The 139,646-nt window shown below is 43.3% G+C and overlaps 7 protein-coding genes and 5 non-coding genes across 14 annotated transcripts; 3 read left to right on the top strand and 9 right to left on the bottom strand.

Annotated features, from left to right (window-relative positions):
* Nucleotides 1-33,564: 33,564 nt before the first annotated feature.
* On the top strand, nucleotides 33,565-47,930 carry DIS3L (DIS3 like exosome 3'-5' exoribonuclease). Of its 2 annotated transcripts, XM_041469043.1 has the most exons (17): nucleotides 33,565-33,765; nucleotides 36,293-36,446; nucleotides 37,197-37,325; nucleotides 37,874-38,009; nucleotides 38,746-38,922; nucleotides 39,845-39,923; nucleotides 40,778-40,957; nucleotides 41,511-41,680; nucleotides 42,014-42,175; nucleotides 42,842-43,089; nucleotides 43,829-43,921; nucleotides 44,467-45,000; nucleotides 45,735-45,889; nucleotides 45,977-46,155; nucleotides 46,470-46,615; nucleotides 47,155-47,329; nucleotides 47,402-47,930. In XM_041469043.1, exons 1-17 carry the CDS (start codon nucleotides 33,621-33,623, stop codon nucleotides 47,711-47,713), a joined length of 3,174 nt encoding a protein of 1,057 aa, XP_041324977.1. In that variant the 5' UTR covers nucleotides 33,565-33,620; the 3' UTR covers nucleotides 47,714-47,930. The 2 variants fall into 2 exon arrangements, with proteins under 2 accessions (XP_041324977.1, XP_041324978.1); XM_041469044.1 differs by lacking the exons at nucleotides 33,565-33,765; nucleotides 36,293-36,446; nucleotides 37,197-37,325; ... (2 more) ...; nucleotides 39,845-39,923; nucleotides 41,511-41,680 and having other exon boundaries at nucleotides 40,904-40,957.
* A 432-nt stretch (nucleotides 47,931-48,362) lies between these two features.
* Nucleotides 48,363-55,091, bottom strand: TIPIN (TIMELESS interacting protein). 2 transcript variants are annotated; one of them, XM_041469045.1, is made up of 8 exons: nucleotides 54,547-55,091; nucleotides 54,035-54,194; nucleotides 53,551-53,644; nucleotides 53,235-53,310; nucleotides 51,947-52,069; nucleotides 51,336-51,399; nucleotides 49,267-49,458; nucleotides 48,363-48,970 (listed from the first exon to the last, which is right to left on the bottom strand). In XM_041469045.1, exons 2-8 carry the CDS (start codon nucleotides 54,165-54,167, stop codon nucleotides 48,819-48,821), a joined length of 834 nt encoding a protein of 277 aa, XP_041324979.1. In that variant the 5' UTR covers nucleotides 54,168-54,194; nucleotides 54,547-55,091; the 3' UTR covers nucleotides 48,363-48,818. The 2 variants fall into 2 exon arrangements, with proteins under 2 accessions (XP_041324979.1, XP_041324980.1); XM_041469046.1 differs by having other exon boundaries at nucleotides 54,551-55,091.
* On the bottom strand, nucleotides 50,329-50,463 carry LOC121354622. Its single transcript, XR_005955308.1, has one exon.
* Nucleotides 55,092-61,978: 6,887 nt separating the features above from the next.
* Nucleotides 61,979-97,333, top strand: MAP2K1 (mitogen-activated protein kinase kinase 1). Its single transcript, XM_041468900.1, has 11 exons — nucleotides 61,979-62,313; nucleotides 76,279-76,489; nucleotides 80,318-80,464; nucleotides 83,809-83,886; nucleotides 84,395-84,446; nucleotides 89,699-89,823; nucleotides 91,945-92,152; nucleotides 93,292-93,356; nucleotides 94,576-94,637; nucleotides 95,493-95,538; nucleotides 96,422-97,333. The coding sequence occupies exons 1-11, from the start codon at nucleotides 62,234-62,236 to the stop codon at nucleotides 96,533-96,535; spliced, it is 1,188 nt and encodes a 395-aa protein (XP_041324834.1). The 5' UTR covers nucleotides 61,979-62,233; the 3' UTR covers nucleotides 96,536-97,333.
* Nucleotides 97,334-97,765: 432 nt separating this feature from the next.
* SNAPC5 (small nuclear RNA activating complex polypeptide 5) lies at nucleotides 97,766-100,907 on the bottom strand. Its single transcript, XM_041468901.1, has 3 exons — nucleotides 100,779-100,907; nucleotides 99,793-99,882; nucleotides 97,766-99,295 (listed from the first exon to the last, which is right to left on the bottom strand). The coding sequence occupies exons 1-3, from the start codon at nucleotides 100,866-100,868 to the stop codon at nucleotides 99,185-99,187; spliced, it is 291 nt and encodes a 96-aa protein (XP_041324835.1). The 5' UTR covers nucleotides 100,869-100,907; the 3' UTR covers nucleotides 97,766-99,184.
* A 154-nt stretch (nucleotides 100,908-101,061) lies between these two features.
* On the bottom strand, nucleotides 101,062-106,102 carry RPL4 (ribosomal protein L4). The gene is made up of 10 exons (XM_041469064.1): nucleotides 105,951-106,102; nucleotides 105,011-105,182; nucleotides 103,737-103,843; nucleotides 103,269-103,407; nucleotides 102,816-102,940; nucleotides 102,453-102,582; nucleotides 101,864-102,020; nucleotides 101,646-101,729; nucleotides 101,359-101,479; nucleotides 101,062-101,284 (listed from the first exon to the last, which is right to left on the bottom strand). The coding sequence occupies exons 1-10, from the start codon at nucleotides 105,951-105,953 to the stop codon at nucleotides 101,138-101,140; spliced, it is 1,185 nt and encodes a 394-aa protein (XP_041324998.1). The 5' UTR covers nucleotides 105,954-106,102; the 3' UTR covers nucleotides 101,062-101,137.
* Nucleotides 102,339-102,409, bottom strand: LOC121354623. Its single transcript, XR_005955309.1, has one exon. It is a non-coding gene; the product is annotated as a small nucleolar RNA SNORD18 (small nucleolar RNA).
* LOC121354625 lies at nucleotides 103,472-103,571 on the bottom strand. The gene has a single exon (XR_005955311.1). It is a non-coding gene; the product is annotated as a small nucleolar RNA SNORD16 (small nucleolar RNA).
* Nucleotides 103,928-103,998, bottom strand: LOC121354624. Its single transcript, XR_005955310.1, has one exon. It is a non-coding gene; the product is annotated as a small nucleolar RNA SNORD18 (small nucleolar RNA).
* On the bottom strand, nucleotides 105,258-105,358 carry LOC121354626. The gene has a single exon (XR_005955312.1). It is a non-coding gene; the product is annotated as a small nucleolar RNA SNORD16 (small nucleolar RNA).
* Nucleotides 106,041-115,188, top strand: ZWILCH (zwilch kinetochore protein). Its single transcript, XM_041469063.1, has 18 exons — nucleotides 106,041-106,381; nucleotides 106,693-106,744; nucleotides 107,189-107,284; nucleotides 107,377-107,495; nucleotides 108,022-108,218; nucleotides 108,703-108,782; nucleotides 109,048-109,203; nucleotides 109,396-109,467; nucleotides 109,781-109,874; nucleotides 110,232-110,287; nucleotides 111,348-111,450; nucleotides 112,038-112,117; nucleotides 112,300-112,456; nucleotides 113,023-113,051; nucleotides 113,400-113,536; nucleotides 113,813-113,908; nucleotides 113,998-114,116; nucleotides 114,764-115,188. Exons 1-18 carry the CDS (start codon nucleotides 106,041-106,043, stop codon nucleotides 114,853-114,855), a joined length of 2,076 nt encoding a protein of 691 aa, XP_041324997.1. The 3' UTR covers nucleotides 114,856-115,188.
* Nucleotides 115,189-116,505: 1,317 nt separating this feature from the next.
* On the bottom strand, nucleotides 116,506-125,206 carry LCTL (lactase like). Its single transcript, XM_041468896.1, has 13 exons — nucleotides 125,083-125,206; nucleotides 123,962-124,122; nucleotides 122,447-122,534; nucleotides 122,119-122,228; nucleotides 121,717-121,845; nucleotides 121,147-121,242; nucleotides 120,443-120,497; nucleotides 120,203-120,364; nucleotides 119,393-119,667; nucleotides 118,949-119,075; nucleotides 118,321-118,520; nucleotides 117,749-117,812; nucleotides 116,506-116,621 (listed from the first exon to the last, which is right to left on the bottom strand). The coding sequence occupies exons 1-13, from the start codon at nucleotides 125,204-125,206 to the stop codon at nucleotides 116,506-116,508; spliced, it is 1,707 nt and encodes a 568-aa protein (XP_041324830.1).
* Between the last annotated feature and the right edge of the window lie 14,440 nt (nucleotides 125,207-139,646).

Here is a 139,646-nt window from a genome sequence, read left to right as displayed (position 1 = left end):
ACAGCTTTGTCATATAAATTTGAGAAATACTCTCCCTATGATCTGAAAAGACTTAAAGTTGTCATGGGCAAATTTACCTTTCTCTGCTACTTGAGAAAAGCACACTGCAAAGGTCATCAGCTCCTCACACAGAAGTTTAGAAGCCTTCAAAACCCAGAAAATCCCTACTGTTTATGGTAAGGTCTCCTGTGGTAATTACAACTTTTAGGTATGGTGTAATTTCAGGGTTTTTTATTCTGTTATATGCTTAGAAAAAAAGACAGGATTTTACATTAATCCTACAACTGAACACTGACTCCAAAATCTACAGAAAGCTGCTGATATTCCCATTGCTGTCAAGTGCATTGTACCATCTATACCTAAATATATACCTACTATGAACAGTTTTGTCAGCAATATGGGGGAAATGGCCTTTTTTTAACCAAATAAAGGGAGTAACATGGAATCAAAACTCCATAAAACAAAATCTACTGAATAATCTATTTTTATATAGATACACACATACACAGAATTTCTTTTATATATAAATGTAGGTGTGCTTCTATCTCCTATTTTCTCCCTAAATTCCCCTGCTCACAGACCTGAGAACAGTCCTTCTAATTACATTAAGAACTTACAAGAGTGTAATTTTCCTGAAGATTTCTCTCCCATTATGGAAGATTTCAATTTGAAATATTTCCTAATGATCACCAGAAAAGCATCACTCAAAGTATTCCAATATTCCAGCAGATGGTTCAAAGATAACTCAAGTAAGTTATCCCTAAAAGTATATTCTCATTTTCAAAAGAAACTGTAAATGATGTAAATCAGAAGGGCTTATCTTGTCAGTCAGTTCTACATTTACATCCAAATAACCAGTTGTTTCTTAAAAACATGAGGGTCAATGAAGGCAGCAGGTACACTCAGACACATTTTGACTGATGTATTTTAAATGACTGAAAAATGTGCTTTTCCATGTTCTGACACCAGACAGATCCATGTACAACTGCTCCAGGAATGTGGTTTTTAATATTGAAGCTGAGGTTTTGAGAGCACCAAGTGGTGTCTTTTCCTCTTGATGTGCTGCTGTATTAAAAGGAATTATGAATGTGAACTTGGCCACAGCAAGAAGAGACCTCATGTCTTGTACTGGGCTGGATTTGATTATCGAGATAAAGGTTGTAATAAAAGGAAAGCAGTGTCAGGGGGAAAAAATTGTAACTCCAGAGAAGAGGAAGACCTTCAGTAATGACATGTTTCCACCTGAAATCTTACACCTAAAGCAACTGGAATGGTCCCTTTAAGGTGCCTTCCTTATTTTTATCCTAAATGCTCATTTCCTCTGCGCCACTGAAGAACTCAGTGAGGCAATAAAATCACCAGAGTAGCCCAGGAAAAAATCTAAATTTTAAAGAGCCTTGTAAAGCCTGGGAAGGTTCAGAGTGTGTGGGACACAAGAAAGGAGGAGTACCTGGAAACACAAACAGTATAGGAATATGTACAACTTCTTTTGATAAACTTACAGTAAATAGACTGGGAATTTGTACTAAGAAGAGATTAAAATACAAGCTAAAAACTAGAATCTCCTAAAGTGCCTTGTAAGTTCTGTAAGAAGGTGAATTAAGAGGGGTAATGGCAAAGTTTCAGATTAAAATGAGTGTATTTTCTGAGACAAAGCCATAGGACATGCTGTTACCAGTGCCCAAAACCACATTCCTTGTATGAGGCACAACATTTCCTCCAGGTACAGGATGTTCAGGGAAGGATATTTCTGGCTATTTCTAAGTTAGAAGTTATTCAGTTGAAGAACAAAGGTTTTGCATTTAATTTGGAGCTGACTGGAAAATGTTATTGAGTTATTCCCTAACCAGATTGAAAATACAGCAGCAAAATCAAATCATGGGATGAGTTTCATGCTCTCTTAGAGAAGTGCTTTAAATTTGCTGAAGTTAATGGTGTCTCTGCTGAATTACATCAGCATTTTAGCTCTAAAAGAACATACTAGTATAAACTAAAGCATTATCAACTTGTTATCAGCAATCTCCTTGTCTCCTCCTGGCTGCAGGGCCAGAAAGGAAGATTCTTGTTTTAGACACAGTCCAGTGAACCAAGCAACCCCTACACTCTCAAGAAGTCAAAGCTCAAAGTAATAAAAGGCCTGAAATCCTACTAGATTCCTTGATAGTTCTGAGAGTAGGAAACAAGAAAGACCCTAGAAACGATTGTTTTTACCTCCAAACGTTCTGAAACGTGTGATTATTCTTCTTAAACATGGATCTGTCATCTAGATGATTTCCATCCTATTTCCTGGCCTATAGCTGGGGTGGTGCTGAGCTAAGAGATCCCTGGAAAGCACTCTGGATCTGCCCATTTACACATGGAATTCCCAAATGCCACTTTTCATGTTACAAATCCTCAACAGACCCAGTCCAGGTCTCAAATTCTCTCTGATTCAGTCAGTGCCAAAAACTACAGACTCAAGGGCTGGGAATCAGAAAATCTCCACATTTAGAATTCTGCTTTCTGGAGTACCAGACAGATGATGAGCAAAGTCTTCACATCTCTGCTTTCCATTATTGGCAAGCACAGGTTTTCCCTGGTATTTATCCTTGTGCTAACTGCCTTCACAGGATTCCATGATAAAACAAGTAGGCTACTGCAGGGATTTGACACATATGGATGTGTGTACCCCAATCCTGGCACTACTCTAGTCTTGCCAGAAATAGAAAGCCCCCAGCAATGCAATTCTTTCAAAAGTAAATTTGGAAGACATAAAAAGTGGTAATTAATTGCCCGACATAAATGGCTCTGGACTGAATACAAGCCAGTTTGATTACCTAACAAATAAAATCACCTTCTGAGGTGATAACCTGGTTCATAAAGTTGGGCAGAAAAATATTGATTACTAAGTCCTTGCTGGGTGCACCCTTGTTCCCTGAGAGCTGCATGTCACTCAGGCTTGAGCTGAGTTATACAGGCAGAGAGACAAAAGCCAGCTCAAGAACACCCACCTTGGCCTCCCTTGGGTGCCAGCAAACCTTGGAAGCCTTTTCAAGGAGGAGGCAGGGATGCTGCTTCTCTTCACTTGTACCTCCCAATGGGATGGGTGACAGGAGAGGGCTGACAAAAAGGGAAAGCCTGGTTCCTGCTGCTAAGGGACTGAGTTGATTGTTGCTGTAGCATTAAAAGGGCAAATGAACAACGAGCCCCGAGTGGGGACTGGGACCTGTGCAAACACCACGGGAACTGAGAGAGTTCTGCTGTTGTCTCAGTAGGTTTGTTACAAAGATATTTAAACATGAAGTGCCAATCCATGGGCAGTTTGGCTTTCCTCAGCAGCTTCCTTGGGTTTGGCCTTCCTCAGCAGCTTCCCTGAGCTCTCATCTCCCAAATCCTGGGGCATTATGGCCACAAGAATACCACAGGTCCCTACATCTATCCAGGAACTGTCCCCAGCCCAGTGCAGGGTGTCCCACAGGTACAGCCACACCTCCTGTGTGCTCCCAGAGCATTCCCAGCAAACAAGTGCTGCAAGAGAACATCTGCCTGCTCCTGCCCTCTTTTCCTGCTAATTTCACCCACAAGAGCCTGGTAAAGCCGCTGAGTCTCCAACTTCCAGAGAATGGAATTTGGCTCAATCATTGTCTTTTCTGTTGAACATGTTTTGTTTGATCATAACAAATCAGCCCAGTGTGATGTAAACGAGCTGATCTTAATCAGCAGTGTACTAAATATCCATGTGACATCTGCATACATTGTTGGTTCCTGCCTGCTCTGCATGCACAATTTAATTAGATGAGTAATAAACGTGTCAAATTTATCAATGGTGTAAAACATTTGACTGCAGTGAATTTCCGTCCTTGATTTGGATTGTTCACAGACTCCTTATTATAGCTAACATGACTTACCTATTTATCCTAAAAAAATAATAATTATCTTCTTGCTTTTACATTGATTTGTCCAATTTTCCAGGAGGGAAATACAATTAACCACAAATAAGAAAAAACACCTCAAAGTTGACTGATGAGAAGTTGTTTAAAGACACTCAGTTCAATTAGACTAAAAGCATTCTTTCTTTGTGGCAACAGCACTTTCCAAATAAAACCTGAATTGCAACAGAAGGAAAGTGAAAACTCAACCAAAAGTTGAGAATGGATTTTCCATAATTTCCTCTATTGATTGTGATTGAGCATTATACATAACCAACATGAATTATTTGTTAAATTCTTAAGAAATAAATGTATTTTCTCAAGAACTCTTTCACTTAACGAATTTTAAAATGTGAGTCATAGATACTGAAGTGGTTGTACGTGAATTTGTTTAAAACCCTCTGCTTGGGTTCCTAAAATGTTCATCCCAGCCACACCAACTGAACAATTCCTTTGAATTGAGCTGGGTTGGAATTAGGCCCAATAAACTTCTCTACTTCCAAAAATCATAATAGATAATAGAATTGACTTGCACCAAAGTTTATTACACAGCCACTGGACACAGATGCACTCAATATAATCAAGTTGCTACTTCTCATATTTTAATTATAGGAAAAGCATTGTGAAAGTCAGACTTCCATTAAAAATAGGCAGTTTAACAAGACCTAATAATAAAGATTTTTACCAATAGGAATATTCAGAATTAACTTTCTGTGTACAAATTAGATTTCAAATAGCAGGTTCATTTCTCTGGTGATCTAATTTAGGTTTTGGTATCAAACAATGTCTCAAACACATAAAAAAACTCCTATGGTAAATTTTCATCCCTAATGTTTTCCAGCTGCTCTCTAATAACTATTTCTAATTGTACTTGTTAAAAAGTGGATTTATGAATCTCAATTAGACTGGTTTTACTTCTGCTACAGCAATTTTCAGTACCAACCAAGACTATTTCAAGATCGAAAAAAGTTTTATGTGGATGAAAGAATAATTATGAAAATAAAAAAGAAAATGCCTTTTATACAATTTAATTCTCAGTAATTCTATTTCAATAATCCAAACCAGAAAATACAGCACGTAATAACCATTCTGGGAACTTTGTTCATTCCACGAGTTACAAGGTACTTTTATTACCAGGATATTCACTTTGCCCTACTGTGAGCATAAAGATTTACATCATTCTCAGTGAATCTATTTTAATTTTCTTTGCAAACTTAATATCCTGATTCAGCAAAGTGTTGAGATGGAAGCTTACCCTGAGCACACACTGAAGACCCCAGTCAGTGTAAATGTTCCTGGAATTCGTGCTGGTCAGCTTCAGCAAACTCATCTTTCAGGTGCCTCAATCTTCAGCAGGTACCCAGGTACCCTTTATTTCATCATTTTGCTGACCAGTGTCCTCAGCTGTGGAATAAAAGCTCCAGGACATCCCTGCCAAGCCCTGTGTCCCTCCCATGACTGGCACTGACTCTAACCCCAGTTCTCACCCATTCCCAGTACAAACACCCCATACAAAATTTTCTGTCATCTTCCTGTGAAATGGATTCCTTGAGACCCTTCCCATCCCCTCAGCTGTGGGACTTCATAGAATCACAGCAGAGAATCCTGCAATGGTTTGTGTGGGAAGGGAGCCTATAGCCCATCCTGCCCCATGGGCAGGAGCAGCTTCCAATATCCCAGGCTGCTCCAAGTGCCCTGTCCTGGCCTGGGGCACTTCCAGGGATCCAAGGGCAGCCACAGCTTCTCTGGGCACCTGTTGGTAAATGTGACTCTGTGCCTGCCATGCCATGTTTATGGCAAAGCCAAACTTCCACAGTTTGATAGGAAAAAAAAATATAAGTGACATAAACAAAAATACCCCACCTATGGGCAGAAACTATTTTTTTGTTACAGTCTCCTCCAACTTTCCCAGATGGCCAGGTTGTGGCTATTCCTTGGGAGGCACCAGATGTTCTAAAATTAGTGACTCCTGTCTTTAACATTCAGGTCTCTGAAAAATGCCCAGGAAATCAGAGCTGGAGACCAAGACCCTCCTGCACCAGAGGAAAAAGCAGGCTCTTCCATGGCAAATTCTGAATCCAAATTCATTATCCCCAATGGAATAACCACGACCACTCTCCTGGAACACCACTGTCAGCCAAGACAAGGGCCTGGACTGGTTGATTCCTGCACATTTCCTTCCTTGTGAGGCTGAATATAGATGCAAGAATGTTATTTTTACAACTTTACAACACTGGCTGTTGTTGCAGCCAGACTCTCTGGCTTGAACATTTGACTTTAGATATGTGTTAAGCAATGCACAATAAATTCTCATCCAAAAGAGAAATACAGGAGCACATGCAAGGCAAGCTCTGGGCACAGAACAGTTAACACAGGCCTGCTGTCCACTCCACGTTTTCCTTAAAAGCTGCTGTGAAAAAATCCAATTTCTCCCCAGAAGTATCATGATTGAAAGCAGCAACTTGAAAACAGCAATATTTTTATGGGCTCCTGTGAAGAGGATTCTCCAGTGCTCAGTAGGGTGAATCCAACCTTCTCAAAAACACTGATCCCATTATTCAGTTTTGGTAATTAAAATGTTTTCTAAATGATTGTTCCCCAGCAGGAGGAAATTGATTAATTTTAATGCATTATTGTATTTTAGCATGGAACAACGTTGTCTTTTTATTCCTCTCCTCTTGTTCCCACCATTTGCAGATGAATTATTTAGATGTGAAAATTTGTCTACTGTGTTTGACGTGAAGCTTTGGGGAGCAAGTGGAGAAACCCAAGGAGTGCCTCATCATTTGCAAGTTCAATTTCTTTCTATTTGGATATTGATTAGCACAGTACATATCACGAGGAAGAATTTATATATTTAGAAATGCATTTAGGAGTTCCATTATATGCTGCTTTTTAAAACAAGTTGTTTCATTTTGCGGGGACATTTTGGGTTTTGTTTTGGCTTCTAAATTAGGCAACAGAATCTCATTTAATTTAAATATATTCTAATGACATTGAGTAGCATTTACCAGCATAGTGCCTCTTTGTTTAGGTCCAAATTCTGAGTCCTTTGAAATATACTCATTAACTTCAGCTGGTTTTCAGTGAGGCTGTTAATGACTTACAAGTGTTAGAAAAGCTGAAGCAACAGACACCTGACATCAAACACTGGTTCAAAACCAGATCCTGTCCCAGCTGAAGAAAAGAGATGTGTGTATCTCACAGTTCTATCACAGCAAGCAATATTTTAAATAATTAGAATTATTTTGCGTTTGTGTTCATCTTCTGTGGCATTCTGAGTGGAATCAGTGCTGCCACAGATGACCTAACATTAAATAGTTTCTTGGAAGTGTTTCTCCTGCTCACAATACTTTTTTTATGAAAGCTTCTGCTTGATTAGGAATTAAAAGGGAAATCCAATATGATTTTATCAGAGAAGAAAAGTTTGTTTACATATCAATTTCTATTTTCAAGCAGACTTCAGATAGCTGAGAAAACAATCAGATCTTCTGCAATGAAACAATGATCATCCAATTGCACAAAATACAGCAACAAACTGGAACAGAACTACTTGGCTTTGGACTTAGCAGCAACTGGCAGCAGTCACCTCCATAAAATTAAGAGAAATGAGCAGAGCAAACTGATCTATAGCTAATGCAGGACTAATTTGCCTAGGGATGCCTACAGTGCTCTCAAGAACTTTGCACAGGATCTTGGAGCAATCTACAAATATGTTAAGATTTAAAAAAATATCAGGAGCATTAGTGCCAAAAAATAGAAGGCAGTAGCATTAGAGGCAGCCTTTGACACAGCCAAGGACAGGCTCCTCCTTTCCTGATCCTGTAACACATCACTTTTTCTGGCAGTAGGTTTATCAAATAAACAACATTCATGGTAACATTTATTACTTAATATCAAATTTACTAAAGTGCTCGAGGGTCTCAAGCAGAATGAAGGACTCAATATTTTATATAAAGACACCCAAAGAAACTGTGTGTCCTTAAATACTCATTGTCCTACATATCTCTGAAAATCTCATCCTCAGAGAACACAAGGCTTCAGTGCAGTTGAATATCTCAGCTGCCAGCACTTCCCACCATCATGGACTTGGTTTGAAACTCAGTTTGAGAGAGGCTTTAAACAACCAAAAGCGCTGTCCTTTACACAGCAAACTTATAAATTGTGTTAAACACACCAGTGAGCAACACAGGATATGTTATTGGCTTACAATGTATAGGTTGAAGCCTTGTGTGCTATTGAAAATATTACAGTAGGAAGGAGAATGGCACAAGACCACCTTATTCTATTTCCAAACTCCTCAGTTTCCCATCCCTTGGAATAATGATCTTCAGCTAGACAAGTAGCATTTTTTGTTCCTATTAATTCCTACATAATGAATGACAAGCTACTATGCTAATATAAGAAAATACTTGTATCAAAGTATTTTTTTTCTTGTATGACAGGCAACATGCAACACAAGACTTCTTTGAATTCCTACACAGATGTCCAAGATTTTAGCTGGGAAGAGTCCAGCTGGCAGCTGGGGTTCAGTGTGAAATGCAAACACTGCAGCACTGCTCTCTCCTGGGTGGGTCAGATGGCCTGAACAGGGACCACATCTGCTCAAACATCTGCCTGTGGCTGGAGCATTTACCTGAAGTGACACAACTTTTAAAGGCTGTATTCCTAACACTGCTCCCCAGGATGATTCAGGAGAGCAGATGTGCTCACCCTCACACACAAGGAGTCAAGCTCACCCCTCCCTCCTAACAGGGCTATTTTTATGCACACTGATTTGCACCGTTTCTTCTCCAGAGCTCTAATGCAGGACTGAAGACTTCACAGCACTTCTTATTTTTGCCATCCTGTAGAACATATAAATAAGTGGTATGCAAGCACCATGAAATATGGGAAGATGCTTTTAAACTTCTGCAAAGAGAGTCAAAGGTCTCAGGAACATGGTGGGATTCTTGGGGTGCCCTGTGCAGGGCCAGAAGTCAGACTTCAGTTATCCTTGTGGGTCCCTTCTAATTCAGGATATTCTACGATTCCAAGGTTCCCAAATGGGTTCACTGAAGTAAATCCAGCACTAATCCAGGCATTGTGCTGCCTGTTGGCAATGGCAAAACCAAGCAATGGCCAAACTGAGCCCATGTTCCACCAGCAGGAGGAAAAGCAGTACAGACACACCAGTCCTTCCCTCTCTGGGTGCTGATTTGAGCACAGTTCAGCAGCACAGAATCTGAGCCCAACATTTCCATATCCCTTTGGCTAAATACACCAGGCTATGTCACCAGCACTTGCATCCCAGCAGCACCTCTGCAAGCTGAGGATATTCCCTGCAGCAGCCTGCTCATTGCTGGGCTGAGTGTGAACACCAGAGCCTGTTCCATTCAGAGTACCTGTGCAAACATGTTTCTCTTACAAAAGTCAACACAACTACGAGTTTATATTCAGCTTTCAGTGCAGTTTTAAGCAGTTCTCCTGCCTTTCAATGCCTGCATGCAAAAGAAAACCCCAACCTTAGCTCTGTACTACAAGGGGAATAGAAAGCCTAAAAGAAGCCTGGGGAGGATAAAGCAAAAGACCTGCAGGACAATAGGAGAGCAGGGGAAAACCCATTTTCAAAAAATTGGGAGGATGCTTAGATTATCTAGAAAACATCTGTGTTAGATGCTGGACACTACTCAGTGCAGCAGCATCCTGCTAATTATTTATCTCTTTTTCTGTCAGGCAAAAGGCTTTTGCACACTATAAACAGATCTGATTCCTCACTTCACATTCTCAAGTCAGTGATTCTGACTGAGCCTTTAATCTGTTACTGAATTTTATTTAGTTGTCTCTTTGTCCCTTCATGTTTATTTTCTTAATTGTGCTTCTTTTTCTCACTTTTTTCTATATATAAGTGACTTTCTGTGTCCTTCCTACCCACACACCTCTGCCTGCAATCTATTTCCCATTGCCTTTCTGTTTAACGTCGTTTGCCCCTTATTCAGAGTTCCCACATTTTTTGCATCTTACAGATCAGAGCAAGAAGAACGAGCTCAGTTTCCAGGCTGGGCTCAGATCATCCACAAACAATCCCACGGAACATATTTTGAGAAATAAATTTCACTTACATCTTCATGATCCAGAGTGGTACAATATAAATCAAAACAGAGTAAGAAAAATAAAACTTTTCCAGATTTCTGTGGATTGGAATGGATGTAGCATCTGCCTCAGCTGTTAAGAACACCTACTGCATTCACTCATTTGCTACCTTCTGACCACAAGCAGCAGATGGTATTTTGTCATTGCACAGACCTCAGTTCCCATAAATCACAATTTCTGCCCTGCAGCATTCATAACCCAGTGCTGGGTAACAAGTGGATGGATCCTCTCCTGCAACAGGCACTGCAAATGAGTCTGCTTCCATGCGCAGCTCACAAATCTTCCTGCATATCTGACCACCAGTATTTATTATAAATGAGTATTTTGTAAATATAATTCACATCTCTTGTCATTTTGGTGACATTCCCAGTAGCCCTCACTGCACAGACTCCATCTAATTAATCCTCAATTACTATTAACATGTCCTATAGGCTACTGATGTCTTCCCTGCCCAACATATAACACATAATTTAAGAAACTATAATGGCACTAAAGCATCTAACCCAAAAGGACTTCCTGAGGTAATTTACACTCACCACCACCAAAGAAAACTGATTTGTTGGAGTACTTAATTTTCAAGTACTTTGCAGTGTTCTGGCAAAGTTATTACCAGTAGTTCTGGTCAGTGACTGCAGTTACTGTACTTTGCTCCTCAAAACAAGTTCAACATAACTCAGTGCAATGACATTTCCAGCTGAAAGATTACCTCCATTAGTTAGGGTTACATCCAAAAATCATCAAGGAAATCTTACAGAAAAGCAGCAAAACCATTGCTCCTACTTGCTATATGCTCAGCTCTGTCTTTCTGGAACACTACAGCCATCAAAACTCATCATGTCAAAACTGAAGCTCAGAGTTACAAATGATAATTTTCAAATTTGTTCATTCATTCATTTACCGTAAGGTTTTTAGTCTTTCTTCACAAGTAAAATGAAAACCAGGCATTATTATGAAAGGGTGGGATCCATCTCTCCAAATTGCAGTACAAAAGCTGGATGGATGCCTGGCCTGGTCTGGTCAGGACCAGCATCTTGCCAAGGACTACCTAGACCTCCATGGAGCAAGGGCACAGGTGTCATGTCCAGAAGGCAACTCATCCTAAAGGTGACATCTCCTGCCAAAACAAGCCTCCAAAAGCCCAATCCTTTGCAGATAAATACAGGCATAGAATTCCTCTCTCCTTGGAGTTTCAGAGCGTGCCTGGTCACATGGTGTTTGATGAAAACATTGCATAAAAACACCAAGAATTACATTTTCTGATGCTTGAATTGTGTCTATAAAATATCTGACTGGTCCTGTTTGGTTGATAAAATGCCTATGTGGAATATGCAAGGAAAAAGAAATTGGAAGTGGAGAAGGGGTGAAGAACATTGCTACATCAGATATTTTTCCTCAGATTGAGGAATGGAAGGTGTTATGACTTGAATGGTTTTGATATGACATATCCATTTTAATGCACAGAAATTAATATAAGTTCAAATTAATCAGTCAGCACTTCTTTAAAATGATATTTACAGCTTGTGCATTTAAATGAAGGCAAACAAAAGTAAAACTTATGCTACAATGAAGTATTATTGTCTTAATTCTTTAACAGAATTAAGCTAGCTGTGGCAAGTAGATAAAAGCCCTTTGAAAAGTGAAACATTGCTGCAGTTTGTCTTGTCAAGACTCCTGCTTCTAAGAATATTTATGGTTTTCCTGTTCCTCGAGAACCACAAATGACACAGCAGGTCAACGAGACAGTTTCCATCTCAGTCTGGATATTTTCATCCAGACCTAGAGGATAATTCAGTCTCCATCCCCAGGTAACCCCAGCCTCTTTCTTTCCACTGCTAACAAAGGGCTTAACTCTGGGCTTCCTCCTGAGAAACAAATTCCATAGCTTGTGCTAACCCCAAGACTTGGCCAGGGCTGTGGACTGCAAATGCAAGCAGCATCTCCTGATGCATTCAGAGAGCAGGAATCAGCCCCAGCACACGGGGGGCAGGGGCACTTTTCTGGAGTGACTGCCTGTCAGTAGGTACTAGACTGTGATGCACAACTCGCGTGACACACTGAGTGTCAGAGAAGTCACCTCCCAGTGTCCTGTGCTGTGCCAACAGCGTGCTGGCTGCTAAATGACTTTACATTCCTCTTTATTTTTCTGCAGAGCTTATTTTAGAAAGGTTGTATATCAATCTGGAAAGTGCTGTGAACATGATGTTATCATAATGGTACCATATGCCAGTTGACTACTTACAAATCATCCATGCTTCCCTCACTTGGTAGATTTTAAAAGCATGATAAAGAACTTGATTCTCCTCATGTTTACACTGGATTTATATCAGTACACCTCCATGTTTTATACTGGTAAAAAAAATATTTGTATCAAAACCTCTACAAAGCTTTAAAGGCTCTTAAAACAGCAATGTCCAAACAATAATTTTTACTATTCAAGTAATTGTCTCAAAACCAGATGTAAGTGTTAAAGACTCAAACACATAAAAAAGTAGGATATGCTCCCAAAACACCTTATCCATCCCTACAATCTACAGAAATAGGTTATATCCTTTAACTTTAAAGCTCTTTAAAAAGCTTTAAAGCTGTTAATTTCCCTTCCTGGTTTGGCCCCTTTAGGAGGCCACTGTGAATTCCAATACCCCACCTGATCATTTCTCCATAGCTTTTTCCTACTATCTGTGTTCCAGAAAAATCAGATTTTCATGTGTTCACAACACTCCATAAACCTTGCTAAAAATTATGTTCTGTAAGACTTGTGATAAAGCAGGAGGTTAGCAAAAGTCTAGATCTTAACAAGGAATCCAAGATAAAAGGCTAAGTAAGACTTCTGAATATCTGAGCTTAGGAGAACGTGAACATATTTCCACTCACATCTACCAGTTAAATATCAAAAGAATAAAAACCAAAACAAACCAAGGGGGAAAAAAAAAAAAAAAACCAACACAAAAACTTGTTTACAAATTCCTCACTTGGGCAACCTGTCAGCTGTCATATTCTGGCAAGTTGTATAGTGCCTTTTTGACCCTTTAAAATATTTTTCAGAGTGACTATTAGCCCTTATGAAATGTTTTTGGTGAAAAAAAAAACCCTAGAAAATGAACTGTGTTAAGTTAGTGCACAGAACCATTTTCACTCAGCTACTCTTACTCCTCCTCCAGGCAGAGCACATGTTTAGGAGTGAATCTCATTTCAGTCTCGTGCCTATTCATTCATTCATTAGCCTTTGTTCTCAGGCTGGCACCAGGAGAAATTCTCAGTGCTAGTTCTTACTGCAAAGGGAAAAGTGAGCCCTAAAGTTCTGCTGTTGTTTGCGATCTGGTGTGAGTTGGGTGAGCTCTTCATTCCTGCTGTATTTCTGAGTGGGCTAAGTGGTGACCTTCAGCTTGTACCTCTCTGCCTCGCTCAGAAAGAAGCTTTCATACAAATTTCAATAGCTTCCCTTTAGAGCAGCAGCCAGACTAGAGAACCTGCCTGGAGGGCTGAGCTCTGCTGGTCAGATCCAAGTGTTTGTAAACACACTCATCCTGGAGAATTCTGCACTTGTGTTTGGTCATCTTGACTGAATGCCTCAGATTCTCTGGGCTGCAGCCCACTCTCACAGCTACTGAGTCTGATCTTCACAGCAGTGTGGGATACTTTCTCTTCATGAATTTGGTACTCTATCTGTAATTCATAAGGTAATGGTCACATTCTACAAACTCTTAAAATTCCTCCTCTCTACCTACACACATTGTTTTTACATTACTCACAGGATTCACAGAGAAGTGTCACATAGATGAATTCTTCTGGCAATCTCAAACTGATTCTGTCTGGAATTTGTCTCCTCTGAGACTGGCTCTTTTAATTTTCTACAAGCTTTTTCATGTCTCACTCTTTAACATACAGAACTTCTCCACAGAGGTTTCAATGAGTTTTGTGCAAAGGAACATACGGGTGGATCTGGCAGCATGGTCAGTCTGCAGGGCATAGAACAATGAGGGGGAATTTTTTCTATCTTTTCCATTAATATCTGAACAAGCCTTTCTGGGGGGAACTAATTTATTCACAATGGTAATTGTAACCATTTCTTTGATACAGGGTTTTACATATTAGCCATTTTTTGTAATACGTGTGTGAGCTAGAGCAGAATGCTGTGGCTTTACAGGGATCCCAAGTGCTATTTGAGACACATGAGGAAAACCAAGATATCTGCATTGGGCACCAGATCCAATGTGTGTCTACCAGGACAATGGGATTCTGGTGGAGCAGCAACTGGAGACCAGACAGGATATCCTGGGGAATGTAAGGGAATTGTGAGACCTGAATCCTACAGGCATCTACAGCATGGTCTTAGGTCCATCACCATCCCTGAAGAACCTCCCAGGGACTTTGGCTTTGAATTGGCAACAGACTCTGCCTCTTGCAGCCTCACAGGTTCCTTTGCATGGATAGGCAAGGCAAAGAGGGGCAGTGGAAGTGCCTCCCATGTCATGCACTCCTCTGCAAGGTGCAACCAGATCAGGCATATTTGGATACAATGACAATATGTGTAAATAGGTAATTCAGACCCAAAGGGGACCAACAGATGATGGTTTGGGGGAGCCCACCACTCTCTACACACCTGGGAGTAACAAAGCCAATGGCAAGCATAGATGCTGCAATAAGAAAAAGGTAAAAACCAGTGCAGGCACCACACTCCACACTCCCCAGTGCCTGCAACCCCCATGTTTCTAGAAGGAGACTTATGGCTTTTATATAAAGTAACTGTGAACTCTGTAAAATCTCCATTTAAATTCCCGACCCAGAGATTTGCACAGCAGTACTGCAAAAAGTAGTAATTACATGGAAGCTTTTTAATATGCAATGGTATGCAGCACTTCCCTTTTTAAGCTGAACAACCAAAGCAGTATCATAAATATTATATTCAAATAGTAACCCAAACCACATGGTTTTGAAAACAATAACCAAGAACATGCTTTGCAGGAACACAGAATTAGAAATGATTTCACATACAAGGATAAAAGGTTTGCAAGAATTGTGATCATGCTAGAGAGAAATAGTTTATGCTCTTTCAGACTGTACTCAAAGGTATTTTCACAGCTCCAGTATAATTAACAGTTTTCTGTGATTTATAGTTTTGCCGTATGCATTTGCTTAAATATTAATTCTGCTGCCTGGTGTTTAAAGCACGATGGATTGTTCAAAGTGAAAACAGCTGAGTGCCTCACTCACAGTAAATATGGGACTTCTTAAAAGGGACTGCTGGCTTCTGTTTGATTCTTGGACAATTAATTTATATTTAACTTTTTAAAAAACCAAGAGATCAAATTAGGCCTTTTTCATAAGTAAAAAGCTGGAGGAACGTAATGCAGCATACTAGTGAGTATTTAACATCAGCCAATTTGGGTTTTTTAACTAAAATGACAGAATTTTTAAAGTAGGTGACTGGGAGTGACTGGAAATAAAGACAATACTGAGACCTTTTGAAAAACAGATCATGGCCATGACCATTTTCAATGTTTCATATGTTGAAACACTTTCACCATAAAACTCTTGCAATTCTGTAACAAGTTTACTCAGGTATCAGCAAGAAGCAGCAACAAAACTGAACTCAAGAGTTTGAACACAGAAGAAGCCTCCAGAGGTTGCTACTGGCAAATAAGCCTTGAAACTGATTTTGCAAACATTTCACACATGCTTATTAGCATTTATTAACCTCATCAAAGACAATTTCAGGTGTCCCACACCAACTTTAAGAGACTCTAGAGCAGGACCCATGAACATCAACTTGTTCATAAACACTCTGTAAAAGCTTGGCTAAAATCCAACCCTGTGGTGAGGCTGTTCAGTCAGTTTGGTCACCTTTATTTAGCAGCACTATAACCAAGGCAATAGTCCTGAAAGAATCCATCCAGAAGGCACTAACTACTCTGAGAAGGAAAATTTGTGGGATTTAATCACAAAGCAGACATGGCAGGAAGGTCCAAACAGCAAGAGGGACAGCAAAGCTCTGGATGGACTCTAGGAGACGTCTAAGCATGGAAAGGATTCTGTCTCAGACTTGGATATCCCAGCATAAATCTTCTCAGATTTCCTTAGTCAAATGATGTGAAATTGAAACATAACCTCCAGTCACCTAACCCTGAGATTTCTATTACCAAAATACAGGATTGAGCATGACAGGGGGTGGGATCTCCCCCATCTGACAGGTCGTGGAAGGCAAACAGGCTGCTCCATTCTGGCTAATTCATGTGTTACATACTTCTGTTCTAAGTCGGGGGCAATAGAGTCATGAATTGTAGCCTTCCTTTTAGTTAACTCCGGACTTTCTTCCTGCGTGGGGGGGAGGACGGGCTAAGCCCAGCGTGCAGTGATCACAGGAGATTTATTTAACGAGGAGCGATGGCTGCCTTGGTTTCCCAACTACTGATGCCCTGCCCGCCCCTCTGGATCAGTCAGGTGCCCCGTGCTTGCGCTGAGTAACCGGCACAGACACGGCCACCAGAGCTGTGCGCTGCCCCCGCGGACCGCGCTGAGCGCTGCGTTTGGGAGCTGATGTCCTGACACTCCCAAACTTCTCTCTTTGTTAGGAACCATCTGGCAGCGTGGCCAGAGTCCTGCCTAGGCAAAAGAAGGCAATGTTTGGCAGCAGCGAGTAGCACCAGTGAGAGTGAGATTCCACCCCCTTCCCAGGCTCGAGAAACGCAGGTGTCGCTTACGCACTGCATCCTACAACTTCTCCCTGCCCCAAACACCTTCTCCCACCAGAAGCCCCGGCAGGTACGGACAAGGGAAGCCGCTACAATCCGAGCAGCGAGCGCCAGCCCGAGTCCGCTCGCCCGCGCAGCGCAGCAGCCCGAGGACGGGGACACGCGGGGACACGAGGGGACCAAATCCATCTCCTACAACCAGAAGAAAGTTCGTGCCGATACAACACCCCAGTAAACCACGCGGGGGGCAGGAAGCGGCTTCCGAGAGAAGCGCTGATAGGGGAGAGTCCTAATAAAGCCGTAAGATCTCACCCACGCACACATCTCCCAGCTCAGCACTTCCAAAAGCACCAACGAGAATGCAAAGATTGAGGCAAGGGACTGGGGAGAGACTGCCTCCCCCCGGCTCGTCCTGGCTGCTCGGGCAGTTCCAGGAGGAGCAGGGCAGGGGCTTCGTCCCTCGCAGCCGGGCGTGCAGAGGATGCTCCTTGCCCCGCAGCAGCGCTAGGAACAAACCGGGCGTGGGGGTCCGCAGCTGCGGGCACAGGGCTCCGGTTCCGCGTCCCCGGCAGCGCCCAGCGCTTGTCCCGACTCGCACCTACCTCGGCGGGACCCGGGTCCGGCTCCGCGGGGCTGCGGCGAGGGACGGCGGTGGGAGGCGGCGAGCGGAGCCCGAGCAGCCTCGGCCGAGCCGGGGCCGCTCGCACGGGGGCACCGCGCCGGTGCCGCTGCCCAGGACGGGCGGGCGATGCTGCTGCGGGGGACTCCGGGCGCCTCTTTGGCTCTGTTAGGAAAGTTACCGCGGCCACACGACCCACCTTAAACCCGCCTCCCCGCAGGACCCGGGGGAGGGGGAAGGAAGAGGAGGGCGGGAGGAGACGGGGGTGGGGGCTCGGAGCCGTTCTTTTCCCGGCGCAGAACCAAGTCACAGCAGCATCTCTCGGGCAGTCGCTCCGGGATGCAGGGCTGGGCGCACCAGCGCATCCCCGGCTCTCGCAGGCGCCGGGCTGAGGCTGCGCTCCGCTCCCCTCCCCCTGGATTCTCGCTTTGACGTGCGGTACCAGCTTCAGAGCGCAGAAACTTTCCCGTTTCCTGCGGCGCTGACGCTGATTTTTGGCTTATTCGTTTGGTGATGGTTGGTTTGGCATCTCGTTGTTTATTTAACCGTTTGTTGTTTCGGGGAAGGGGGATCTAGTCCTGATGCCTTGGGCTTTGTGTATGTGTTTTGGGTTTTTTTCTCTGGCCGGTTCAATTAAAATACATTCAGTAGCCTAGAAGGACAAAGAATCAGACTGCCACCCCGGCATCCCAAGGTTGCCGCCCGAACATGAGGGAATGAGGAAGCAAACTGTAGCCGAGGCAGAAACACTTGGTGGCTCAGCAGAGGCAGGAGATGGGGGGAAAGCGCGGCTCTCTGCCTCCTGCGGCTGAAACACCGCGATCTGCTGAGCAGAGACCTCTCAGACTCCGCGGATACGCTTAGAGGGAGATCATGCAAACTTCTGGACCCATTTCAAGGTGCCGGGTTTGCAAGTAGAGGCACGCACGCAGCTGGAGGAGCGGGCACACACGGGCAGGCACACGCAGCTCGCACTGCCTAAAGCAACCCCTGCACTGGGAGACGCTGCCTCGAGCTGATACCACGCGAGGTTCAGGGGATGCTAATGGGGAAAAGCGCCGTGGAAAATTTACCTCTTCTCTAGCATCCTCTACCGTCCAGAGCATCTGCCCTTGCACTGTCACATCGACTGCATCGCTGCTGCTCTCGGGTGGCTCAGTGCCACTGCATGCTCAGAGAGGCATCAGCCAGGGAATGAGTCGCACCCCACGGTTGTCATTTTCTTCCTGAAAGATGTACCAGAAGTTACAAATGCATAATGATTAAAATCATTAGACCAAAAGGCTTATGACAGGTGATTTGAACAGCTGCACTAACTTAGCTCTTAGCCAGCAATCTTATGCTTGCACAGGCTTTTCAAGATGAAATGCTCTACTTGTGTTAGGTACTATTACTGATTATATTCTAATTAGAATAACAATGTTGGCTGTGATCCTGCTTTTCTAACATCTCAGTATGCAAGAAACACAAGACCAAGTATCTTTTTGATAAAAGAACAAAATGATTAATAGAACTTTTTTGTCCCTGTAGCCACACAATGAATCCCCACATTGTACAGTATTTTATGTCCATATGAGGCTGCCAAAATCCTTTGTCCTGCACTGTGTGTTTCTTGGTCACGTGCCAGTGCATGACTGCAGGTGATGGCAGTGTTTCAAAAAGGACATAGTTTGGGCCAGGATTGGTACATTGGCTCCGTAAGGGACTCCCTGCAACCTCCCAGCCTCCCAAAAAACTCCTTCACTCCAGCACTGCCTTCGTGCCCCCAGGTTCCCAGCCTTGCCTTGCCTGGCTGTGCTGGTTTGCAGCATTCCTGAGACCTTGCAGCAGCCCCCTGAGCCAGCAGCATGGAGCAGTGGAGAATCCCTGGGTGCTGGAGCAGCTGCTGGAGAGATTCCTTCTTCCCTACCTCTTTTCCAGGCCCAGTTCTGCTCCCTCCCTGGCTCCACAAGCTATTTTTCTTCATTACCCATGGCTAAGGCAACCTAAGCAGGTTCTGCAGCAGTACTGGTACCTGAGGTGAATTCCTCACTATCTTTCTCCACCTGTTTTAAATTATTTTTAACCAAATTCCTGATGATGAATATCAATAATAAATTAGCAATCGTGTTAATTTATTAAATTGTTTTCAATATTAATACAATTCAATAGATCAAATTTGAACTTGATTTATTGAATAAATAAAGATAATTAGGTTTTGTTGTTTGTCTAAGAATATTAAAAACCACCAGTTGCTCTATACTGATGCATTGTTTAGAACTCAGTTTTGTCACCAGTTTCCATTTGGGGAACTATTTAGCATTCCTGATTTTCCTTTTTAAATGGTAAGAAATGCACAGAGGCTAAACCAGACTGCTTAAAATGAATTAGGCAAGCCTGCTGCGACAATTTTTTTTTCTTTGTCTTTCGGTGTTCTCTGTAAAACTTTCCAAAGAAGTGGCCTGTCAAACTATGAGTTCTCTGGACACTAATGAAACCCAAGATATTACATTCTGCTGTATGACTTTTGACAGCTATTTGAAGCAAAGCATTCAGCCCCACTCTTCTTGCTCATATAAAATCCCATGCAGCTCAGTCATTTCCCATGGAAAGTTCTGGCATTCTCTGCACTATGGCTGTCTGCTTGCAGGGGTGTAGATGTCAGTAAATGCCAATGGATGTGGCTATGGATGCTTCTCCATTTCAGGGTGACTACTGGAATACTCATTTCTTCTTGGTGTCTATTTAAATGCAACCCCCTTCTAAAAGACATTCACTACAAACAGCACTAGATTGCAGCACACTGGTTCTAGTCCAGTGCTTCTGTTTTTAAAATGTGTAGTTTACAAAAAAGATATATAAAAAGACAGTTTGGCTTCTTTGTTATTATTGTTGACTCAATGAGTCTAGACTAGAGTTATAACTCTGTAAACTCCAACTGAATCTTCAAGCTTAGCCAGATTCTTTCATAAATCAGATTGAGTTGTTGAGATTCTGAAGGACAAAATAACTCTCAGTTATGAGTGCACAGCTTCAGTTTGGTGAAATGATATCTGGTTATCCCCAAGAAACCTGAGCACCAACATGAAAATGAGAAAAGAATTTGGAAAAAAAGGGGAGAAAAAAAAGCAGGAGTGTATTACTAGAGTGACTCTGCACAGAAAACTGCTTAATAATTCTGCTGATAAAGTGTGAGCCAGAGAAGAATTCATTTTCCCTCTCCCAGAGCTCAGCTGGGGTGACAGGAGTTTAAAGAAGAGCAGCTCTTTCATAAAGGTGAGCAGGTGTGTCCTTCATCCAGACAACAGGAGTTTGAAAACACTGAAGTCACTGCGAGCTCTGCTGTTGACTTTTGGGGAGGCAGAATTTTACCCTTTGAAAAGATCTGCTGAGTAAAACCAGCCACTTGTACACGTTTTCTCTTCAAAGTCCATTCACCTTTCAAGAGAATTTGGTTGCTTTCATTTGCTTGCTTCTACATGTCCAATTCAAAACTAGTTCCTCTCCACTTTTTCATTTTCCATATGTTCTTTTTGCTTAAAGGGGAAACTGGGCCTCAGAAAACAACAGCAAACTGAATCCTGCTAGTGTTTGTAAAAGCACAAGTTATCAACACTGGAAAATTATTATACTGTTAATATCAAAGCCCAAGAAATTAAATATGCATCATTTGTGTCTGAATGAACAATTACTATTGAAAATAATGCCTGAAAAAGAAAAACAAAGCTTTTCAGACATAACATGAATTTTAACTTGCTTTTTTTTTAGAAAACCAATCAGGGTTTTAGTTTATGCATCATTCTGTTCCCCACAATAATACTCTGTCTGTGCAATCAGTGATGATAAATGGTACATAATTGTAAACTTGATATTGGTTTTCAATATTGAATTCATCATCCTGTCCTCTTAACACATATTAAATACTTTAAAGAATTTATGTATTTGTTTGATTTATCTGTGATTTTTTTCCAATATGTAAAATTTATTAGTTTTCTAGTTTTTGAGGAACTAAGAGTAGACAACATCATTAATAACACTGAATAATAGTGTTGGCCTCATTTATGCCTGACTTCCTTCTACCAATACAAAGTGTCCAAATCAAATACAAACATATTAGTTGTAGGCAGTGTAGAAAATACAGTCTGAACTAGAGCCAGTTCTGCACAGGTTTTGTTTGACTTTCCCAATCCATCCCTGATCTCTCCAAATAAGGACAGCAAGAATCACGTTCATTTATCTTTTCCCACATGATGGACCCATTACAAATACAAAGATCCACTCAAATTGTTTCAGTGCTCTCAAAGAACAAGTAATGAAAACATGATCAGAAAACATTAATGCTGCATTACAGTAGCAAAATACACAGGAATTGTTCATCTAATTCCAACAGACACTAAGCATTTAGGGCCTGGTTCAATCATGTCAATTGTTTTTTTCATTAACACAGCTTTTAAGTCTGCTCTCCAATCCTAATAAAAAGGACACTCAAAATGAGTTAAGAACTGGCCAGTGACCAAGTGGTTTGTATAAATCTTGACCTATAGGAAGTCAAATTCTGCTCTTAATCCTGTGTGTATGACCATCGTTCTTAGTGGCTGCTATTTCTCTTAATCTGCACTGCTCCAGGGCATGACATTATTTTCTGCTTAGTATTATGTAAATTTTAAAATAAACAAAGGATTTGGTAAGGCTGAAGTAAATAATTATGCAATGATGCAAATGAAGCCATAGCCTTCATTCAGCTGAACTGTAGCTGGTTATTTCAGGGTGGAATTTGATTCACTAACAAAAACAACAGAGAAATTCAGTTGCACACAGCTATTACTCCTTTTATTTTAAAGGAAACTGGATAAGAGACCAGCCTCCCACAAGAGGGATGAGTGGAACTCTGTGCTGCAGGATGGCTGTGACAGCTTTGTTGCATGAACACATCAGCTCTTTGGGTGGATCAGAATGGCCTGAGCATGTAAGAGAGCTCCATGGAATCCTGACGGCTCCAGGAGCTTCAGGGGGTAATTCTGTAGGAAACAGGATCCCAAGGACACGCTGGTATCCAGAATGACATTCTGCCTTTATTTGGAGCACATGACCCTGGTAAGTATTGGGGAATGATATCAAAATAGATTGACAATCACTCTGCAACACCTACATTCTTATTAATGTTAATGAGAGTAATGCGTATGAACTGAGAAGCCAAGAGGCCCCTCCCAGTGAAAAAACAGGAAAAGCAGCATATATAATACATAATTAACAGCAATGTCATATAGGTCACACTGCAAGTGTTGGCTTTTTAGTGCAAATTCCTATGTGGATAACTGCAAGATGAGATTTTTTTCTTGTATCGAGAAAATTCACACTGCAACTGAAGCAAGAAACAAATAGCTTCCAAGCACATCTTCACCTCTGGTTCTGAAAGGACAATTTACCTGCCATGTTCCTGTGTGTCTACAGGACATCCCTCCTGGTACTGCCTGGGGTGGAATCAAGGCTATTCCCAACTTTCCAACACCAAACAGGCATTTACAGGTTGAACATTATCAGCTGCATTTGTGATTGAGTCAATTATTTGAGTATTCCCCATTTCCTGAGTTTGTATCTCTTTGAATTTCTCTTTCACCTCCACCTAAACCCAAAGGCTGGAACAGCCCTGAGCAAGCACAGACCAAAAAAGGGGCATAGACCCAGGAGCTAAAGAAGAATCCTGATTCTCTCCATCTGCCTACAGCAATGCATTGAGGTTTCCCAAAGTTCTGCTCCTTCACAACAGAACCCAAAAGCTGCTCTCCCTCGGAAAATTCTCATTTGGAGCAAGCTGACCAAACTTCCAAGTGATAGCAAACCAGAAATAGAGTTAAAATATGGACTGAGGCAGACCAAAGTTGGTGCTTGGTATTCTGAAAGAAGTCCATAAGATAGATTCATTCAGATCTTATTTACAAATACTTCTAAATATGCTGGGGCAAATTTATGATCAAACTTAGCTGTTTTCTTCAAACAGCTGTCTCCAGATAGAATATTAAGGAGAGAACTTAAATCTGCAGGAAATGTAGTGTTACAGCAATTGGCATTATTTGGACACATTGTGGAACGATGCTGCTCAGCTCTGCTTTTATCAAAAGAAATTTTGAGTTCACTGCTCTTATACTCAGTGAGGAATGGGTTTGATTACAGAAAGAAGAGAGAAGCTGAAAGAAGCTGTGAATTTATCTTTAGGATCGATTTCTGCAGAAATTTTTACCCTGAAGTTTTAGGAACTAGTTGAATGCCAGCACTGAATATAAACATTCTCTGCACTGAAACCCTTCTCTGCAAAAGCCACAGTCCTAGTCCTCATTCCCAGTCCAAAATGCTGCCACTTGTATATCTCAGTGCTGTGGTCTCCTCTCTTCATCTGCAATGGGCTCAGCATGAGACTTTAGGAAAGAGGATCATTTGAATTTTTATCTGCTCTGGAAATTTTGTTACTGCTTTTATTCATCACTGCAGAGATGAGCAGCCTGCAAAGCCAGTTCACCAGCACAACACCTTATCCTGTTGCAGTGAGATCTGAGGATGCACCTTAGACTGATTGCAATGACCCTTGGACTGGACCACACATTATTTCATGCCTTGCTTTCCTCCCTGCAAACGTGGAAACAGCATTCCATGTGCTGGATAATATTGACTTCTGCACAGAAACTGTTTATCTTGCATATGCTACAGAGATGAAAATTAAAACGGACATTTTGAAATTTTGGAATTTCAAGGAATTATGTTCATTGACGTTTACATGTAAAAAAGAAACCAAGCAAATCCTAGCAGACATTCCTGAAAGTTCATTCCTGTTTTCAAAGAAAATCTAAGAAAACTTGGCTGCAGGTATTTCTTTTCATTTTCATCCAGCTCCATAGTCATTCACAGAATTCTAAGTCAGGATCTAGCAGGAGTTGTACTCAAAATGACAGCCTGCCGAGATGCATTTATTTCTCTGGTTTGCCACTTTACAAGGGAAAAAAAACACATTTCCAAGATATTTTTGGTAACGTATGACTAAGTAGCAAAATTAAAACTAGGAAATTAATAACTACATGGCATTTCAATCCCATCAACTCTAATCAGCATAAATCCATTCTAATTAAAACCTGCAAATCCTGAGGATACCAAAGAGATAGCCCTCTGTTACAGGGAGATGGCAGCAACAGGTACATTCCATACAAATGGAGAGGATGCAAATCTCTGAAAGAGGCAAAGATGAAGCTGTACTAGAAATTGTATTTTTAGAATACCACTAGACCCTAATAAATCTCAAACTGGTGAAATAAAAAAAAAAAAACCTCATAAATTTTGCCCTTTAAATCTTAAAAAGCACTTTGACAATCTAAATGAAGGAGTGTACAGCTTTCAGGCTGAAAAGGGTCACTAAGTTTATCACAATCATTCCTATCGTTTTAGAATATGATTAGCCCCTGGTAATCCCTAATTGGCAAAAACAAACATAAATTTTGTCCTTTAAAATTTAAAAAGCACTTTCACATGCCAAACAGAGGATCTGAAGGAAGTGTACTTCACAGCCTGCAAAAGGTTACCAAGTTTATCACAGTCATCAAACCAGAAATAGGACAGAGATACAAAGCATCTTCTGATCAGAATGATGAATAACACACACCAGTTTAAAGAGAATAATAGAAATTATATAATTGCACCAGGGCCTTTGTTTCAAAGTCAAAACATCTCAGCTCTTGAGTCTGTCTTTAGGACTTGATCAAAAGCCCATAAACATTAACAAGATTCTTTGCACTGACTCCCTTGGGCCTTGCACATGTCCTTTATACAGCAGCTTCGTGCATCTTAAATCAGCTCAGGAAGCTCCTCATCTCTCCTACAATCCGTTCAATCTTGCACTTATGAGAGGCATCAGCTTTTCAATACAGAACTACAGATGCCAAATCTACCTGATCCTGGTAACTTTTCATATTGTATCAAGATCAATAGTTCCCCTCCCCTGCTGCACTGCCAAGGGAAAAAGGGATCCAAAATGAGCTTGGGTGTGTGTTATTTGTGCACATCCAGAGCAGGTACTACTGACACTGGGGGTTTAAGGGGAGAACCCATCTTCAGCCAGCTCTAAATCAGCTATTTTAAAGAAGGCCTCTTTTGTCTATTGGTGGTTTTTATCCCCAGCCAGCAGAGATTAAACAAATGCATGTGTTTGGCAGGCAGTGGCTGTCACCCTGCCAATTAGCTCAGCAGGAAGCAAACAACCTGCTGACCTTCCTGGGCCAGTGACTCTCCAAGGCAAGAAAAAGGGGCTCAGTAGCTCAGTGCTGTGATCATCATATTCCATCACAAGCTTACCCTACCATTCCCTGGAGTCACAGCAACAGCCCAGAGCCTCAGGAGTGCAGAGCTGCAGGGAGCCAAAGCCATCATTATGTCTGGTTGTTTCCAAACTTTATTTGTGAAATCATGAGTGTTGTCTTTATTCTGCTTGCAACAGCCACTGACATTGAGGGCCTCTGGGGGTCTGTGCAGGAGTCCTGAGGGTTGGCAAGGGTTTGCCAGATGAGAGAGCCTGGGAATCACTGATTTTACTACTGCAGCAAGGAACAAGCTACACCTGACTACTCTTAACATGTTTATTTCACGTGTTCTTACAAATTGCCACACAGTCTCTTTATGCAAACTGTGCCAGAATTTAATACACAGATGTTGCTCAAGAATGTTTAATGCTAGCTGTAGTTTCCTTTTCAAAATCACAAATTATGGTTTGGTTGTTTTTTTCCTTGCAATGATGAAAAAATAGAACATCACATATATAAAGGCTTGGACAGCATGATATTTAGCAAAGCAAAAATGTAAAATCTATCATTTTTATCCATCCCAGCCTGTTGTGATGTCCAGTGGTGATAGCATAGTAAAATACCTACTCCTTCTGTGTTTTCAGTGGGAGGCAACAGCGGTAGCTGGCCTTTGCTTTAATATAGCATGGTCTGCAATCAGGATCCAGAGCTGCAAGAGGACTTTGCTGGATAATGAGGAGGGCAGCTTCAGCAAGGCTCCTCAGCTCTGAGCACACACCCTTTCCAGGTGTAACTTTCATCTAAGTCTCCCCTGCATGTCATTCCATTGGATCAAATCAACAGGAGAAGCTGAAAAGTAGGCTGAGATAAAAATGTGTTGGGACACAGAAAGATGCTTTAATAGATAAAAAGCTACAGTCTCTTTTAGAAAGGATTTTTCCACTTTGTATTCCTATTGTCTGAAATCAGGCCTGAATAGAAGAAGATGACTTGATAAAATATAGGCAAAAAATCATATAAGGAAATAATGGAAATGCTGTTATGGATTTTTGTGAGTATAAATAGTTTCGGAAATGAAACTGTCAAGCCCAGCATCTGAAATGCTGTAGAAATAAAGTCACTTTAATGGTCAGCCTGCTGCAACCACATAAACATTCCCTAGTTCCTTTCACAGCCCAGCATCTTGTAAATTTTTTTTTTTTAATCTGACATATGGGGAGACATTAGTTGGAGACTGAAGGAGACAAAATCTAAAAGAGGAGCAGAAATGGATCAAGAGTAGATAAGGAACAGAAATCATCAACAGGAGATATTAAATTCCAAAAATGGAACTTGGTGAAGGGATGGGCCATTCTAGAAGGGAAAAAAAAAAAAAAAAAAAAAAAAAAAAAAAAAAAAAAAAAACTAGAAGGGGGAAAAAAAAAAAAGAAAAAAAAAAAAAAAGGTGGTGAGATAAGCTGGAAAATAACATGGTGAACTCAATTTTAAGCAAAATTATTAGACAGAAATAATCTGAGACTCTGAGACTGCCCCTCCTCTTCTTCCACGCTTCTGAAGGCATGGGCTGCTATATCTGTAAGAGCATTGCTGGCACCTGACTGTAAGTCCAGAACAGTTCTGTCCCACAGCTGGGGCTGCTCTTTGGCTTTCCTGTTGCACCAGCAGAAAACCTTTCCCTTACCTGCAGCTGCACCAGCTCATCCATCATGGGAGCACCTGCTCACACTGGTGCTGTGCACTCCCTCCACACCCTGCATTCTGCAATGTGCAGCTGGGGAAAGAGTAGAAAAATACCTAAAATAAGCATCAGTGTAAAAAACTCAGGCAGTCTTTCACTAAGTTAAATGAGCATTTTGGTATTTGATTGGAATTCTAATGTCCTTCACATCCTCAGAAAGTTCCACATCTTATCAGCTGCCACAAACTACTAGTTCAAGGTCCAATTTCTTCCTCTGGAAACATTTTCGTATCTTGTTTTTCTTAAATTTTATTACCCATTAGACTATTTCCTCATTATAATGGCAGCTCAGTCTCTTTCAGAAATATATATTGTATACAATCCAGAAATATAAAAATGTATACAATCTGCCTAATATCTTCATAAAGCAGAATTAAATTTTCCTATGTATATTCAAGGGTGATGAACCAAGAGAATGGATCTTTGGCTCAAACCCTGGCTGAGCCACTGAGTTGCCACATGACCCCAGGAAAAGAATCTGATCTCCTTTAATTGAAGCAGTTAAAAATTTGGCTAAGAAGCAAGACTTTTCTGAAAAGCATCAGCCTTTGACCTCAGCTTGCATGAGTAAATGCACCTCCAAAGTCTCAGGCTGAATGATGCAACATGCTTTTTCAGTTATCTATCCCTAGAAGCTATGTGGTTGCTCACATCACTTTGTATTTTCAGCAGAATAAGGAACTACACCATTAAGTGAGGTGGTAACAAGCAGCACTTTGGTGGCTCTGCCCAGTGTTTTCAGACCTAGAGGACAGGTCTTGACCACCTGGCTTACTTCAATTAGACTTGTGGGTGAAAGCAGTGGAGAGGAAGGAGCCTTGCATGCAGATCCTGCTGCCAGGAAAGCAAGTGAAGAATAAAGTGTAATTTAGCATGCAGGAGCTCGGCCTAAGTAGAAAATAAACATCAGTTACTGTTTTTTGTTCCCACAGCTGATGATCAGATCCTTCCCATCACTAAGACACAGAGAGGGATAACTGGAGTCCCTGAGGCCGGGATGAGCAAGGCCATTGGATGTCTCAGCTCTTAGCAAGGGCCAAACACCCGAGTTCCTTTGACTCTACACTAAACTCGGTAGTCAGTATCACAACAAATTATTTTTTGCCTCATTTGTGAAAGCAGCAGGCAGGTGGTGAACACACTCTCACCTTGCCTCTCTCTAATGAAGCACTTTAACCATATCAAGAATGCATTTTGCATAATGACTGCAATATGAAGTGGTAAGGAACCATCGAGCATTTGTGATGGAAGCCTTGAGGACAATGACAAAGGCACCCATTAAGAAGACGTTCAGCAGCTGAGTGTCCCAGTAGAGTTGGGCAAACACTGAAATCCATTTCCCTTGGATATTCATTTGAATTTTTAAATGAGTTTCTTTGACTGTTCACATCTCTTTTGTGCTCACTTTCCATGAATAGCAAATGAGCTTTAATAAGGGGAATAATCATGAAAAACACATTTTAAGCTTGAACATTTGCCAAATGAAAACCTCCAATTGCACAATAAGTGGTTAGTAGTACATATGTCATTTTATGACTTTTACATTCAATTAAAAATATTCACTGTTGGTCAGTTATCACACAGGGACATCAAGGAAACCCAAATAATGTCACTACATACAGAACAGGGCAGCACAGGTTAAAGGATTATTATGTACAACTAGGTATTCCTGAATTATTTGCTGACTGAGACTTAGTTCTTGATAATAATTATGAAAAAAAAAAAAATCCTGAAATCTTGTATTCTTTCCTCTGTAATTTTTTTAAGAGTAACCTGTTATTTACACAGCCCTGCCAGGCAATATGATTTGCCAGAGGATAGAGCAGTTATGGGCATAAAATCTTTGCTCAAGGGCTTTTAGTAAGAAGAATTTAAGGCACCTAAGATGCACAGCTGCAGCCCAGAAATGCAGTGTAATACATTTTCCTTTAGTTTCCTTTTATACATCATTGAGCTCTCAAGGAAAACCTCTTATATCTCATTTGTAGAGCAAATCACAACTGCAGAGTTCCCCATGAGTCAACCCCATTTAATTTCTGCTGATAGGAGCCTAAGAGGGAATTAATCAGCTTCACCTAGAAACTTATTGTTATTTTGAAAGCGGGGGAGGTAAAAAGTCACCCTTGCTATTGTGTTTTCTATTTACTGGGGTATATAAATAAATAAACCTTAGAGCATGATATTGTGCAGCACTGACCCCAGACTTGAGCGAGATGTACCAGAGGGAGCAGTCCCAATTTGGAAGTGGTGGAAAGTCTGACCTCTTGGGTCTTTCCATCTCTGACCACCATTACCCTCTGAACCCTGCAGGAGCTGCTCTGGGGGCTGACACAACCCTGAGCATCATCTCAGTGCAAGGATCCCACCGAATCAAATGCATTTTGATGACAGATGATTGATATGGTGGCCTTCTCCTTTGATCCAAATTGTTTTCATAATTTCTAGCATAGCAGATATAAGCATATTTTATGAAAGCAGAAACTTCAGACTACACCAAGTTATTATCAGCTGCAAACAACCTAAAGCTCTCTGAAACAAACACTGTAATCATCTCAGCATAAAGCCTTTTTTCCCTTTAAATAATACTTAGGATCTCTCATCAGTAAATCCACTGGGAAACCCTGGGATAAACTAAGCCAAGGTACAGAAAATAAGTGAAACTACAAGAGTACACTCCTGTGCTGTAAACTTTTGAACTGCATCCACGGAAGAAAAGCGTGGGGGAAAGAAGATCAAATGCATGCTATAGTAAATATCAGGTATTGTGATAAATTGCTTTTATGCTTCCAATAATTGTAAACATCGTGTAGTTTCATATTCTTGACATGCTTGAAGAGATCTGCAGGCCTTTTTTTTTTTTATTTTATTATAGAGCAGCATGGCTTTCTAGTTTATTTCGCGGAGAAAATTGTCTCTTTATGCTATAAACAACTCCAAGCAGTTTGTTCACGGAAGCTGAAAGGTGGAATTTTAGCCCATTAGACACGGGCAGGGAAGCGAAAGTTCCGATTTCAGCCCAAAATCGATTACAGAGCGTCCCCCAGCGGGAGTGTCCGGCACTGCGAACGCAAAGGACTACGGGGGGATTGGACGAACGGAATCCAGGGAGAATATTGGGAAGCCCAAAAAACGCAACGAATAAAAAATGGTTTTCTTTTCGCTAAAATGAGAAGAACATTAGCATTCTCTTTGTAACGCTGTATAAATGATTTTAAAGGATAAATGAGATAATCATCAGTCAAAGTGCAATCCTAAGCAAAATAACAGAGTCTAATTAACATGAGATCTGACAAAAATAATTAAAGGAGGGTGACATAATTAATGCCAGTGGACACGGGATTACATAAAACAGACATTGTTAAGATCATCTGATATCTTTCTTTTTAATGAGTGCAAGGAATGGCATATTAATCCTGAGACCTTTCTAGATGGGGTGCAATTTTTACAATACTTAGCTTTTACTGAGCCAGCGATCCAGGAGAAGGAATCTCCAAGAGAAGGGAGCATTTATCCAGTTTAGGATGAGTTAGAAGGAGATGCTGAATTGCCAATTGCTCCACAATTGCTTTAAGAATGGGAAAACCAACTTCAAAAATATGCTATAAGATAATAATAAAATCCTGCATCCTCTACCTCAGTCACAGAGTACTCAGAGGAAAAAAAAAAAAAAATATATATATATATATATAAAAGGCCTTTTTCAAATGGAAAGATACAATTTCTATTGATTCCATGACTGTGTGGATCCCAGATTTATTTTCTGCCTCTTGTCTGTGGCATTTGTCAGATGAGTCAGGCTTGGGAAACTTGAGCCAATTGCTGGTATTCTCCAGTGGCCTCAAATTTCTCCCCCCAAACACTTCTGTTGAAAGGTAACTCTGAAATCTGTCCTGCATCTCCTGACAGGCTTCTCCAGGCAGGGAGAGCTCCCAAGAGGCTCCCACTTCCCATCCCAAGCAGGCACAACTTAAAGACTTCTATTGCCCATGTGAAAATAAAAGCTCCTCTAGCACTCGCTGGTGTCACCCACAGGGGCATTGCACAAAGTGAGGAATACATTCTACCATGATATTTTTCTTTACAAAGCACTTTATGAAGTTAAGCTGCACGAAGCAATGTACGTCCCGTAGTTCTGCAAGCAGACTGCACATAATCTTTATTCTTCAACGTTTGGTAAGATCTTCTAATGTTGATACACCAACATTTTTGCAACTTGTATTTTAAAACAATTAAACGTGAACATATTGTCTTACTGGTTTTGGCTGTCCCTGCACTAACTTCTTGCCCTGTGTAAAGACAATTAGCAGATCAGCATGAAATACCAGAGCATGAAAGTTCATCTCTGATCTCACAGGGACAAATTCAGCTGTCAGATAAAGTGTCAAGAGTTCTCTTGGGCTCTAGTGACTCCAGCTTGGCCTTTTGCAATCATGTGAGGTTTCTTCCTCAAGAGAGGAAGGAAGTGGGGAAACTCAAGAACGATAAAACTGTTCAGACTAGGATGTTACAAATACACATGCAGCTACTCAACAGTAGCATGAACTTGGCCCAAAGGTCTTCCATTTTCCTCTGTGAAACAGTGCACAAATGGGAGCAGTGATCTCAGCTACTTCTATTTAATTAACCTTTGTTTTATTACAGTCATTGAATGTCACTGAGTAAGCACACTGGTCTGTGTTCCTCACTGTGTCAGCAATCAGCATCTGCTACATTTCAAACTCAACTAAATGGGTTTTTTTCCCAAATGTTGTGTTTTTCTTACCCTTTCTATCAGCATGGGTTACTTCATCTTTGCTCCTGCTGAACAAGAGCTCCATCATTTTGCTCTCCATTTCCCTTTTCCTCTCACATCCTGCTTACATAATACATCTGAAATCATCCTGACTCCCAAACCCAAGTCTACACTTTGGTCGTCTCTCACTAAGTTATAACACCTCCTCCTCCTCAGCTGTTTGAGAACTTGGCTTCTGCAAATCAGCTTCTTACAGATGGTGCTTCCATTTACTGGCACAATTGGTTACTTAGAAGTATTAGTCATTGGAGATACACATTTTATAAAACATGTGAAAAATAAGAAGTAGAATAAACAGGAACATACAGTGGCATACTGCCTTGGCTCTTTCCTAGTGTTTTTTTCCCCTCCTAAGGACAAACACTACATAGCTCTCACCATGTATTTATGTTCAAGTGAAGTTATGGTGTAAGCAATTAGCATTTGAGAAAATGTGAATGCTTTTCTAAGAGTCAAAACAACCATCCCCAAAATACCACACTGGAGGCATTACAGACACAGAGACACTGCTTTGGACTCCTGACCTTCTACTGCTTTTCTGTTTCATCTTGGACTAGACTTCATCTGTCAATGCCTTTATCTTCCCCACTGTAAATGTGAAGGACAATATCGGTGATTACTGTAAAATAAGTTGTCATTAGAGCATGCCTGCTCTCCTCACACACCCTCGCCCTGATCCCCATCTCCCGGAGTGCTCTGGCATGTGATCACACAAAATCGGGATGAGGAACGGACCTGGAATTTCTCCTGGAAGATGCCGTGAAAGAGGAGGTTCACACAACTGCATCCCTCACTTGAAGGGAATCCGCCCTCTGCGCTCGCCCAGCCACACAAGCCTGGGCTCCCTCAGGGCTTGCACTGGTCGGGCTCCCCCTCAGCCCGCCCCGGTTCCCTCAGCAGGCCGGTTCCCTCAGCTCGTCCCCGCTGTCCCTCTGCTTGCTCCCGTCTGTCCCTCAGCTCCGGTTCCAGTCCCCTCACCTCGTCCCCGCTGTCCCTCTGCTTGTTCCCGCTGTCCCTCAGCTCCGGTTCCAGTCCCCTCAGCTCGTTCCCGCCGTCCCTCAGCTCCATTCTAGCTCCCTCAGTTCGCTCCCACCTGTCCCTGAGCTCGCGTCCCCTCAGCTCGATCCTGCCCGCTTCCCTCAGACCACCGAGCTCCCTTCAGTCCGATCCTGCCCGCTTCCCTCAGACCACCGAGCTCCCTTCAGCTCGATCCCGCCCGGTCCCTTCAGCTCGACCCCGCCCGGTTCCCTCAGACCGCCGAGCTCCCTTCAGCTCGATCCCACCCGGTCCCCTCAGCCCGCCCCCGTCCCTTCAGTCCGATCCTGCCCGCTTCCCTCAGCCCGCCCCACCCGCTCTCTTCCCGCCCCTCGGTTGAGGCCGATCCCCGCGCTGTGACCCCGCGCTCCGCCCCGCGCAGGCGCCCCGGCAGTCGCGGCCTCGGGGCCGCCAGTCCCCGCCATTCCCGGTCGGTCCCCGCCGCCCCGATGCTCCGCACGGAGAAGGTGCTGCAGCTGCGGGGCCAGCAGGGCCGCGCCGTGCGGGTGGTGCGGGAGCACTACCTGCGCCCCGACGTGCCGTGCCGCAGCGCCCTGTGCCGCAGCGCCCAGTGCCGCGCCGCCTGCGCCCGCGGTGAGGCTCCGCCGTGAGGGGTCTGGGGGGAGCCGGGGCTGAGCCCCGCGGGCCGGGCTGAGGCGGTGGGCGGCGTCCCGCGGGGCCGCGGGGGACGGAGCTGGGGACAGAGTGATCCCTGAGCTGGGGGATCCCTGAGGACAGAGGGGGATCCCTGAGCTGGGGTGATCCCTGAGCTGGGGGATCCCTGAGGACGGAGGGGGATCCCTGAGCTGGGGGAACCCCTGAGGACAGAGAATGATCCTCGGGCAAGGGTTATCCCTGATGGGGAAGGGGTGATCCCTGAGCTGGGGTGATCCCTGAGCTGGGGGATCCCTGAGGACAGAGAATGATCCTCGGGCAAGGGTTATCCCTGATGGGGAAGGGGTGATCCCCGTCCTGGGGTGTCCGGATGGTGCTGAACAAATCACGGCTGTAGCAATAGTTTTCCTTTAAAGCAAGGTCCCTGAGAAATCAACGAGGCGTAAGAGCGGAAGGAATGGAGGAGTTGATTGTTAGAGGGTTTAACTGTGAACAGTTTACTGGCAGTGATAAAAGGCTAAAGGATTGTTCACTTTTTACACTTCTCTTGTTTTAAAAGATCCTTTAAAATGAATTAATTTCTGCAGGGTGGTGGTTTATAGCATGAGTTAAATTCTATACATACCTGTTAAGTATTACAATGGGGCCAAGCCATTATCTTGAAGCCATTGTAATTCTGCATCAGCAGCTATTTCTGTTCAGTAATTAAATGTAATTGCCTGTGTTATATCAGGGCATTTCAGACACGGGAAGGCTGCCAGGCTCTGATGTCTGCATTTGTTGTTGTTTTTACGTACTGTGGTGCTGTTATGTGCATCGTAGATCATCACCAGAGCTCTGGTTGATATTTCGGTTGGGTTTGTAGTTGTTCAATAGCACAATTTATTTGATGCAGGAAACTGACGGGTAAATAGCAAACGTAATATCCAACCTGTTGAAATCGACCAAATTACTTCTGAAAGATAAGGTTGAGAATTGTGACACTTTTTTTTTTTCCTTTGGAACTTTGATTGGCATAGATGTTTTCACTTTTGGTTTAGGTTGCAATCGAGGGCAGAAGGTGTGTTACTTAGATTATTATAGTGTATTACTGCTGTCTAGGAGATCAGGACTAGTGATGGTTACTGCTCCCTAAAATAATGCATTTGGTTGTGAATTCCTCAAGAATAAATTAAAGGCACTTATCAGAAAAAAACTAACCTTTCCTGCTGTGCCTAACTCCCCCTCTTTTGTACTTAAGTGTGAATTGTTCTGGAGGTGACTGTCAGACTATGTCCCTGTATGGTTATTAAAGGTAACCCAGATGTGAGGGAAATATTTGTTTTCCTTCCTGACTCTACACAGTGTGCTGAGCAAATCTATTTCATGGCCTGTGAGAGACTGCCTGCAAAAATCACATCAGCAGTGCTTGTAAGGGTGAGCTGTGCCTGCCTGGGAGTCATTCTGCTCTAATGTGTGGGTAGCTTCATATGGGCACAGCTCTTAAATCTTCCAGTGACGTTTCACTTCTAATGCTCTTCTGAATTATTAATAAATATTAGCTTTCTTGTATACCTGCTGCCATCATCCATGATAAGCCTTCAGTGTGAGATGAGACCAAATTACTGCGTGCACAATTTTGCTGGCTGGATTCACACTTCTTATGGTCACAGCTCAAAGATTGTCCCCTGTCAGCTTCTAAGGAACACATGAAAATAACCTGATGTGTCAATATCTATATGCTTTATTCTGTATAATTTGCCTGCACTGTGGTGAATTCAGTGTTTATAATAAATGGTAATTAGGTATTAAGAAAAAATACAGTGGAGATCCCCTCTCATGTGAAAGCTTTTGGGTAATCTTTGAAATACCAAAAGCAATTAAACTCTTGAATTCTGAGGTACTTTTTAAGATGTTATCTGTGATGTGTTGTGTCTGATATTTTGATGGTATATTCTTAAGGGATGGAGTCTCTACAAAGAGAATTAACACTGATGGTTAATAGTTTAGATTTAAAAACATATTTTCTTGGCAGTAGCAGTGGTTTTCTCTGCATGCACCCTTACCTGTGCTCTTCTATGTAAAGAGCCTGCTGTAAATGGTGTGTTTGAACAGAGAGGGCTGTGGGACCAGGGTAAAGGAACTGCTCATAATTCTACAGCCTTTAGAAATTCCATGAAAAGATTTTCTGTGCCAGATGTATAGTTCCTTTTTCATATGGAAGCAGAGAAGAAAGAACTGTAACCTTTGCTCTAACAGCCTTTTCATAATGAAAATGGATCATCTTCACTCCTCTGGATAGAATTTACGCAAAAGTTTGGCATCAGTGGATGCAAAAGGGTTTTGTCACAAATTTATGGACTGTACCACAGAAGTAAACCATAAAATCCATCATTTTGTTCATCAGAAAAAGAAATGTACCCATTTCAGGAGACACAACTCTGATTTTCATACATTGGGAAATATTTTCAAGAAACCATTATTGCAACTGCAAGCTTGAACCTTGAAACTCTGAATTATTTTCTAGATGGCAAATTGTTATCAGATGATGTCACACACTACGTTGTCCCCGACTGCAAGGTTGTTCAGGAGTACCTGGAGATTCTGGAGTTTCCAGAGCTGAAAGGAATTATTTTCATGCAAACAGCTTGTCAGGCTGTGCAACATCAGAAAGGACGAAGGTATTTATCCCATAAGAACTTGCTTTTAATTTAGATGGAAGTAAAAATACTGATTTGTAAAATGTAGAATTTGTTTTTAGGCATTTCAAGTATCTTAATGTAGTTTTACAGAAGGGGAAAGGCCTGGGATCCTTTGTGATCCATGGATATCAATGCCTGGCATAGTTTTCACTTGATAGGAGCAATATAAATCCTGCAGCATTATTAACTAATCAAGTGGCTGGTGACAGGAATTCATTAGACTTTGCAGTAATGATCTATTATGTGCCCACAGCTAGATTATGGACAGGTTTTGGTTTGCTGTATTGATGCCTGAGCAGTTGTCTTTGGGGAGCAATTAATATTATTGTGTGGTACTTATCTCACTAGACATTAACCTGGGCCTTGCCACAGCATTTCAGAGTAAAATTTGCTCTCAGGGCCTTCCCATATTTCTAAAGCACAAAGGCTTTTAAAGTAATAGCACTTGTCCCAAAAGTGACAAACAAAACAAGTTCCTGAACACTTAGCATGTTTTGTGGGGCTCAGTGAAAAACAAGTATATTTAAAATCAGAAGTGTTCACAATGGAACTTGAAAAAGTTTGCTTGCAGATGATGGTTTAGGATTTATCATCAGTGGTGTAATTTAATGAGTGCATTTCTCTGTGCATGACAGTAGTTTTCCTGGAGCTTTTCAGTTGTATTTTCATGGAGTTAAAATAGCATTATCAAAAGAAAGCACAAGAGTATATTTATTTTTTTTATTGCAGACAGTACAACAAGTTACGGAATCTATTGAAGGATCCCCGTCATGACTGTACTGTGTTTGCTAATGAATTCCACCAGCACTGCTACCTGCCCAGGGAGAAGGGAGAATCCATGGAGAAGTGGCAGACCAGGTTTGTTTGAGCCTCTGCAGTGTCACACTGCACAGCATCATGATTTTAGGAATGTAAGCATGCACCAGAGTTCATGCTCCTGCTCTGCTTAGCTCTGCAACAGTCCACAGGCACTGCAAGTTTGCATTGTGCAGATAAATTATTGTTATAAAAGTATCAGCATTGTTTTCTTAGGGAAATAGACAAAATGTAATCAAATGAAATGCAATAATGCTAAAGAAAAAGCTGGATCACCTTAAAGTCACACCATAGCATCAGTCTTAGCACTTCCAGTCTGATTTTTACAATCACTCAGAGGAACTTCATGTTATGTTGCAGCCAGGGCACAAGTGGATGTACTGGGGAGGAAACTTTCTATTCTCCTCTCTTCTTGTGGGGCTTAAGAATGGAACAGGAACATTTTTGCAGAAAAACATTTCTGTAGCTTCGTGTATATCTCTCAAAATTCTGAGTGTTAAATCAAAATCTCATTTATACAAAGCCAGCAAAATCTTGCAAGTAGCAAATGAGTTGTGCCAGAAGTCTTATTTCAAACTTTGCTTTTCTAGGAATATTTACAATGCAGCAGCCTGGTATCACAACCACTGCCTGGGTCAGATGCCAGTTGTCATGGTAACAGAAGATGAAGATGCTATCAGGCAGTATGGAAATGAAACAGAAGGAGTGTTTGTGATTTCCTTCAAGGTAACATGCCAGAAAAATAAAAGGTTTCCTTTATGCTGCATCAAAATGATGACTCAAGTACATTAAAGATATTGCAAATCATGTCAGAGTTTACATTCAAGAAAACTGTGATGGTAACTCCTGTCTCCATTTATCAAAGCAAGCAAATATGTCACTTACTGGAATCTCAGAAAAAAGCAGGGAGCTGGAAAGATAAACAGCAGCTCTGAGGATAAAGGTCATCTTTCTTAGGAGACCTTTTCCTTGTTTTCCTTGTTTTTAAGGAATTTGCCATTGATGAGCAGTGACCAGTTCCCTCAGGCAGCTGCCTAAATCTGGAGAGCAAGCAGTCCATAAGCAGCTGTAGCCTAAATATCCATTAACAGTGTTCTGCCAGTTACTTGCCTGGACTGCTGAGGATACAGTGATGTCTGAGAAGATAATTCATTCTTCTTTTTGGTGTCCATCTCTGATACCACTGGTGCTCAGTGGGATCTGGGGATGGGATGCTCATGTTCAGCTGTGAAAGGATGTTGAGTAAAAACTGCCCCAAACTGATTGACCTTTGTTGTATTTAGCAGTGGATTAGGCTGAAGCCGGGACAGATCCGTGGGGTTTAGAGCAGACTCATCATTACCATTGTGTTATTTGGGTACGGTGTGGGACAGCTCTTGTCCATTTTGGGCTTTCCAAATGCATTATTAAAGGAACTGAGATCTCAGAGTACTTTTCTGTTTATTTCTATTTGTGCCTACAGAATTACTTGGATAACTTCTGGCCTGACCTGAAGGCTGCCCATGAGCTCTTTGACTCCATAGTCCAAGCTCGGCGTGAACGGGAGAGCGAAAGCCAAGAGAACCATGGAAAAGAGTATCCTGAGCACTTACCTGTGGAAGTGTTGGAGGCTGGGATCAAGTCTGGAAGATACCTGCAGGTATTTGTTACATAGAGAACATACACAGAACAATGCAGTCTTGTGTTTGATCCCTTGAGTTGCCTGAATTAGAGTGATTAGAGAAAGAAGTATGGCTGTGGTGGGAAGAGGGAAATAAAACAAAAAACAAGAGGATGGAAGGGATGAGGATTCTTAGAATTCTCAAAATGTTTCCCCTACACTGTGTTGTGACATGTGGATATTTTTTAAATTTTTTTTTTTTTTGTCTTGGAGAAGCTAAAGTAAGAATTGACTATTGGGGCTATTGGGGATTTGAAATTTGCTGTGCATTTTTCTTCAGGTTGGTATGTGATGTGATGAGAGACCAGGTGTGATTTGAAGCAGTGAGGTCTTGTTCTTAAATATAAACAGTGCTGCACAAAGGGAGCAGTTCTGACTTCATTTGCACAGAGATTTCCCAGTCAATAAAATTAATTTACAGATTTATGGCTGTTCAGGGTCTTAATATGGATTGTTGGTAGACAAGTGTCCTTCTTTTAAAAATAATTTAAGGAATTAGAGGCAGTGATTTTTTTCCTTTCTTAGCAATTTCAGCAGAGGCAGGAAAAAAATATGAACAGAAAGACTGAGGTTTTTCTTTCTTGTTAAAATAATGCCAGAATCTCTGCTAAGACAGGCAGCAAAGGTAATCTTGCACTGTCTGTGGTTGGAGTAAAATGTCATTGACCATCTTGCAAATAAATTCAACATTCAAAAGAATTTACTTTTCCAGAAGTGAATACTTAAATCCTGCACCTGCATTCCCCCCTATAGAGAGAACAGCTGTGTTCAAAATAACCTATGGATCAATAAAAACTAATTAATGTAAAAAATAACTGTAACCCCCAAAACGTTATCCTTTAAAGTTGTCTATTTTTAGGGTGACTGTTTCATCCATTGGTTGGTTTTTGGTCTCTTCCAGGGTGCCCTGAATGTCAATAAGCACCGAGCACAGCTGGAAGCTTTTGTTCGGCTTCAGGGGTTTGGCAGCAAAGACACAGGTGAGAAGTGTTCAGTTATCAAAGGAGATGAGACACTGCAGTGCCTGTGTGGTTTTCATGGGCCATAGGGGAGGCTGAAGATCAACCAGAGGTGGAACTTGTGAGGAGAACTCCTTCCTCTTTCTTACCCCCTTTGGCCAAATTCTGGCCTCTTGTCCTGTTTGCTTGCACCTCTCTGAAGGGAAGTGCTGGTGCAAATTGTCCCTGTGCTTTGCTCTAGCCTCAGGTGACCACTCCTTTGACTGCAATAAGAGTGTGCATAGATGTTGGCAGGATTAGGAAGCTGTTCTTTGTGAACAAAATTGGAAAATTGCCTTCTGGATCAAGCTGATCCAAAGAAATCCAGGATTGTCTCTCTGGCATGAGTTACTAATCAGCACCTTTGAAGGAACAGTCCATTGCCCTTGCACAGACACATTGCTCTCACTAATAACTACTTTCAAATGTTCCTGTGACAGACCCTGAAGTGAAACCAGTGCTCAATATACTCATTATTTTTGAAAAGCTTGTTTTATTTTTAATCCTCCCTAGAATCCTGTGGCAGTGGCTTTCACAATTTAACTATGCTGTCTGTTTTTATAGCTGCTACCTAACAACAATGAACTTATCTCAGCCTATGCTGCTTTTTATCCAAAAGTTCACTTACAGAATTCCTTTAAAGATCCTTTAAAAAAAAAGAAAGAGGAAAAGGTTTTAATTTCCTTGAAATATAAATTTCTTGCCAGTAGTCCTTTTTGGAAGAAATAATATTGGAAAAGTAATTTTCTGTTATTTCAGCAGAATGCTGCCAAGAATTGAGGGATTTGAATTTTTTTAGCAGATTATAGTTCTGTTTCCTTTTATTTTAAATACAGAACTTCAAAGTGACATCCTTATTTATGGGACCAAGGCTCGGAATCGTGCAATCCACGGGGATGTGGTTGTGGTTGAGTTGCTCCCTGTGCATGAATGGAAGGGAAGGACTGTTGCCCTCTGTGAAAATGAGGCTGAGGACAAAGCACCTGCAGACACCACGGGTGACCCTATGCCCACAGGTAAGGAGAAGCATCCTTTTAATTCCCTGCTGATAAATATTGGGGGGAAAAAAAAGGTTAGGTGAAAAAGTATCCCTGTGTGACATGCTTGGGTACCATGGGAACGTAGAGTCTTGTTTGAAATGATTACTCAGCAGCTGTAGCTGCATCTTAGAAGTTTGTTGAGGTCAGAGCTAAAAGTTTCAAGAGGTTAATTCTCTTTCTGTAGGGAAATCATGTTTTGTTTTGCTCTTTGCTATTAAAAATTCTCTGTATTACTAGAATTGGCCACATTTCAGTAGCAGTGGGAATCTCTGAATAATTTATGTTGTGTATCAGTTGAAATCTATACAATGAGTTAGTCTCCACATAAATAAAAGCTCATTAAAATCTGCCTGTGCCAACAGTAGATGACACACTTGTATTGTCTGCACACCATATGTTGTTGGCAGTTGTAACAGATTTGGGGACACATCATTTGATTTTACAAAGCAATGAATCTCCTGCACCTCCCACATATTTTGCTTTCTTGGTTCTGTTTAATTCTTTAATGCACAATGTTCCTGATTTAAAGGTAAAGTAGTTGGAATCATCCAGAAGAACTGGAGGGATTATGTGGTCACTTTCCCCTCTAAAGAAGAGAGCCAGTCCCAGGGCAGAAATGCTCAGAAAGTCCTTGTAACACCTTGGGATTACCGAATTCCCAAAATCAGGATCAGCACTCAGCAGGCTGAAGCATTACAGGTAATATAACTGAAGTGTTTCTCTGTCCTGTGTTCCTACAAAGCTGTGTGGGCATTACAAACTCTAATGATGTTTTCCTTGACAAAAACATGGTAGAACAAAATCTGTGAGGGTTCAATTTCTGCCTTGAACGATTTTGTTCAATTCCTGTCAGAACCATTTCAGCTTCAGGTAACAAAGCTTGAGGTCTGAATTTGGACCGCAGTCCAGCTGCCCTGAGCACTTACATACCACTTGCTTTGGGTTTTTTTGCTAAATGTAAGGTTGTGTTAGGGGTATAGATTGTACTTTTCAGGGGCACAGAGCTGTTCTAACAGAGCTGTCTCCCTGCAGGAGTACAGAGTTGTCGTGCGCATCGATTCCTGGGAGTCGACCTCCCTGTACCCAAACGGGCACTTTGTGAGAGTGCTGGGGAGAATTGGAGACCTCGAGGGGGAAATTGCAGCTATTCTGGTGGAGAACAGCATTTGTGCTGCCCCTTTCTCAGAAATACAGGTTTGTCTCTGATCAGATCCAGTCTTTTCTGTTCATTTTCAGGGTCTTGTTTCTCAAAGAGAGGGACTCTCTTACAGCTCAACATCTTTCTTGCCAGTGGGTTTTTGAAAGCCCACTTTGAAAGCTGAAAATTTATTATTATTTTACTTTATTTTTCTGGAATCTCTTGGATCAGTGGTTCTATTGATACTACGATTTTCAAGTCAGTAGTGATTTTAAGATAATCCTTTTGCTGTGAGGAGAAGATTACAGACTCTTAATTGAAATTTGAGGTAGACTTTTAAGATTTTTCTGTCTTTAGTATGCGGTTATGCTGCTGATCCTAAAGGCCTCATCCTACTGAAATCATTGTATTCAACTGGGAGAAGAACCAGCTTTCATAGATAACTATTTTGATTATACCAACAATTAATAGAAAGAAGAAGACTAAAAATCCAATATGTAGTGGTTATATTTGCCAGAGCTGCAGTATCACCATTGTAATAGCATTGGTTACTAATACACACAGAATTATTTTCAAATTTTTCCACCCTTTCTGTAAAGTATATGTAATGGACTTGTAAATTGAAACAAAAGAAGAATTTTAAAAACTAATTAAATCTAATTGTTAGCATCTTTTTGTAGAAAATACATAAATCTATGTTCATCAACAATATTTCTGTATAGATGAGTGAAATGCCAGTGAGTTCTCCAAAGAATCCATGGAAAGTGAGTCCAGAGGAGGCGAAAAAACGCCTTGACTTGAGAGATACCCACCTGATATTCAGCATTGACCCCAAGGGCTGTGAGGATGTGGATGATGCTCTCTCTGTCAGGACTCTGCCCAACGGGAACCTCGAGCTGGGGGTGCACATTGCAGATGTGACTCACTTCGTAGCAGCAAATTCCTACACTGATGTTGAGGCCAGAGCAAGGTGAGTTATTTTCTGGAAATGAGAAAATTTATGGAGCTCAGAAGTTTGTGATGCTACCTTAAGGAAATTTTGGAAGGAAAGAAACATGCTTTCACCTTTCATGTCTTACTAAAGACTTCTTTAAGCTAATTAAACTATTAGGTAACTAATGACATTCTGCTTTTATTTGGACACATTTTCCAGAAAGCTATACAAGTTTATTTTTCCCTAATCATTCTTCTTTGCTTTAGTCTAATTTAACATCTGTGACTTAAAGTACTTTTAAAAACCACTTGTTTGCATTCCAAGGGAGATGGACACCCACAAAATGGAATTAAGTCTTACGTGAATTTAACTCCAGAGATATTTGTCAGGCTTATGTTTAATAATCAATCTTGTCTTTTAATGTGCAAATATTTCATTCTCTTATTTCTTTTATTGCTGGTGTCTTGAACTTAAACTGCTGTATCACTTAATGAACTGTATTCTTCACAGATTCAAAGAAGTATAACATGTAGGCAGCAGAGATGTTTGATTAAGTCACCTCTTCTTCAGTGAGCAAATTTTGTCCAGCCCTGGTTCTGCCCTTAATGGCAGCTGAAATACCAAGGAAGGCAAAGTCAGGGTTGCACTGTACAAATAGCTATTTAAATAATTTTGCTTTGGTCTGTGGGAACAACCTTTTCAAATCAGGCTGTGGAGCAGTGTTTGTAGTCCCAGGAGTCCTGGTGGGAAGAGCAGTAGCTGTGTTTTGTTGCAGGGCTACCACGTATTACCTGGCAGACCGGCGCTATGACATGCTGCCCCCCGTCCTCAGCGCTGACCTCTGCTCCCTCCTCAGTGGGGTGGACAGGTAAGCCTTGGGAACTGTTCTCAGCAGGGGCACTTCTACAAGTCATTTTGCATTATTAATGGAAGAACTGTGTGCATTAAAAATTACCTTTCAGTTCTACCACAGGTAGGGTGAAATTTTGTAGACCAGTTTATATCAATTTATGGGCTCAGCTGGCTGCTGGCGTGAGGATATGCAAGGCTGGCATGAGGATATTCAGGGTACAGAGATGTTCATTGTGGATGCATCTGACTAATAAAATAAAAATGGGTAAAAATAACTATCACAGTGTAGCTCTGCTTTAACATAAAGGAGACCTTATACCTTAGGGGTACTCTGCTTCAGCACATGAATTGAAGATCCTGCTATGTAGCTCATTTCAGCTGTGATGCGTGAGACTGAAAGGCAAGTGCATTATTTAGTGGTGTTGCTGAGCACTGGTTTCACAAAGAAAAAGATGCTTCCACAACCAGAATTAAATGTATACATTTCTAAGAGTTGAACGTGCTTGCAATGGGATTTTAGGTCTACCAGAACTCTTCCAGAACTGTGGTGTTGTCTTTAAGATACGCCGTGAGCGTCTTGTGGGAGCTGGAGAAGGAATCGTACGAGACGCTGAGGGTTCAGTACACCAAAACCCTGATCTGCTCTGCCTACAAGCTGGAGTACGAGACAGCCCAGGGTCTGTTGGATGGGGACACGAGTGTGGTGGGGGATATCCTGGAACTGAAAGGCCTGGATGAAGGAACAAGGCAGAAGAAGCTGGCTGAGCTGGTTTGGGCCATATCCAAGCTCACCGACATAGCGCGACACGTCCGGGCTAAGCGGGACCGCTGCGGCGCGCTGGAGCTGGAGGGGATCGAGATCCGAGTGCAGCTGGATGACAAACGGAACATCCATGACCTCATCCCCAAGCAGCCGCTGGAAGTGCACGAGACCGTGGCGGAATGCATGATCCTGGCCAACCACTGGGTGGCGAAAAGGATTTCCGAGGATTTTCCCCACCAAGCTCTGCTGCGGCAGCACCCTCCACCGCGCCAGGAATTCTTCACTGAGCTTCGGGAGTGTGCCAGTGCCAAAGGCTTCTCAATAGACACACGGTAGCTTTTATTACTAAAGTTCTGTAATACTGTTTGGCCATGTTATTGTTAAACAATTCCAGCTCTCAGAATCAATGCTAAGAGACACTGCATAGCAGTTCTTAAAAAGTTTTATCAGAACCTTTCTGATGATCTGACCAGGAGAAGCTGCCTGCATTCTTCTGGCTGTACTGCAAATGGCAGTGGCTGAATAATTTCAGACATACCCAGACAAAACATTTGTTCAGTCACTGTGCATTGGTCAAGCTCTGCAGTGGCCTTGTTTGCACTGTATTTCCTGGGTAAGAGAGTGTTGGTTTAAATTAGGTGAATTCTGTGCAATAAAGTAATTTTAAATGACTTGAAATAATTTAGAATTACTTAGGCACAATAACATGAGAAGGCCACAGTGAAGGGCATCAGTAGAGCCTCTGTGACCTGGGTGTCACCTTGTCCCATTTGTGCTGGACACAAAGGTTTGGTTGGACCAGCTCACTCTTTTGTACTGCACAGGATGGAGTTTCCTCCAGTCCCTGATTCTCCAGGTTGCAGCAGAGAACTGAGTGAAAACTGGGATTTTTCTAAACATTTTCTTAGAGCAGAGCTGTTATTAAACTGCATTGAAAGTTTCAATATCACTCTGCTTGCCATTTTTGTATGAATAACTACTAAGTGGGTTTTATGCTGTTGTTAACTGTGAGCCATTATAACCAGGGATAGTGTAATTTTCTTTGGAATTAACACCTTTTTGCCAGGTCTAACAAGGCTTTGGCCGAGTCTCTGGACAGAGCAAACGACCCCTCGGATCCCATTGTGAACAAACTGCTGCGCTCCATGGCCACCCACGCCATGTCCAACGCCCTGTACTTCTCAACTGGCTCGTGTCCCGAGGAGCAGTTTCATCATTATGGTATCTGGTCACTTTCCTGCCTTTCCTGTGATTTCTGAACCGTTGGGGGAGGCTTTGACTGCTCATCTCTGTTCCTCTCTCTTGCAGGGCTGGCCCTGGAGAAGTACACTCACTTCACTTCTCCCATCAGGAGATACGCTGACATCGTTGTGCACAGGCTCCTGATGGCAGCAACCCTGAGGGGAACCACGGGGGATGTGAAGGATAACATCATCAGCAACAAGGATCTGGAGGAACTGTGCAGACACATCAATAACAGGAACCGGGTAAGGGCATTCTTCTGGGAGTCTCCATGGTGCCCTAGGGAATGGGATACCCCTCCTGACTGTGGCTTTTGGGAATTAAGAGTATCACTTTACTTTTATTTGTAGTGCTTTAGGGTCTTTTTAAATATCAGTTTTGTTCTGAGAGTGGTAGTAAAAATGTTCATACTTCACTTGTACTGCATGTAGGATTTTTTCTTGGGGACAGGTAAGAGAGTAAATAATGGGAAAAAGCAGCTGTGGAAATCAAAGCCAGAGATGCTTGTTGGAATATTTACATATGTGTTTGTCTCTGTGTGTGTGTGGGGTGCTCGCAGGCAGCCCAGCGTGCTCAGAAGCAGTCCACAGAGCTCTTCCAGTGCATGTACTTCCGAGACAGGAGCACCGAGAGCGACGAGCGCTGCGTGGCCGACGGGGTCATCTACTCCATCCGCACCAACGGCGTGCTCGTCTTCGTGCCACGGTGAGCCCGGGGCTGGGACGGGCTGGGAGGGACACCTGGTGCTGCTGGAATGCTGGGAGGGCACAGCCTGGCACAGCTCAGTTCACATCTGGTATCTCCAGCATTCCACGGGGTTGGCTCAAGAGCCTTAGCCAGAAAAGGCTGCTGCCTTACACAGAATCCAGGGCAAACATGCTGCTGCTCTTCAAGGAGCTTTTTTTTTTAAAATGGAGAACTGTCTTCTCACTGTCTGTCTGGAAAAACCTGTAAAGCTGCTCTTCTCCCATCACTGATCCATTCCAGGCCCCACCCAGCACTAAGATAATGGATCACTGACTATTTCACTTTTGCTTCACTGCTCTCAAAACACTTCAGTCACTGTCTCCATGCTGTTTTCACATCTGGGTTTCTTTAACAACACCTATCCTGTTCCTGAGGCAGGATTATCAGGCTGCCCTGCCTGCCCCTTCCTGTTGCTTTTCTACAATCCCAGCCAGCTTGCGGGTTTTGAAACTGAGACCTGAAAATGGTTAGAACAGCTTCTCTCTGCTCTTTTGTAGGTATGGAATCAAAGGTGCAGCCTACATGAAAAACAAAGAGGGCTTAGTCATCTCCTGTCAAGGGGCTGGGAGCTGCCAGTGGAAGCCTGGATCCCTCCATCGCTCTCAGCATAAAATCACCTCCACTACAACTACTGGAGACTCGATGACCTTGAGCCTTTTTGATCACATCACAGTGAGTATCTCATGCGAGGGGAGGAAAAGGAGATAGCAGCAGCAGCAATTTGAACACAGTGTTGCTTTGCAGGTGGGAATCCTTGTGCAGAGTTCCCGCTGCCACGCTGAAACCATCAGGCTGGAGATCATCAGGAACGCGCCGCACCACACCGCGGACACCGAGGCTGCCCAGAGGAGCTTCCACGCCGTGAAGTCTGACCTGGTGAAAGAAGTCAGCCAGTCTGCAGAGGAGGCCCAGCGTGCCCAGGAGCGAGCCAGGGTGGAAGTGATGGATGAGGAGTCCCGGGAGTTCTGCCAGACCAAGGGGCCCAGCCTGTACCAGCTGCTGGAGGAGATCCGGGAGCTGGCACTGCTGGATGTGACAGAGGACGTCAGGACGTGAACCGGGACCTGCCACCAGCTGCTGGGGCTGTCCCACTCCTGTTCACTGTGCACGAGTGCTTGGGGGATCTTTAAAAAAGCAGTTTATTTAAATATTCAAGAGTCCTTGCAATAAGAAGCTAAATGTCTATTTTAAATAAGAATTATTTTTATCAGATTATGAGTATGGATGAGTTATGAAAATATTTTATACCTGATAAAGCTCATGTTTCAGACTAAAGACAGTGTGCTGTAAATTCTTTCAAAAATCATTCAAAAAATTACTTTGCTCATACTGTCTATAAATTAAGTTCTTAAAACCTAAATACTTCCTTCTTCCCTACAAGGATATAAAAAGCAAATTCATTCATAAAGTAACAGCTGTTGCCCTGAGGGTAGTGGCTCAATTCAGTGTGCAGAAATTCAGTACTTTTTACCCCTTTATTAGAGGGGATGATTCCTGTTCAGAAACAGAAGACTGTTGTGTAAGGAAAACCAGGACTCTGTCTAAGAGGAGGATGAAGCAGAGGCTCCAGCAGAGCAGGATCAGAAGCAAGGTCTCGTTGCCTGAGGGGAGGTGCTTGTCTGGGGAGAGGTGTCTGACCCAAGGGATGGGGAAGTGTGGGAGCCCTGCCCTTGTAGCAGCATCATACCAGAATTTCAGGTTTGACTTCTGAAATTTAATAGCTTCCATTTCATATGAAAAATATGTAAGTAATGGATAAGCAGTTAAAAAAAAATCCAGTATCCCTGTTAAAGACCCGTTAAAAAACCCCAAACACACCTTTAATAGCAACTTAATGCATCAATATCCCAGTTCATTTGCTTTAACATAAATGATAAACTATGTTCAAAGTAGGTCCAAAAAGTCATAAACATTTCCTAGAAAACATTTTGGGAGGTGGAAAAGATGGCTCAAGTGCAGCTGAAGAACTTTGTTCTGTTTCCTGGTGTACAGAGCTGCTTCCCTGCAGCTTCCAGGGAAGAGTTCTGTCCTTCACTGATGCCATGGGAGAGACTTCCCTGAAGCTTCTGCAGTGCCAAGAGCCAGCAACATTTCAGTACAATGACAGTACTTAAAGCAGGAGGGTCCTTTGGTCAAGAAAGGCATTCATGGTGTGGGGGAGCTACTGCTCTTCCCTGGCACATCCCAATTCATCATCTCCATCTTCTGTGGGAGCATCCTTGGCTGCAGGAACCTCAGTGTCTTCAGTAAGGTCAGGGGGATCCTGAGCAGCTGGACTGTCAAACCCCTCTTCTGAGTAACTGCTGGGGAGCTCTGTTGAGAAAAAAAAAGAAAAACCATGAGCAGACACCATTGCTGTGTTTGAGTGATGCTTCCATCACCAGAATCCCAGGCTGTGGCAAAGGCAGCTCAGAGATAAGAGGCTGAGTTGCATTTCACCAGAGACAAAGCTGTCACAGCTTGGTACAACCACCGGGGAGTTCAGCTACAGGAAAACTGTTAAAACGTGGGAGTTGCACACTGCAGCACTTACTAGGAAAACCATCAGGGCCATGAGCCAGCAGCTCAGGCCCCTGCCCTCCCTGTTGCCACAGAAATCAGGTCCTTACCCTGGTGCTGGGACTGGCTGAGGCCCTGCAGCCGCGCCTGCCTCCGCTCCAGGGCCAGCTGCCGGTTCTTCTTCATCCGCTCCTGCTGCTCCTCCGTCAGACTTGGCCCAGGCTGGGAATTCAGCTCTTCTGCACTGCCACAGTGGGAATGTGCATCTTCAGCAGCTGCATCCAGCCCATTGCTTTCCCCTTCTGGTTAAAAAGGATGGGGGGCAGAGGAAAGAGGGGCAGTATCAACACTTTAAACCCACAGAGATCCACAACACATCAGTCAAGAGAATATTCTGAAAGCATTTCTGTGTTTTACATTTTGTATTGACAGCTGAAGCTCATTCCATCATTTAATTTTAATGGGAAATTTTCTGCCTAGGCCCACATCCCCAATATTCAAAGGGCACAAGTGCTCAGAGCTCAAACACACAACAATCAATGCCTGAGTGCAGAGGCACAGCTCTGTGTACTGAGTTAGCAACAGCAGCTGTGCTTGAAGGCTCAAAAGGGACAGGAAATCCAGACAACCCTTAGGGCCAGGTAATTTTCCTCCCAACACTGCTAATAAAACACTGTTCTTTAGGAAGTGGCCCAAGTCCTACAGGAATTCCAACCTTTCAAGGCTAGGCTGTGTGACAGTAGTTGAAGGTGTCCCTGCCCATGGCAGGGGATGGAACAGGGTTTTAAGGTCCCTTCCTACCCAAGCCAATCCAGGATTCTGTGAATCAGAAGTCTGAACACATACATTGAGTACTCAGTTCTGAATTCAGTGTGCTCTATTACAGGGATATTTACTCATCTGCTAGCACTGAAACGTGCAAAGTGGAGGCAGTTCAGCTAGATACCTTCACCCACCCAGAGAGCAGCAGAGCGCCCAAGGCCTCTGCACCACTTTAAGCCTGTGAACAGAAACATGAGCTGACAAAAAGGTTGGGTTGTTAATACAACACCCCAGCCTGAGGTTTTACTTCACACCTGTGAGATGCCTACCCCAGTTCCTCCCCTGATGGCTGCAGCAGTGCCCTCAGTCCCAGAGCTGAGGAGCAGCTCAGCTCCCAGCAGGTCCCGGGCAGTGTGTGGAACCATCGCACAGAACAATCCCATCGCTCTGCGGACGCTGTCGGCAGGAACCACTCGTGTTGCTGTCCGAGGCTGCTTCTGGCTGCAGTGCAGCTCTCACACTGCAGCAGCAGTGAAGGCAGCCACGTGTCACCAGCTGCCCCAAGGACACCCCAAAGCCCAGGCCAGCTGTTTCCACTCATCAACTCATCCACAACACCATTCCCAAGCACTGGCTGGGCTGGAGGCTGAGGTTCAGGTGGAGACAAATGGGACAATGGGCAGATAATGCTTTCAATAGACTGACAGTAGAAATGCAAAACCCTGCACAGGTCCTTAGGAATGACAATGAAATTCCCTCCTTTCTGCTGCTAAAGTTTCTCACAAACTACCACAGGACCTCTACTTCCTCTTTAATTAAGAATCTGCTTATGTTCTAATTTCTATCTATCTGACTGGAAGAGACTCTTGACTTACATCCTCAGTGCTGGGTTTTGATCCTGGCAGAGGGAATTTTCCCAGAGCTGTGTGCCAGCTCTGGCAGACACGACAGTGTCCCCAGCATGAGCAGGCACTCTGCCTGTGAGGGACACCACCCCCTGACTGCACTGCGACTCCCCACAGAATAATCAGCATGACTTCGTGATTCCTGCTTTAAGAGGATCCAAGAGCTCTCCAGGCTGCGCTCATGTGAGAGTGCAACACAAACCTGTGTGCTCAGTAATTGCAGTTTTAGGAGTTTTCTTGGAAGAATATTTCTAACAATGCTGATTAATACCCATTTTTCCATGTCCTTTCAGCAGACCTTGCAATTTTATTCATTTTTACACACACATGTGCAAGTATCAGTTCAGTTGTGTCATCATAAGACTCACAGAAGCCTGGTTTTAAAGCAGAGATCTCTCAACAATTTCTTCTACACTAGGAAAGCCTATCATGATCATTCACTTCTGGTCAGTAGAAGGGATATAAATAATCTTAAGCACTGAAGTACTGAACAAATAGCAGAGAGAGCATACCTTCATTATTTTTGAAGTCTTCATGTAAAATAGGAAGATCAAGTCTAATCCGCTTGAGGCAGGTCTGCAGGTGGGACAGTAAAGACTGGTGTTTCATCTGCAGCAAGTTTTTATGTTCAACTTTGGGAGCATGGGAAAACTGCAGCAATTTTACACTTTATTACTCTGAAAAAATACTCTCACTTCATGTCCATTTGACATACAGACCTCCAGTGCTGTGATCATCTTCCCAGTCCTCCATTACCACCCAGCCAGGTGAAGCTGAATTCTTTATCAGTCTTCTTTTGCAGGTTCAAACATTAAAAATCAACCAAACAAAACCCAAACCCCCAACCAGTTCCAGCTGGTTAAGCAACTTGCTGTGGTTAAAGATGTCCTGAAAATGCTGAAGCCAATTCTCTGGAGGATTATTTCAAACAAAGAAAGGTTGTATCTAAATACAAACATAAATACCAGACAAAGCTCTAAATTGAGAGAAATTGATTTAAATAAAATTATGCTTCTCAGCAGTATGCACAACCTAAGTCTTCTTTTGCTGCGTAATTGATCCCCTAAACCTACTTCTTGCACTACTCCAAACACCATGAAGAGGAGCTGACAGAAATACATACCTGAACTTCCTTTTTGTTTCCCAAAGACTCCACTACATCAATAAAATCCTCAAACTGCAGTTGTGGGAACAGTCTGTGAGCCCAGTGCTCCATATGGTGGATCAGTGTCTTCAGGTCCTCTGCCTGGAGCAGGAAAGACAACACCCAGCTGCTAAAGCTGACAGAGAAGGGAGACTGCAGAGGGAAATGGGACAGTAATTCCTGAACACAGGGAGCATCTGCAGCCTGCCAGTCTCTGCAAAATGTCAGCAGTGCCAATGTGTGGGTAACTTTTCCTTCCCCCTCCACAATCCAGTGTCAGTGTAAGCTCAGGCTGTGAGAACACACTGACACAAGTTCAGGGGAACATCTGCAGGTCCTGAAGCATTGTCCTTAAACAACCAGGCCTGAACTCAGGCTGTAATAAATCCACAGGGGCACAGCTGGCATTGATCCTGATGTTTAGAATGAAGATACATCAAATTAAGCTGATCTAGGAAAGGTTTTTGCACCTTTCAGCACTACTGCCCAGTTCCTTTGTGCTCCAGTGGCAATGAGAACACAAACCAGAGGTGCAGAGCTGTCCTTGCCAGTGTGCCAGGGGAATCATGGAATTGTTTGGGTTGGAAAAGTCCTTGAAGAGCACCGAGTCCAGCCACTCCCCCAGCACTGCCAAGGCCATCACTAAAACATGTCCCCAAGTGTCACATCTGAATGTCTTTTAAATCCCTCTGGGAACAACAGCTCCACAGCACAGGCTGCCCAGGGCTGGACAACACTCCTGGTGAAGGAATTTCCCCTAATAACCAACCCAAACCTCCCCTGGCACAACTTGAGGCTGTTTCCTCTTGTTTGTTACTTGGGAGAAGAGACTGACCCTCCCCTGTCTACAACCAACTCTATAATGTATGTAAAGGAAAACAGGCTCTGCATGTTGAAGTGCATCCAAAACAATAAGAAAGCTTGTAGAGAAAGTCTTGCTTTCTCTTTGCTCAAGTGCTATGTCACACTTTTTAAAAAAACCTTGGGATCCAAAACCCTGCTTGTGTGGATGATACAAGAGTCACAAATTGGATATTCTTCTTTTAGAGTTCAGGAAAAGAATTTTATGATCAAAAGATGGATTTTGTTAAAGCATTTTGTGTTTATCTTAAAGTCTGCAGCTCCAAAGGCCATCAGGGCTTGTCAGGTACTGCTGGGAAGCTGGCTGACCAGAGTTCCAGCAATGCTCCCCATATCAGATGGGCAGCACTCTAGCAAAGCTACATTCACCTCCCAGGAAACAAAACCCAAGCCCACCAGCTCTTACCTCGTGCCCTTTGCCCTTGAACTTGACGTTGTCAAACATGTGTCTCAGAGCTGGGAGCCCTCTTTCCGAAGTTAACCTGGGAATAGGAAATGGGGAGTTACTTGAAACTCACTTCCTTCTTTCAATTAACAAGTGAAAAAAAAAAAAAAAAAACAAACAAAGAAAAAACTCTCACATTGCTTGAAAACAGCCTAAAGCTTGGATTCTTTCTGTTGATTATAAAGAACTCACAGCAGTTTTAGAGGTGCCTTAATCATTTTCTCCCACAGCCCTACACCAAACTCAGCACACAATGAAATATTCTGTATAAAGTTACCTTTGGGCATCTAATCTAGGCCTTGGTCTTTTTACTGCCTTCTGTGTGGTCACAGCAGAATCCTTTGTTTGGGACTGCTGGTTTCCATCTGGATCTGGGGAAGAAAACAGCATCATTTAAGTATTCAAAGCAGTTGCTGTACATTTTAAGTTTCTACTTGTATTTCTGTGCATTGAGAGGGCATCCAACACTGTTATCTCTTCTAAAAGCCAAGTTCATAAAGAGTAACTATAGATCATGGCTGTACAATTATTTGTAGCAACATTTTGTCAGAAGAGCTTCAGTTTTACAAAGATTCCTTTGTGCACATTATTTTCATGGAATCTACAAAAACAAACTTTTCCCACAAACCGGAGAGCATTGCGTGATTAACAATTTAAATTTACAGTTCGTTTTCTGCCTATTTTTATGCACTGAAGTCCACCACCACTAATTTCGATTGCACAGCATTAAAATGGGATTTTTAGGGGTCCCGGGTGCTCACCTCCATTAGCCTGAGCCCATTCTGCATCGTCCCTTCCTGGAGAGGCAGGAGGTGGAAGAGGTGGGAATGTTTCGTCTTCTGTGTTCTCATAATCAGGAAGATCAAACAAGTTGTTCTCTAAAGGATCTAGCATTGCCACAAAGAAGCTTCTTTTCCCCTCCTGCAGAAAACAACAAAAGCATTTAGAGAAGCAGCGAGGCTGCCACAGAAGCGGATAAACGCCAATTATATACAATATTTACAGCTTTTTCAGGAAAAGATCTGCCAACCAGATCATCATACAAATTAAACAGCAGATACCATACACAGGATAACACAATCCCGCCTCGCTGAGCCGAATAAAATAAGGGTTTGTGATGTTCCAACTCGTCAAAGTTACTTGGGAGTGGCAGGAATTAACCAAAATAAGTCGATTCCTGCCCACAGCGCTTATCCGTGGAGCCGCGTGCCACTCGCATCCCCGACCAAAGCCTTTGGGGGTGGAGTGGCCATTCCCCAAATTCACAGCTCACCCACTTCGAAACGCGGTCTGGAGGAGGAGTTCCCTTTTCCCGCTCCTCCGGCGGAGCTGAGCCCAGAGCCCCCGGCCGGAGCGGGCTGGGCTGAGGCGAGGCAGGAACGGCTCTGATTCCCTGCTTCAGGAGCGCTCCCTGGAGCGGGGCTGGGCTCAGGAGGAGGCAGGAACGGCTCTGATTCCCTGCTTCAGGAGCGCTCCCTGGAGCGGGCTGGGCTGAGGCGGAGGCAGGAACGGCTCTGATTCCCTGCTTCAGGAGCGCTCCCTGGAGCGGGCTGGGCTCAGGAGGAGGCAGGAACGGCTCTGATTCCCTGCTTCAGGAGCGCTCCCTGGAGCGGCCCCGGGCTGAGGCGGAGGCAGGAACGGCTCTGGTTCTCTGTTGCTCTGTTTCAGGAGCGCTCTCCGGAGCGGCCCCGGGCTGAGGCGGTGGCAGGAATGGCTCTATTTCTCTCTCTGTTGCTCTGTTTCAGGAGCGCTCTCCGGAGCGGCTCCGGCCGGAGCGGGGCCGGGCTGAGGGGCCGCGGCCGCCCCCACACGCGCCGGGTCCCGCGAGAGCCCCGAGTCTCGCGAGGTCCCGCAGGCGGCGGCTCAGGGGTTTTGGCGCCAAAACGCAGAGGGCGGGGCGAGGAGGCTGAGGCGATCCCAGGACTATGGAGTCCGGGAATGCTCGGGGTGGGAGAGGGCACTACAGATCATCTCATTCTCATTCCAACTCCCTTGCTCTCGGCAGGCACCTTCCGCTATCCCGGCTTTCTCCAAGCCTGTCCAACCTGGCTTTGGACACTCAGGGATGGAACAGCTGTTCTGGGCAACCTGGCTGCGGGGCTGCACCAGCATCGCAAGGAGGAATTTCATCCCAATATCCCAGAATTTCATCCTAATATCCCAGAATTTCATCCCAATACCCCATCTAAACCTACTGTGTCAGTTTGAAGCCATTGCCCCTTGTCCTGTCTCTCCGGATCCTTGTAAATTGTCCCTCTCCATCCTTCCTGTAAGGTCCCCTCATGAACTGGAAGGGCACAGGTCACCCCAAAGCTCCTCCAGGCTGAACAATCCCAGCTCTCTCAGCCTTTCCCCACAGGAGACGTGCTCCATCCCCTCCATCATCCTGGTGCCTCCTCTGGACTCTGTCCCCTCTCACCTGGGCAGGGCAGAGTGGCAGAATTCCCTGGAACCTGCTGCCCACGCTGATCCCACCTGGGATCAGCCCAGGACACACTTGGCTTTCTGGGCTGCCACTGCACATGGCCGGGGCACGTCCAGTGTGCCACCCACCACCTCCTCCAGCCGCCTGTAGTGTCACCTTGTCAGGGAAACCGTGCTGGGGATTAGTGTTTAATTTGAAATATCCAATGTTGCAAAGCCCCACGATGAGTCACCTCCAGGAATGGGATTGAAAATTCTTGAGCGCCTGTCACTTCACAGAATCACAGAATCCCTGAGGTTGGAAAAGACCTCCAAGACCATCGAGTCCCACCTGTGACCAATTCCCACCTTGTCACCAGCCCGGAGCACTGAGTGCCACCTCCAGGAATTCCTGGGACACCTCCAGGGATGGGCACTCCAAACCTCCCTGGGCAGCCCTTTCCAAGGCCTGACCGCCTTTTCCATGGGGAAATTCCTGCTCCTGTCCAGCCTGGTGCAGCTTAAGACGATGTCCTCCTCCTGTCCCTGTTCCCAGCCCAACCTCCCGGCTGTCCCCTGCTGTCAGGAGCTGTGCAGAGCCACAAGGACCCCCTGAGCCTCCTTTGCTCCAGGCTGAGCCCCTCTCTCAGGGATGGAACAGCTGTTCTGGGCAACCTGGCTGCGGGGCTGCACCAGCATCGCAAGGAGGAATTTCATCCCAATATCCCAGAATTTCATCCTAATATCCCAGAATTTCATCCCAATACCCCATCTAAACCTACTGTGTCAGTTTGAAGCCATTGCCCCTTGTCCTGTCTCTCCGGATCCTTGCAAATTGTCCCTCTCCATCCTTCCTGTAAGGTCCCCTCATGAACTGGAAGGGCACAGGTCACCCCAAAGCTCCTCCAGGCTGAACAATCCCAGCTCTCTCAGCCTTTCCCCACAGGAGACGTGCTCCATCCCCTCCATCATCCTGGTGCCTCCTCTGGACTCTGTCCCCTCTCACCTGGGCAGGGCAGAGTGGCAGAATTCCCTGGAACCTGCTGCCCACGCTGATCCCACCTGGGATCAGCCCAGGACACACTTGGCTTTCTGGGCTGCCACTGCACATGGCCGGGGCACGTCCAGTGTGCCACCCACCACCTCCTCCAGCCGCCTGTAGTGTCACCTTGTCAGGGAAACCGTGCTGGGGATTAGTGTTTAATTTGAAATATCCAATGTTGCAAAGCCCCACGATGAGTCACCTCCAGGAATGGGATTGAAAATTCTTGAGCGCCTGTCACTTCACAGAATCACAGAATCCCTGAGGTTGGAAAAGACCTCCAAGACCATCGAGTCCCACCTGTGACCAATTCCCACCTTGTCACCAGCCTGGAGCACTGAGTGCCACCTCCAGGAATTCCTGGGACACCTCCAGGGATGGGCACTCCAAACCTCCCTGGGCAGCCCTTTCCAAGGCCTGACCGCCTTTTCCATGGGGAAATTCCTGCTCCTGTCCAGCCTGGTGCAGCTTAAGACGATGTCCTCCTCCTGTCCCTGTTCCCAGCCCAACCTCCCGGCTGTCCCCTGCTGTCAGGAGCTGTGCAGAGCCACAAGGACCCCCTGAGCCTCCTTTGCTCCAGGCTGAGCCCCTCTCCAGCTCCCTCAGCCTCTCCCGGGGCTCCAGCCCCTTCCCAGTTCCATTCCCCTCCCTGGTGTCTTGGTTTGAACAGACAGGAGTCTGCTAAGGAAGGCAGGAGCCTCTCTTGAAATGGAAAATGCAAACCCCCTCCCTTCGAATTATTAGAATTTTGAAATTAAGGGGCAAAGATATGGGAGTAGGAATAACAGTTCTTTATTAGGGAAAATGAAAATAAAAATGCAGTAACGCAAAAAACATTGCCCTGCTCCTGTGGCCACACTGGTCCCAGTGCAGGCCAGGGATTCCCACCCTGGCTCAGCCCAGGACCAGGACAGCGAGCCATCCTGAGATGTTCTCCAGACAAAGCCTTCTGGGAATTGACAACTGAACAGTTTGCAGTTGTCCAGGCTGGAATAAATCTGCTGAGCCCTCAGAGGTTTGGCAGCTGTGCACATAAAATGCCATGTAAGGATTTGGGCTGCAGGGACAACAGGAGAGGCTCCACGCTCCTGTCTCCAAAGCAGCTGGAGCTGTGAATTGTTCTCATATTTTTACAGCTCAGTCTACAGAAGCATATCTGACTTAAATTACGGTCTCTTTGTTTAAACAAAACTATATAAATTAATGTAAAATATGAATCCATTAAAGGAATTGGTTTTCCCTTATTTCTCTATAAATTCAAATTTGACATACAATGTTTCTGGTAATTTAATGTATTCCTTCTAGTACAACAAAATCAATTGCAGTTACTTTCTGGTTAAAATTCTTTTAACAGTTAATGTTTAAAATGTGTATTCACAATCGCTGCAGCATCTTTTATAATCAAGAATATATTAAATATAGGGAGAACACACTAATGGATTTTTTAGCACTGAATCAATTAATCTTATCTTTTTAGATATGGCCAATTTCTTCAATCGATTGAGACAGCTGAAGTATGAAAATTAACACAGAGGTTTAATAATAATCATAGATCAAGTGCTGCTAATTTCCAGCACAAAATATTGCAATTGTCATATAAAATTACTGAAAATCAAATATCTACATGATGATCTCTTTGCATTGAAAATAACAGTGGCTCTTTGTACTGAAAGATCCTTACAAACAACAACAACAAAAAAAAGCAGAAGATCACTTACAATCTCTGCAGAGGACACAGGGTTATAAAACCCTCCATATTTATGCGACTTTGATTAATCAATATTTTTGAAGAGTGTTTAATTAGAAACTGGACTTGATGACCTAGGTGGTTCTTTCCAGTCCTGTGTTCCTAATTAAATAAAAAGCAAATGCTGACAGGCATTGATTATTGGTTTTTCCTGAGGAAATGAATAACCAGCCACATGCTGCTAAAATAATAAGTCAGGAAAAAACAAACAAAACACCCCCCACAGGTTGCCTCCATTCTAGAAAACACTTCTGGTTTCCAGTCTAGGTGAAAAGGAAATATTACTGCTTGTTTCTGTGTGATTACTGTAATTTCATTAAAAAAACTGCAGCAAATTAGCACCTCATTTTATATTTCAGTCTCATTTCCTGCTTTGTTACACGTAATATACAGCAAAGCAAATCTGTCAAATGGATAATTGCCTTCTTCCACGCTTGAAGGGGTTTATTCCTAAGGGAGCAGAATTTGCTCGGCAAAAAAACCTTCAAATATTGTGTTGGCAAAGCTGTTCATGCCATAAACCCTCAGCACAACTGCTCCCATTGTATTAATGGGAAGTCACATCCTAAGGATTAAGCAAATTTCAGTTATTTGTAATTTATACTTATTTACATTTATGCCTTGCTGATCTAATCTAAATTTGATATTATGCAGCCACCGTAAACGTTAATTTCTAAGCTTTTAGTATATCACAAAGCATTCAATTTGTGCTGTGATCCACGGGGCTCTTTTAAATCTGTGTTTCTTGAGGAAAATAAGGTGCAAGGCAGGTTGTGATCTCTGTCAGCTCGCTTCAAATAATTTTTGATCCTCTTGGCCAATTTTATTCAAATTCAGATCAGACTTCTTAAATTCCATTGCTTTATGGGACTAATTATTTCCCTAACTTGCTTTGCTAACCACTAAGCAGATTAAGAAGTATTAAATCTTGCAAATAGAAGTTTGTGTGCACATGTTTTGGCAGTAAAATATGCAGCTCTGTGTGGCAATCGAGTTTGAAAAGTTGGCTTAATTTAGATGCAATTGCTCTATATAGTAATTGTGGTTCTCTTTTCATGCAAGAAATTAGGCAAAATTTTGTTTCCATAAGGGGAAAAAAGTGGTAATGAAGACAAGCTTCTTTGTTCCACTTCTATTTTCAGAGACAAATTATTTCTATTTTTCCAAGCAGTGGTAAAATCAATAAATCAGAAAACCTCCCTGCTCAGAAGCCTCTCTCTGAAATGACAGTGCCTTCTCTTTTTTTCTTCATCTTTTCCTTTGTGATTCACCTCCAGAAACACCTGCTTGTACAGCAAAACACAGTTCCTTCCATGGAGAATATTGAAATTTCCAAAACGTGTGTGCTGTTTTGGCTGGGGAAATGTACTTAATTTTTAGTAACTAATGCCCTTAAGTTAAACCTCTTTGTTTTATAGACAGCAGTGCAGAAATTATTTCTGCAGTGGCATCAATCCATATTCCCTGAATTTATTTCTAGATACAGTGAATCCAAGATATTTTTGGGTTTTGTGCTTTGGTCAAAGGGATTTGAAAAGAGATTGATGAAATCAGTAATTTCACAGTCCAGTATTGTGAGTGCAAGGATAAAACACTCCAGAGGAGGGAGCTGTCCCTTAATATCTAGAATTAGATGGAGGGAATATGTCTTTAATGGCAAAGCTGTGAAAAAAAAAAAATTAATGTTTTTATTTTTACTATAGAAATGGATAAGATGATAGGAACTCTTCAGCATTTTTGCATTATATGTGGGGAACTTTGTTCATAATTTCAGTTTCTGTAAAAACATTAATGATTACTTTGATGAAAATATAATTGTACTTTTGCAAACCACAAAAATTTGAATCATACAGAATTGAGGCTGGTTCTTTATCCACAGTATTCACAGTAGAAATTTTGTTACGGAATTAACTCTGCACTTCTTCTGGTGTCTGAATCAACTCACTGGAGTATAAAACCTGTCCACTGCTGGAAAGATGTTGTTCATTCAGGCGGTGTATTCACATGTCTCTTTTGTTACGGAATTAACTCTGCACTTCTTCTGGTGTCTGAATCAATTCACTGGAGTATAAAACCACTGCTGGAAAGATGTTATTCATTCAGGCGGTGTATTCACGTGTCTTGTCTATGAAAAGGACAATTAGGGAATCTCAGGAAAAAATGGAACTGGTTTTTCACTCTTTTACCAGTTCCAAGGCACTACCTCCACCTCATGGCAGAGTTCCTCGGTGCTGCTTCACTTCTTGGCTCACGTGTGCCTGTGAGAGGTTTCATTTATCACTTAAGCAAAATTATGAGTAACTGCAGAGTCTTTTCTGCTCCATGTGTCGTGTTTGTTGACAGATGGAGCGCTGTGTGGTACAGAGATGTACAGCAGCAAGAGAAAGAATTTCTCAGCTGTGTCAGAAATCAGAAGAAATCTGTAAGCCCTTCTCACTGTGTGACTCCCACAGGCCTTAAAAGAGTTTTCAGCTGACTTCTGCTGGATTCAGACAATGAGAAATTAATCTTATAAAGCAACCTAAACTTTAGCAAAGTTCTTTACAGATCTCAGCAGTAGAGGCAGGATTGTAGTGTCACTCTGTTCACGGAAGTCAAATGCATGGAACTCCTTTTATCTCCTGAATCTTATCATATGATTAGTGTATGTGTCACAGTTAACTGCACACGCATGTCCAGGCTGGCTCTGCTATCCAAACAGGGCTTTGGGTGCTTTAATATTCCATATCCTGTGAGACCCATAGCGAACCAACAGAACCTCTACATTCCAGTTCTCCTTGGTGGAGAGAGAGCTGCTATGGAAGAGCACATTCCACTGACCACAGCAAGGATATTTATATTGCTCTCACAGCAACTTTTCCACCCCAGAAGGGCCCACTGGAGCACGGACACCCAGCTGTCCTGCCTGGGGGTGACGTGCCCACTGGCCCGTGGCTGGTGACAGCCCCACGCGTCCTGGGCTGAGTGACCCGCGCTGTCCCAGGTCCAGCCGATGGCACAGGACACCTTTGTCCTCCTGCTTCTCTGCCTCGCTTCTCCTCTGGATCCCTCAGCTCCCACTGCTTGTAATACTGCACTTCGCACGTCCTTCAGTGTTAAGTGGCAGACTCTCAAAAAAAAAAATCAGTCGCTTATCGATTTGTGGAAGCAAGTTGATGTTAAAGCAAGGTTCTGTTTAAGTGGTCATAGAATAGGTTGGGTTAGAAGGGACCTTGAAGCCCATCCAGTGCCACCCCCTGCCATGGGCAGGGACACCTTCCACTATCCCACGGCGCTCTAAGCCCGGTCCAGCCTGGCCTTGGACACTTCCAAGGGATGGGGCAGCCCCGGCTGCTCTGAGCAGCCTGTGCCACGCCTGCCCACCCTGCCAGGGCAGGATTATTGCCGCTGTCGCCGCCGATCCCGGGGCAGGAGCGGCTCAGGGCAGGCTGAGGGCAGGAGCGCTCTGAGGGCAGCGCTTCCCGCGGCCTCGCTGCCCGCCGCGCGCGTGCGCGCGCTCCCCGCGCATGCGCGCGGCGGGTGCGGGCGGCGCGCGCCGGCGCGGTCCCGGCCGGGCACATCCCGATCCCGGGCAGTGCCCGCCGGAGCTCGGAGCGCTCGGAGCGGGGTCCGGCAGCCGCACGGCCACCTGCCCGCAGCCCGCGGGGGCACCGCCGCCAAGGGCAGCTCCCCGCCCAGTTTGCCGCACCGCAGGAAGTCCCTCGGACCTGTCCGAAGTGGGGCCGCGGCCGCTCCGTCCGCTCCCCTGCGCGCCGTGTGCGGGCGAAGATGCCGAAGAAGAAGCCCGGGCCGATCCAGCTGAACCCCGCTCCGGATGGATCCGCCGTGAACGGGACCAGCTCTGCGGAGTGAGTGCTGGCGGGGCGGGTGCGGGCCGGCCCGGGCCGGGCGCTGTCCGCGGGGTGCGGTGCTCCCGAGCCCGCCCTGCCCCTCACGCCCCGGCCCGGCTGCCGCGAGCACCGCGGGCGGGACTCCCGGGCTCCCCGGGGCGGGGGATGCTCGCAGAGCCCTCCGCGGAGCAAGGGGTGCTGCCTTCGGCGATAAACAAACTTCTGTCACAGAGGCGGGGGAAAAAGCCCTGGTGAAAAAATCGGGGGAAACTTGTATAACTCCTTTCTCCTAGCCCGTAATGGTGTCTGCTGGGTTCTTAGCTTATATAATTAGCTAGTAATGCCAAATTACACGCTTGCGATGGCATATTTCGTGAGCGTTGTGTGTGGGAGAATTTATACTGGAGCCCGCAGATTTGTAGAAAAGGTGTTTTGTTTTGTTTTGCCTAGTCCTTGGCTTTAGCCCAAACAATCGTTAGTGTGAGCAGATCTGTTTGTCACTAATTGACATGTTGTGCTGGCTACGGCAGGGAGCGTGTGTGGAGAAACAGCCTCGGAGCTCCTCTGTGGGCAACACAAACATGACACTGTAAATGTGGGAAGGGCTCAGCTAATCACGGGGACACTTCTGGGGGGAAAAATACTGAATATTGGATGGTTGCATGGTGGTGCTGCTGAAGGCTCTGCTGCACGTTTCTCACGGATGTGGGTGGGCAGGGTGGCCTCGGTCAGGTACACACAGCACCGGCACCGCCGAGTGATGAAATGTTACAGCAGGTTTTCATTTGAGGTTCACGGGTCGATGTTCACGCCTTGATTTTTAGGCAATGCTGTCGGGCTAGCCCTTCAGTGAGCCTTGAAACAATTAGGTGTGTCTTGGAGGAGCAGATTCCTGCCCCTGTATGGTCAGTTCGGTCCTCTCCGGGAGATGTAAACCGAGCTGCGATGTGCTGCTGTGCCGCGGTGACACAGAGGATGTGAGGCAGCCTTGCAGTGACATGTGCGAGTCTTGGGCTTTAAAGTGCTCTGTGTTCATCAGTGCCACGTTTTCACACAGGCTCAGATCTGCTTTAACCACCCAAATCTAAAAAAAAAATCAAACAACCAAAACCAAATCGACCGCAAAAGAAATGTAACCCTGAAACCAAGCAAATACCTCCTGAAAAATAAAAAATTCAGCATCTAGCAGCTCCAGCTGTGACATTTCTAGCAAACTCTTTTGATGATTAACTGAGCGATGAGCTGTTTAAAAACTGTTCTTTGGCAGGAGTTACTGATTGTATCTAAGCATTATGATCTAAATATTACAGAGCTTTTGTTCTGGATTGACAGGGGGGAAAATACTGTGTTTTTATATTTGCTCGGGTAGCACTTTCCAGTCGATTTTCTCAAGGCAGTTGGGAATATGTTGATTTAGTCTTCAGGGATCTCTGTACATTTTAGTCTTGTTCTACAGAAAAAATCTGATACACCAATCACTTGCTGCTTGTAGTACCTGATGTAAATCACCTCGTTCCCAATATACTCAATATCGTATCTCTTCCCGCAAGAAGTGTCATTAATTTTAAATTGCTTTTACATGTAAGGTACTCATTTACTTGTTGGAAGCCTTTGGAGACTCCTGGGAGTGCTGGGTCTTTTCTGCACTGATGAACTGCCTTGCTTCATTTTCTGCTCCGTGTGTTGATTCGGCTGGGGTTTGTGTGTGTGTCCCCAGACTTGTGATCTGTGTCACACACAGGACCTGTTACCCAGCCTTTGCCAGGCTTAGAGGTGTCCGGTATTTTTAAAAGAAGTAGCTTAGTGAAAGTAAATTCAGCAACCAGTTGTCCTATATACAGCCAGGATTAATTAATCGTGGAAATATCCCCTCATCCTGCTAATTTTAAGCCCTCATTGTGAAAGATTTCAAATAGCAAAGAACAGTTGCATCAGAATTTAAAAATGTTTTTGGAATTGAGTTGGAAACAGTTTTGTTTTTCATTTCCTTAATCTGTAAGGTTGTTTATTTTCCTCCCTGAGCCTGCTCTGGGTTTTTTCCCCCTTTGGTCACTGCCTGAATTCCTCAGTCAGGTGTTTGTGAGGCTGTTGTGCATGCCGAGCATCCCTGCACTGCCATATTAACACTTCCTAAAGCCCCGAGCCTGCACTCCAGGAATTTTGGCTATGTGAGGCTCTGGTTACTCGTTACCTACGCAGACGTGTCCCTCTCCAAACGCCTCCCTGCTCCAGACACGGAAAAGCCGAAGGAGCTCCAGGACTTGGCAGGGCAAAAAGGAAGATTCCGAGCGAGGCGATGAAATTCCTGTCTGTGAGTGCACCAGGGACCCGAACATCCCGAGGGAAGGAAGTTCTTCAGGCCCACAGGCGGTTTTGGCAGCAGCCCAAACGGACGTGCAGGGCCTGGGGAGCTGTGTCCTGGAATTCCGAGACTTTCTCGCTGTCACGGGGGAAGGTTCTGTAACTCATTAATGCTGTTAGGAATGAGCACTTCTGACACCGGGACTTCCTGGCAGAAAGGAAGGGGAAAGGGAGGAAATGAAAGAAGGGGCTGGATGATTCAGGATGTCCTGCTTTGCATTTGTGTCCTGTCCTCTGTCTTCATCCTTATTTGGTGATGGGAGCTCATTGACTGGAGCAAGGGAAAGCTTATTATAGCACGTGGTGTGGGGCTTTAGGAGTATGCAGGAGGCCTGGGGCTCATGTGCCTGGCTCTTTCCTCTTTTTTCCTTTCTTTTTCTCTTTTTTATCCCTCTTTTTCCAGGCAAGGTAGTATAAAGGAGAGTTAGTGCGCTTAAAATTAAAATACGTGCATCCCAAATATTTAAATGAAAATTTCACAATGTTTCTCTCCGACAGCAGATTTTGTTACTTGTAGCTATTACTTAACCACAACATCCTGTACCAACCATTTTTCTCGAGGGCCTTCCCGATCCCTGGCTCTGCCCAGTTGGACAATAGAGACAACTTCACAAGAGGTTTTCCTGTGCCCTGAGCTTCACTTCTGCTTTTGACACTTCCCGCGGAGCCGCGGTTGCACGGCGAGGGCTGAACCTTTCTGCTGCTCTGAGCTGCCTCTGCTCCTCAGGCTGAAACCAAGATGACACTGGCCAGCTGCAGATTTAATTTCATTCCTTGGAGCTGCACAGATGTAATTGTGCAAAGCTTCTGCAGGGAAAGGAAAAAAAGCCAGCCGAGCAAACCTGAATGAAAATTAATTGAAGGAAATCTGTTCTGGCTGAATGTTTAGTGTCTTAATAGCCAAAAGGAATGAAAACACATCACCAGTTTATGGATTTGTGTTCCTTTCAAACTTCTAACTCTCTCTTGCTTTCACTATCTGACAGTTTTCAACCAATTTTTGTTTCTCTAAAGCCAACCCAGTCTCAGAATGTGCAGAAGAAAAAAAACCAGATTTTGAGATAATGCCACTTTCTGTATTAGAATAAGTTTTAAGTTGACATGAAAAGAAAGGTGCTTCATGAAGTTCTTTGATTGCATCTTTGAAATAAAAAAGTCAGAGAGAAGGGTCAAACTAACTGCTCTAAAGCCTTACCTTTTACCTTGTCTCAATAAATCCAAACAACTTTCCCAGTTCTGGTGTTAACATATAAACCTTCCAAAAGTGCCTGGGATTTGATTAAATACAAAAATGAAAACAATTACTTTTAAAAATTGAGTGCCGCTGACTTTTATGTATTTTATGAGCTTTGACATGATGGGATTGAAGTGTATTTTTCATTCAAAATACAGTTCTTTTCAAAATATAACTCTGTATGAGTTTTACCAACAACTGCTGTTTCCCAAATCAAGCCTGAGCTGTAACCTCTGCAAATCTCAGATGTGAAGTATCAGCTACAATAGAAGGTTTGTGTTTAATTAGATAAAAATGAGAGCAAAAAAAAAAAGAAGTAGACAACAGAATTTGCATCTTCTCTGATGTGCTGAAAAGAAATGGGCCCTTGAGAGGGATTTAAGGTGCTGTCCATTGGTCTTTGCCACCTTAGGAGCTGTATTTCTTTTTAAAAAAGAAAGAAAATCCAAAGCAAACCGTGAGTAGAACCAAGTCATCAGGCACAATGTGGTTTTTCAGGGTTTTCTCTTTTTAAAGCCTTAATTATGGCAAACCTGGGCCTTAGAACTGTTCAAGCCAGAGAGTAATTTTGTAAAAACGGCTGACTGCAAATTCCAGTCATAGTTTGAGTATTAATTAATCAGCCTTTTCTTATTGCTGCTGTTTATTCTGGTTAAATTGCATTTAAGGAGGTCCCTGAATGGCTGCTGCAACTCCCTGTGGTTGCTTGGCAAAGAAAGGTTTGGGGATTGTGCAGAAATGGTTTGCACTTCAATATATATTACAGTTTGCAAAGTAAACCATTGCTTACTTATTGTGCTTCCTGCAATTTTTGTGTTTTTCAGGGTCTTTCTCAAGGGAGCTTCAATTTGGGTTTTTGAGGAGTAGAGGGGCAGGTGTGTCCCATCAGAGAAATGGGGTTTTGGGGGTGTGGGTTTGTGGGCTTTAAGTTCCCATTGTGGGCTCTTTCCCAGTGGATCCTGTTCCAAGAGGATTTGTCCTCCCTGGAATAGGTTTCTTATCAGCTTCTTGGATGTGAGATTAAATAAAAGGAAAGGAAGATTTTCACAGAGTTGTTCACTTTAACGCTGCCAGGGTCATTTCTGCCTTGCTTCCTGGGGGAATATTTTTTTTTCCCCTTTGGAATTCCTTGGACTTCAGGGGAGCTTTTTTGCCTGTGTGCAGTGTTCTGGAAGATTAGACCCTGGAATTTTATGACTGATCTGGTTGGATTTCAGTTGCATTCAATACACATGTAGAATTACTGTAAGCTTTTAAATATTGAAAAAGAAAAAAAGAGAAACATTTTTTTTAATCCCCTACTAATGAAGGATTAATCAAACTTCCAAATACACATGATATGAAAGAGTGCATTTTAAATTAAAATATACTCATGCACAGCTTTCTCTTTTAATGTGCTGGAGCCTGGCATAGTCCTTCACCGAATTAGAAATACCATTTTAATGTTACTTAAGTACTCTAACAGAACATGTGATCTGTTATAATGAAATAATGAAAAGTCAGAGCCTGCAGCACCTCACGGACTTGTGCTGAAAAAAATTCTGACTAAGTGTACACCAGCAGCACAGAAATTAATGAATTAAGGGGCACACTGACCTGTGCAGCTCTTGCTGGCTGAAGGCAGCTTTTTGTTGACAATTACGGTGTAGGAAGGATTTTAAGACATTTAATACTGTCTTGTTATGTTCTGACAGTCAGGTTTAAGCATAATGATGGTAATGGAGGAATACTTTAGTTTGTATGAGCTTAAAAAGCTTCAGTTGGTTTAGGGGAGTTAAAAACTGGATGTAAAAATAAACGTTGCTGAGGAAATGTGAGGAGGATAAGTGGTGAGGGAAGTGCAGCTGTGCTCTGGATCCAGCTGCTTTTCTTGTCCTTACAGGGAGGCTGCAGACAGGCACAGAGGTGTGATTTCACAACACAGCTTGTGCAAGATCCTGCTCCTTCTGCAGAGGCTCTCCTCTCCTGGCTGAGAGCTCAGACCCCACCAGAGGAGCCCCGAGGAGTTCTCAGAGCTCTGCCCACCAGCACTGGGGTCAGCTCAGCCAGGGAAATAATCCCACTGAAAATGGGATTTAATTTGGAAATGGGTTACTTGGGAATGAGGGGCAGAATGAGACCACCACCTCCTGCCTTGGCAGGATGAGTGACAGAGCACAGGGAGATGCTGGAATTCAGAAATTACAGCAATTCCTGAGTAGCACAGATTTTAATGGAGTAATCTCAGGTCTCTGTCTCAAGAGGAACAAATCTCCTGCCAGACCTTCCAGTGTTATCTCACAGCAAGAAAAAGGGATTGAGGGGGTCTGGGTAAAGCCAATGGGTAACTGTATTATTTATTGGTATAACAACAGTGCTGTTGTTAACCTGGGAAAAGGGGTTTTGAGTTAGCACTTACTTAAAAAAACCCAAACATGAAAATTGTGGGGAATTTCCATGAGGCAGGAAATCCACCAGCCAGTTTCTAGAGTGGCTTTTTTAACGTATTTCACTGTAAACAGGAGAAACATTCTGAAATGAGCTGAGGAAGGAATTTTCTATGAGGTCTGATGAACCTTTCCATCTCACCTTTTGCTAGTTTGTTCCCTTTCAGTTATCAAGTTCTACATTTTCCAGTAAAAAAGCTCCTCCCCCTTTTTGCCTGTGTTACCTTTTTTACAGCTGCATTTGTTCTCCCACCATTGCCCTGGGGGTTGCCTGGGCTGTGAAAAGTGTGCAAATTCCACTGCCAAAACACAAGAATGTCTCTTGGAAGAAGAAATGTTAGCTGGCAAAAGTGAATTTTTGGGGAATCGTGTTCTTTCTTCCGAAGACTTCTTAATTTTTTATTTTTTGTTTTTTTGAGGAAGCAGTGGATTTCTTTTTCCAAATCACTTTTGTCCCTAGAAATTAGTAATCAGATGATTCCTGCTCTGTTACGTGCACTGTATTACTCAGACAAAATCCTGGTTACACTTTGGAACAGAAGTGCAAGGGCACAACTGGGAAAGGCTCAGTCAGTGCTCAGCATCTCTTGGCAAACATCTGTGGAGGAGCCTTTGTCATCCTGAGTCCTGTCTGGGCAGGAGGAAGGTGGATTCCAGCAGAACTCCTCCCTGCTGACACCTCAGGATGGGATTTCCACCTGGATCCAGCCTCTTCCATCAAATGGAGTCCACAACAGGGGATACAAAAAAAGCAGATTTATTTTCCTTTGCTTCCTTAGCACCAGGATGGAGATATTCCAACAGTGTGGGATTCTCTGGATGAACAAGAATCTTCTTAAAAACCTCCTTATGGGTTTTTATAACAAACCCTTGAAAGTTCCTGGCAGCTCTTCCCCCTTTCTTGCAGGGTTTTGTACAACTCAGCATTGTTCTGTGCTTTTCCAGAACTTTTTTTTCAGTGTGGTGGGAAGATGAGTCAGCAGATTGCAGAACACATTCTTTTGGGAAAAAAAAAAGTTCTTTTTGGACATAGATATGTGAATATTTCTGTATGTATTGGTACACTCCATTCATATATTAGGTAAAAGTTATTAGTTTCTTTGCTAAATGGCCGTGCTGACAAATGTTCAGTGTTGTGCAATCCATCCATTTGAAGTACAGGCAAGCCTTCCATCCCTGGCTTTCTCAGAATCCCAGTTTGGGGTTTTTGGTCTGTTTTCAGACAGTTTCTGGCAGTTTCTTTTCCTGGTCCCTGGTGTGGTTGCTGTGGCTCTGGATGGAGTTTGTCCTGCTGTGCTCCGGGCTCAGCCCTTGCACAGAGGAGTCTCAATTCTAATCCTGGCCTAGTTCAGGGGCCTTGTAAACTGATCCTGTAACTTCATCTTTTTTGTTACTGTAGTGGCCCTCAAAGGCTGTGTAGCTACCACATGGGAGAGTTGGGAAGATACTGTTACTGTAACTATTGCATGTGTTCATCCTTTGGTTTTGTCAGTGTATTTAACTCCTACTTCAGAGACATAAAACAATGGGAATGCAGGCCTGGGGTAAATATATGTGTCAGCTGATGATCAGAATTAATAATTCTTTGTATCCTCTGCGTTGTGCTTTAAATATCCAATCAATAAGTTCATTTTTTCTGTCCATAAGGAAGTTTTAATTGCCCTGTGGTTCTTTTATCCTGGTAATGTGTAGTGTTGGCTGGGAAAAATCCGTGGTGCACAGACATGAAAGGGAGATGGAGAGCTTGGATTTCTGAAGGTTTGGCTGTACAATTTCTTACTTGAGATTACAGAGTTGATATAGGGCAAATTCTGAATGCAGTGGTACAGTAAGTCCTGAGGAAGCCTCTTAACTCAGAAAAACCCCAAGCTCCCTCTCTGTGGCATTGATTGGAGAGCTCAAATGCCAAAGGGATGCCTGAGCCTTGCTGGCAGCTCCTGCTGCCACTCAGGATGAGGGGCTGGAGCCCCAGGAGATGGGAACAGCTGCAGAAACCCTGGTGGGAAGAGGCACCCAGGGCACGAATCTGGACCCTCTGTGCCCCTGCTGGCAGCGCTGGCTGCTCTGCCTGCTGGGCTCTGCCTTCAGCCCACACGTGCTGTGTGGTGGGCTTTGGCTCAGGGGAGGAAAATGGGATGTTTGGTGGGATGGTGGTGAGCTCAAGAGAAAGAGGAGGAGGCTTAAAGCAGAGGTTCCCAGCCTAGAGGGAGTTTTGAAAGTTCAGCTATCCAGCTGGTTGGAGACTCAACAGGAGATTTGAAGCTGTGTCTGTTTTCTTCTTTAAAACTCATGCCTTTCAGCCTTAGAAAAATGAGAATTTACATTAAATTAGGGCTAGCAGGATACTCTTTTGGACAGAGCAGTGCTTTTCTAATGGTTTTGTTTTGCATGCCTTTTGCTGAGAAATAGATTTTAATCAAATGTTGGCCTCTTTTTTTTCTGGCAGTATTAAACCTCACTCTACACCATGCAATGTCACTGTGATGTGGAAGTGGATGGTATGTTAGATATTAGGGAAAAATTCCTTACTGTGAGGGTGGGCAGGCCCTGGCATAGGTGCCCAGAGCAGCTGGGGCTGCCCCTGGATCCCTGGCAGTGTCCCAGGCCAGGCTAGATGGGCTTGGAGTAGCCTGGGACAGTGGAAGGTGTCCCTGCCATGGCAGGGGTGGGACAAGATGAGCTGTAAGGAACCAGTCTGTGATATTCAGAGGGTAAATTCACCTACAAATCCCACCTAAGTACAAGGGAAAAATTTTAAGATCCTCTAACGCATTGCAAATGAGGGTTGAAAACCAGTGTATTTTTCCAAAACAGACTCATTGCATTTATAGGGAATTTGGATTTTTTTGAGTTGATGCTCTGACTGCAAGTTTTATGAGGCTGCACTGGAGTTAACCCAGACAGACACCTGTGCTCTAAGCTGGGAGACTTCTGGAATTAAGTTTATCTTCCATGTTATTCTGTGAACTGCTCTTTGCTAAAGGAAAGGTTTAATAAGAATTTGTCTTGTTGCCCGGGTTTGGCAGAGTCACACAACATAGTAGTCTGTCTTCTCAAAACCACAGAATGTCTTCATGTTCCTAACACTTAATTTCAGCTCCTTGATTGAGGTTGTTCATGGAAATTATGTAGTGAACTGCCTACTTTCTTCTCCAAATTGACAGTTGTGTGGGCTTGGGGAAAGCATTAATGTCACTGTTCTGGAAAACAACCCCCAAGCTTTGTATCCTCATGCGACAGGAGATCTGAAAGTGAAAGTACTTCTTGATGCTTTCACTCATGCTAATTGTTCAGCTTGCAGCACTGATAGTAATGCCTTTGAACAGATATTTGACAAATTACTGGTAAAGGCTCTCAGATTTTTTTCCTTTTTCCCCTGCCACATTTTTTCCTTCTCTCTCTGAAGTAGGCTTTAGAGTTGAGTAACAGCTTTACTGTAGCCTTTAGGGTTGAGTGTATGATTAACTTAGCACTAACATGAATTTACAAAAATAAAGCTCCCAGGGATTTGGAGTACTAGTATTAATTAAGGACTTATTTTCTGGTTTTTGTTATGCCATTATGTGCTAGCAGCCTACAAGCAGCATTTCTCTTCCTCTTTCTACTTCCAGAAGAACAAGTGTGTTCTGAAATGTTCATGCATCTCCTCCAGGAGTGCTTTCCTCAGTGCTGAGGTGGCTGTCCCCAAAGCCAGGAGCTGAGCATCTGCCCTTGCCTTCTGTGCATCTGTGGGTGCTGAGTGCTCCCACTGCCCGGTCTGTGGCTCCTCCCTGCCCCAAGCTGCAGCAGGAAACACAGGTTTGCTCCTTGTCCCCAGCCTCACTGCTCTGTCCCTGCAGCGCCCAGCTGTCTGTGATGTGCACACGTTTCATGGTTAGAAATCAGTGGCTGGATGTTTAAAAAGAAAATCTGAAAACAATCTACAGCCAGCCCTTAAAGGAGCAGTGTGATGGGCTCAGAAAGTGATGGGATGGTGTTGGTGACACACCTTGTCTGTCCAGGGCTCTGTGGGCAGCACCATGTGCCTGTCTGGGGAGCAGAGCACAGGATGTCAGAGCAGCAGTGACTTGAGGTGCTGCTGGGCATTTATTTGGGCTTGTTGTGCCCACCCAGGGTTCTTTTGCCCAAGCACCCCCTTTTGGCCATTGGCAGAAGGTGAGGGACTGGGGGCAGGTGAGAATTTAAAGGTCCCAGGTGAGCCTGCCTGGGGTGAGATGTCCCTGGGTGTGAAAAGCTCCCACATTCCCACAAACCTTTCTCACTGCACAAGGTGGCAGCAGAAGGGCTGGATGTGGATTCCCCCAGGGTCTCAGAGGGACAGGGATAGAGGTGAGGTTCTCCACACCAATCAGGGGTCCCTGTTTGGGGAAGGTGGGCTGTGTTCTGTTCTTTCTGCATTCTTTTCCACCTTGGGAGGTCACAGAAGTGCCACGGGGGGATGCTGCACTGTCAGAACACTCCCTTGAGCACAGAAAGGAAGAAACAATGGGAGTTGATGGGAAAGATCCTCCCTGATCAAATGTGGGTGGAGAGAATTCCTCCTCTAGGGCACCTGGTACCTCATGCTGCCCTTGGGAGAGAGAAAGAAACAATCAGCTTTCCCAAAAACTTGCCCTGAATGTGTATTTTTTTGAGCTTTCCATTTAGTCAGTAAGAGAGAGTTCTCACAATAACTGTGAAGACACATCACTGAGTGCAGAGGTGTTGTCTGCTGGCTGTGCAGGGTGCTCATCCTTCTGCCAGCAGAGCAGGAAGGTGTTTACTGGTGGTGTTCTGTGGGATTCCAATGTTTCCTTACCAAATGGAGGAAGCAGCTCTGACCTCCCCATGGCTTCATCCCAAGGATCACTCTGGGAGAGCTGGATCCCATCCCTGGTGCAGTTTAGTGTGTGCTTGGCTCCCAAACTGCTATCAATAAATGAAATGATAACCTATTGCTTCAGAGAAGTGCTTGGCACCGTGGAGCCCTGAGCTGATTTGATGATTTCCTGTTTTGATGGATCCCTGGCAAAGCCATGGTGCCTTGGCAGTGAAAAACACAACCCCAAGACTGCAGCAGGTAATGGAGATGAATTTTAATAGGAATGTTTGTCTCTGAGTAAAAGTTTTATACAAGATTAAGTGACTCCCAGTGCTCTTTCTGGAGGCAGACAGTTGCACAGTAGCGTGTTGCTGTTTCAGCTGCCAAAGTTCCTGAACATTTTTGTGGTGCCTGGTGATGAACTGTCTAAAGTATTCTCTCTTCTGTATTCTGGATGTGCTGGTTTCATTCAGTTTGTAAAACTTCCTGTGTAATGATTTACTTTTCCACCTGTTTCTCTGTGCTTTGGAACTTGCTTTTACCTGGGGAGGGGCCAGGGGACACTCCCAGGTACCAGTCAGGGGAGTGTTCTTACTGTAGCTGGAGTTAAAAACTGAAACTTCCAAAGTCCTGCTTCCTGGAAACACTCTGAGTAGGTTACACCACCAATTTAGATGACAAAATTACACCTTCTATTTACCTAGCTGCATTTTAAATTGATTAATGTCCAGTCCTTCGAGCAAAGAACCAGAATGAAAAAAAGAATTCTTTCCTGATGCCTGACATTCAGTTATTATAGTTCTGTTCTTGTCATAAAACTAACTGGAGATGCTGGTAGTTACACTCTGAATAGTGATTCTGACAGTGCATTTGTTGGATTCATATCTTTCAGATTAATTCACTTTACAGTTAGAGAATTGGTCCTGAAAATCTGAGAACTTCATTGCTTGTCACTGCAAGTAATGAAATTAGAGCTTAGAACATTCTGGTGATTTTACTGGTGGTCACACTTGGTGGGGAAACCTGAGGTGCTGAAATTCATGAGATCAATACTTTCCCATCTGGGAGAGCCTTTGGAACCTCTTGACTTGTATTCAAGCAGGGACCCCAGCAATAATTCATAATTTCAAGCAAGGAAATGCCTGTTTTAAGTGAATGCCAGGTTCATTTAGATTGAAACAGGCAACTTATTTAAAAAATAGCTTTATCCAGACAAACATTAGACTAAATAGATGTGATAAGTTCTATCCTAGCAAATATTTTTGTTCCTAAAGCATAGCAGGACAGTTGTTTGTTCCCTCACACCAGCAGTCTGTCTGCTCCAAGTCATGTGCTCAAGCATCTCTGTGTTGTCTCCAAAGCCAAAAACCCCCTTCTGCCTGAGAGAAAAACTGAATAGTTGTTTTCTTCAAAGCACAGCAAGGAAAGCCTTGTTGCATCCTGTCTCTGTGTCTCTAGTTGGTTTTTTTTTTATTCCAGATGGACAACCCTGCCTTATTCAGTAATCCTTAAAATGACAGCAAGTTTCTTCTCAAAGCTTCTAAATTACAATGAAGGCTTGAGTTCTGTCTTCTCACAGCAGTAATTTTCCAGGGTAAAACATGGAGTTTGTGTCCAGCATTTGTTGCTCTGGAGTTTATTGCAGGAAAGTGAGGGGTGCTTGACTTTGCCTCAGCTTTTCTCTTGTTTGTGCTCACGGTGTAAGGAGAGCTGGTTCAGGTGTATTCCAGGAAAGACACACTGTTGACTTCAGCCTGGAATTTGTTTGCTTCACTGGGCTCATTTGATGGGGAAAAAAATAATCCAGGGATTAATCATTCAGTTATGCTGAATTTCAAAAAATGTGTTTCTTGATGATTCCTCTTGAAAGCAGAGTCAGTAAAACAGATTAACTTGGATGTTCTTGTAAGCCACGTTTATCTACCTGGGGGATTTTTCAGTGGGGATACTCCAGGATTATTGGTGTGTGATTATACAGGTATAAAACATGGTATGAGGACAGAAATGGAGTTTATCTTTAAAAACACAGTATAATTTTTTTTTTTTTTTGTGCAGATACTTGATTTTTAAGGTAAGATAGAGACAGTTGTGGTAGTAGTCATGCATCCTCTCAGCTGACCAGCTCCTCACTGGCTGTGAGAATGTCCCTTTGTACAAAAGATTTTCAGAGTGAACGTTTTATGAAGTGATGAATAGAAATAATTTTGATTATTGGTGAAACTTAATTACTTTTTTAAATGAAAGTAGTTACGTTTTTCATACTTCTGAAGAAATAAATTCTCTTCCTCAAATTCTTCATCCTAGCTACACTGTATTCCCAAGGAACATTGCATTAAATTTGGGGAAGCAAAACAGGTTCTTGCTGTTAAATATTTATCTTGCAGCAACTTACTGTTGCAGTTGAAAGCAGGAAATTTTAAAGGAGCCTTTAAGTTGTCATATTGGAATGAAGCATTTCCATAGGAACTGAAGTTGTTAAAATGTTCCTGGAACACTGAACTTGTGTCTGTGGTTCCAAACTTAACTCCTGCATAAAGTTTTGGTTTTCTATTTTGTGTTGCTTAAAAACATAAATCCTCATGTTAAAATGAGGTTTCCAGCAGATGTGTCCTTAAACAAAATTAAAATAAGCTTAAAACCTCTGGGCCACAGGCTTTCACTTTTCCAGTGACTGGGTTTTGAGTGTGTTTGGCTGGGCTTGATGACTTTTTACTGATAATTAAATGAGAAACTTCTGAATGAATTGTTGTTTATACAGTCCGGTGGAAATCAGTCAATAAAACATTTAGGCAAACTCAGGAGGAAATTACAACACAACCTTGAAAACACACATCTAAAAATAGCATGGAGTGCTGTGCTGTGATTCAGGAGCTCTCTCTGACCAGAAGTGCAGAGTCATGAAGCCACTCCTGGAGGTGGTGAAACTCAGCATGCCTGGATGGGGGCAGGACCTCAGCGATGGGGAAGGTGGCTGTCTTGTGTTTGTCATTGTTTATCTGGGATAAAACACAGTTTACTTAAATCAGAGGTGCAGCAACACATCTCAGGGGGGTGACTGCGCAGCCTGGGTCCTTCTGAACAACGTGTGCAGGTGCAGAAGGGGAGTGGTGTCACTCTGACCCTCTCAGCTCTGCTCAATGCTGCCCTTCCTTCTCGTGCAGGACAAACTTGGAGGCGCTTCAGAAGAAGCTGGAGGAGCTGGAGCTGGATGAGCAGCAGCGGAAGCGCCTGGAGGCGTTCCTCACCCAGAAACAGAAGGTTGGGGAGCTGAAGGATGATGACTTTGAGAAGATCAGTGAGCTGGGAGCAGGGAATGGTGGTGTGGTCTTCAAAGTGTCTCACAAACCCTCCGGCCTCATAATGGCAAGAAAGGTGAGGGGGTCAGAAAGAACAACCCGGGGGTGGTGTTTGTAGAGGGCATTGTCTCTGAAATACAGTGAATTTATGTAGAGAAAGAATTGGTGGTGGCACACAAAAATTAGTATTTAATGCCAGATTTCAGAGAAGGGGATGTGTTTCCATAAGTAGGAAAGGTTGCACTTCCTCATTCTACATGATGAGGAAAACATCCCAGTTTTTCAGAAGCAGTGTCACACGAGTTAGTAATGAAAGGATTGGCATTTGTTCCTCCTTTTCCCCTCTCATTCAGGAGTAGGAGGCCTAAAAAATTACTGGAAATTATCAATTAGACAAAAGTGGCAAAATTCTGTATTCTGGGCAGTAAATTTAGAGGACTGGAAAAGGTATCACCTGTCTTAAGAGCTTCCTTCACAGGCACACAGCAGAAAAGAGCTCTGGATGAGACTGGAGAAGAAGAGAACTCAAAAAAATGGGAATGAGGGAATGCATTGAGTTCAGTGACATCTCCTGTTCTATAGTTCCATCCTGGGATGCAGTTTCTGGGCAGGAAGGGATTTTTTCCTTCTCTGAGAGTATTTTTCATGCTTTACAACCTGGAGCAGTTGTGACCTAGTTTGCAAGAGAACTGAGATTATTTTTTTTGGTGACTGAAATAGCTCGATGTTTTAATTCTCATTTAGTTTACATGAGAAGCTTTCACTTCCTGTCAATATCCCTGGGAACAGAGCACTCATCCCAGGTCCCATTGTTTTACTACACTGGGAACTTCCCTTTTTTTGATTGAGAAGTTGAAGACTTCTTCAAAAGATAGTTGACAAATAATTTTCTTTTTAAGGTATTTCTTTTTAAGAAGGGGACAGCATCATCTTCAGCAAAACTAAAGGAAAATGTGCATGTGCTAAGAATAAACTATGCTGAGGACAGTTTGGGAAGAAGCAAAGGAAAATGCTCAATTCTGATATGTGAGAATTACAAAATGCACAAGTCACTGAAGTTTTCTTGAACTAAATCAATTTAATTGATTTTTGTTTTTTCACCTGCTGTGGGTTTAACAGGAAGTTTTGCCCCAATTCATTAATATTTGATGCAACTGAGATGTTTGCTGAATTGTGATTTTTCCTCCATTTATTCACCAAAATTTCATTTCCATAATTCTCTTTCCATAATCTTTCCTTTCACCTAGGGAACACTTATCCCATTGTATGGGATATACAGTCTGGTGGGGAAAAGGTACTGGGGAGTTTTTAATGGGAGCTTCAGCTCATTCCTTCCTCCAGTGCTTTACAAACACCTGAACAGGTATTTTTCAGCAGCTGCCTCTGACTCAGAGCATCTTTGACACATTTCCCTCAGGAAATGTGCTGCAACAAAAAGTTTCTGCTGGAGAAATACTTTGTGAGAGGATGGAATTCCTGCCTTTTCCTGGGTGCTGTGTTGTAGTGTTTTCCCTTGGCCACTGTTGTTGGATTTTGTCCTTTTCTGACCCAGAGATGGGGCAACTGAGAGGTGTTTTAAAACTTTTATTCCATTTTCAGTCTCATGTGAAGGGTGAGACAACACAGATGTTATAATTCACACCATCACAATCAGAAGCCAGCTATTTCCTAATTGCAATTCATTATAACTAACCATTTCTCAATTACAATACCTTACATTATTATAATTATTTCTTAATTATAATACATAATAAGTGTTTCTTAATCTATCAGCTTTTACATACAAATGACATACATCAGTTTACATGCAAATACATACTGTGTGAACCTTCTGTCAAGCTTTAAGAATTCTCTACAAATCCATTTCCCCACACACTAGGAAAGCAAGTATGGATTATTTTACAGTTGAATTGTAAAATAATTTGGGTTGAAAAGGGCCTCTGGAGGTGATGAGATGCTCAAAGCAGAGTCAGCTCCGAGATCAGAGCATGCTCAGGGCCTGCCTGTATTGAAAACCTCTCTGAATGGCACAGATCACTCCTGAAGAGTGGATTTGATTTCATTGAGTGGGCTTCTCTTGCAGTTAACATGATGAGGAAAACATCCCAGTTTTTCAGAAGCAGTGTCACACGAGTTAGTAATGAAAGGATTGGCATTTGTTCCTCCTTTTCCCCTCTCATTCAGGAGTAGGAGGCCTAAAAAATTACTGGAAATTATCAATTAGACAAAAGTGGCAAAATTCTGTATTCTGGGCAGTAAATTTAGAGGACTGGAAAAGGTATCACCTGTCTTAAGAGCTTCCTTCACAGGCACACAGCAGAAAAGAGCTCTGGATGAGACTGGAGAAGAAGAGAACTCAAAAAAATGGGAATGAGGGAATGCATTGAGTTCAGTGACATCTCCTGTTCTGTAGTTCCATCCTGGGATGCAGTTTCTGGGCAGGAAGGGATTTTTTCCTTCTCTGGGAGTATTTTTCATGCTTTACAACCTGGAGCAGTTGTGACCTAGTTTGCAAGAGAACTGAGATTATTTTTTTTGGTGACTGAAATAGCTCGATGTTTTAATTCTCATTTAGTTTACATGAGAAGCTTTCACTTCCTGTCAATATCCCTGGGAACAGAGCACTCATCCCAGGTCCCATTGTTTTACTACACTGGGAACTTCCCTTTTTTTGGTTGAGAAGTTGAAGACTTCTTTAAAAGATAGTTGACAAATAATTTTCTTTTTAAGGTATTTCTTTTTAAGAAGGGGACAGCATCATCTTCAGCAAAACTAAAGGAAAATGTGCATGTGCTAAGAATAAACTATGCTGAGGACAGTTTGGGAAGAAGCAAAGGAAAATGCTCAATTCTGATATGTGAGAATTACAAAATGCACAAGTCACTGAAGTTTTCTTGAACTAAATCAATTTAATTGATTTTTGTTTTTTCACCTGCTGTGGGTTTAACAGGAAGTTTTGCCCCAATTCATTAATATTTGATGCAACTGAGATGTTTGCTGAATTGTGATTTTTCCTCCATTTATTCACCAAAATTTCATTTCCATAATCTTTCCTTTCACCTAGGGAACACTTATCCCATTGTATGGGATATACAGTCTGGTGGGGAAAAGGTACTGGGGAGTTTTTAATAGGAGCTTCAGCTCATTCCTTCCTCCAGTGCTTTACAAACACCTGAACAGGTATTTTTCAGCAGCTGCCTCTGACTCAGAGCATCTTTGACACATTTCCCTCAGGAAATGTGCTGCAACAAAAAGTTTCTGCTGGAGAAATACTTTGTGAAAAGAGGACGGAATTCCTGCCTTTTCCTGGGTGCTGTGTTGTAGTGTTTTCCCTTGGCCACTGTTGTTGGATTTTGTCCTTTTCTGACCCAGAGATGGGGCAACTGAGAGATGTTTTAAAACTTTTATTCCATTTTCAGTCTCATGTGAAGGGTGAGACAACACAGATGTTATAATTCACACCATCACAATCAGAAGCCAACTATTTCCTAATTGCAATACATTATAAGCTAACTATTTCTCAATTACAATACCTTACATTATTATAATTATTTCTTAATTATAATACATAATAAGTGTTTCTTAATCTATCAGCTTTTACATACAAATGACATACATCAGTTTACATGCAAATACATACTGTGTGAACCTTCTGTCAAGCTTTAAGAATTCTCTACAAATCCATTTCCCCACACACTAGGAAAGCAAGTATGGATTATTTTACAGTTGAATTGTAAAATAATTTGGGTTGAAAAGGGCCTCTGGAGGTGATGAGATGCTCAAAGCAGAGTCAGCTCCGAGATCAGAGCATGCTCAGGGCCTGCCTGTATTGAAAACCTCTCTGAATGGCACAGATCACTCCTGAAGAGTGGATTTGATTTCATTGAGTGGGCTTCTCTTGCAGTTAATCCACCTGGAGATCAAGCCAGCCATCCGCAACCAGATCATCCGGGAGCTGCAGGTGCTGCACGAGTGCAACTCCCCCTACATCGTGGGCTTCTATGGAGCCTTCTACAGTGATGGGGAGATCTCCATCTGCATGGAGCACATGGTGAGTGCCAGCAGTGGGGTGTCACTGATGGGAGATCTGCATGTTTTGTCTCCCTGCTCTGTGCAGAGCCCACCATCCCCAATGTGAAGCCCAGACCCACCCACTAAAGCAGCACAGAACCTGAAATACATAAAAGATAAACCTGAGGTATCATCTCCATTTGCACGGAGCACATGGTGGGTGCTCAGAAAATTTATTTCCTGAGAGTTCTCCCCTGAGGTTATTCCCTGAGCCTTCCTGCAAACCCTCAGTGCCACCAGCACTGCAGTTACACAAGTTCTCTGCTCCTCTGAAGATGTGGTTTGGATTTACTCTGCAAATCCATGGTTGGGATTGATAGGAAATGTTTCATCCCCTTCTCCAGTGTCTGCCCTGCACAAATGTAGCTTCCCAATTGCTTCTTTTTTATCCTTTTGTTGTATTTAAAAATATTTACCCAGTCCTGCTACTTAAACACTTGTTCTGACTGGGGTTCAGCTTTGTTTTTTCTGCAGAATGGACCAGATCACTGATACTGCAGCTGTGCAGACTCTATTTTTTTCTTATTTATATGAATCCATATTTTGTCCCTTTTTTAATTTTTACAGAAAATGCAAACATGAACAATAGTGAGCAAGCCCAGAGGGATCTTACCCAACTTCTTTAACGCCAAAAAAATATTTTTAACCGTGTTTCATTTTAATACAAAGTACACATTCTTCTCGACATCTGTTTGCCTTTCTCCAGCCATATGGACTCAAAACATGAAAAGTAAATTTTCTGTAATTAAGGGACAGTCGAATTCGTTGCCTCACTTGGTGGAGGTTTTTAACAACACAAAACACAATACAGCCAAAGACCTCTTTATTTTTTCCCCTGAAAAGAGCTGTTTCTTTGGAGAGAAGCTGTATTTTTTCTGGAAAGTGCATGTGATTGTTGTAATGCCTCTGTGGTCCCTCAGAATTTTGAGAAGGAATCGATGGTTGCTTAGGAACAAGCACTCACCGTGCAGGCTCCAGGATGTGGGAGCCCAGGGGAAGGTGTGCACCCCAAAATACAAATTCCTGCAGGGAATGGGAAAGTTCAGCTCTCAGCATTGAAAAGAAGAGTGAAAAATAGGAAAGTGTGTTAAAAAAACATTGCTGGAGAGTATGTTAAATGTCACAGATGTGCACAGCTGCAGCTGCTGAAGCAGCCTGTGTGTTAGCACATTCCAGAGGAGAAATAAAAGGCCTAAAGAGTCTCAATTTATTTGTCAATGAGAAAATCACCAGCAGCAGTCAGGGTTTGTAGGTTCCTAAGCAGGGAATAATATATGTGACAGGGAATATTATGTCTGACAGCAAACATTTTCAATTTAAGGGAAGGCAGGGTGAAATCTGGTGGCTCAGTGCTGAATCTGGTCCAAGCCAGACTGGATACAACATTTTACACATAGAACAGCTGATCAATAAATTATGAAATCAAAAGAGAGGCGGATTATCACAGTCTTAATTTATGTTATTATTATGCCATTATATTATCATTATAATACTATTATTATAGTCTTAATTTATTATTATAGTCTTAATTTAGCATTAAGCTTAATGCAGATCACTGATAGAAGTTTTTGGTCTCCTTTTGGATAAAAGATTGGATGAAAATCTCCACTGTGGCCTTTTTTTTTTTCAGTTGTTACCACTCAGAAATCTTATTTTTAGCGGTGGGTTACAAAACCTAAGTCGGATTATGAACAAAAAGTTGGAGGTGGAACGGGAATGGAACTTGAGTGTTTGATATTTTTAGGTACCTAAATTCAAGATCAATGCCTAACTTTGCTTAGCAGCAGGTATTTAACAGGCAAAAGGGTTGGAGGCAGCTCCTGCAAGACACTGAAGGCTGCAGCCAAGACGAGGCAGCTGAATTGTGTTCAGCCTTGTCTAGGATCAGAGCTGCTCCTCAGGGAAGGGGAAAAAAGGGTTTTTTCTGTAACAAAATTATGGTTAATATACCAGTGTCTCAGCAGAGACAGCTGTCCAGAAATTCAGACTGGTTTAACAAGAGATTTCTAGAGATCTTTTTTTTTTCTGCTGATATATTTTTAATCAAGTGTGGAGTATGTGGGTGTGTTTTTTACAAAAATATGTGATTAGATAAGTATTTATGTACTTCTCATAAGATTTGTAGATTTTAGTCCTCAAATAATAAACCTTTGTGTTCAGTTTTTTTGCTTTCACCAAGTGTAAATGTTGATGGAAACTTCCAAAGGGGAGGTTAAGGCAAAGACAATTAATTACTCCAGTTGGATCTTTATGGCAAGTATTGGGAGTTATCCAGTGCTGATCCAGACAACAGGATATGGTTTTAAATTGGAAAAATAACTTTTCAATTTCTCGTTAGGTTATATATTCTGTGCTCCAGAGAATCCAGACCTTATGCACAAGTCTATTGTTGAATCAGTTGCTAAAAATAAACAGCATTTTTTCCCAGTTTTCCTTTTGAAAAGCTCTTAGCAACAGTGGGATATATTTGCCTCTGCTGGGGGTGTGTGTGCATGCAGGCAGTTTATTTAATCTAATAAACAAGGCCATGACTTACCAGCGAACCTTCAAAACATTTTCTCTCTATTTTGGTTCTTTCTGTGCCAAACCATCCTTGGAAGAGTCACCCTGGACCTGCAGAACTGACAGAGGCAGCTCCTCCTGGGCAGGACCTGCTCTGGGACAGGGGTCTGGGTTCTCTCATCATCCTGGGGTGCCACTGCCAGCTGGGGCTGCCCCTGGATCCCTGGCAGTGCCCGAGGCCAGGCTGGATAGGCTTGGAGCAGCCTGGGACAGTGGGAAGTGTCCCTGCCTCAGGTGTGGAGTTCCCTTCCAGCCCCATCACTCTCCATTTTCAAGCAGAATTCTTTGTCTCTCTCAGTATGATGAGTTTTCAGCCCATAATCAGGATCAATAAAATCTTTTCTTACTGTCTTTGGAGGAGGAGGATTGTCATGGATGGCTGTGACAAGAAAAAAATGCATTAGACTGAAAATGACAGAAACCTGTGAAATCCTTCCTGCTTGCTTGTCAGTGTTTGTGGACAGTGCTTCCTTAAGGAGATCCAAACCATGGAAGTGCTGCTCTGGAAGAGCATTGTGTGCAGTGTTTATTTGAGTGGATGCTGTTAGTGACCAAATGTTTATTTAAAATAAACACAAACCCGACTGATTCCTCCTGAGCAGTGATTTATTTATTTCAGATTTGCACCACAACAATGTTAAAGCAAACATGAAGAGCAGCTTGGGGTTTTTTTAAACAAATTAAGGCTTCAATTTACAGCCCTGCTTAAAATATTTTAGAGCAATTTGATTCAAGTTTGACTATTCAAATATTTCTTGTTAGGATGGTGGCTCCTTGGATCAAGTGCTGAAAAAGGCTGGAAGGATTCCAGAGCAGATCCTGGGCAAAGTTAGCATTGCGGTGAGTGGGGCATGGGGATGGCACCTCTGGGCCTTGGGTGGGCACTGCCACATCCAGGGGGATGAGGGATGAGGGAGAAGGAAATATTCCCAGGTTTTTCAGTGTTTTTTCATTTTTCAGTTTCTTTTTGTACGTGGTAGCTGTGGGCACTGGAATGAGTAACACATTCTGGGCTGTGTGCTTGGAGTTGCTGCTTTTGGATCAGTTGGTGCTTCTGGATGAGAGCTGAATTAACACTTCCTTATTTTTCAGTTTTACCTTTTCCTCTCCATTCTGCAGCAAGAATGTGTACAGAACTCTCTGTAGACAGAACTTCCAGGAAGGGGTTGAGCTTATTGTTCATTTTTCTAGTCCGAGCTGGAGGGACAAATGAAAACTCAGTGTTGATTGGCAGTGATTGCATTTTGGGATTTCTGTTCAGCTGCATGCATTTGGAATTCTTGCACCGACAATGCATTTAACTCTCTCTTCTGCTTCCTAAATTAATTTCGTTTTCATTTGTCTCTAGGTAATAAAAGGACTCACATATCTGAGAGAAAAGCATAAAATAATGCACAGAGGTGAGGTAAAAGTTTGTGTTGTAACTTTCCTTGAATATAATTTTATTCACATTAAAATACCTCTTTTTTCTATGCTTGGTTCTTTGTGGTTCCATATGACTTTGGTTCAAAGGGTTTTTCTTGGGCAGTGTAAGGCAAACTTTCTGTTTTAAATCCAAATGTCTTACCATGACTATCAGGTGTCTTCAACTTCTGTCTTCCTGCAGCTTATCTGCGTTTGTAATCCATGCTTGAACTGCTGTTCTTGCATTTTATGTGCACGCAGAACTTGTCTCTGTTTGAGACTGATTGCAGTTAAAACCTCTGAGCTAAATTTCATTTGACTGTTCAATAGTCATTGCCATGAAGACTTTTAAAAGAAAGTCACTTTTCCCCCGTGTGTCTTACATGCACATGCTGTTTATTGAGAGCTGTCATGCAGAACTGCATCCTTTTCATACTTTAAAACAATTAAAAACCATGGTGAAGCTGTGTAAAATGGGAGTGTTGCTTCTCCTGGGTCCTTACTTACTTTAGAATAAATATATTAAATTATTTTCTGCTTTTAGTTGCCCATTTTAAAATCCAGCTCCTCCATTATCTGTTGCATGTTCCATTAAAGAAGAATGAGCCTTAGTACAGTAATAAATCCATTTTTGCTGCTGTGGGTGTGCTGTGAAGGTGGAGCTGGAGCAGTGCTGGGCCCTGTGTGCAACCCACAGCAGCTGCTGGGCAGCTTTGGACCACAGGAGAATATTCAGGTTATAAAATATCTGCAGCAGACATTAATGCATGTCTGAATTTACATTTGTTGCTCAGACCAAAAAGAGGAATCAGCAATCCCAGCTTGCACAAGCTGTTGTAGGATCACCTTACACATGAAGTTGTGTTTATCACACATTCCTGGTTTGTGGGGTTTTTTTAAACAAATATAGCTCTCTTGTGGAGCAGGGAGGTTGGAGGGAGACTCTAAACATTTCTGGTGACAGTTTCAAAGTCATTTGTCTCTGTTCAGAGCATAAGGACTCCAGGGAAAGAGATCACCTTATTTTAGGGCATCCTGGTAGAGTTACTGCTGCATCTTGTCCTCAAGTCAGCCACAGCAGTGGGTTGTTACTATGTTGGTTGCTTGGGGTTTTTTTTAGGTTGATCTTGCTCAGCTGAGACAGCAGTTTTTATTTATTTATTTTCAGTTTTACCATCTGTAAATCTGATAAATCCAAAGTGAAGCCCTCCTGATCTTGTTTAAGTGCAGCTTAACCTCACAGTGTTTGCTGCGTCAGAGGTTACACTGCAGGTTCATGGACCAACACAAATCAGAAATTCCTCTTCTGCATTGCTTCCAGTACTGGATTGAGTGTGTCCTGGAGTGTAAAACTCCATGTCCATGTGGTGGTTTTTGTTTTTCAGCTCAGTTTCCCTCCTGTGTGCTCTGACAGCAGCAGGAATTCGTGACCTTGTGCACTTCTTGCAGAAGCTGCTCTGTGATCACATCACATCTGTGGTGTCTGATAAAGAGGGAGCCAAAATGACATTTTGGGAGTTGATCATGGCCAGTGCTGGCAGCTGAAAGGAGAATCAGTCAGAGCAGTGAGTGGTTCTCCCTTCTCTGGACAGCCAGAGCCAAACTTGCAGCTTCTCTCCTCAGTGCTGTCCATGGGTCTGTCTGTGCCACAGACCTTGTGCATTCTTTGCACTCCCCTTATGAAGCTGCTTCTGGCAGTTTTTCCAAACTGCCTCTTCCTTGAATCCCAACTGAGATAAACAGTGCTGGTAAAAGCACTTTTCCTGTAACTGTGTCAGCATTATTTTATACACAGCTCTAATAATTGGAGATTTCTGTGCTTTGCTTTCTCTCCTGCACTGACAAGGTGAGAACAGCATCTCACATGGGCTGTTTGTTCTCACTCATCCATCCCTGGGGAAAATGTGTGCACTTGGTGGGCTTGTTTTCAGCAGGATTTATTGGAGTTGTGCTCTGGGGAGAGTGGGTGACTTAAAAATGAAGAGACATCCCTGTTAAACATGAGAACATAGCAACAAAGGGCCAAAAAATCTGTTCTTCAATCTGAAGACAGCCAGGCTTGTGAGAACTCATTTACAGGAAGGAATTTATTCCACTGCTATGTTTTATTAGTTGTATGGCAATATCAGCAAATTTGGAATATTTAACCCAAACTGCTTCCATGCACAGCTAAGTCCTGGACTAACTGAGGAGAAGTGTTCACTTGTCATTCCAGACAGCTCCAGGAGGAAAGTTTTGGAGCTTAGAGCAGGAATGGAAAATACAGTCTTTTTATAGAGGAAAATACAGTCCTTTTATAGAGGAAAATACAGTTCTTTTCTAGAGGGTTTGCTCATGTGGAGCACTGCTTTGTGCTCTGGTCCTCTCTGAGCAGACAGGAATGAAATCACAAAACCTCTGGAAGTTCAGCTGGTGGGATCCAAGGCAGGCACAGCAAAGGAAGGGGTGAGGAGCATGACTGTGCTGGATATTTTAATAATATCTTCTGTTCTGTTAAATAAAGATATCTGTGGTGCTGTCTGGAGTTTAATCCTCTCTGGAAAGGCTCTCCTTGCAGAGAAGCTGCTTTGTAAGGTTTTGAACCCCAGCTGAAGGCAGCAGGGAGGTGTCACTGGGCTGTTCCAGGGCTGCAGTTCCAGAGGGTTCTCATGAAATCCTGCCTTGGCAAATGGGAACTGATTGGAAGATCCCAAAAAAGTGCTGCAAGACACATGCTCTGGTCTGTGTCTGCTCACATGCCTGCTCTGTAGCTGGTACAGAGTGAATTCTGACTGAAGGTGTTATGACAACATCCAGGGCCACCTTTCAGAATGAGCCTGTGGGGCAGAGCAGAGGAAGGAACCTCTCACAGAGATTATCAGGCATTCTGGAAACTTCTCTGTGTTATCAGCTCCCTTTGCAGTGCCATAAATCCATCCCCCTGGCAAAGGACTTCTCTGGAATTCTCTTCCTGGCTTGTCTGGGATGATATATAAAATATCTTCCACTTTCTTTAGAGCTGAAGTGCTTACATAACACATTTTGTGTTCCTTTTGTCTGTTCCTTGCAAGTTCCAGCATACATTTTGCAGAATGCCTTGGCATTCCTGTTCCTCTGGCAATACAAATCTCTGGTTTCCAGAGAAACTGCTCAAGTGCTCAGAGGCTCTGGAGTGAAAATAGAATAGGTGCTACATTTAGAGGGGTGGAAATGCAGCAGCCTTCCAAACATCACACTGATCACATGGGGTGCCTTGTGTGGAAAATGAAAATACTCCAGGGAGGAGAAGCTTTGTGCAGAAATCCAGAGAGGAAATGGGGCTGTGCTGGTCTGAGAGCTGCAGTGTGGCATTGCCACCTGCAAAAACACTGAGGGGAAAGGGGAAACCTTCAGGAGACCAGGGGGATTCTGAGACTTCAGGATCCTCATAAAGAGAATTCTGTTTGGCACTGAGAGTGGAAGGGTAATGATTTTTTTCTTTGCCATTTAATTATGAAGAATCAATGAACTGTAGAGATGAAAGTGAGGATTTACATCTTTGTTTTGAGTTTGTAGCTGTGCATTGGTGAGCAGCACAGACCTGGCTGGCTGTGGTTTGTGCAGGCTCTGCTGTGCTCCCAGTGTGTTTTGCAAACAGTTTTTCCACCTTGCTTTTGCACAGAGCTTTGGGTGCAGATTCCTGTGCAGATTCTCTAATCTCTGCCTGCTGCTTCCCTGCTCCAGCTCTGGGTTGGGTTGTTTTTAGCTCCTGCTGGGGTTTTAGACTGGTAGGTCGAGCTCCCAGCCTGGATCCATCCTTTCCACAGTGAAGGGTCCCTTGGTGAGGTCTCAGCAGGCAGAGCTTGCAGAAGGTGCAGCTGTGAGCCCAGCAAGCCAGATCCTCCCCAGGGGTGGGGAATTGAAAGCAGCACACACAAAATACCTGCCTGCATTTTTCCATCCACAAATCAGAGCAGGAAACTGTGCCTGGACAGTTTCAGTTGCCTGGAAAGGAATGGCAGGGACAAAAACATGGAGCCACAATTTCCCTAAGTAGATAATTATCCAAACTTGGTGTTACTCCTCAAAAGAAGCTGGGGGGGGAGGACAGCTGGAATTGTTTTATTTTCCCCTCCCCATGGATCTTGCTCTGTGAGGCAGTAAACCTCCTGCATGGAGATCTTTGTCACATCAGTGTCCTCCTCCCAGGGACATCCCAACCAAAGAGCAGCTCCTGGAATAGATCTGTGCTTCAAAGTGAAAAGCAAATGAAAATGTGACAGCCTGTAGACTTCTGAGTCTGCTCTGAAGTGAAATCATGATTCTCTTTCTTCAAAACAATTTTCCAGTTCTCTTTTTTCTGCAGCATTACTCTGCCAGTGTGGGCTGTTGGTTGCTTATTTTGATAATGGAGTGGTAATGGCCAGCTAAGCAGTGAGATACAGTGAAAAACCTCCTTGCAGCTATAAAAGAAACACTAAACACTTGTTCCCTGTACCTTTGCATTCACCAAGAGCTGTTATTAGTTGCTAAGCTACCAGTGACCCTTATTAAATTTCCATTTAGGAAAAATGATGAATTCAAAATCATGAGGGGGCTCTGTCACAGGAAAAAAAACAACCTCCAATTATTTTAAATACACATTTTCAATAAGAGGAAAATTATTTTTCAGAGCTTTTAAAAAAAGAAGAAAACAACAAAAATCCTCTAATCTAAACCAACCAACAAACCCAAGACCACCACCCCAAAAAACCCCAAAAAACCCAAATCCAGGAAGCAAGATCCCACTGCAGGGAGTGTTTGGCCATAGGATGATTTATGCCTATGTAGATATGAAGGAATGATAGTGTGGCTGCTGTAATTCATTGACCTTTGTAAAATAAATATGCAGGGCCTCTTTATTGATCATTTCTAGGCAAAGTATCATCATTCAGGAGGAGTTACACTGTTCTACACTTATTTATCTCAAAGGAGACCATTTATCTGCAGGGAGGATGTGGATGCCCAAACCTAATGCTTAAAAGCCAGGAAATAGGGTGAAATCAAAAAGCTGACAACCTTTTTTGCATGTGTAATTTTGAATATTTCTTTTTATTTATCTGTAGTTAAATAGAGAGTCTGTGAGGTGAACCTGGGAGGGACCCAAATCTCTGATTATTGCCAGAGGAGGGCCAGAATTGTGTCACAGGAGGGAAGCAAAGGGGAGGCACATGAAAATTCTCACCTTGCATTGTCAGATTTCCTGTTTTGTCTCCTAAATCATCCATTCTTTTTTTTTTTTTTCCCCCAGATGTTAAACCATCCAACATTTTGGTAAACTCTAGAGGTGAAATCAAGCTTTGTGACTTTGGTGTCAGTGGGCAGCTGATAGATTCCATGGCAAATTCCTTTGTTGGCACACGCTCCTACATGTCTGTAAGTACAGATTTAAATCCAGATTACACAGCTCTGAGTTTGTTAGGATTAAGTTGTCCCAGTTCTGGTGATCAAACAAGAACCAACTGTTGCTGTTCCTGGTTCAGCTCTTCCTGCATTCCAGGAATATTCTGGTGTCACATCAGATTGTGTGTGTGGGGGAAGAGCTGTTGCAGGAAAAGCCAAAAACTTGGAATATTTCTAAAGAAGAGCTGGGGCTGTGTCTACAGTGCAGAACCCAGTCAGTTGTTGCCTTTGGGGGTTGCACACATTGTCTCCCAGAAAATCCCAGTGTTTATGGTTTGCTTTCCTTGGGGAGTGTGCTTCTCTTCCCACTCCAGCCTTTGCTGGGCTGGCTCTCCAGGCAAAGTGCAGCCACAGGAGAAATCCTGGCAGTGGGCAGGGAGTTAATCTGGGGCTGTTCCAGGGTGTTCTGTGTCCCTGGGGATGAGGAGCACCTTGGAACTTCTTTCCAGATGAGTGATGTGCAGGCCCCAGCTCATGGCAGCAGCAGCTCTTTCATTCTCACACACCTTGTGCAGCACACCATGAACTGATGCTCTTGTGCCCAGCTCTGGCTGGAGGATTAGAGCTGTGTGGGCTTAGATTTACAGGCAAAAGCTTTGGTGCTGCCTCTGTTCAGCAGGAGCCCTGCATTGTCTCTGTGTCATTTCTCCTTGGTGACACACCTGAAACCAGGCTGGGGTTGAAGTTCTCACCTCTGGGGGCTGTTGCTAATGAGCAAAACCAAATCCACAGCTCAGCTCATCCATGCTCCTGCTTTGCCCTGGCTCCTCCAGGAGCAGGGATGAGAGCCAAGTGCTGTCTGCCTTCAGTTTCCTTCAATTTGTTCTTTTTACAGGCTGAGGGTTTTACCTGGGGAGTTTTACTTTGCTCTCTGGCAGCACAGACCAAGCCACGAGGGGGATTTTGTCCTGGTAGTGTCTGAAGGATCTTCTCTTGCAGTAGCTCCCTTTGCACACTTCTATACACACAAAACCATGCAGAATTATTACATGCAAACGTCCCTTTTTACCACATGGAGGTGTGGAAAAACAACACTGTTTAACTTGAACAGATTTCTAGATTTTAATTATATTTATATTTATGTAGCAAGTGCTCTCTCTGTTTCCTGCTCTTTTTCATCCACCCACCTTCCTCTACACTTACATTTTATGAAAATCTTGGGATTTGGACATTTCTTTTGCTGTCCAGCAGTTGTGTAGTTTGTCCAGATGGCTTTGGAACTGACTGAGGTGGGACACTGGAGAAAACTCAAATATCATCTCAGAAAATGCTACAAAAATTAAACAAAACTATCACCCCCTTACGGCAGAAGGAAGAGGCTTGACTGCATTCTCACATTCTCTGAGAGGGAGTTTCAAATTGCATATGTATTTTTCCAATATGTGCATGCAATCACATGAATCTGCACCATTTTGGTAAAATATGAGCTTGATTTTAAAAAGAGTACAGAAAAGTGAATGTTTTCTTTGAGAACTCAGTAAAAATGGATTTAAGGGTGAAGTAGATCAATGTATTAATAATTTCAGGAACTATATTCAGCACTGAACATAGACTGACAAAGCAGGTGCAAAAATGAGGCAAAAGGAGTTGGTGCAGCACTCACCTGCTGGTTTTGGCAGAAGCAGGAGGTGGATGCACTGCTCAAAACTGAGGATCTGTGAAGCAGTGGACTGGAATAGTCAGATACACTTCTGATCATGATTCAACTGACCAAAAAAATCCCATACCTAAATATCTGTACAGTGTGTGAATCTCCTAAAGACAATACAAAATAGATGTTTGGCTGAGTCTGATCTTGCCTGCAGAACCTTGTGTAAGAGTTCCATTAGATGTGTGCTAAAGAAATAAAACAGCACACAAGAGAATAATTTCTGAAGAGTCTCACACTTGTTTGCAGTGCTGGAATGTTTGGAGAACTTCAGGAAACCCAGAGGACAGATTTCCAGGAAAATACCAAGAAGTCACTCATTTGAGCATGCTGTGCTAATAAGTTGGGGTTTCATGCTTTAATTGATCCAGGTTATTGCAGAATGTCATTTTTTGGTAACTCCTTGTCACAAAGCTGCCTCTCCTCCCCTCCCCTGTGTTTTGCAGCCCGAGAGGCTGCAGGGCACCCACTACTCGGTGCAGTCAGACATCTGGAGCATGGGGCTGTCCCTGGTGGAGATGGCCATTGGCAGGTACCCCATTCCCCCTCCTGACTCCAAGGAGCTGGAGCTGATGTTTGGCTGCCCCGTGGAGGGGGATTCTCCAGTCACAGAGACCTCGCCCAGGCAGAGAGCGCCCGGCCGGCCCATGAGCTGTGAGTCACAACCCTCACCCTGATTCTCCTGCCAGCTTCCAGGGCCTCTGCAGCTGATCCTGCTCTGCACAGAGGGGAGTTCAACTTTTCAAAAATCAGGGTTGTGTTTGGCACCTGGCTCAGCTTCACTGAGAGGAGCCCTGAGGGAGCAGAGCACCAGAGACCTTTTGTTGGCCCCAGAACTGAGGTGTTGGAACCCTGGATGCTGGGAATTTCAGACTCTGTGCTGACAGGCACTGACCCCCAAAAGAACACTGCATTTGATCTGAGGCCGTGGAGAAAGTTTCCAAAATTGAAAAATAGAACTGTGGAGAAGGCTTCCAAAATTGAATAGTAGAACAGGGTGTAGTTTGAATAGAAATGTGTAATATCACATAGTAAAAAACTTAGAGTTTAAGGTTTTAGAATATAGTAATACATATAAAACAAGATATAAAAGATGTATATAAAACAACATAGACGTTTTAGGGCAGAAGCTAGTCCTTATTCCTCACTTTCTTCTCCATGGGTTTGGGTGGTTTTGTGTCCCCATTGCAAGCCACAATTAGTTAGTTATTAGGTTAAAAGTAAAAATAATTTAAGTATCATTTCTTAATTAGATAGTTGTCCTTAAAAAGCCTTCTAGAGAGAAAGATACAACTCCATTTTTAGTTTTTTAAAGTGCTGTAAAACTCACAATTTGTGAGACTATAATTTAAATAAGAACTAATGAACATCTGAGCCTAAACAAGAAATACCATCTCACACATTTAATCCTGACCTTAACAAAAAAAAAACCAGAAATTCCACAAAGTGGTGCCCTGTGTGAGGATTGAACTCACAACCTTCAGATTTCATAATCTGATAAAAAGCTGATAAAAAACCAAAAACCACTCTGAGATCCCAGTCTGGTGCTCTGGTTTTCTCCAAGATGCTGATCCCAGTGCAGCAGGGTGATCCCAGTGAAGTGAATGCTTTGGGTCAGACCTGGAAATGTCTCCTTGCATGAAAGCATTTCCCTGCTGCTGTTGCTCCTTTTCCCTGTAAATCTGCTGGGTGCCAGAAGTGTCAGACTTGGGCTTCCCAAAGCACCCCTGAAGCCATGGAGGGAGAGTGACACTGATCCCAATTTCTCCAATTTCTCTCCCATTTCTTCCCAGCCTACGGATCAGACAGCAGACCCCCAATGGCAATCTTTGAACTTCTGGATTACATTGTCAATGAGGTAATTTATAAACTTAAAAATCTGCACTTCACAACTGTAAACTTTGAAAGCATCCTGGAATTTGGGGTTAGTGCTGTTTCATCTGGTGTAGCCTTATGACTGAGTCACAATTCTCTTTCAAACAGCTAAGCTTCAAGGCTAGTTATTCATATTTTAGAATGGCTTGTTTCCAGTATTTTCACAAGTACCACTGAAACTTGTGGGACTCCACTGCTTGTGTTTTTCAGAAAAAGAAAAAAGCATGCTCATGTTAGCTGTCATTTGTAGCAGCTGGATAACAATGGTTCCAGCTGGATGAATTATTGAAAACTGTCCAGCTCACCCATTTGAAAGGCACAGTTGGTGTCTGGGTCCCTGCATTGCCTGTGCCACTGATAAATTGATAAATTGCTTCTGTAACTCATCTGCTTGCCCAATTCTCTCAGATTACAAATCTGTTTTGCATATTATATAACACCCCAATCTGGCAACACTAACTCTGGGAATGGAGTGAGCATTGAATCACTTCAGCTGCTGTGGTCCTGTACTGCAGCATCCCTGAGGGGGCCAGACTGGGCTGAAAAGCTGCAGCAGCTCAGAGTTTGGCAAGATTTTCTTGTGCCACCTCTGATTTAGCACAAACTTCTTCAGCAGGAGCCCAACACAGGCTGTGCTCCAGTGAGGGAGGGGTGCAGGTCTTGCCCTGCCCTGTGCATAAAAGTAACTCAGTGTGAGGATGGGAACTCAACCCTGATCCTGTGGCCAAGTCCTGGAGGACGAGGCAGTAACGTGCAGGTTTATGCAGCCCCCTTCTTTATTTGTCAGAATTGTGTCTGAATTCAGAGCCTGAACAAACTCATTCCCAGGGACAGAAAAGTGGCATCAAAAGGATTATGGAACTAATGATGTGCAAGGCACCTTCCCTCAGCACTGTGGAGAATGACAGGGTGCTAATTAGTGCTCTGAGCCTTCTTTAATGAGAGCTGAGGCTGTGCTCACCCCATCCAGGTGTGTGTGTGGAGAAAACAGAACAACCAACCAAACAAAACCCAACAAAACCCACCCCATAGCAGGGGAAAGTCTGGTTTAGAACTGAAACACCTGAAGTCTTGCAGCTGGGAGTAATAACCCAGATCAGCCAGGGCTGTACAGCTTTGCTCAGATGTGGGACATGTCCACACTGTAACATTATGCTGAATGATTGCTGATTTAAAAAATGTATTTATTTATTTATTTACAGCCACCTCCAAAACTGCCCAATGGTGTCTTTGGTTCTGAATTTCAAGATTTTGTTAACAAATGGTGAGTATTTTCTCTGTTTTCTCTGTGGCTGAGTGGCAGAGGGACACGCTGGGCTCAGCTTTGTCTATCAGGCACTTGGCAATCAGAGTCCCTGCTCCAGGCCAGGGCAAATGTAAGCACTGCAATCAGCATAATCAATCCTCTGGGTGTTAATTACCTCCAGTTCATCTCACAGGCAACAGGTGCATCCAGAGGAGCCCCAAGGCTCAGGGAGATTCCCCTCTTTAGCCCTGAATTTCTGCTGCTGTGTGCAGCTCAGAGCAGCCCTTAGGGAGTGACCCCAGCACGGCCAGCAAGGCTCAGGCACCTCCTCCTGCAGTGGCTGTGCCATGGGGAGCACAATCCTGCAGGCTCCAGGTGGTTTTCCTTGCCCTTGGGCCAACATCTTTATCCCAGCAGCCATTCCCCCATCTCCTCACTTCCCCAGCTGCACCTCAGTGGTGCCAGCACTGAACCAAGGGTGGCAGCTCATTGCAGTTCAAAAGTTTGTTTATTTATCAAATACCTCTATTTACAGCTTCCAAAAGGAAGGACAGTCAATAGCTCTACTTGATCCTGAGCTTGAAGAGACTTGGGGCAAAGAAACATGAGGGATAAAGGGGCTCATGTTGTTTTAGTTGAAATGGGATTTATCTCCCCAGCTTGGTTTAGACACTCAGCAGTCTCAGACAACTCAGGATTTCTTACCTGGAGCTGTGGAACCCACAGAAGGGAACTGCAGGCTCCCATCTCTGCCTGAGAGGCACCTGGTGCTTTTATTGAGTGGTGTCATCAGAGCAGAGCAGTGCAGCCAACAGGAGCCTTACTTTAAATGGTAATGGAGTGTAACTTGTGCACCACTTTGTGTTTTCCCAGTTTAATTAAAAATCCTGCTGAGAGAGCCGACTTGAAGCAGCTGATGGTGAGTGAAGGTTTTAAATTTGATCTAAAAGCCCCTTCCCAGGCAGGCTGGATTCCTCAGCTCAGAGCAGTGGCCTCGAGGGTGGCTGGTAGCCCATGAGGAGCTCAGCTTGAGCAGGAACAGCTTTTCTGAGCTAGAGATCATGGGGCTGCAGGTTTCACACCTCCTACAATAGGGACTGTCAAGCAGACCAAAAGTCTGGTGGGTTGTGGAGTCTGCCATTTGATAATCACAATGGGTGGCTTAAATTAATTAACAAAAGAATTCTCTCTTGAGTTTATTAGTTAATAATAAAGTATTGATTAATACTTTTAGGAGGACAAAAGAACAAAACTTCATATGCCATATGGACTAATTAAATACATTTTTAATGTATTTAATCTTGTGAAACACAAGATTTGTCACTTTTTTACCAGCTTTGTCTGGCAAAATCTGTAGAACTCAACACACATCCTGCATTTTTGTCTGTGTGAAATAACCATATCAGTCTCAGTGCATCTTTTTATGGTTTTAAGTGTAATGTCAGCACTTCATTTGTACTGCAAGAAATCAGGTTTTCCCTGCCCTGACCCTGCTGCACAATAATGGTGCAAAATGCAAGGGACTCTTTTTATTACAAAAAACCTTTTAGTGCCCAGGCAGACATTTTCCAGAGGATTACCTCGAGTGGCTGAGCCACATCCCCATCGTTTCTGTGCTGCAGCAGGCACTGGCAGGATTCCTCTGGGATGCTTTGCCTAGTGCTGGCTGTTCTGCATTTCCGTGGGGATTTCTCCACGTGGTAAAGCTGTAAAGCTTCACAGCTCGATGGCTCCAGGTGGATTTAGGGCTGCTCCTGAGCAGCCTGAGGGCTGCCACCCTGACCCTGTTCTCCTGTGCCCAGATCCATGCTTTCATCAAGAGATCCGAGGCGGAGGAGGTGGATTTTGCAGGGTGGCTCTGCTCCACCATCGGCCTTAACCAGCCCAGCACCCCCACGCACGCCGCCGGCGTCTGAGCCCGGGGCCAGCTCCTGGACTGTACCTCTGGTGACAACCACGCTCTCCTGGTCCTCTCTCCTCAGCTTGTACCTGTTCAAACATGTATTTCACCTCTTAAGGAAGAATGTCTTGATAGCATGTGCCAAAACGGTTTTAAATCTCGTCCTAAACTAATTGGTATCGTACCGGGTTCCGTCGTTCACTGACCAAATGTAAGCTGTGTAAGTTCCAGTGCTTGCTGATTTTAGGTGATTATGGATATTCTTTCTTAATGAAAATATCACTGGGGCAGGGGGGTTGGCCCCTGGCTTGTTTGAACTTTATCAAGACTCTTTGTAAATCGTTGGTACTTCAATCATGCTTTCCCTGAGCTCCCCGGGCTCGGGATCGGGATGCTCCGAGCCTGTCTGTGAGCATGCTTTGCTGCTGCCCAGCTGTTCCCAAAAGTTAGGCTCCAATTTTGCTGTTGTCTAGAGATCTCTCTCTTTGCAGGTGAAGAAGGCAAGAGCTCTGCATTTCTCAGAATGCACAGGGCAATATTCTAATTGTAGACTTGTTCATATTTCTATATTTATTTTTCGAACATATCATCATCCTTGGATTTAGTGATGTATGTCTTTCTAATTGATTTTTAAAAGTTAGTTCTTGGAAGTGTCCTATGGAATCAAGACAATGATCCAAGCACTTTGCTTTCTTTTAACCTAAAGAGTCATGACAACTGTGTTTAGTGTCTAAAAGTGTATGAAAATCCTTTATTGTTTTATTCTCTCAGATGTTTAGCAATGGGTTCTCTTAATAAATATATTATCAAGTAACTTCTTGAAGCTTTTTTTAAAACTTGACCAAGGCTTTTAACCTAGTCACTGCACTATAAATTCCAGCTCTTTGAAAGGACTTTGGATGAGGAAATGCCTGAAATTGTTCCCCAGAAGGAATCCCCATCAGCGGGACGTGAACCTCCACATGGCCAAAGGATCAGGTATCAAAGGGCTGGCACAGCCGGGCCAGCAGAGGCAGGAAATGACTCACTGGCAATCCAGGCCTTCCTCCAGCCTGTCCTGGCTGGAAGAGACCTGAAGGGACAGCTGGGAGGGTGTAAATTAAACTCTTTCCTGAGCTTTACCTACACCCAGCAAACAGAGCCTTTTACTGTTTGCTAAAAGAAATGCACAGCAAGGTTTGGGAGGTTTAACTCCCACTTTGGGTTGTCCCCCCAGACAGCAATAATTTGGGCACTGCAAGCACTGTTGTAAGGACAGCAGGAAAAGAACTTTATTGCAACATGCACTAGAACTGGGCTGTTCAAATCCAAAAGCACTCATTCACAAAAGCAGCAGGAATTCTACCCATGAAAACTACTCTGGACCATGCTGGGCACAAATAACATTTTTCAACAGTCAGAATTACCCTTTGGAGTTGAAATGTGCTAAGAAAGGCCTGGGTGGCTCCTGAGCTCCTCCCAAACCAGCTCTTCACACACATCACTGCAAGGGCTTATTTGTCCATAGCAGTTTTGGCTCAGACTTTTGGGGGTTTTTTACCTGTCAGGCTTGGGAAAGCTTTGTTAAACAATCTTCAGTCCTGTTCTGAACTCCTTCATTAAGACATCCAGGACCCTCAAAACCCAAATAGTCTTTAGTACAGGATGAAGCCACATTTACATCCCAGCAGTTTCCAATGGTACAAACCAAACAAGAGCCAAATTAACACTCATTAACAGGGCAGGGATTCACTGGAGGCTGAATGTCAGCTCTGACCACCCCCAGGACACCAGACACTTTTCCAAATGCAAAAATTGTGGAGATTTCACATCACTTTCCATTTATAACTAAGTTCTTAAACTCCTCATGCTGCTCCTTGAGAATCACAGGAAAGCAGGCAACCTGGCCTTGATTTATGAGGTTACAACGAGAGAAAAATAAAGTAACACCAATTTAAGAGTATTAGCTTAGTACAAGCACCACAGATCAGTTCTTAGTCTACAATTTGTGGACAAATAAAAGGCTCCTTGGCTGCTGCTCTGAAGGAGCAGAAGTAGAAAGTCCTTCTGTGGGACAGACTGATAGAACTGAAGAGCACCAGGGGGACAGAGAGACCTCCCTGCTGTGCTCAGAACTGGGCTGACACTGGGAAGACTCTGGGAGTAACTCCAGCTTTCCATGGAACTGAGAACACAGCAGCTGAAGGCTGGAGACAGCCTTGGACACATCTTTTCTCACCTGTATCCGAAATTGCCAGTTTAGGCAAATGAGGTTAGAATGTAATCACTGGGGCAGCAGCAGCCTCCAGGACCTGGGTTTGTTTCTCACATCAGGAAGTGAGAACAGACAAGTTATTGCTTTTAGTGCAAGTGTTAATTGGTCTGGATGATCAATTGCTTCTCCCTTCCACGTACAAAGATGTTGTAAGAGCTACATTAGGTTTGAAATGTGGAATGGATTGTGCTACATATTTGTGCAGCAGATTTTCATTCTTTCATTCAACATCTGAGTCAAGATGTGCCCAGCCTGGGAAGTTCACATGTTCAGTGTCACTGCCCTCCACTCTGGTGTGTCACACAGTTCATACCCACACACAGCACAAAATGGAAACCACTTGGTGAGTTTCAGGTGAATGAAGAAGAAATTCCTGAGTCTGTATTAAAAACCATCTCTGATTTTTTTCTCTCAAGAATCGGATTCCTCCTCCTCTTCCTCCTCCTCCTCTTTATCATCCTGAAGACTGAGGTGTAACTCAGTTTGATTGATGGCAGCCTCATTGTCCATCTGCCCAAGAGTCTGTCAGAGAAAAGGGCTGATTACCAAACCCAGCACAGACACCAAACACTTCTCAAATCACTGTTAGAGCTGTGCACTGTTAATTAAAGCTCTCAGAGCTACAACTGAGAGCCCATCACAGCAACAAGGCCCTGATCTCCATGGAAAAGCTGCACCTGGGTCAGGCTGGCAGGCATTGAGTGAAACCTGCAGCACCTGTGCCTCCATCCCCAGCACCGGTGCCACCCCCGGGTCACAAGCATTAAACAAAATATTTAACACGTGGTGAACTGAAGCTACAGCACACAGCTATTTCCCAATCCCCTGGAAACGCCATGCTTTTGGGGATGGGAAAAGGTGAAACCCTGGAAAGAAACCAGCAGCAAAGCTGACACTTCACAGCTGAGCTCCACAGTGATGAGAAGCATCAATGAGGTGACACGAGGAGCTGCACAACCCAGCCCAGCCAACGTGCCAGCCGGCCGTGGGGCCCCCTCCGAGCCCAGGGACCCCCTTACCTGCTGGGTGTCCTCGGCCAGGGCTGGCAGGGCCACGGGGACGTTCTCCTCGCCGGCCCTGATCATGGACTGCAGCGCCAGCTCCTCCACCTGCAGGGACCGCACTGAGCACTGCCGGCAGCGCGCACAGCCCTGCCTCCCGCACGGCGCTGCCTTCACCTCTTAAAGCTTTGGAAAATATCCTGCCCTTCCGTGCTAAGCTCCTTTACTATGGTATGCATGAGTCTCTAAACCCAAGTAGTCTTCAGCTCCACTACCTCCAACTAGCCCTTCTCCATCCATCAGCTACGGCAAACCATGCACTCGCGTTTACCTCTTAGGGATGTATCCTGCTCACACTCACAATTACATTTATCTCTTAATGTGCCCTGCATACACTCACATTTACCTCTTAGGGATGTATCCTGCTCACACTCACAATTACATTTATCTCTTAATGTACCCTGCATACACTCACATTTACCTCTTAGAGGTGTATCCTGCTCATACTCACAATTAAATTTATCTCTTGATGTATCCTGCATACACTCACATTTACCTCTTAGAGAGGCATCCTATGTACACTCACATTTATCACCTAATGTATCCCACATGCATCACACTCACATTTACCAATTACAGACATATCCTGCATACACTCACACTTATATTTACCTCTTAATGTACATATACACTCACAACTACAGGTACTTATTACAGATGTGCCCCACACACACTCAATTACATTTACCTCTTTGAGATGTACCCTGCACACAATTACATTTACCCCTCGGAGCACCGCAGATGGATCCCCCATTCCCAGAGATGGATCCCCCTTCCCAGACCTGTGAGCAATTCCCCGCTCCCTCTCCAGCACCGATCGGGCGCAGGGCCCGGCCCGTGGCGGAGCGCGGCCGCGCGGGGCTGGGCGGCGGGCCCGGCCCCGCCGCCGCCACTCCCGCTCCCGTCCCCGCGGCCGTCCCGCAGCCCCGGGGTGTCCCCCGCACCCGCAGCCGGCGGAGCTGGTCGTGCAGCGCCGCCTTGACCCGCAGCAGCGTCTCCTCCTCCCTGCGCAGCTCCTGCAGCCGGCTCAGCATCGTCCCCGCCGGCCGCGCCCCGCCCCGCCACGTCACGGGCCGCCCGCGTGACGTCACACCGCGACAGCAGCGCGCGGCGAGCGCCACCACGCGGCCACCGCCGGGCACTGCAGCTCCGCGGGCTCCGCCGCACCGCCCGCCCCGGAAACTCCCGTTTGAGCGCCCGCTCGGACACGCACACGCCACACGGCTCTGTGTTCCAACAGCCTTTATTAGGGACAGACCGCGGGCACAGCCCCCGCGGGGACCGCGGGGCAGCACGGCCGCGGTTACGCCTCGGCCTTGGCCTTCGCCGCGGGCTTGGCCGCCTTGGCTGTCTTGGCCTTCTTGGCAGCGGGCTCTGCCTTGGGTGCAGCCGGGGCCTTGGCTGCCAGCTTCTCCTGGGCCTTGGCTTTCTTCTCTTCCTTGAGTTTGTGCTGGAACAGACAGAGAGATGGTCAGTGAGGGCAGCAGCTGCACCCCGAGCCCCAGCCCTGGCAGCCGCACTCACGTTCTGCGCGTGCCGCAGGATGGTGTTGCGCCGCATGGTTTTGGCGTACGGGTTCAACTTGATCATGATTCTCAGGTTCTTCAGCGGGTTCTTCTTCAGGACCCTGCGCTGAATCTTCTTCCTGCAAAGCACAGCCATGTTGTATCACCAGTGTATTTCACAATGCCACTTCTGCTGAATTCTCCCTGATATCTGGACAGCTGCAATTCTTTGCCTTTGTACCCAGAAATTAGGAAATCCCAGCCTGAAAGCAATTTCAAACCTCCCTGCTAAATAAAATTACTCACTTTGGAGCACGCAGGGCCTTCTGGATTTCCTGGCTTCTCATGATTCTTCCAATATCCGTATTGGTCATCTTGTGCATTGGCAGGCTGCGAAACCAAGGTTCAGAGTGTGAGTGGGTGATAAAACCATGGCTAATTCACCATAACCAGGCATTCAGGAGCAAGTCCCAGTATCCCTTTTCCTGATAAAAAGGGGAAAGCTGCCCCCTGGCTGCACTCACTTGTAGTCGCTCTTGAGCGTGGCCGCCTTGCGCCAGGTGCCGTACAGATCGTCCAGCTTGCGGAAGGCGCTCTCGGTCCAGATGCAGAAACGCCCCACGTGGCCCCCGGGAGCGAGGCGCAGCAGGTTCAGCTTGTTCACGTTCAGCAGAGTGATTCCTGCACGAGACCAGGCACAGCAACCCCTTCAGTTTGTAATTAAAATCGAGGAATGTGAGGCTCAGCAGTAGACAAGATGCAGAAAGAGACTGGGGGTTTCTGGCTTTGGTATTACATAGCTACACATACTCTCTCATGTTCATACTCTCTTTGTATGAACATCTACTGAATTTTAAATTAATAAGCCTTTTTCCACCAAAGTAACCAGCCTCATTTTTAACTGCCCAGTTGAGGGTTGAGAACAGCTGCAACATTTGTCACAAACACCCTAAACACCACCCTGACAGGTTCTTACAAAGAGCATATCAACTACTGCAGCCAGTCAGAACTTCCACTCAATCATGTGTTTCAGAAACACGGACCAATGAAGTGGAATCTCATCATTCCAGGCAGTGTCCCGACAGAAGAGCGAGCGTGTGCCAGGTTCATCACCTGGGATATTCCGGAAAGCTCTGATGATGCCGTTGTCCTCGTTGTAGATGATGCAGGGTCCCCTGCGCTGGATGCGGCGGCGATTCCTCATCTTGCCCTTCCCGGCCCGCATGCGCTGGGAGGCGTAAACCTGGCAAAAGCAGAAAATGAATATCCCAAGAGCCCAGAAACTGAATATCCCAAGAGCCCAACACACTGCTCCAGTCAGAACTTCACCATCATCACTGCGCATCTGCAACACGGACCGGTGAGATGTTCATCATTCTCCAGTCAAAATACAGAACTATTTGGAATTCCTACTCTAAGAACTGCACAGATGAATCACCTGTGTTCTGCTCTTCAGATCACAGCTTCCCAGCTCACCTTTTTGATGTCATTCCAAGCTTTAAGCTTCTTCAGGAGGAGAACAGCTTCCTTGGTTTTCTTGTAGCCCTCAACCTTGTCCTCAACAACCAGAGGAAGTTCTGGAATCTCCTCAATGCGGTGGCCTAGACGGGATTTCACAAGACATTCAGTGTTGCTCACTAACCCTGGCTGGACCATTCCTCAAGGTTACTGCTTTGTATATTCATAAATGATACATGATAAAAATAAATTCATGATAGAAATTAATGAAATGAAGCCAGGCACAGTAACCAGAGCAATGAAGTTTCAGTGGAGTCTTGCAGGTCTCACACAGGACTTTGTGTACCTGAGTGTTGAGTAAGTCTTTGCCTCCCTGAACAGAAATCAGACAGCTCTGCAAGACTCCATTTAAGCCACCACAAAGTACCCAATGCTGGCTCAGACAAACAATTCCAGAGGCAGAATTCTCACCTTTAGACATGACCAGAGCTGGCAGGGCAGAGGCAGCCAGAGCAGAGCAGATGGCGTAACGCTTCTGCATGACGTTCACCCTGCGGTGCCAGCGCCGCCAGGTCTTGGTCGGGGCGAACATGCGGCCGCCACGACACATCTGGGAGCTGCGGTTAAGAACAACTTTTTGGAGTTTTCCTATCCCAAAGTGACTTTTTATTGCTTGCTCAGCTTTAATGGGTCGTCAACCACCTGTGCCAGGATTCTGACAGCAGGCAACTGTCCCTGGGCACAGGGTAAGGCGCAAATTACGACATCATGGCAAGACAGAATGGGTCATGTGGTTCGAGAGCGGGAATCTCATCAAATCAAGTCTGAGCTGCAGCCATTACCTCAAGAAAAAGATTCCATCACACATCTCAATAATTAAAAACGTTTCTGCTGGCTTAGTTCAGTTCCCCCAAAGCCAGCACAGCCATGGAAGGATACATTGCCAAAGGCACCCTGGCCAGAGCGGTGAGTGCCACCACCCCGGACACGCGGGATTCGGGCAACAGCTCTCCCAGTACCCCATGATTCAGCACTGGTCTGGTGACCTGCAACAGAGAGAGACATCGTGAGGGTCACCAGGTGACATCACTGCCATGTCCTGCATCCAGAGGGATGCTGAACTCAGGGCACCGATCAGAACTTCCACACAATCATGTGTTTCAGAAACACGGACCAATGAAGTGGAATCTCATCATTTCAGCATAACAAATCAATCAAGAAAACGTAATCCTAGCCTATTAATGTACCTGATTCTGACCTAAGATCTTTAATAAGACACTTAGTTTAAGCTTGATTCTCAATCTGGACGTCTGACTTGGCACTGCTATACCTAGCAAGTTAGGATGTTTGTGTGAAACTTAGAAATAAGGTTAAAAAGACATGTTCCTAGCACAGACTTCTTGGGAAGCACAAGTTATCTGCACAAACAACAGAAGCAAATCTAACAAATGTCCATTTGAGGTTTTTCTTGGCAAATGCCTCAAGCAAGTCTCACGAGGTCAATGTGGAGCAGGGATTTCACCTGGAACACTTTCAGCTGTTTTATGTTTTTCCTGCAAAGAATGATTCCATCTGAGGTCTGTGATACTTCCAGCAAGACACACTTCAAGCAAGACCAGAGAGTACCCCAAAACAACACCTTGATGCCCCTCAGAATGATAAAACTGCTGCATTTCAAACCATGCTGTTAACAACTGGCCTTGCCTTCTACACAGAACCCCATGGATAAGCATTTTCTCTTATCCCAACTCCAGCTTTATTTTCATGTGAATCCCGCTGCAGTACAGCCCTGATGCCTTGTGAAGGCTGACCTAGACAAAGTTAAAGTAGAGATTTATTAAAAGGCCTCAGCAGATACACCTTGGGCAGCACAAGAGCCCAGCCTGGGCTACACCCAAGATGAACCCAAAATGGTCACAAAAATGGACGCCCAGTCATGGGGTCTCACACTTTTATAAGTTTTGGTCCATTTGCATATTGGAGTTAATTGCCCAATTACTGCTTTAGGTTATGAAGTCCCATCCTGCTTGTTTTTCTCTCTTCAGCCCACGTTGTTTGTGCTCTTGGGCCTGAGATTTGGATCATTTGCCCTGTTCCTCAGCTAGAGAAGGAATTTTGTCTCCTACTCTGCGCAGAGAGCTCACCACCCCCTAACAGAAAGCACTCCAGAACCTGCAGAACACAGAGCCCCCGAGGCAGCAGCCCAGGCGTACCCGCGAGCTCGCTGACGGCGTAGGGCTGCCGGTTGTTCTTGCGCAGGTTGGTGTGCACGAAGTTCACCACGTCGGGCCGGATGGGCGCCTTGAACACCGCGGGCAGCGTCACGTTCTTGCCCGACGCCTCCCCCTTCTCGGAGTACACGGAGATCAGCGGCCGAGCGCAAGCCTGGGGAGGCACAAACCCTTTAAGTGCAAGTCAAGTGAAATTTCTGAGCATTTCAATACTGAGCTCCTCAGATATTGCTCAGAAGTAAGGGGTCGTCAGCTCGGCAGTGCCAGCACGCTGACAGCAGGCAACTGTCGCTGAGCACCGGATAAGACGCAAATTACGTCATCACAGCAATATTGTCCTGCAGCTGTGCTGCACAGCTCACCTCAGAGAGCTGCACCTGAATTCCCAAGGCATTTATACAATTCAGCCTCTGGGCTCTGCAATAAACCCCTTTCATTTCCATCTACTACTAAAAAACTCACCTGTGTTAACCCAACATTTGTAATTTTAATTACGAAATGTAACCAGCTCATCAAACAGTGTCAGAGGAAGTCTGGACCCTCTGAACAACCTCTGGTGCTTTAGAATTTGTGTACTGGAAAATCAAGCTGCTCTCAGCACCAGCTGCCTGTCAAAAGGGTGAAAGGATGCCCAAAAATAGCCAGAGGATGAACAGCACCCTTTAAAAACAATGTTTTAGCATTATATTGTATCAGTCACTCCCCGGCCCAGCCCCGCTCGGTCGCTCACGGGCTCCACGCGGCCGCCGAGCACTGCCGGGCCCAAAATGGCGGCCGCGCGCCCCACGCCGCCAGCGCGGGCCCCGAGCTGCCCGTGGCTCGGCCCTGCCCGCTGGGCCCGGCTCCCCCGGGCCGGCCCCGATGCCCTCCCCGCTCGCCCCCGGCCCCCGCTCCCCCGGGCCGGGCCCGGCGCTCCCCTCACCATGGCGGCGGAGCTGCTCGTGCGGCCGCCCGCCTGCGCCGCGCCCCGACCGGAAAAGGAAGGACTCGTCACTCTCCCGTCACTACGTCTATGTCCCTCCGCCTCCTGACAGCCGCGGCTGCCGCGCCGGCCGTTCAACCCCCGACACCCAGTTCAAGTGCGGGACCGAGCTCCAGCCCGGGTCCCACTCCCTATCCAAGTCTCCTCGGCCCCGATACGCACATCCCGAGCTCTCTGGGTGCCCCTGCCCAGCTCATTTCCCCGCCAAAGCAGGGGACTCTGTTGCGGCGGAGGGATCCAGCGTTACGCGTCACCCTCCCCTCACAGACGTCGCCTAGCGCCGGCGGGCGGGAGCTTCGATTGTGGCGGGCGGCGATGGCGGCGGAGAGGCGGCGTCGGGCGGGCGGCGGCCTGAGCGGGCTCCTGCTCCGGTGAGGATCGGGGCTGTTCCCGGGCCTGAGCGGGCTCCTGCTCCGGTGGGGATCGGGGCTGTTCCCGGGGCTGAGCGGGCTCCTGCTCTGCTGGGGATCGGGGCTGTTCCCGGGGCTGTCCGGGCTCTTGAACCGATGCGGATTCGGAGTCACTGCCCGGGGATCTCCGCTGCTCTGCTGAGGGAGGTCTGGCCCCGCTTGTGGGGAGGCTGCTGAGGCTCCGGTTGTTTAATGTATGTGGGTAATGCTGCTGTTTAACGAGGAATGCTGAGGGGAAAGGTCGTGTATCTCAACGTTCTCTTTTCTTTCAGGGTACTTGAAGAAGGAAAGGACAGTATCCCCGAACATCCCTATCTCTATGAGGTAAAATCATAGAGTGGTTTGGGTTGGAGGAGAACTTGAAGATCGTCCCATTTCCTCCCCGGCCATGGCAGGGACACCTTCCACTGTCCCAGGCTGCTCCAAGCTCTGTCCAGCCTGGCCTGGGACACTGCCAGGGATCCAGGGGCAGCCACAGCTGCTCTGGGCACCCTGTGCCAGGGCCTGCCCAGCCTCACAGGAAGGATTTCTTCCGAATTTCTAATCTACACCTACTCTGTCAGTGTGAAGCTGTTCCACCTTTTCCTGGCACTCCATCCTCTTAAATGGATCCGCTCTCCATCGGCTGCAAGTGGGTCACAATGGATGCAATAGGATTGAAAAACAATCTGTGGGATTATTTAATTTTGCAATTTCTGGTATTAAAAAAAGCTGAAATGCAGTGTCTCTATACAGTGTTTCAAAAAGTTTTGATTTTTTTTTTTTCAGACTGATGTGGAGATCTCATTGGTTGATGGCAGTTGCAAAAGTCCTGTTGAAAAATTTTGGAATGGAAGCAGTGCAATGTATATTTTGCAGAAAGCTGTAAGTGTGCGTGGTGGATGTTAAATGCAATCCAAACTTTTGAATTCCCATCAGATTTTTTTCACACACCTTACATGCACATTCTCTTCAAGACACACAATGAAGAAAGCGACTCCATGGAGGAATCAAGAGCAGATGATGCTGTCTATGCCTCTGAGGTTTTGCCTAAGGAGAGTCCTGGAGCCCTGGCTCTTTCTGTTGGAAGAGCAAAGTAAGTTTGAAAGCTTTCCCTCCCTTTTTGAGGGAGATTTCTTTTGTAATTTTGTGTCTTTTTCTAATATACAGAATCTGTGTTTTCAATCTCCTAAAATAAAATTACTCCTTAGTTTATGAGGAGTTGTGACTGTTTTCCATCCTGCAGGTATTGGAAAAGCCCTTGTGAGCTGGGCTGTTGGGTTAATGGGATTCACTGGGTGTAGATGAGCAAAAAAAGCTGACTAAGACTTCAGTGCTTTTTTTTTTGGTAAAGCTCCTGTTAAAAAATCTGATTTACATCTTCACTAAGACTTCAGTTTTTTTTTTTTTTTTTTGGTAAAGCTCCTATAAAAAAAGTCTGATTTACATCTTGGTGTTATTAAAATACCAATGCATGGTACTAAAATGTTGTTTACCTAATTAATGTATTCTTTTAATTAGCTTAGAATGTAATATTCAATTACAATTTTAGAATCTTCGGTGTACATGAATATATTGTGTTATTTGCTGGCATCTTACCTTCTCCCTGTTCCTGTTTCCAGGCAGCTGATTTCCTTGTACACGATGGTGCAAAACCCAAACGTGACCTCGCTGGGGATGAGTGACCTGGCTGTGCTTCCTCCCCTCTGGGCCAGGTGTGATGGTTCTGACCCTCAGCACACCTGCTGGATTGGAGCTGAGCCTCTCAAGGCTGATAGCAAAGTCACAGGGCTCAATATTTACATGGTTTCATGTGATGGTAAGGTGGTCGTGGTGCACAGAAAATTAAATGAGGAAGGCTAAAAAATGTGGGAATGCTGATGTCAGAAAGCTGTCTTTGTTCTTTGTGTGATACTGGCTTGGAAATGCTCTGTATTCCTGGTTTTAATGAGCAAGAAGGGATTAAAATAAGTGAAAATATCTTTTTAACCAATGCTGTGGGGGGAAATGGCTTTTTAAATCTACTTGATGCACCTGTAGCTGTGCAGGCCTGCCTCAACTCATTTTTAAGCTTTTAAACTGCTGCCATTCAGCATCTTACACAACCTCTGACTCATTCTAAGCATCCATATATGTTCATATCAGCTCTTATCACCAGTAGAGAAATGCAAGGAGAATTCCAGCTTTCTAAAGGACAGCACGAGTCATGCTTCACCAAATGGAGTATTTGGGAATGAATTTGAAGTGCCAGATTTGAATTGTGTTAAATGGGTTTTTTGATTCTCACTTTTTTCCTTTCCTAGGTCCTACAGCTGATAAAACCCATTTTCCAAACCTGGAAGAGCTGAAAATGGAACATAAAATAAGACATCATTCATCTAGTGTAGGTTTTTGTGCTCTGTCATGGCTTCAATTGAGGTTTAAAAACTCTATTTTGGGATTTATCATGCTGGTTTGGGGAAGCTTTTTTAGATCCTCTGTGGAAACCACTTTAGTATAATTCCATAGTATAATAGTCTGATTTCAGGTCATGTTTAAAATGCATTTGTCTGGTATTAACCCTTTTTTGCATGTATGTGAAATACTTTTAAAATTACTTTGTGTGTGCTAGTTTTGTTGTTTTGATTTTTGAAATGTGTTCATTTTAGGTGACAACAAAAGGATTTGCTCGGTATGAGCTGATTGCAGCTGCTGCAATGGAGGACACCATGGCAGAATCTGGAAGCAACATCTATGTGGATATCACATGGAATGGTGTGGAAAAGATTCTGGAGACTCCCCCAGTGATCTCTGCTGCCACGCTGGTAAGTCAGGATGGAAAAAACAAAGAAACCCAAGCTCTTGGCACAATTCACATCATGAGTAGTGTAAAGGATAGAAGATAAAAGCAGTGTAAGCTGAATTGTAAGTTGTGCTGACATACTTCTCACTGATGAAAATTTTAAGACACTTCATTTCTAAAGTTTGAAACTGAGATAACCTTGTGGAACTTTCAGAATATTGCCCTGGAGTTGGGGAACCCCAGAAGTCCTGTGTTCCAGCTGTACCAGGAGCTGCAGTTCCTCTTGGTGAGTGCAGGGGACAAATTCCAATTTCACATTTGCATGGAATGGGGATTTTATGTGCTAATAATTTGCTTTATTGAAAACTTCATCAGATGTTTCAAAGATAACTTCAAGCATTTATTTTAGCTGAAATTTTGAGTTCAGATTTAGAAATCTTGAATACAAAGAGGACAAGTCATCCAGGAAATTCTGAAAATTTGTTACTCCTGGTTAGCTGTGCAGAGATTTGTGATTCTTGGTGAAGTTGTGTGTGAAAGATGACACATGCAGGACTCCCAAGAAGAACTGATTTCTGTTGGGATTTTCCTGCTTTTAGGCTTTGGCTGAATGTCTGAAGACGGGAGTGACTGAGTGGCCTGAGCCATCAGAGTCTGAATCAGCTCTTAAACTGGTCCAGGAATTTCTGACTGGTAACTGCTGCTTGTTCCATGGGGAGGGAGGGGCGTGGCACTTCACAGGAATAAAAGGGAATTCCACATACAACTTTTAAAGAATTAGAACTGGAAACGTTCATTTCTGTGTGTAACCACTGCACAGAGTAATTGAATAGGTTAATACATATTTGTCATTTTTCTTTGTCCTAATATCATAGATCAAAGTAATAATAATAACAAAAACATTTTTAGAGGTCTTTTCAGGCTATATCCTTACCCAATAAAACCATTTTTAAATGACTGAATTCTATTATTCACTGTATTTGTTAGTTATAATGTATTCATTGATTTGATGACACTTTTCATAGTGGTGGATTTTTTTAACTCCACTAGATTTAAAGAAGAAGCTGGATGGAGATTATATATTTGAAGACAAGAATGAAACAGAGGTGTGTGCAATTTCCTAACAGCTGCTTTGTCATTTTGCTTCCATTTTAACTGCAGTTATTTCAGATTTTGACTATCTTGTTTTGAAGACAAGAATGAAACAGAGGTGTGTGCAATTTCCTAACAGCTGCTTTGTTATTTTGCTTCCAGTTATTTCAGATTTTGACTAAATCTTTCATATGGTTTATATGTGTAAATAGTGATGTAAAGGAAAATGGATCTCTTGCTTTCTGTCTCTGCTGTGTAAAAATAATGGGAAAAGGTCTGATTTTTTCCAGGAATCCTGACCTTTCTGCCATTGCATTCTATCATTAATTTGCTTTTTCTGCCTAATTTAGTTATTTGATGTCAATTTAATAGTACCAATTGAATATGTGTCTTACTTATCTAGAGGTTTGTGGTATTGTGAAGCAAAGGGCAAATTCAAATTATAAAAAGTGTGTTTGGTTATATTAAGATTTTTTTCCCTCTCAGCCTACAAGGAAAGATTTTATTTTCTATTAAGAGAGAAGCAGCATTTTGTTGATAATCTAAGAATATATTGATTTCTGTGTCAGCAGAACTATGCTGGGTCAGGATTACAGAGCAGTAGTTCTCTGCTCTGAGAACTTGTGTGTCTGGATTTTGGCCTCCCAGGCACTGCTGGGTACACAGACAGTACCTGGCTGAGATCTGAAGTTTCTCTGACAGTGGCTTTTGTTTCCTGGTCCAAGGCTAGCAGTTATCCAGTGTGATAATTCTGTAAAGAATCAGACTCACTGTTAAATAAAAGTATGCTGCCAAATTACTGTGTGGTAGTTTCCCTGGAAAAGGGGGAAATCAGTGATGCAGCCAGTTTTGATCTCTGGAGAAACTCAGATGTGGAAAGTTTTTGACTCGCTAGCAGTTATCCAGTGTGATAATTCTGTAAAGAATCAGACTCACTGTTAAATAAAAGTATGCTGCCAAATTACTGTGTGGTAGTTTCCCTGGAAAAGGGGGGAAATCAGTGATGCAGCCAGTTTTGATCTCTGGAGAAATTCAAGGCACCATTTTTCACTGAAGACCCATACATTCTTCCAGAAAATCAAATGTGACACAGCTGCTGTGGACAGTTGCATAAAATCAATCTTTGGGGAGCGAGGAGATCTGGATTTTACTGAGCAATTATGGTGCAAAATGAAAAGTAAGTGTATTGTGACCTATCTGTTTTCCTTTCATTTTCTTCTCTATCTGCTATACAGTGTTGCTTTTTCAGTGAAATTCCTGTCCATTTCTGAGTTTCAAGGACTCATCAGCTCTTCAGAAAATTGGTATCAGCCATACCAATTGCTCTTCCTAAAGGAGCCCATTTTAGGGGTGTAGGGTGATCTATTTTCTTACAACCTTCCAATGGCAGACCAGCACCTAGCAGGAGATAATTTCATTTTATTTGACTGCAAAAGGTACTAAACCATTGATAGTTGCTCTAAAGCTAAAACCCATCTGCTCTGAAACTGAAAACTTCATCATTCCTTTTTCTCTAGATCTGAAGGACAATTTTCAGTGTATATAGAATTCACTGGTCTCTGTTGATTATTGTGTTTTTAGAGTAATCTTTTTTACTCACCATGTGACAAAGCTGCCAAAGAGCTGTGCAGTCTGTAATTTCAGCTCTCATTCTTTAACTGAGGGGTTTTGTTCATGCAAGGGTGTCTTGACCGGTTGTTATTGACTTAACAGCCAGAGAAAGAGCTTGGATTGATAACTAAAATATTGTGGTTTTCCTTCCAGGTGTCAGTTCTTATCAGGAGTTAATAGACTGTTTCAAACTGGTCATAAAATCCCTGGAACATGGTGAGATACAGCCATGGGTATGTATTTGTGTTTCACATAGATGTTAAAGTTTGGGATAGTTTAGAGTAAAATGCAGTTCTTGTCCATTCACTGCCCCTCATTTGTGTTGTTTTTAAACTGTGTGTTTCCCTGGTGTTGAACTTCCAAACACTGTTGATGGTGTTTCATGCACATCACAAAAAGACTTGTTTATTTTTAGATTCATCAGGGGAGTAGCAGTTTCCTAAGTCAGTTGATCCAACAGTCCTACCATGGAAAGATGGAGGATGTTTCCCTCAGTGACATCACTCCCATTCAGATGCTCCTGGAGGTTGGCTTGGAGAAGATGAAGAAGGATTATGTCCATTTTTTCATAGGTGAGCATGACACTGGGTAACAGCATTAGGAATTCAAGAGAAAAGGTGTTCCATGCAGGAAATAATGAATTTTTGGGTAACCTCTATCTCTTCCTTCCCATCTGCTGAAGTGCAGTTTCCAGCTTCCTTAATAATGGGACTTTTCAGCTTTTAAATTTCAAAATTTTAAAAACTTATTTGTTTCAAAAGAGCTTTGTGTTTTACCATTCTTGTTAGCCCTTGATTTCTTTTTTGCATCTGTCATCCTGTTCTCATTCTTTGTTTATTTGCTTTTGTATTTTCACTACTTTTGTAAACTTGTGTGTCCTGAGGAGGGTGGTTGTGTCCCAGTACATGGTGGGTTTCTTCTTTGTGCAGCCTTGGTGATAAATAAAATGATGCCTTGACCATACCACTTCAGAGGGGTTTTCTTGTTTGGAATGAATGGTCCTGTCAATAAATAACATCACACTCCTGCTGACTTTGTCCTTTAGTAGAATTTCCTGTTTGTTCACCTGAATGTTGCTTATATTTCATCTGATACCATGTATTAAATTTAAATTTTTTTCCTGCTGTTCCTTTTACAGGCCAGGAACTTGCAACAGTAACCTACTTGGTGAGATGCTTTATTTTTATTTTATAAAGCTTAGCTGATGGTGGGATGCAAATCATATAAGCTGAGAAACTGAACTGCAGATCATGAGGCTGGAAATGTCAGAAATGCAGAAATGTCATTGTTTTATTTCCTAATTCCCAGATAATTCCCTTGATAAATGATCTGGGTTGCTGTCAAGGCAGTGAACCTTTGTCACACTTTGATGGGACTTGGTTCTGAGTCTGCTGGGCCACTTCCAAAATCTTGGCTTCTCCAAAGAAGCAGGAAGATGATTTTATTTGCTGAGGGTGTGTTGTGTGTCTGTAGCAATGGAGTGCTAGGTAAGAGCAGAAGCCTTTGCTCTTCCAGGATTACTTCATTTCCACATCAGTGGAGCTCCAGGAACAAGTCCACCGTGTTCAAAAGCTTCACCATATGCTGGAAGTAATGGTCAGCTGCACAGCCTTACTGCAGTTCAAACATGAGAACCTCTTCCCTTTGACACAGTAATTATTTAATTTCTACTTTTGCTCTTTAAATTACAATCACAAATAGAGTTTGTTTGGCAGTTTTAAAGAAACACTTTAATGTTGGTGATAGTGAGACTGCAGAAGGAGCAGCTGGATCTTCCTGCCAAATTTTGCTTTGGGACTAAAACTGAAAAACTAAAACTGATAACTAAAAGAAATAATAAAATGTGAGAGTATAGTTAATTTTGCACAAGTTTTTTGCTCTGTTGTACAAGCATTTCTTTAAAGAAAGTAACCTGATATCTCTTGTAGGATTTGCATGAAGTATTACAAGGAAAACCCTCTGAATGAGAAGCATGTGTTTCAGCTGCCCATCAGACCAGCTCTTGTGAAGAAATTCTATCAAGAGTAAGAAAAACTTCAGCACTTGCAGCATAAAATTCAGATGTGACTGGGTGACCTGACTCAATTTTGATGTTTTTTGATTATTCTCTCAGTGATAATCCTGAAGTCTGGAAGGTGGAAATAAGCAGTGGGCGTGGACAGAAGGAGGTTAAAACAACGTGGCAAGTCAGCACCAATGCTCCTGTTGAACATGGGACATCAGACAATTCAGGTGGGGAATGTTTGTGGTGAAATGAAATAATCAGAGCACAAACTTGAAACAAATGCAGTTTTTATCCTGAGTTCAGTGGGTCTGAGCTTTATATTTACTTTTTAGCAAAAGCAAAATGCTATTTTGCCTTCTACTAAAAGAGTGAGGTGGTACTTAAAAAATGAAGGATACTCAAAGTGGTGACTTTTTGCCTTCTCACCTTGTCTGAGTTACGTTTTTAAAGTGACAGAATATTTCTAAATAGGAGATGACTGATACCCAGAAAATCTTGCACCTTATTTCTAAAATGTTTGCCAATGAATCTGAGAAGAGTTTTGAAGAGAAATTTCCTTGTTATTAATGCTGGTCTCAAGTCAGGGAAGATGCAAAGGGGAGAAGATCTGCCTTGCTGCAAGCAAATGCAGAACAAGTGGAAAAGCATCAGATGGGGAAGAATTAAGCAGAGAGACTGGTACAGAAATGATTTGCCTTTTTGGGATGAGGTTTGATGTGAGGGTTTGGTAAATCTTTCCTGTCATTATCGATTTTTGTCTTGAAGTACTTGAGTAAAACTGCACTTTGATAACAGTTCTGGAAGCTGCTCCATGAACTAATCTCTACCTTCTAACAAGAGTGGCTAATCCCAACTTTTCCCTTTGTCCTTGCAGGTTTCATGTCTGACTCCACAGTAAATGGAAGCAGTGAAGGAAGGCTGTATTTTATTACCATGACTCAGTGCAGTCAGGTGCAGTTCACTTAAATTGATATTACTGAGCAAACAGGACTGGAAAGGTACAGAAAGGGGGAAAATTCAGTGTTTTCTGTCCCAACAGAACTTTTAGAAACTCTGGGCTTCAAACAGTTCATCTTCACTGATTTATTTGCTTTATTACACTTAAGTGGGACCTTCACAGCCACAATTCACCTGTAGGCACCTCATTTGTTAAAAATGCAGTGCAATTATGACTGTACAGTATAAATATTTTGTAAATATGGTGGATATTTTTCATATATTTACAGGCATTCAACAAAGTTGTGCACTTTGGGGTTTCATATTTTATTTTTTGATCATTAAAAATGCAATCAGACACTGTTTAAAGTGTAAATTATTTTAACCAACAAACCAAGCAATGTTGTTATGTTCTCCTGGGATCAAGTGATGCTTCATCATCCTGAAGGGTTTGGAAAGCTCTTCATCCAGGGCCTTGGAATCTTCAGCCAGTTTGGGTTTCTTTGTCCCTGTATTTGTATTTTGGAGTATTCTTGAAAATACTTATCTCTCCTCTTCAAATGATTTCATTCCTTCAATGTGAAGTGAGTTATTTTAACAGTGTTGTCTTGTATGTTTTGCATAATTTTTTGAAAAACGAAATCAGTATAATTGGCTGGACATCATAATTTAAATATGTTGGCAGTTGCATGTGTTATGTTGATTAATCACTGAGGTAACATTTTGGTGTTCTAATTTAAACAATTCCACAGTTTTGTACCTGCTGACTAAATAATCTGAGACAGAAATATTTTGTATTAAAAACTTAACTATGGGTAAGTCAGAATAAGGAAATCTCCCAATATTCATGCTTTTTGAAAATACAAATTATAGGTTATTATTATTATTATTGTAAATTTCTATAACTTCTGGTTTCAAGCAAAGTTGTATTTCAAGTACAGCCAGCTGAATTGTGGAACCAAGTTTTCCTAGTACTTGTTTCTACCTGCAGTAGAAGGGAATTTAAGGTGGAATATTAATTTTGGAAGTACTTGGATTACTTAAAATCCACATTTTCATGTATAACATATTGTGAAGTTGTACAAGGTAAGTTTAAACTGCAGGGATGCGGTTTAAATCTGATTCAGGAGTTGTCACCTTGGATTACTCACTTCAAACAACTCTTCTCCACACCTAAATAGCAAGGTATATATTATCCTAACTTTTAGACATTAATAAATTCATGTTTAAGCAGTGCTCTGGGAATATTTAAGTCCTTTTATATTTTAAAATCATGTGTATTCAAATAGCAATTGCATGGTAATCAAAATGCTGTTGATGAACAGACTGAAATCAGAATTTTCAAGCAGCTTTTAATCACTTGAAATTTGTACTGGCAAGATTTGAATCACTTTACTCTTAACTATTTTTCTGATTAACAAAATGTGTAATAGTTTCCAAAATAATAAGGATTTGTAAAATGTACTGCTTGGAATCAGTGGAAAGAGAAGGTATTTTGGTAAAAACCAAAAGATGTTTTGGGAATTGAATAGAAAAACTATAAGAGCCCTAGTTGGATTGGTAAATAATATTTCATTACAGGGGCATAAAAAGAAGCATCTGTGGTAAATTTTAACTACTCAAATAAACCAGTTGCAGCTTAGTCCTTTTGGCAAATGAAGATGTGTGCAAACATCAAATTTAGCTGTGGTTTCGAAGGTAGAATATGAGGAGGACAATACTGATGAGAATGCAGAGTGTGAAAACTGTAGGAAGAACAATCTCTGTCACCATTTCCATGTGAGTAATCAGGGAATCTAAAATTTGAGAAATGAGGAATATGTAAGAGATTTAATCCCCTGGAGTACAGTAATACCTAACTTAGAGTTAACATAAAGATTTTTCTTTTTTTAACATAAAAAATGTTGGCATTGGCATAAACAGCAAACAAAGCAAACAGAATTTCCTAAGTCTGTGAAAGCTGGAGCAAATCCTTGATAGTTTTTCCTCTCTCTTTCTTTTTATTTCTGAAGACATGTCAGTGCTCCAAGGGCTGCAAAATTGTCCTTGCTGTGAATTAGCAGCAGTGCATTAACAATATTTTACTGGTCCTCTGATATTTATTTCCTTCACCTGAAGGTGAAAGAAAATTGTCAAAGAGAAATCCTTTGGAAGCTTTGGCCTTTTTATGATTGTTCTGTATCTGTTTGAAAAATTAAGTGGGTTTTATTTTATTCCACAAAGAAACCTGGAAATTTATTCCACAAAGAAGCCTGGAAGAGTTCAGTAAACCCAGTTCATTCACACTGAACATGACTTGGAAGTGGAGGCTGAGCAGGATTAATTTAGGCTGACTGCTGGGATGTTTCCTACCATGTGGAGTTTAGCTCATCCTCTTGTAAAAAGCTATAGTAGTTATTTGATCTTAATAAAATTCCTACATCAGGAATTCTGGAAGGTCCTGAATTACACCAGGAGGTTTTTTAGGTGTTCTGGATCAGTTGTATTGGGGTTTCTTTGTTACCAGGAGCATCAGAGCCCAAATTTAATCTTAGGCCAGTCCTTAGCCCTTTCATTTCTTTTTATAGTTCCACTTTATGTAAAAGTCAAACATTTAGAGTTTTCCTGTCTGTGTGGTTGTCTTGATTTGTCTGGGTTTGGTTTGTGTTTGAAAAAGGATTCAGGAGTTTTATTTTAAGGGGAATGCTGTCATCCCCAACCTCAGTTTTAAGTAGTAGCTCTTCCAGTTCTGTATTTCAGTAACATCCACAGCTGATCCATTTAGCTACTGTGGTTTTAGTTGGAGACAATAAATAAAAGCATTTTTCTTTAGGAGCTTGTAGTGCTTTTGGGGAGAAAATACCTTTTAGCAGCATTCAGAGAGCAATTTAATATCTGAACTTTACAGAATCTGCTTTTTAGAACAAACCAGAGCCACCCTTACCTGCAGCAAGGTGTTGGTGTGTGGCAGAGCAGGTGTCCATGGCCTTCCGGTGCCAGTTTTCCACCTGGGAAGGGTGACACTTCTGTGAGACTGAGCATCCTCCTCACTCCCACAGCTCTCTCCTTGTCCCTACAATTAACCTGAAACCACTTAATTCTACCAACACGTGGGTTTCTGAAAGCTTCTTTGTGGTTTTTATTTCAGAGTATTTCTCCGAGTTAATTGTTTAATAAAAATTTTAGCAGCACATAATGCATTCCAGGTTATTTTCCAGTAGGGTAGTACATATGTGGAATTTTCTGCATAGAAATCTGACAGCACTGCTAAATAACTTCTGATGGAGATTTCTTTACTTCATCAGTAAGTCCAGTTAGAATGCTTTAGAAACAGTTAATTGAGGCTGTTCCCACTTTCAGTATCTGAATGTCTCTGTATTAAACAGATCCCCATTTTACAGAACCAAAGTGTCACTTCTGTACCATATTCATACAAGTTGTTTCCTGAAATTCAATGTGATATTTGCACATAAATCAAAGAAAAAGGAAAAAATCAAAATTAGCAGCTGACATCACCTCTCTTGGATTTGGGAATCCATTTGCCCTGATAATCTTTCTGTAGTAGTCAACAGATGCCTTTGGGTACCGTGGTTTGTTCTTGTTTTTGAAGTCAATGTGGTAAAGCCCAAATCTTTCAGAGAAGCCTTTGTTCCATTCAAATTTGTCCAGCAGTGACCAGGCAGTGTAACCTTTGACATTTACTCCATCATTTAGAGCTGGAAACAGAACACAAATCACTGATAAAGGTGGGGTTTGTCCTTAAAATACGGGTCTGTAAATGTTTTGGTTTATAGCAGGAAGAGATGGGGAGGAGGACAGAAAAAGGAAGTACTAATTAATCAGATTCTTTGAAATCATTGTCTTTAGCTTAGAGGTACTAGAGCTCTATGGCCATGGTAGTTTCTCCTTTCTGAGAGTGGAAACTGATGATTTATTGCAGTATTAAATCTCAGGTAGGTTATTGTAGTTATTAGTATTGATATGTTTGCTTAGGTTGACATTTTGGTGAAAATTTGAGTCTGGTTTACTGTCCATTTTGACTTGTGAATAGTTATTTCTCTGTGATGGAAAGGACAAAGTGAAAAATAAGCAGAAGGTGAAAATTCTCCAGAAGTCAAATCCTGTAAAGCTGTTTTTAAGTGACCTTTGAGTATCTCATTGATGTATCCCTTCAGGTACTGGATTCTCCACTCATCACACAGCTGAGGGCACTGCATGGTTTCAGACACTCCATTCTCTGTCACATAAATCAAGGGGTTCCCATACTGGGTCTGCAAACAGAAATGTTTAAATTGCTTCACATAAAATCATTTCATTTTGACAGAAGATATGAATTAGCAAAGTGCATTAAAAGCAATTTTCTACATTTACTTACCTAAATAAGAAAAATGTGTAGTAGGAATTTAAGTTAACTATGGGGTTTTTTTTTAAATGACTGAATTCTGTAGTTTTCTGAGCTGAAATTAAGAGGTTTTTGACAAAGAAAATTCACACTAGGACAAGACCAATAGCTGGAACTGTTGAAAACCTCATTCTAAACCAGGCATTTTGTTTGCTTCCTTTATAATTAAAGATCTGCTCTACTCACCTTAATGAAGTTGAGCAACCTTCTGAACCCCCAGGGCACAGAGTAGAGCCACTTAGGACCTGGAGCTGGCCAGCTGGGGTCCACCAGTTCAGCCAGGTCAGGGTCAGTGTGGTAACTGGACACCTGGAGGAAGGGAAAGCTCTTCTGCAGAACATAACGAGTGGTAAAATGACCAATTCCCAGGAAATCCGAGGTGCCTTTAATGTAGGTTTTCTCTTGCACTGAGAAAGTTGGTAATCTTGATGTCCCCAGGCCCTGCTGGGCACTCTTCCTACCTAGCAAAATAATTATAGGAGGCAAATTCTGAGGAGCATAGAAATTGGTTTTCTTTATCTCACCAGCAATAAATCATGGAATCATAAAATCCTGGATGGTTTGGGTTGGAAGGGACTTTAAAATCGCCTCACCCCCTGCCATGAGCAGGGACATCTTCCACTATCCCAGGCTGCTCCAAGCCCAGTCCAGCCTGGCCTGGGACACTTCAGGGACCCAGGGGCAGCCAAATATGATTTTCCTGAATTTAGTGTTAATGTCGAGGACACCTGAGCTTAACTGGTTTTTTAAGATGAGATCATCTTTCATCCTCTTGGTTTGGAGAATTAAGTTGGGTACACTACATGGAGAAACAGTAATTTTAAGTGTCCTGGTGTGTCCCCAAAGTGCTTTAGGAGCCGTGTCCAGCCCGGGGCCTTTGCTTTGCTGTGTCTCCCCTGTGCCCTCACTTGACTAAAGCACACATTGGCCAGGAGTTATTCCCCTGCAATGTGCTGGAAGTGTGGATCTATTCATGTCACAGCTACTGGGACTTACCTACATAATTCTTCATAACTTCTGGGTAGTCCCCTCTGTAAATGGGGTTTGCAAACCATCCCAGGTGGAACTGGATGTACCTCTCAGCAGCATCTCTGTCTGTTTGGCTGTGTGGATCAACAGGTTCCCCCCAGCCACTCGTCAGGGAAATTCCAACCATCCCTTAAAACAAAGGGACAGTTCTGCAGTTCTTGAAGCTCTTACCAGAAACAGCACAATCACAGAATGAATCCTCGTTACCTCTCTGCTCCCTGCGCCAGGTGCTGTTGTAGGAGTGCCAAACCTTGGCATGAGTCTGTAAAAATAATGGAAAAATTAAATAAATGGTGCACATTTTCATCTCTTATGGCATGGAAAGCTGGGGAGCTCTTTTTGCACTGAGATCTGTCTGAAAATACCACAGAATTTATTCTGTCTTTATTATAGAAACTTTGATTTCATGTAAGGCATCACAAAATCCTTTATGCAAGATTCCTTCCCTAAATTCCAGGACTTCCACATGGAGCTGACACACAGACCTCAGGACAGGGTTCTGTCCCATGGCTCTGCTCTTTGGATATCTTTCCCTAATTTATTCAGGCAGATGAAAGTTAATTTTTACCAGAGACTTCCTGAAGTCACTTGCAACATTCAGGTTCATTTCAACAGGCCAGGATGTTTGTTTCTAGACTAACCTGGATGTTTTCTTTTTCAACCATCTTGAAACAAACTAGAAGAGACATTTATAATATAAGGAAATTAAAATTGTTGCAAGTGTTAAATCAAGCACCAAACATTGGTACTGCCTTGGATTCTGCACTGGATGCTTAAACCCAGATGATCATTTCAGTGTCCTACTTGGAAATTACAGGGCTGTGAAACTACATTTCAGTTTAAAGAGTGAAATCTGATAAAAGTCCTGAATGGATACATAATTTGAGGCACAGTTTCAGGAGGTTTTTTACTTTGATGATGTGATGAGCAGCCTTGTAGGCGCCGCAGCCGCCGAGCTTCAGTCCTGGCGCGTGCTCTCCTGTTTCATAGCCCTTCTCAGCCACTGCCTGCAAACACAGAGGCAGAGTCAGTCCTGCTCCGGCCTCCAGAGCCAGGGATGTGCTCCATCCTCTGGATCCTGTGCTCCCTGCCTGGGCTGGCCCTCTCCAATCCCCTCTTCCCTTCCTTGGCTCCCATTTCCTGCCTGCTTGGTACTGAGCAGGGTCTTGGTGAGGAGGGTTAAAGGGCTGAGCTGAGGAATGGGGAAGGGTAAATAACAACTGCCTTTTCAGTTCCTGATTTCTAATTTCAGTCTCTCCAGCTGTGGAGTTTTCAAAATTTTCCTGGAATTTCATGTCTTGAAACTCTGCCCTTGTGCAAAAGCTGCCCGCTGAGATTTTTGGCTAGGAAGATTAATGGTTTAAATGTTTCCCCTTCCCTCTCCATTTTTTTCACCTCTCTCCTCTAGTGTCTCTCCCACAGAATTTTGGGAACAGAACAGTGCAATGGGAAAATTTGGAAGGAAAGCATTGATGACTTACCCAAGGATTGCTGAATGTAATCCAGTGTTTCACACGGTCGCCAAACTTCTCAAAACACAGATTTGCATAATCATTAAAATAATTAATCATGCTAATGTTCTGCCAGCCACCATACTTTTCTTGGAGAACCTTTGGAAATAAGAATTTAAAGATTCAATAATTGTACTTGCAGGTCAGCTGCTGCTTAAAAATACTTTTATTTCTATTTAATTCTGTTTCTAGCTCAGAAAGATTTTTCAAAACTTCAATGCACATAAAATCCAAATGAGTAGGAAATATTTACAAATTCTTAAAATCATGCAGGCTTCTCTAATTTTTTTAGGTCCTCTTAGTTCTTAACCTTAGGAAATTATTTCTGTCAGAAGGTTTTGAGTTGTTAAACTAATTTAAATATTGTCTGACCTGTGGCAGATCCCAGTGGTAGAGGCTCACAATAGGAGTGATGTTGTTTTCCAGAAGACTGTTAATTGTGTCATTGTAGAATTGTATTCCCTTCTCATTCAGTTGCTCAGCTGATGAAAAGCACAGACAAGGAATTACCTACAGTGGTTCCCAAATAACTGGAATAACAGAAATCTAAAAATATTAACCAAGGAATTTTACATTACAGTGCTGGGAACTCTGTAATGGTAAAATGCAGACAAACAGGAATGTTGAACAACTGTGGGTTACTCAGGAGTAAAATTCCTTACTGACAATATTGGGGAAAATGTGGTGAAATTGTGCTTACCTTTGATGCCTGTGGGCATAATCCTTGGCCATGAGATAGACAAGAGGTAGTGATTCACCTTCAGCTCCTTCAGTAACTGAATGTCATCCTGCGAGAAGAAAGTCTAATTAACACATCCTGAGGCCAAGCAGAATAACTTCAATCCCTCATCCGTTTTAGCTAATTCTGAATGCAGAAAATCTATGGAAGATTTGCACAAAAGAGGATTCAATCTGTTTTTTTCTGATCTTTGAGGTGATGGCTTGCTCTACTTGAAGCCTTCCTCTTTAACCACTTTTTTTTGACAGGCCAAAGAAATCCTGTAATGTGCAACTGTGGAGACTGAATGTTTGCACTACAGAAAAATGAGCTGAGGTTTTGCAATACTATTATATTTATGTCAGAATTTGTATTAGAAAATAATAGAGGCCTGTAAATCTTTACTTCAAACATTTCAGTTCAGGCTCAAAAACATAATTACTTGGATTTTCCTTTACTGTCTTATACTGGAATGAGAAAACCCCCTAAATCCCATATGAATATATGTTCTTTTGCTAAGAAATTGTACATATTCAGTGTTCAGTGAAATTAGAAATTGGTGGTGTTTGTGCCAATGCAAAGACAATTCTGATGATGAAAGCAAAAAGTGCTCTGATATAGAGGACCAGGTAAGTGGACAGATATAAGCAAGTTTTAGAAAGTATTTCTGAATCCACATCCAAATAATCTCTGTGTCAATCTCTTCTGGTGCCACAGCCCAGTGAGGCTCAGAGCCCCAGCTTCTCTGAGATACTTTTTAAACTGTTCTTTCAAACTTCTGGTTTGAGACCTCAAATGAAACTTCTCCTGCTTTTCCCATTGTAGGAGAGTAAGGCATAATTAGTTTCTTTTCTCTTAGTTCTGGCTGAGACCTCTGGTTCTCCCTTGGACTTCGTCTATGTGGAGAAACCTCAGTGGAATATAACTTTTATTAAATTAGTTGCAATTCCAATTACATAACCCTGGCTTCTCACAGTCATTTGGATTCCTCTTGCTGTGTATCTGTCTTTCCTCCAGCACGGTAATTTTAAAAAATTGATTTTGATGGTATTAGCCTTGGAAACATGTTGTGAACAGACCTGCATTGATTATTTGTTTGTTATCCTTTCAAAAAATGGGCAACATCCAGACTGAGTTTTAAAGCCTCTGAAAAATACATGGAACACGTCATACATGCACACACATACAAAAAGTTAATTTTATTTAGAGCTCAAATATGTTTATTGTATTTCGAACTAAGCATTTGGACTTCCTGCAACATCTAGAATATTTTTTGGACACAAAAATCCTGAAAAGCTGAGATATATTTGGGAAACACTGTGGGATTCTTGGTTTTATGAGATTATAAAGAAGAAGATTTTACTGAACTGATTAAAAATATCAACCCTTGAATTCCTAAGTTGAGTAAAACTTTAGAGCAGCTAAAATGGGACACCAGGATCAAGGAGTGGCCCCAGAACATTTGCAGAGGTGCAGTTAATTCCTCTTGAGCAATACCTTGACTTTGTAGTAGCCATCGCAGGCGGAATCTCCCGTCTCATTCCTGAGCACCTTCCCTTTCCTGTGAGTGAAGGCATCCCAGATGCTCGGCCCTTTCCCATCCTTGTCCCAGGCCCCCTCGGTCTGGTAGGCAGAACTTCCCACTCCCCACAAGAAACCTGCAGGTAGAAACAGGGGAGTTACTGGAACGTGTTCTTGCTTGATTGGTCTTGGTGTTAAATGTTCATAGGAGAAAGGAACTGGAAGGAAGTGAAAGTAAGCACTGCTGGAGAGGCTGAGATTTTCTACATTTCAAATTGTGTCTGTGCCTAAATAGGTCTGAAAGTGGGGAATAAATGAAGGTGTCCTGTTCTGGTGCACTGAAAGAGAAATGGAATCCTTTAATATATTAAACATGTAAAATCTGTATTTTACAGTGATGAGGAAGGGCATTGATAGCATGGCAGAAATGTCTTACTGTAAAAAATTAGGTTCCTACATCATTTCTCCCTGCTGGATTTCATGGTAGTTTTAGCAACTGCAAGTTTAGGTGTTATGTAAAATATACAGAAATATTCTGGATTTTTTCCCTATTACACAAGAAATACCATATCATAAATGACTTAAAAACTTGAGCATGAAAACCAATCAGTGCCTGTATATTTCTAGTTTTGCTTTTGCTTGATGAAATGTGTTTAAATATGTGTTGAAGAAAGGATAAGCTTCATAAATCCATACTGAAGAGTGGATTGGGTAATACTGAACAGCTTGAAACAAACCCAGCACAGTTATTTCAGTAATTTTTACAATTAGGTGCATAACAAAGGGTATTTTAGTTTATTTCATTAATAGTAGGTAATTTATAAAAAAGGAGAAGAGTTCTCAGGTATGCCTTGTTACACTTGGATGTGAACTGTTATCTGTGAGCCTTTCCTCTGGCTTTCCTGTTGAAGTGGATCTCTGGAATGCAGGGTCATGTGCATCCCTGTATTCCCAGGAGCAGATCCCAGTGTTGTGCATCCTGCAGCCACCTCCATTTCTGTTCCTGCCATTTCCCTGGAAGGCCCCAGAAAACCTCTGGGTCACTTCCTTGTGCAAGCACAGGAGCAGATCTGGAACATTGCAGGTGTGGGCAGTACCAGCTGGAAAGGTGCCGTAGTAGAAGGAGCCTGGGTTGTTCTTGGTCCACGGGAAATCCTCGGCCACGCTCAGTGCCATCGCTGCCACCAGCACAGCCCAGCACCTCAGGGTGTCCCTCCTCATCCTCACCAGCTGCTCCCTGCCAGGAAAACACAACAGCTCTGTCAGGTGCTGCTGCTCCACAAATTTAGGAGGTCAAAAGGGAAAAGTTGATTTTTTCTGCTGGATGGGAGCTATAATTGAAGGCTGAAAGTTTGGGCTGAGTGGAAGGAGCAGTTAGACTTCTGGCAGGGTGGGGAAAATGAGGGAGGATTGATCTCCTCAGTCAAAATTATAATTATTAGAAGCCTCATATTTTCTTTAATGTTACTTATCTTTATTCTAAAGGTCTCTTTGTTGGTACCTATTTTGTTCTGAATTTCAAACTGTCCCACAAATATCAGTAAGTAAAACCCTCTAACCATGACAAAAAGAAACAATTATGCTGGTAGCATCTTCCCACCTGTCATGGCAACAATCCCTGTGGAAGGAAAGCTAATACTTGCAATTATTGCAGTTTTAATTAATTGCAGCTTTTTTCTTGATGTTGTCCTTTTTAGCCAATCCCAGCATCAATTTTAAAATGTGACATCGAGTTAAATTATTAGAGAGACACATTTTAGCTGAGTTAAATAAAGTTTCAGAAGGGCTTTTTAGAAGAGCACTGTTTTCCCTAAATTGATACAGTCCCCAAAGGATGTTTTACATTCCTGAGCATCTGCTGGTAAATCTGAAGATGGGGCTGGGCCATGAGGAAAAGCAGAACAAATATTTAAAATAATCATGTTTTGCATTGGAGTACCTGAGCTGCTTTGCAGGCTGGCTCCTGACCAAAATGAACCCCTGAATGTGCCAAAAAAAGGCAAAGGACTGACCCCCTTTTCAGAACATGTAATAAATGTACAACCTCAGAGACCTCCTGTTCCTCTGTTTATTAATGATCATCCCATGTCTGCTAATTAACACAGCAACTGCACAGCTGGCTTGGGAAAATGGAACTACTTCAGCACTAAAGGCTTTAGTCCTGGATTAAAAACATCTCCACCTCAGCGTTCCAAATGGGAGTATTTAGATTACAGGGTTAAAAAAAAGCTTGTAGCAGACTATAAACATTTTAAATCAGGTCTAGATATGCTAGAATTGCTTTTATTTTGAATATAAAAGGTTGCAAATACATGTGATTTTAACTTAGATGTTGCCAGTAGCTCTCTGGTTTAGTCAGTAAATTTAAATTTAGCATTGCCCTTCATCTTCTCATTAGCACTGACCAACAGTCCCAGGAAAAGGAGCCAGGAGAGCAGGAAATGTTCCAGGGCTCTGTGCATGTTTCTGCAGCTGGGGCACTGCCCCAGGGCAGCAGGGCTCTGTGCTTTTACTGAGTGCTGCTAGGAGCTAGGAACTCATTTGGAGTTAGGGATAACAAAAAAAAATCAATATATTTTTCACTTTTGGCTTGATCTTAGTACTAGAATTAGAAATAATTTCAGTACCTCAAGCACAATAAAACACTTCAGGATTTTACAGCACTCTGTATTGAGTAAAACAATCTATGCACAGTTGGCTGTGGAATATTCAATCAAACACTTTTTAAATTCATATGTGCATTTTGGAACTCTTCATTGCTCTGGTTTTCTGGCATGTATCTCTACAAAGACAGTAGAAGAAACAGCTTTTCAAGCAGTGCAGAAAGGTTTAATAAGTTCAGACTGTAAGGATGGTCCTGGTAAAATCCTGTTCACCCCTTGCTGTCTGGCAGCTGGGTTCCCTTCTGCCCTGATTGCAGCTGGAGTTATTTCCATTTCCCCCATCCCTGCCTTACCTGGTGTTCTCACAACAGATGTGTCCTATCTGGGAGATTCCTCTGAACTGCCACAAACCTACCAGCGCATTCAGAATAAATTTACTTGCCCAGAATATTTGCATGGAATTAATCCAGGCGATCACAAAACCTCGGGAGAAACATCTAGTGGCAAACAGCATTTTGTTCACTTACAGTCACAACAAAAAAGAACAATCCTTTTGTATCCACAGCCAATGCTGCAGGACAAGCTTTAGCTTAACCACAGGAATCTGTTAGCAATGAGGATTTTCCTTTGTAAGCAAAATTAGCTTTGCACTCATCTATACATTCATACAGGACTGCCTCTTGAACAGGGGGTTTGTAGATATTTTGCATCAGGAATTGCAGTGATGGCCCAAGGATGGGTTCAAACTGAAAGGGGAAATTTAGGTGAGATATTTGGAAGAAATTCTTCCCTGTGAGGGTGGGGAGGCCCTGGTGCAGAAGCTGTGGCTGCCCCTGGATCGCTGGCAGTGTCCCAGGCCAGGCTGGATGAGGCTTGGAGCAGCCTGGGACAGTGGAAGGTGTCCCTGCCATAGCAGGGGTGGAATCAGGTAATCTTTAATGTCCCTTCCAACTCAGAGCATTCTGGGATTTGGAATTCAATGATTTTCTCTTGGTGCAAATGTCTGTGTCCTGGATGGTGTTTGACAGGGAGAGCTCAGTGACAGATTTGGGGAGGCCAAGGGATTTGTTTATACATGGCATCGTTTAAAATCAGATAATTAAGATTCAGGCTTGAAAAATCACATGCTTTTTCTTTTCTTTCTAAAGGAATTCCTTATGGTGATGTCTTTGTGGAAAAAACAGCTTTCCAATCTGGATGTTCAGCTCAAGCTAAAATGCGTTCCTTTTACTTCTGGAGTTACATTCAGTCCCTCTCACACATGATGTCCATTGAAAAGGCACAAAATCAGGAAACCACTGCTCGGCTGAAAATGTGATTTCAGACATCTCTGCTCACCTGGCTCTCAGGTGAGAAAACCTCTCTGTGCTGAGGGAGATGGGGCAGAGCCTGGAGGTCACTGCTGCCCTGTGCCTGAGCCGGGGCAGAGGGAGGCTCTGGGCACTGAGCACAACAAAGCTGTGGGAGCTTTTCCCACACCCACCCTGAGGAAAGGGATCTCTGGGCAAGGGGAGCCTGGCAGGGGCAGCAGGAGCAGCTCAGCTCCTTTTGAGGGTGGGGGATTTCCTCCTCCCTGCTCTGCACCCAGGATCTGCTGGATGCTCGGGCTGGGTGGCTCCTGCCTGGAACCTGCTCTCCTGTGCTTTTGCAGCTGTACAGTTTGTAAACAAACTGTTTATTCCTTTGCTTACCCAGTTTTGTCTTTTTTAGCCTTTTTTTGGTTTGTTTTTCCTGAGCAGTGCTGGTGCCCTCGCGTGGCCAATTTCATAGCCGAGAATGATGCCTGGTAGGGTAAAATAAATATCAACATTGCAGTACTTACAGAGCCTCTCAGAAGAGAGATCTCAGAGTAAAATGTGCACTGAAATGAGAGCAGGAATATCACCAGGAATATCTCTGTACACTGCCTGCCCTCCTGCTCCTCAGGAGGGGCCATTTTCAGGGACAGAGGTGATGATCCCTGAAAATCCAGTAGCTTCTGCACACAAAGGGCAGTGCTGTTTACACAGCTCCTGCTGCAGGGGACATGGGTGCTGAAGGCACGCTTTTATCACTTTTTTTGGCACTTGGCACATTTTATCTCCTGCAGAACCAGGTAGGGCAGTGAACCAGAGTCACCACAGCGCTGAACGATGCCAGAGGTGTGGTGATTAAGGGTGGGCATTACTCATTCCTTATTAAATCATAATTGCACCTAAGAACACCTCAAGAACAAAGGCTTTGGCACGCCAGGAGAGGCTGGGACTGTTCTGAGAGCTGGCAGGGGAGCAGACTGACAGCTCACCCCTCTCTCCATGTGAGAAGCTGCGTGGATCTCCCACAGGGAGCTTGGATCAGGCCAGGGCTGAGCTCAGAGCTCTGCTCTGGCTGCCTGGTGCCACATTCACAAGCCAGGCTGCTGCTTTAGGGCATCACTGAAGTCACTTGGTGAATGGTCACTGACTCAGTGGGCAGGGGGAGCCAGCCCTTGGTGTGCATGAAAACACAATTCTTTCCAACTGCATTTAACATGGGCTGCCAGGAACATGACACTGTTCCACTCTAAGTTGTGTTTGCATAGGTTTTCTTCTCTTAACATAATCTTTTCCTGTGATGTTGTTTCCCAGTTTCCTGCATAAAACCCCAAATTAAAAAAAAAAAAAGAAAAAAAAAAGATCATATTTACATTGTGACAGCTTGGTCATTTTTTCCTCTTGGAAAAGTTTTATTAGCAGCAGTTTTTAAACCATGCCAGAAACACATCAAGGCTATAAAATCTTTTATTGTGTTTTATTGGTAAAAAGAATGTTTTTAAAAAAATCTACTCATTGGAGTCCATCCAAAATTGTCCAATGAAGTAAAATGCAGTAAAATAACCTGGAAAGCAGCTTCTGCAACAGGCTTACTCCATGAGTGTGAATTCAGGGACTGACTCTGTCTCCAGCCTGGAGTGGATCTTCATCCATAAATTCTGCAGATATTTACAGCTTCTCTTGCTGAAGGATTCTGTGTGAGCACATCACAAAACCTTTGGCACAGAGCCATTGTGCTTATCCTCCCACTTTATTTTCTATCTGTGCCACTTTGTGTTGCAAAACCTCTTATCTCCAGCTAGACACCAGGGATGGAGCCACCCCTAACAGCAAACACCTAAACCTGCTATTTATTGGATTTTTGCTTTTAGCCCCTGTGTTTTGATGAAAAAGGAGAAACTGTCTTTCCTAATTCCCTGGCAGCTGTTCAGACAGTGAGACCACATCAGCCTCACACAATTCTGACCTATCTCCTCAGCTTCCTGATTCTTCATTCTTCTGAGCTACACTCCCTTTCCAGCCTTGAATAGGCCTTTTCTGTCTCAGACAGAAAAATCCTTTCTTATTATACAGCCACCAGAAAACCATGTAATTTTTCCAGTGTGTGGTCTGCTGCAACTACACTGAGATATTGGAGTTTTTTCCAAATCAAAACAAAACCCACTTACAATTGTTCTTGGAACAAGAACACTTGTGTAACTGTGCTTGTATTTTTCTGTGTTACAAAATGACTTTCCTTGCATTATATTTGCTGCTTTTGGAAACTTTTTGTCCAAAGCTCAACTGGGTTTATGACCTGGTTTTGTTTTTCAGAGAAAAACATTGGAATTATGGAAGAATATTGGAAGGAAGAGAAATGAGGATGGTTTGCTTTACTGTGGGGAACACCAGTCTGGTATCCTGGGAAATCTGTGGGCACCTTCTGGAGACAGTCTCCACTGCAAGAAAACCTCCAGAGTCTGGGAGAGCTTGTGTTTGAACTGGGATTCCTGAGAGAAGATGGAGAGGAGTGACTCTGAAACTTGCACTAAATTTCCTTAGCAGCTCCTGCACTATTATGAAAGACACTGCTCTCATATTTTCTGCCCATTGAGCTCACTGAGGAGCTGCTGTCACTAGCCACTGGCTTTATTGGGGTCATTATTTTAAAAAATTAAACTCTTTGAGAACCTGCCACCTCTGTTTTGCAAAGAAAGATTGTAAAGGTTGGCAAGGACAGGATAAATCTGCAGAATCTATTCTGGTTGTACTAAAACTCCAATTTTAAAGGTGTCATTTTCAAACCAGCTCCTGAACTGTATATTTTTAATAATTTCTTGGTGTGTGCAGAGAGGTGCAGAGCCTTCCTCCTTTTGTGGATCTCCCAGATGGTCAAAACTCCTGAGACTTGGCACTGATACAGTCAAAGGTGCACGCTGGATTTGGAATGGCCAAGCTCAGTGGTTGGTTAAAAACCCCAGCCATGACATATAATAAATGACAGATGTTACAGATACTCCTGGGTGCAATGAGGAAGGTCACAGAAATTTGCTTCTAAAAATCAATTTTAATTTCTCTTTTCCTGCTGACAGCTTGGTGCTAAGGGTGGGCCTCCATTTGATGTGAGCCCTGCAAGCTGCTGCAGGCTACCAGTGATTGGAATTTACTTGGATTAGTCTAATTGCTGCCTCTGCCATCATCTGTTTGCAATCACAAAGAGGAAGCTTCTGAAGCTTGGGAATGAGAGAAAATGAAGTGTCCTGACAACCACAAAACAGCAAGAAAGCTTTTGGAGGTTTTCCCATCACTGTTTGTGAGTAGGAATAAAAAGAAACAGTTATATTTTCTTTCCATGTCCATCTTTATCCTGCACCCATGACATAAATGCATCCAGCACCAAAGAATAGTGGTAATTAGTGAAGGTCCCCAAGCACTGTCAGTTGATAATGAGTAAGAGTTCATGAATTGTTTTGGAAGGGGTTGAATTAGTTCATTATTGAATTAGTTGAATTAGGTCATTACTAAAACCATACAGTTGTTCTTTCTATGGATATTCAGCTTAGATTATGAAATATCCACATTCAAGGCTTTAAATTCAGTTTTAAAACACATTTTATCTGTGGTTTTGCCCCAGAAGGGCCCTTTCTCGTGCACCAGACAGGCACAAATTGTCAGAGAGTGGACAGATAAAACACTTTAATAACTAAAGACATCCAGACTAATTTTGCTTCTGCCCAGGGCTGGAGGTTGAGGCTGGAGAGGAGAGTTTGGAGCCTGGGGACAGCCTGGGCACTGCCAGCCTGGCCTCCTCAGCCCTGCAGCTGGGAGCAGCTTTGAAAAGCACCAGGGAAAGGTTCTGCACAGGAACCCAGGGAGCTGCAAACTCTGCTTTCTGCCTGAACACTCAGGGATCTCTGTCTGCCTGGCCAGGGCAGGTGGGGAAGGGCAGCAAAGGGAGCAGAAGGTTCTGTGCAGCCTCAGGAGCTGTCAGGGCTCCAGGGACAGGAGGGCTTTGCTCACATAAGCACAGCCTGAGAAAACTCCTGTCTAAACTTTCAGGCTCCTTATTTCCTAAATAAATTTTTAAATTTCATGGAGAAACAGAATATGAACTGGGATAATCTAAATTCTTTCACAGTGACAGTTGTTTGGTGCCATGGTCTGACCTTGTAGCTTATTTATCAAATCAAACAAAACCAGTGAGAAGAAAAATGAAAAAATCTTTTACTTTTGCTTTTTCAGGGATAAATTCAGAGACAAGACCTCGCTACTACTCCTTAGCAACTTCAGCTCAAGTTCAAGACCAAGTGATGCCCCTGGAGATTTAATATGTTCTTAAAGTGAAATATCTGCCCCTGTGCAGATATTGCACTTTGCTCCATCACAGCCTCCTTATTGTTTAAAAGGTAAATCACTTAAAAGTGTGGCAAATTACAGCCTGGCTTAGTGAGTTCTGAGAGCCTCTGTCACTTTGCCATGGGAAGGGTTAAATACAGTCTAAACACAATAATAATAGCAGTATTGTTAATAGAAGAATTTAAGTATTTAAGGTGCTGCTAAGTGGTACTTGATATTATATTTGTGAACTTTCTTTTTGCTACGTCAAATCAAGAAAGAATCTTAATCCCAGTCATCTCTGAAATACTACAGTTTGAAATGATCCAAACTGATTTAGCACATTTTTAATAAGCTAAGCTACATTCTTTAGAATGAATCTTCCCATTATGCCAAAAAGTACAAATTCCAAAACATATTTGTAATAATAATAATAATAATAATAATAATAATAATGCTGCAGACATGCCAGGTTTCCAGTCTGGTGGATATAAACTGTTGGCATTGTGCATTTTTCTTTCAGCTGGCCTCTGAAGACAGCATCAGAGAGGAGCAGTGGGAGATAAACAACACAGACCACAAGAAGGAAAAGAGATCCTAAGGGCTGTCAGAACAGTGAGTAAATGTTCTAAAAATGTTTCTAACAAGCACTTTTCTCTGAGCCTGTGCTGTAAAACAAGCAGCCTGACAGGCAATCATGGATTGATTTCCCTGCCAGGATGTGCAGGTGGGACTGCAGGCTTGTATAAACATGAAAATTCTATTTATCAAATGGTTTCATACTTGTGGAAGAACCTGAAGCAACATTTTTTTTCTACAATGTCTCAAAAGAAAAGTTACTTGATTTGTAACCCAGATCCAAATTGAAAGGGTAAATGTGAATTGTCTGTGAGAGGAACAATTGTGTAGTGCCTGAGCTAAAGTCTGTTAAACCTTTGCTGGTGGTTGATTAACTGCTGAAAAACGACACTTGCACTGTTGTGTGCTGCACATTCAAAGAAGTTTCAGGTTTTTTTGTAATCAAATATGACAACATTTTGGGTTTAGGTGTATTACATAACCACATGCATGTACAGAGGCCTGCAAACAGAGGTAGGAGTAATTATTTTGCCTTTATATTGCAAATTTCAGTGTGTATCCTCCAGAATCATATGAGCCAGGAATAATTTCACTCCATCCTTACTTTGCTATGTTACTTTGCTTCAGATCAGGCCTTGCTTGTTTGCCCCATGGTCTTAGAAGGATGTGCTTTAAACCACAGAGAACAAGGTTTGCAGATGCTGTGGCCACTGCTGAAAGGAAACAGATGCTTTCCCAAAGCCACAACTCAGGGCACTGCAAGGTTTGGAGCTCTGTCCCAGAGAAATGAGTTTTTGTTACCATTGGTTTGCTAAAACCCAAGAATATATTATACACTGTATTACATTCAGATGATCTCATCCTAAGCAAAACAAGCTTGTGGGACCTCTGATTCTGATTAAGCATTTGGGCTCCAGGGACTGTGCTACCATCCTACCTCACTGGCAGGGGTTTTGTCATGAGACATTTGTTATGTTTTTGAAGCAAATATTTCTGTGATAAGTGTTATATTAAAACCCACAAGGATGTGAATAATCGTGTTTTCAGTGAAGAGTTTAAATGGCATGCTATAAATAAAGCCAAGGCCACACATTGACTCCAAAAGGTAAAAAAAAAAAAACAACCAGAAATACTGAATAGCTCTGTTCATCCTGCCCACTAAATGGGGTGAGGCCATGGGGAAAAATAGCTTTTAATTGTATCACACAGGAGATGTGAATTAGGAGTGCACATGGCAGCCTTCACTCTGGTGTTTCCAGCCCTTGAACACTCGACTTTTCAACCTTAACTTAGGTGTGTGGGGAGGTTCTTATTGATTCTGTCACATGCAGCTCAATTCCCCTTGAAAGCGTTGGTGATTTCAAATTTATTTTGAAAATAAATTCCATTTCATTTACTCAGTCCCAACTGCTGGTTGTTAAACTGGGCTAGGAATGACAAATTCTCCCTGAAAAGGATGATTTGCCTCGTTGTGAAGTGAGGCTCTCAGCTGCCACCTTCACTTCTCTCTGCTCACAAACCTCCAGCCAGGGCACAAAGCTCAGCGAGGCTCCTGCAAGGAATGGGTGCCCCAAGGAAAGCTGAGCAGCCTGCAGAGCTATGGAACTGCACTGACATCAGCACTCAGACATTTCCAGTTGGCTTTTCCAGCACATCCAGGCAATCAGGGGCTCTGGAGCCAGCACACACTGACTCTTTATGGCTCCCCCACTGGGAACACGGCTCTGTCAGAGACCCACTGCAAGTGCTGGGTCCAAAACACAAACAGGCTCAGTCTGTGCTGGGGGATTTGCCTTCCAAGCCTGGCAGTGACTGTGTGCTTCAGCCAGGGCTTGTGTGGGGAGCAAAGCTGGAATTCAGCCTTGTGATTCCTGAGCTCTCTGACTGCTGGGCTTCTGCCTTCGTGCATCTCAGGCACCTCTTCTGCCACCTGAAATCCCTCCTGACATTGCTGCTGGCCCTCCTGAGAAGCTGAAAAATTCCTTGCTCTGTTTTATTCCATTTCCCAGCGTGGGGATAATGCTGAGCTCCACTCTGAAGTGCTGTAAGAGCTGGAGATGAAAAACAACCTTTGATGAGGGAGTGTTTTAGTTCTTGAGTATCACTGGTGATTCTCCAGGATGGTTCATTCCTTTGACACCACCCGAAGGCAATCCAGCACTCTGAGCCCTGCTTTACACGTGGGAAGTAGATGCACTGGACAGGATAAGAACTGGTTTTATGCCTTCTTGGTGCAGCAGAAGTGGGGCCAGGAACAGAGGAATGCATTGAGGTTCTTGAGCCAGAATGTTTTACCTTTCCTTGACTGGTCTTTTTTTTTGGAGAAAATCATTTTGCTCAACCTTCCCCCATCTCCTTACTAATGTCTTTCCATGTAGAAATAATATTTGGGATCTGAGATTGTGCCTTGTGAAGTGGTTTCCATCTTGCTGTCCTCCTAAGAGAACTTTAACCTTTATTGAATGATCGTGTTCAGCTACATATAATTACAAATCCATAAAAAAACAAGTCCCCTTGTATTTGTATACACTGCAGCAAAATGTACCTTTAAGGAGAAAACATTGCTTCAGTGTGACTCTCTGAATTTATTGGCTATTAGAAGCCTTACAGTGTATGGCTCACATTTTAGAACTCTTGATTTCAAGCTTAATGTGGTCAGGAAATATAAAAATACATTTATTTATGTCATCTACTAAAAATCTCAACCTATGTTACTGCAAGTCGAACCCAATCTGTGTTTATGTTGGAGATGAATGATTGGTTTGTAGCTGCCTGTGTTTCTAGCCAGGCTCAATGGAATGATTCTGCAGTACAACTCTGTGTGTATTTCTTTTTTTTAAACTTCTTTTTATTTACTGCATGTGGCAGCAATTTCCTTCCTCCCAGAACCCACTGCCCAGTTCTCAAGGGCAGTGCAGCTGTCTGATAATAATAATTATTATTATCAGGCTGTGCACATGGAGTGCTAGGATTTACTGAAGTGTTCAAGGTTGTCAAAATCCAGGCAAATATTTCATTATCACTGATACCTGTTCACTGTTGCAAGCTTGGGTTTGATTTGCTTTCCCAAGTCTTTGCAGCTGATATTTGCACAAGCTTTCCTTGTTATTAAACTGCAGGAAAATAGATCTGAACAGAATTTCTTCTCGGACGTTTGATAACTGGATGTCTGTGTCAGGCTGCAGCAGCTTCCCTGTGGTGCCTTCTTTCCCTGGAGCTTTAGGTCTGGTTTAGTTCCTGGGCTGAAATCCCCACAGAGGGATCCCAGCTGAGCTTCCACGTCCCAAGAACCAGGTCTGGTTCCCCTGAGCTGGGACTGCACAGGGGTTTGCTGGCTTTTCCAGCAGCAGGCACAGCTGAGAGCAGCTCTGCCATCAGCACATTTCACCTTTTTGTCCAGCAAATTCCCCATCCTGTGTATGTGGACAATGAATATGAACATAATAATTTCTTTTTAAATGTGAAGGCTCCCTGGTTGAAAACACCAAGTCCAGGCACCTGGGGCTGTTCTGCTCCCTCTGAACAGAGCACCTTTGTTGCTTTAGACTTTAGTGATTGTAGGATCAAACTCTGAGTTTCAAACATGTTGGAAGTAAAATTTCTTTTCCCTCTGAAAGTGAGGGTGAATAACCAAGTCAGTAAAAAAGGTGTAAAGAATACAGAGCAGAAAAAGCCATGAAGATCTGGGGTAAAAATTCAGGGAAAGAAAAAAATAGCATTAAAAGTCTTGCTTGGGAGTCCAGAAGTTTGCCAGAAAATCAGAAGCTGAGGTTGGTGAAAAGGATTGTGGGACTTCTTTGGATAAAAGCAGAAGAATTGAGGAAAAGCTAAATCAGTGTGCCTGGAACTTTCATATCTTCCATACCATACTCCAAAATGAGGTTTGGATCACTCAAACACCTTCCCAGCTGCTAGGGAAATCATACCTTGGGGTTATTCACTCAGGGAGGAAATAATGTTTTAAGTATCTTTGGGTTTCCGTGTCTTCTCTACTTTGTGTCTCCCTTCATACATAAAGACTCTTAAAACAACATTAATGTGTGTTACAGAACTGAAAATAATAGCAGTGTAGGGTAATTCTTTCATGAGGCTATTTTTTGATTCATATTAGCACTAATTTAGTTTAAAAAGTCATACCTGTATCTGTCAGTATCAGAGCTCTGCTCATCTTGCAGTGTTGTACTTAATTTTTGTTTAAAGATACTCTAAAATTATGGGACAGCGTTGATCATTCCAATATGTATTTTTTAATTAAGATGTTCTCATGAGTGCCATCACTTAGCAAATAATCCCAATGCTCTAGTGAGACAATAAATAAGTGTAGAGCTCCCAGCCCTTGCAATCCAGTATGAAGAGCTGGGTGATTTTAAAGGAGCTGCTTTGTTTGCTCTAGGAATTCATCCATCTCTGGGGCAGAACTTCCAGTTGCTTTAACAGTGTGTGTCAGGATTAGCAGCCAAGTCCTGAATATTCTCAGCTCCTCAGGCCAATCCCTAAATGCATATTGTGAAGAAAAAAAAAATAAAAGAGGGAAAAAAACCCACAAAACCAGTTTGGGAAGGCCTTTTATGGGTGTGCTTGAAAGAAAATCAGCTAGAAATAATGTCCATCAAGCAATTCCATGTAGGAAAATGGGACAGTTCTGTAAAACAAGGCTTGAACCCCAGCAGCAATGGAGAGTGTGTTGTTCTGCATGGGCTGTCTCTGGATATCCCCTTTATGAAGGTTTTTGACTTCTATAAGGATTTCTGCACAGATTTGCCATAAAGTAACCGAGGTCTCCTGGGCTCCTCTGCCTTGTCCTGCCACAGACATCTCATCCAACAGCCCTGGTTTGGGAAAGGAGCCATGAGGGAAAAAAAAGAACAGGCTCCTTTTGTAGATAATAACTTCCTTTAATTGGTAATTAAGCTGCCTGCTACTTATAAATGTCAATAAAGGTCAAAATATTTAGAAGCAGAATCGTTTTAGTGGCTTCCCATTTCTCATTGCATAAGCTGCCTGCTCAGACCACACACAGGCACCATTTGAAGATGGTTTGGATTTCAGAGCCCTCATCTTCCCACCAAATTCTTCTCTAAAGCAGCCCAGAAGGGACAGAGCAGCTTTAGTCAATAGGAGGGAGGATGTGAACGGAGGCTGCTGGGTGAGCATTCCTCACATTTTGGAATTGCACCGCAGGCGCTGGGCTGGAGCAGGAGGGCTGGCCAGATGGTGCTCTCATTTATTCCTGAATCCAGGGAAAGAAAGGGGCTGCATCCCATCCATGTGCAAAAGCACTCAAGGAAAAGCTGCCTGCTAACAGATTAAACACCAACTGCAGCTTGGAAATGAGAATTAGTGTAAATCCTGTTGTTTCTGTCGAGCAGGGAAAAATACAGAGGGTTTGGCTTGGGGAGTTAACATGTACAAACACTTATCCTCACTGCATGGATCTGCTGGTTTTGGGAACACTCTTCCCACTGAAATTAATCAGTTTACAAGGGGGCAAGTGAGGGGACATTTGGCTTTGAAGAGTGCAGAGAATGTATTCCCAGAGGGATCTTTGATCTTTTTATGGTGTTTTGTTTCTGAAGTGTGTGTGTGTGTCCTGCAGGGACTTGGCATTTTGGAAATCAGAGCCATGGGGACTAGACTTTGATATTGCACTGAATATAGCTGGAATAGTAGAATATGAATATGGCTTCCCTCTTAATGCTTTCCCAAAGGATCCTCAAGAAGCTCAGAGCCTAATTTACTATTCCATGAGCTCTCTGTGTAGGACAGGCTGGGGTTTTATGGGAGGACAATGCAGTGGTGCTTTCTTGAATCTGGAGGTGGAGATGAGCTGACCAGGATGTCAGGTAGAGCTGGGAATGGGAAATCTTTCCTTCCAGACTAAACTGGGCATGTTGGTGAGGGTGCCACATGCCCCCAGCTCAAGTTTACTCATTCTGGATAGGTGGGAGACCTGAAAATGTCTTGGAAGGGGGGATATCCTCTTGGCACATTGATCCTTCCTGGGAAGTTCCCACTGGAGCCCCCAGGCCAGCCAGGCCCAGCTGTCACTGGAGGCCAAGATTCCATGGGCTCCTGGGTGTGGAAAATCATTCCAGCCACGTGGAATCTCCAGGTTTTCCTGGGGCAGGTTTGCTCCCTGGCTGCACCCTGTGATCCCTGTTGGGATTCCACATGGAATCTCCAGGTTTTCCTGGGGCAGGTTTGCTCACTGGCTGCACCCTGTGATCCCTGTTACTGGGTAACTGATCAAACATTGCTGCTTTTACAAATAAAGGTACTTTTTCCATAAAAACCTCGAGCCAGGGGAGCACGAAGCACTCGTGCTGATGTGACTCCTGCTGCCTTGTTTGCTCCCTGTGTCAGCCCCAGATGTTTTCTGCAAAGATTTGGAGGAAGTGGCTGTGAAGAGCAGCTTTAGAGATCCAAGTGGTAGCTTTCAAAAGCCAAAAATTCTCTCTAAAGTCAGGAGATTTTGTTAAAGACCATAAGCTTAAAGCAGATAAGTATGCTTTCAAAATTCATTGTTTCCTGGGTGTTTCAGAGTCATTGGAATATTTATATCTATTTTCTTCCAAACTTTTATTCTGTAATTGTGATGGAGAGAAGCTTCTTATTAAAAACTCTGAAAACAGAGCACTCTGAAAATTGCTTTTATGATTTCAGAAGCTTCTCATTTGCTAATAATACAAGTAATTATCCCAAAAGAGCAATAGAACTGTTTGATCGTCATACCAGAAAAATAATGTATATTTTGATATTAAAGACACAAACATGAATTAAATAGCATTTTTAGAGTTTTGAGATGAAGTTTGTATTGCTTCATCTTTCATAAATCCTCTCATCATTTGACTGGGGATGGTAATGTCTACGTGT

The sequence above is a fragment of the Pyrgilauda ruficollis genome, unplaced genomic scaffold (genome assembly GCF_017590135.1).
Source record: "Pyrgilauda ruficollis isolate IOZ18807 unplaced genomic scaffold, ASM1759013v1 scaffold23, whole genome shotgun sequence".
Classification (NCBI taxonomy): Eukaryota; Metazoa; Chordata; class Aves; order Passeriformes; family Passeridae; genus Pyrgilauda; species Pyrgilauda ruficollis.
This window is presented reverse-complemented; position numbering and strand designations above follow the sequence as displayed.

What these genes read in the sequence shown, in the direction of transcription:
- DIS3L (XM_041469043.1), top strand. Translation starts at nt 33,621, where the DNA reads ATGCTCCGCACGGAGAAGGTGCTGCAGCTGCGGGGCCAGCAGGGCCGC. An exon ending in CAACATCAGAAAGGACGAAG is followed by an intron (nt 36,447 to 37,196) that starts GTATTTATCCCA and finishes TTTTTATTGCAG; the next exon opens with ACAGTACAACAAGTTACGGA. An exon ending in ATGGAGAAGTGGCAGACCAG is followed by an intron (nt 37,326 to 37,873) that starts GTTTGTTTGAGC and finishes TTGCTTTTCTAG; the next exon opens with GAATATTTACAATGCAGCAG.
- TIPIN (XM_041469045.1), bottom strand. Translation starts at nt 54,167, where the DNA reads ATGCTAGATCCTTTAGAGAACAACTTGTTTGATCTTCCTGATTATGAG. An exon ending in GAAACAAAAAGGAAGTTCAG is followed by an intron (nt 51,400 to 51,946) that starts GTATGTATTTCT and finishes TCCCACCTGCAG; the next exon opens with ACCTGCCTCAAGCGGATTAG. An exon ending in AGACTTCAAAAATAATGAAG is followed by an intron (nt 49,459 to 51,335) that starts GTATGCTCTCTC and finishes CTTTTTAACCAG; the next exon opens with AAGGGGAAAGCAATGGGCTG.
- MAP2K1 (XM_041468900.1), top strand. Translation starts at nt 62,234, where the DNA reads ATGCCGAAGAAGAAGCCCGGGCCGATCCAGCTGAACCCCGCTCCGGAT. An exon ending in AACGGGACCAGCTCTGCGGA is followed by an intron (nt 62,314 to 76,278) that starts GTGAGTGCTGGC and finishes CTTCTCGTGCAG; the next exon opens with GACAAACTTGGAGGCGCTTC. An exon ending in GCCCGGCCGGCCCATGAGCT is followed by an intron (nt 92,153 to 93,291) that starts GTGAGTCACAAC and finishes ATTTCTTCCCAG; the next exon opens with CCTACGGATCAGACAGCAGA.
- SNAPC5 (XM_041468901.1), bottom strand. Translation starts at nt 100,868, where the DNA reads ATGCTGAGCCGGCTGCAGGAGCTGCGCAGGGAGGAGGAGACGCTGCTG. An exon ending in ACCAGCTCCGCCGGCTGCGG is followed by an intron (nt 99,883 to 100,778) that starts GTGCGGGGGACA and finishes CGGTCCCTGCAG; the next exon opens with GTGGAGGAGCTGGCGCTGCA. An exon ending in TGGCCGAGGACACCCAGCAG is followed by an intron (nt 99,296 to 99,792) that starts GTAAGGGGGTCC and finishes TTTCTCTGACAG; the next exon opens with ACTCTTGGGCAGATGGACAA.
- RPL4 (XM_041469064.1), bottom strand. An exon ending in GCCAGGGTGCCTTTGGCAAT is followed by an intron (nt 103,408 to 103,736) that starts GTATCCTTCCAT and finishes CGCAGCTCCCAG; the next exon opens with ATGTGTCGTGGCGGCCGCAT. An exon ending in CTTGGAATGACATCAAAAAG is followed by an intron (nt 102,583 to 102,815) that starts GTGAGCTGGGAA and finishes TGCTTTTGCCAG; the next exon opens with GTTTACGCCTCCCAGCGCAT.
- ZWILCH (XM_041469063.1), top strand. Translation starts at nt 106,041, where the DNA reads ATGTCCCTCCGCCTCCTGACAGCCGCGGCTGCCGCGCCGGCCGTTCAA. An exon ending in CTGAGCGGGCTCCTGCTCCG is followed by an intron (nt 106,382 to 106,692) that starts GTGAGGATCGGG and finishes CTTTTCTTTCAG; the next exon opens with GGTACTTGAAGAAGGAAAGG. An exon ending in GGTCCAGGAATTTCTGACTG is followed by an intron (nt 109,875 to 110,231) that starts GTAACTGCTGCT and finishes TAACTCCACTAG; the next exon opens with ATTTAAAGAAGAAGCTGGAT.
- LCTL (XM_041468896.1), bottom strand. Translation starts at nt 125,206, where the DNA reads ATGAGGAGGGACACCCTGAGGTGCTGGGCTGTGCTGGTGGCAGCGATG. An exon ending in CTACGGCACCTTTCCAGCTG is followed by an intron (nt 124,123 to 125,082) that starts GTACTGCCCACA and finishes TTCTACCTGCAG; the next exon opens with GTTTCTTGTGGGGAGTGGGA. An exon ending in CTGCTCATCACATCATCAAA is followed by an intron (nt 120,498 to 121,146) that starts GTAAAAAACCTC and finishes TTATTTTTACAG; the next exon opens with ACTCATGCCAAGGTTTGGCA.